Here is a 144,179-nt window from a genome sequence, read left to right on the forward strand (position 1 = left end):
TTACTGATTTTCGCATGGAAAATTGTTTTTTTTTTCAAAAGTATGATACTTTGTAACATATTTTGTTCATAGAACCAATAAATAACAAAACAACTGAAAAACGACAACAAAATAAATATTCTCACAAAAATATATAGGAAAATAAATGCTTAAATGTATAATTTGTGGTACTCATTTTGACTCATATTGAAATGGTTTAGGATTGTTTTTTCAAGTTTTAAACGTTGTCGTATTTTTATATTTAAACATTATGTTCTTATGTTCTACGTATTGTTATATGTAAATAAAATCCATTTCCACCGTATATAATTAGTTTTTAAAAGTGCAAACAATTTATAATAGACTAATACTTAATTAACATATGTTACTTATAGAGTATATTGATATTTTCTAGTAATTATCGAGTTTAATTATTCTGTTTTTCTAATTTGTATTATTTATATTAATGGTAATGTGATAATGGATAATTTGATTAATTAATGCAATTTGTAAGAAGGTATGAGGACGATGTGCATCATTTAAATAATTAAAGAATTTTGTGAAAGTTGCACTAATCTTTTATAGTTTGTATAGCATGCACTTTACAGTTTTGCCCCCACTATTGGTTTAGAAAAAAATTAGTACGAACAGACACAAATATTAGCCTATTATCAATTGCAAACACAAATTTGGGGCAACTACATAAATGCATATCACAATCATTCAGGGGGATTATATAACTAGAAGGTTTAAACTTTACAATAAACGATAAAAAATTCGACAAGTCAACGTACAATATATATATATATATATATATATATATATATATATATATATATATATATATATATATATATATATATATATATATATATATATATATATATATATATATATATATATATATATATATATATATATATATATGTGTGTGTGTTTAGAAAACATTTAGTACCAATAGGCACAAATCCTTGCCTATTATCAATTGCAAACACAAATTTTGGACAATTACATAGATACATATCACTATCATTCAGGGTGAATTATATAACTAGAACATTTAAACTTTACAATAAATAATAAAAAATTCGACAAGTCAACGTACAATATATATATATATATATATATATATATATATATATATATATATATATATATATATATATATATATATATATATATATATATGTATGTATATATATATAAAGTTTAAATGTTCTAGTTATATAATTTACCCTGAATGATTGTGATATGCATTTATGTAATTGCGCCCAAAATTTGTGTTTGCAATTGATAATACGCAAAGATTTGTGCCTATTGGTACTAAATGTTTTCTAAACACACACACACACACACACACACACACACACACACACACATATATATATATATATATATATATATATATATATATATATATATATATATATATATATATATATATAATATAATATGTAAAGATTAATTTTATTTATTTACTTGATTATAATCATGAAGTAAAGTGAATAAAAACTGTCTTGATTAAATGGTTAAAGTTCAAAGATGTGCGCACGATGTGATCGAGGGATATGACTAGTTTGGGTGTAGGTGTCCACAAATATTACTTTTGGGGACATTTAGTAATTAGTCAAATTAGTTGATCCAAAATCTAAATAATAAAATCTTGGGCTCAAACCAAATATTTAATTAAGACCCATGACCAATTAATTTTCGTGTGTTTTGAACCCAGTGAAAAGAACGGACACAAATTTTTGCTTCTTCCAACCATTGCAACCCTCTATGAATGGATCTCTACCGCCTATGAATAAAGGCAGAATCTGGCCAATTATGTACTCAATTTAATTGGCAATTAAGAGATAGTTCTTCATAATCTTCTTTTTCTTCATCAAAGTTTCGTTCATTATTCAAGTTCACCGTGGATCGAATATTCGTGCAAATATTTGACAACCGATCGTTGTATCTTGAGAGACTACCGGGAAGAGATTGTGTATATATTATAATTCTGGAAAGAGGAGTCTGGTTCTAAAATTTCGGATATTGATACATTCAATACCAAGGGTCACTATTTTATACTAATATATTGCTTTTTGATTTTTGATTTGATAAACATAATGCATTCATTTACTGTTTCATTTAAAATAATTTAAACAATCCTTTGTACCTAATTTCGAATAAATTATTTATTCTTTGTTTTCACATTAGAATAAAGTTTGTTTTCGGTACTGAGAAAATAAATATAGAATTTTGAATTTTCATATATTTTAAATTCTTCTATTTTAAACCGTTGCTTGAATAAATTCGTGTAGATGACTTCAATCAATGATGCCACTCTTAAGTTTGTCGGCGCGGCCGAAAAATCAAACAAGTTCACAGGCACGGACTTTGCTACTTGGAAGAACAAAATATTCTTTTACCTTACTACCATGAATTTGGCTAAATTTCCCAATGAGGAGGCACCTAAGGCGAAGGAAGGAGAAACTCTCGAAAATAACAAGGAAGTCTTCCTAGCCATTGATGCGTGGAGTCACTCTGATTTCCTATGCAGTAACTACATCTTGAATTGCTCGGACGAACCGTTGTACAAAGTTTATAGTCCAATAAAGACTGCTAAAATTTTGTGGGATAGTTTGTCCAAGAAATACAAGTCTGAAGATGCGGGTTATGGGAAATTTATAGTGGACAAATTCGAATTTTATCGAATGATCGACAACAAAACTGTGAGAGAGCAAGTGAATGAACTCTAACTCATGATCTACGATATTCTCGCCGAGGGTAATGAGGTGAGTGAATCTTATCAAGTTGCTTCCATAATTGGAAAACTTCCACCGAGTTGGGTCAATCACCTATGTTAGTGTGAGTTGGGTCAGCTCGTTGAGAAATCTTAAAGGTTGGAATTCTCTAAAGCACTCGCAGAACCCGATGATGTTCAGGGCCAAAACGAACACAACCAAGAACTTGAACAAGTTTGTTTAGTATGGTTGTAAGTTTATTGTCTTGGTTTACACAAACAGCCGACGGTTCAAGATGAAATAATTCACCGATTGGCTAAGTGAATCCGATAAGCTTTAACTAGGGAAGGTTCAAGATGAAATATTTCACCTATCCCGATGCTGTACTATTCACTACGAAATTTTGACAAATAAATCTTATGCGATAAGATCGGAAGAACATTTTTATTCATATGGGGGATTGTTGGAACTTTCATGATTTTCAATAATTAATATTGAGTAATATTAATTAAATTATGTAAAGATTAATTTCATTTATTTACTTGATCATAATCATGAAGTAAAGTTAATGAAAGTAGTCTTGATTAAATGGTTAAAGTTCAAAAGATGTGCGCTCGATGTGATCGAGTGATAGGACTAGTATGGGTTTAGGTGTCCACAAATATTACTTTTGGTAACATTTAGTAATTAGTCAAATTAGTTGATCCAATATCTAAATAATAAAATATTGGGCCCAAACCAAATATTTAATTAATTGGCCCATGACCAATTAATTTTGCTTCGTTTTGAACTCGGTGAAAAGAACAGACACAACTTTATGCTTCTTCTTCCAACCATTGCAATCACTATGAATGGATCTCTGCTGCCTATTGTTAAGTGTATATTTTTACACTTTATCGTACCTTTTTATTTGAGCTTTTGGTGTATTTTAACGATAATTGGTGCTTAAAAAGTTGATTTATTGTATTTTAGGTACAAATTGAAGAATTGGAAAAATATGGGGTAAAAACTGCAATTTTGGAGAAAATATGGGCCAAAAGTGAAAAAACCAAAATATGAAGATTTAAAGCTCGGACGGCCGTCCGAGTTTTAGTTCAAATTGTGGGACGGCCGTCCGAGACCTCGTGGCAGCGCAGTAAAGGGATTTTAATTGCACAAGGAAACTGCCTTCTTGCCCCAAGTTTTTCACCCTATATAAGACCAAGCCAAACACTCAATTGGGGATTTTTTATGCAATTTCAAGAGCAACAAAGCAATAACGAAGACGAAGAATTCGAAGACTCCTAACATAGACTTATCGTTTATGATTAATTTTATTTGCGTTTTTCCTTTAATCATGAGTAGCTAATTTTCTTATTTCTAGGATTTTATTTGGAACCCTATGTGGGATTTATGAACCATTTTCTATGATTTTATGCAAGTTTTAATTCCGGATTATTTCTCCTACTTGTTTTATTAAGTGCATGAATTTGATCATTTTATGTGCTTTTATGTTATTGTTAATCGCATGAATCGGAAGATCGGGTTAATAATTAGTACTGTTGTAGAAGAGCCTTTGGGGTATTAACATAGGAATATAGTTAATCTCTTAGGTAGCCATTATTGAGATTTGTGCTTAATGTTGTGTTCTAGAATTAATTGCATAGGAATATAGTAATTGAATCTAGAGTATTAGAATCGTAATACACGCGGAAGCGGGTTATGATTATTTTAGCATCTCAGGTTAATAATCCGGGTTAATTACTTGCATACTTGAAGGAATTGGGGGAATAATAATCACATAGGGGGAAGAATAAAATCCTAGGCTTGTCTACTTTGATTAATCTCCGTGTTTAATTTGCGTTCTTGTTTTTGTCCTTTTAATTTGCTTTAGTTAATTTAATATAATTGTTTATCTTTCGACTGTGTAGGGTGGGCTTGATAACAATTGGTAGAATTTAGCGTCTAGGATTAAATAATTAAATATTCCCTGTGGGTTCGATATCTGGAGTTTAGTCCACTATATTACTTGTACGATACGTGCACTTGCGTGTAGGTATTACCACCAACACCTCTAAATAAAGGTAGAATCTGACCAATTATGTACTCAATTTAATTGGCAATTAAGAGATAGTTCTTCATATTCTGCTTTTTCTTCGTCAAAGTTTCGTTCATTGTTCAAGTTCACCGCGGGTCGAATATTCGTGCAAATATTTGACAACCGATCGTTGTACCTTAGGAGATTACCGAGAAGAGACTGTGCACCGGTGACAGCCCGAAAATATTGTCTCAAGGGAATTGCTTTGACAAGCCTCGATCGTTCTTTGTCTTTTTCACAATGTTGGGGGAGCAATGTCACCCCCTAGCTCAATGTTGTCTCCACCACTTACTAAAAGTAATAGTGCATATTAAAAGTGTAAAAGTGTATGAAAAGCTTTATTTTAACTAATGGTAGATTTATAAAATATTTTGACTAATTAGTTAACATTTAGGGATAGGCCCATGACAAGGGTCTTAAATGCACACATGTTTACACAAAAAACAGTTTCGCAAATAAACGTATCGACATATCTTTTGTTTAAAATACCCCCTAATAATATCATTTTCATCAATTCCATCCATTATGCACTAACTTCATCAATATTGCACATTGACCCCGGATTCTTTTGAACAAATATATCACATTTCATAATTTATTGAAAAAAAAATCTTTTTTCCTTTAGAAAATAATTTATTTTCTGAATTTTTTTTCCGACGAGATTTAGGCGTTGACCGCGGGTCTCCGGCAATGACTTTTTTTTTTTAAACTATTCTTTCTGAATCTTTATTTTCGACCGGTCAACCGCCGCTGGTCTCCGTGGGTGACTTTTTTTTTTTAAACTTTTTTTTCTCTCTAAATTATTGTGTTAACAACAAAATTATTTCTGAAACAGTAATATTACTAATATATATATAAGGGCGAGGTTCAAACGAAGCAAGGCTTACGGTGGATAACTAGGCACTCAGAGACGAGGAAGGGCATCGTAATCGACGAAATGCTTCGGGGAGCTGAAAATAAGCATAGATCCGGAGATTCCCGAATAGGGCAACCTTTTGAACTGCTCCTGAATACATGGGCAGACAAGAGACAACCTGGCGAACTGAAACTTCTTAGTAGCCAGAGGAAAAGAATGAAAAAGCGATTCCCGGATATGCGGTGAAAACTACCAAGTTGGAGTACGGTAGTGGCAAAGGGAATTTCCGATAGAGTGTTGAAATGCGTAGAGATCGGAAAGAACACCTACGGGCACCTTTTAATGCATACGGTTCAAAAAAAATTGCGAAAAAAAATAATAACAATCAATGTATAGATTGCAGTTACGTCTTTTTATTTATTTTAATTTTCGACAAGTACCTGTAAAGGAACACGATCAACTGTCTATCGGAAGAAATTATCGTCTATTTTTTCAGTTTTATCACGAACACATCATCATTTACAACCAACGGCTCTTCAAACCCAATGTCCCAAACAACTCTTATTCCGAAACTGTTCTAAAACTCTTACTAATCCTCTGCAAAGTACTCGAGAGATTATTAAGCAATAATTGTTGTTTTGCACCCCTGCAATATTCACAGGCAGAAAAAATTCCAGTATATAGTCATCTTCGCCCGTAAAAGTAATCCTAAGGGTAATTGCAACTACAACATTTAATTTGTATTTTCGAGCATGATGAACATGCGGATATTTGCTTATATGATACTCCTTCACTTCATGTTAGAAAAATGGTATATTCAATTGAAGTGCTTTTCCGACCACACATTGCCCTTGCTCAAGAAAATACCATTTGCACGCACGTATAAATCCCTGTATGTGTGTATCGCTCGAATAACACAGGGATTCTTCTACACACAATACGGGTTTTCGTTCGAATTAAAATATTAGATTTTATGTCGTTCGTATTTTTTGGTTTCCGGAATATTCTTCGGTGTAGCTACAAGAGATCCATGTTAGAGCGAGGGGAAGTGGATGCGCGTGTCAAATTGTGCGCGAAACATCGATTTTTTCTGCTACAACTGCATTTTGATTCTTCGAGAAACTCTGCGTAAAGCAAATTCAATAAAAATGTTAGCAAAATGATTAGATTTGATGATTGAGGAATTGAGGAATTGAGGAATTGAGGAATTGAGATAATTGAGTGTAAACCTTGATTGAGACCTGGGGACAAATTTCAGGAGGCGCAAAGCTACTTAAATCAGCAGCCTTGAAAAATTATCAATAACCAAGAGTTACAAGAAAAAAAAAAGTTAGTTTTCTATCTTAAATAGAGTTCGATTGACAACTTAGAAAATAATGATAAATTACGATCAAGTTCGTGTGACTGCAACCAATGTTTAAAATTTACTCATCTTGATTAAATGTTAGATACACCTATAATATCTTATACTAGTTCATCTGAAATTTTCAATTCATATAATGATTATTAAGAAAAACTAGCTAGCTTTTTATTTGTGAAGCCTCCAAACAATAGGAATTTAATTTCTTCAAACAAGGAAGAAAATGTGATCCACGATGCCAAAAAATGAAATAAAATAAAGTGAGAAACAAAATTGTTGTGCACGGTAAATATTATCGATCTCCAAATCGAAATCGAGTTTCTCCTTAGTGGTGACAATCTCCAAAATAGCACAGCACGACCTGTCACCGTCAATCGAATCATCATCCTCAACATCGGCAAAGCAATCGAGCCCCGCACTTCATGATCAATAGCATGTTGTACCCTAAGGTACTCCTCTTTACTATAGTATACCACATTCGAAGTCCATTGCGGAACCTTGGAGATGAAAACCCTCTCACGAAGGCCCGGAAAACAACCGGGCCCCACTTCGACTGCGAACGTGAATATTCTAGAAACTTCTATGTACCCAAAAAGCGCCTGATCTAATAGAAACGGTTCCTCGCAAGTGCTCAAAATGTACTGATCATCGTTCTTCATCGGGACCCACAATTGGGCCATTATACCCCCACCAGAAAACTACTTGAAGAGAGATGCAGTGCCCTCAACATTTTCTCGTTGACCGATACCTTCAAAATTACATCGTTTTGACTTTCCATAAAATATTGTTCGAGAGATTGGATCGAATACGTGGAGGAAAGTATTTGATCTTGCGATTCGAAATTCATGAGGTCCAAGACGTTAACTCTGTTGTAGTCTATTGTAAGAGTAAATAACAACCACCAGCCTCAAAAGAGGAATTGTTATTTATAATTATAAGTTATAATTATAAATAACAATCTGCGTAAACGAAAAATACTTACTTGTTTGTAGAAAAGAGTAAATCACCCATAGCGCTATGTTGTCTCTACCACTTCCTGAAACTAATAGTCCGTTAGAATTCTATATGAATAACATATCTAATGCATTATCCAATTAGAGTTTCTAAATATGTTTCAGGAGGATGAATGTAATTACCGATACCACATGGACCTTAAAGTTATTTCATTATACCTGAGGGGTGTGGGTGTAATTTACCCATATATATATATATATTTGATAGTCCAGTAGACTTGAAATTTGGTAATATCAACAATACTAAGAATATCTAGGATTACAAGTCCATTTCTTATGCTTGTTTGATATTGTCATCTAATTTACTTGATTATTTGATGCATCCGACTTTCCTTAATATGATTGTTATAATTCATGTAAGAAGTGCTTGTTTCTTATTTTTGTAGTTTGTCCAACTACACTCAAAAGGATATGCCAACGACACGATATATTTATATAGATGGCCTTCTAGCAAGGTATGAAGTTTAACCGGTCACTGAAGAAAATATAAGTGTGCTCCAATCGGTTGAGGAATGGAAGGAGGATTAAAAATCTATTCAACAACGTGAATGCTCGTCTCTGCGGGCTCCATAATGCAAGAATTTGATCCGTGCACAATATTTTACTTCAACCCTAAAACCGATTATTGGGCGAAAAATCCAGAAGCAACTAGAGAAAATGCAACATCGTTTCCTCAATTTCTTGCATCGACTTCAAGTCTATTAATGTGAAAATGTAAGAAGGATTTTTTTTCGACGTGTGAAAAATTGTGATGAATTGAAGTTGGTTGGATTAGATACACGGGGACCGTCGTGGGCACCTAGTCCGATGACCATTCCTATGACGACTTGCCCTAATTCTCCTAAAGAATTCTTTTCTTTTAAGAGAATATAACCAACGAGAATTATGTGATGCCAATAATATCAAAGCAGATACTTCAGGATCTTATCTCTTCTCTAATTGGTCAAGTTAAAAAAATATCGATCTATGACACATGTAATGTGCACTACAAGAAACAATATCTTAGAAACAACTCCAATTTTCACATGATTAGACAAACAATGTTACCACTATATTTGTCACTAGGGGTGTATCATTAATTCTATATAGTGACCATGAAGTTTAAGAAATTCTCAATTAAAAATAAAATAAAAGAAGAACTTGAACATATGAGACAAAATACTTCATTTTTTGAGCTCAGATGCATCCTCGATCATTTAATCAAGCATATAGTTTTCGAGAAACCAAATCTAGGGGTAAATAGGTTCAAAGCAATGAACCTTTTGAATCTATTTTGAAGGAATTGGATTAATTGAAAAATAAAAGAATATGCCGACGACACGGTATATATAGACAAGGTTAACCGATAATTAAAGAAAATACCAAGTGTGCTCGAATCGGTTGAGGAATTAAGGAGGATTAAAATTCGATTCAACAACAGGAAGGCTCGTCTTTGCAGGCTCCATAGTCTCAAAATGATTGATGAATTAAAAAAAAATGATTTTACATTGCATTCTAAAAAAATACAACTAAAAATATTAAATTACCTTTATTAGTTTTAAAAATTCATTTGGGGTGCAATATGCATAGTTTATTGTGTTTCGATGGTGCAAGTGCTATTAATTTGTTTCGAGTATGCAAAATATCAAAATACCATATTTTAAGGGTGCAAATTGGGATTAAGCCTATTTACTCTGGAATCTTTTCCGCCGCCGGTTTCTGGCGTTGATTTTTTTTAGTGTTTTTTTTTACGCACGCCGCTAAACGTTGGCCGTAATTGTGTCGTCATTAGCAGTAATTATATTGTCACTGACAGTAAATTAATGTAATTATACTGTCACTGACAGTACATTAACGTAATTGTACTGCCGTTGACAGTACATTTATGTAATTGTACTGCCGTTGACAGTACAATTAGAGTCAACGACAATATAATAATTTTTTTGGTTATTTTTTTCCTTTAATTTTGTCTGATTTGTTGACAAGTACGTAAACGTAATTATATTTTTGTGTCATTGACAGTAAAATTTACTGTAAACACAATAATATCAATGTCAACCACATTAATATTAATTGTTTTTTGAATTTTTTGTTTTGTTTGAGTTATTAACGGAGTAACGTAATAATATTACTGTCTACAATTGTAATATTATTGTAAACACATTAATATTACTGTGGTTGTAATATACTTTTTTCCTTTGCTTTGATTAAAAAGGAAAAATAAAAATAAAACTGCAAAAATTATAAATTTTCTAAAGTACCCTTGGTGGGTTATTTTTATGTTGCGTGTAGGGTTATATTTAAAATATTTTCCTTTTATATATAAGATAAAATCTAATTAAAAGAAAAAAATAAAAAGAAATCAAAGTCCCTAAATAAACTCTATAAGTCCTTGCACAATAGATAAATAAAAAAAAAAGAAATGGATGTTGGTTAAGAAAAAAATAAAATTGCATTAATAATTTTTTTACATCGGTGATTAAATATTACAATAAGAAAACACACTTGAAATATATGGTAACATTTTTGTTTCAATCATAAAACAATTTATATAAAAAAGCAAATCTAATTGTGCAAATTCTACAGACCCAACCAAATCGGATTATCAAAATCAACTCTGTATTGCTCCGCCACCATTGCTTGTACACATTATCGGTGTATTATGGTGAGATTACGATGCATGCAGCGCACCTAGTCGGATGAGATTTCCTTACAATATATGCAGCTCACACGCTCCAGACACTGGTCACAATATATGCAGCTCACTGAGATTTCCTTACAATATGATCCCAACTCCGCAAAGAATTTGATTCGGATTCTTCTTTCACAAATATATTGTTGGACTGTACTGTAGTGAAATCAGATCCAACGCTAGGTCTCCTCTGAAGACGTTGGAATACCAATTTGTCAAACAATACGACTAACGTTAAAACAATTGTTGTGCCTCCATCGTTAACAAACAATGACTCCTTAGACATAAAACTAAATGAGTCTACAAAAGAAAAAATGTAAATGGCATAATAGGTTTATGAAAACAAAAAATACAATGGTCAACCCAAAAATCATAGAGATGAAAATTATATACGGCATATGGTTGGCATACGAGGAGTCATTGTGAACGGAAAATATGTCTGGATTGTACAAAAAAATCATAATCGTCGCAACTATTATGTGTTGTGAAATTTAAACATATGGTGTAAAATAAAAAAAAAAAATGTATTGTTTACCTATAGAAAGCAATTGCTTACGTTGAAAAATCTTGGTGATGAAGAAGAGGACGAAGAAAAAAAAGAGCAAATTAAAGACGACGAACAAAAAGAAAATGGGTTTCTCGCTGGAGTAAAATTTGTAATGGGGTTGAGATCATGGGGTTCTAACTTCTACCATGAGGAGTTAGTAGGGGTTAGAGTGGAGAAGGAAAATCCGAAAAAAAAAAATACAAAACTGAAAAGAAAAAAGTCAAGAAAAGGAGAAAAAAAAATGAAAAAATGAAAAATAACAAAAAGATGAGTAGATGGATAGTAAAATTGCATAAAGATAAGGAATTAGTTGGAGTGGAATTATACTACTACCCAAAAGAATAGGAAAGTATTCGTGCATTTTAAATTATGAATCGAACAAATATTATATTCTTAAATTATCAATTTATTAATTGATAAAATTACCCCTAGGTTTAGATTTAGGGTTTAGTTCAAAATATGTTTTTTTTCTATATATAAGGTTACTTATTTTACTGTGGATATACCTCGTAAAGAGTCCAGAAAATATAAAATATAAAAATTATAACTCTATTTGTAAGATTTTTAGTTCAACTTGAATCAGTGCAATCGAAATTTGTACGAGAGAATTATGCTCAAAATACTTAATTTTCTGTGTTGTTGCTTAATTTAATGACATATTTAATCTTGATGCAATTTGAACCTTATAAGATGTAAAATATGATAAGGTTATAGCTTACTTATAAGATGTTTTAACTTTGGAATTTTAAACACTATAGATTTTAGTTTCAAGTAATTGTTAAGAGTGTGTGGATGAAAAATGATCATTGAGTTTTTTAGATGCAGCCGGAAACATAATCAAAAATAAATTTTACTATCATTAATGAAATTTTCAATTTTAATATTATTATTATTATTATTATTATTATTATTAATGAAATTTTTATTATTATTAATGAAATTTTCAATTTTAATGAAATCTTTATTATTATTAATGAAATTTTCAATTTTAATATTTAATTTTTATTAACTCTTTTGTATTATTTGTTTCAGATAAAAAGTTGTCTCACTTTTTTATTGCCGTTCTATCCAAAGTCCATTCAACTATATATAGCTGACAAGTCAAAATGACGTGTACTTTTGGATGACGGCGAATTTAATTGGCTATCTCAAAGAATTCATACTAATTACAATCAAGGACACAAGATTAACCCTACTTCATTTTTGCCTCTACATTTATGTTTTTGAGTCTGAAATCATCAATTGATCATGCTACACCCCATCACACACATGTATTCCACTGCATTTGGAAAATGTTATACACAAGTAATGTTATGCACAAATGCAATAGGTTTGTAAGTGCTCCGATCCTTATACGGAGTTTATTTTGTTCGGTCTAAACGTTAAATTATTTTTAGTATAAAATTTATGGAATTTATAAATATAAAGTGGAACAAAAAAAATAAAAAAATCATCGGCCGGCAACGGCATTAGGTACGTAATGCATCCTAAAACCAACTAACTTTTTTTATTTTCTTCTTTTCTGAAAAAATGCATTACTTATATCGTGTATAGAAACTTTTGAGATAGATGCGCTATATTAATTATGTTCACACTTCGTCATGTATACCGATACGTACATAATCGGGCTCGCAAAGATTCTCATGATCCTAGTGCATTAAACATTAGTATTAACATTCACGTTCGACTTTTTTTTTTCCGAACCCTAGAATTATAGTATACTAAGTATTAGATTATGAGGGCCGCCTCTCAATCAAGAGAATATATCGTGTCTTGCTCAATCATCTAATTACCCAATTGTATTGCATTGCTATCGCAAGTTCTAGGAGTCTGTCGCGAGAACATCTAGAAAGACCACGCGCGTGAACACACACACACACACACACACATATAGTATTTTGATGACGGACTACTAAAACGTCAGAATCGACTTTGTGCATGCATGGGAGTCGTCATATTATACCGTCTATTCAATTATATGTTTTACCATTACATGGTTGTTGACGGTGAATTTAATGAGATGCTTCGATGCTTCGATGCCCTTGATGTAAGAAGTTCTACACCAAAATTGTGACAGCCAAATAAACCACAAACGTTCGACTAGTTTAATAAACCATGTTATGGTCTAGAAAATGTTTCTCAACCCTAAACGTACAAACACCTAGCTAGGGTTTGTATACGTAAATTATCACGAGTTACAATTAGAGCAAAGACATCATTTTATCCTTGATTGCATTATAAGAGGTACTCCCGATTAAGGTATTGATTAATGAGTCTATAAGAATTGCAAACTTGCATTGAATTTTACAATTTATAAAAAAATCGAAAGAGATAATAGGGTGTACCAGATAATTAAGATAACTTATAAATTATTTTTCCGTCTTGCAAGAATAGAAAGATCTATTATAGCGTAAATTAAGCTTTCACGTAAATCGAATGTTTTAAAAATAAAGGAAGAGCTTCAAAGAAACGAATACGACAAAGGAACAAACAATTGAATGAAGTTAGAAGACATGCTTTAATTTTCAAGTGATAAAAAGGATACGATAAATGAACACACAACTTAATAAAAGTTACGTGTAGATCGTAATAATGTGTTAGAAATATTTTTGCATTATCAATCATTAGATAAACAACTAATAATTAAGGATAATTATATTTTAAATTCAAGTTGAAAAATTCCAAACATTTTCAATCAACAACTTATCTCCCTTCTCCATTGCTCTAATTTTCACTAGAAAAATACTTGAAGGGGCTAAGTCGTTACTAAAATATAATTCAGGGACCATGATGCAAATATATCCGAAATAGTGAAATAGACAACCAGGAAAAATAAGTTGACCACCTTATATATAAATAATTGCCTCATCATTACCAACATCCTCTCTGTAGGGTTTTCATTTCTATTTTTTCAGACAAACAAAACACAAATCAGCAGCAGCTTTTCTCTCACGCGCCGTCGTAGCTTTGTCTCCAACTTTCCGACCACCTTAAGAAAAAAGAAAAAAAAAACAGAAGCAGCCATGAAAACTGATCTTGAATTCCAAACCAGCAGAAATGGTGGCGCTGGAGCAGATCCAAATCCAATGGATGAAGAACACCAGCAACCCCAACAACAAGTGGTGGTGGCGGCGGCGGCGGCAGAACCACCAGCCGATCTCGATTCGATTCCAGACGGCATCCTCGAAGAGATCTTCACACGGGTACCGGCGAAAACAGTGTTCTGCTGCATGGCCGTCAACACAAGATGGCTGTCAATCTTGGACAACAGAACATTCTTCAAAAAACACCACTCTCGCTCATCGGCCCGCCCGCTCGTGGTTTTCACCGACCCGTTGGGCCGAAGATCGAACCGGGTCCTCCACCTCTACGAGGGCCGGGCTTCACCCGATTACCAGCCCGTGCCAGCCCGTAAACTCGGCACCCAGATCGACTTTCCCGATAAGGCGAGGGGCCGGTGCACGTTCCTTCACGGCGTGAATTCTTTCGTCACCTCGTGTAAGGGTTTGATCTGCTGGGCGACTCACCGTGGGGCGGGCGACGTCGTCCTTTCGAACCCGATCACGGGCGAGTACGTGTTGGCCAACGCCCACGCGCGTGGGATGAACAGCCTCAGAGAGCTGGCTTCGGTTTTCGTGGGCGTCGGGTATAGCCGGGAGACGAAGACTTTCGAGCTCTTGAAAATGATTCTCGCGTTGGAAGACGACCCCGTCGACTACTCCATGGTTTGGTATCCGGAGCTCCTCGCTCTGGGTGGCAACTCATGGAGGCCCGCCGGTGAGGCTCTACAATTTGATTTTTCTCGGATGATTTACAATTTGGTCAACGTTGACGACGGAACCATATACTGGAGGTACAAAGACGATTCCTCGATTTGCACCTTCGATTTCGACCGGGCACTCTTCCGCATCGTGGGGCTTCCTGAATTCGAGGGTCCGGTTCTCGAAACGGTTAGTTTGGGAGTGTTGGACGACGCTCTCTGCGCGTCGTTCGCTTCTCCGGACGATACCTATCTGGAGTTGTGGTCGGCTAAGACGGTTGATCACCACGGTGGGGCCCGCGGCGGTGTTGAGACGGCTTGGAAGATGCTTTACCGTATATGCATCGATACTTCGGCAGCTGTGCTTGAGAATAACGGTAGGGTTTGGTCGAGAGGTGCGTATCGACCGGTAATGCATGTGGAAAACAATAAGATACTGATGCATGATCGGAGGACCAATTTCCGTTTGTACGATGTCGTGACGGGGAGCGAGACTGTGTTCCCTCTTGTGGAGGACATAAACGATGCTGACGAGGATGATGACGATCATGATGATGGGCATCCGGTCGCCGTGCAAGTGGTTTCTCTTGTACCCAACATTATTTGCCTGAAGGAGACGTTGAACATACAGGAAGGCAACATTAGGGTTTTGCGCAACGAATCGAGGTAATTCATTTCGATTTAATGAATAATTTTCTATTAAAGTAGCATTGCCTGATTGCCTGATTGAGCTACTGAATCACATATATATATATATATATATATATATATATATATATATATATATATATATATATATATATATATATATATATATATATATATATGTGTGTGTGTGTGTGTGTGTGTGTGTGTGTGTGTGTGTGTGTGAAAATATTTCATGTTCTATATATGTGGATTTGATGTGCATTGTTTTCACATGTTGAAAGAATATCAAGTGAAGCTTAGTTCCTATATATATTCACTATTTTATGTAAATTTTCGAACATTTTAAGTTTTTTTTTCGTTAGATGGCGAACAATCTATGCAAATGTTCGAGTTTCCAAATATGATTTTTCCTATGTCTTCTGGTATTTGAATATAAATGAATGAATGTGTTAATTATATAATGAATAGTAATAGAAATTTAATCATGGTCATCCATATTAGGAAATTAGAAGATTAAATGAGTAGTTAAGACGTAAAAGAAAGTAAAACGCCTAACACTTTCGATGCTCGTAAAACGGAATTATATACGTCTCTTTTTAAATCGTTTACCACATTTCTATCACAAAATACTAACTAAAGAGAATTGAATGTATTATGTAGGAGGACAACAAGAAGACAAGGTGCCAGATTTAGAGGTATCTCAGCGTCTACAGGCGAAAGCTCCCGACAACGGAGTTATAAAAGAAGACGAGGGTGAACCGTACCATCGAGAGGTTCAGTTTTTTATTTATAATATTATAACTTATTAACATTGTTTTTTGAATTTTACTTATTAAAAACTTCGACGTATATGTTTGTTCGTGTATGTTTGTTCATGAGTGTAACACCTTCATTTTACGTTTTCATGGTTACACAAAAGGTGAAAGTTGTCGATGTGGGACTAAGTTTTAATATCTTAGTTCAACGTAGGAGTGTGGACGACGTGCATGTTGTGTGCATATTTGTATATAGAAAATAAATTAAATAAAATAGTTACGCCTGGATGAATGGTTGGAGAAAAATTCAGATGCAAGGGGATAATTCAGAAATGGTGACGATTTTCAAGAACACGCGGCTCTTCTTCTCTACAGAATCAAGACTTGATAGTCCGTATTCAAAAACCCTTACAAAAGGATTGGGAAGTGCAACTTCTACACGTATATAGAGAAGTGAATGTGTGATAGCTGACCATCTAGCAAACATGGCTTTTGATCAGAATGACAGAGTACTTTGGTACGACAACCCCTAGGCGTCGGGCTCCTTTTGTTGGGTGATAGTTCTAGAGTTTTTTACTCTAGGATGATTGCTTTGTAATTTATTTATTTTTCTTCTTCGTAAAAATTGTGTTTATACTAGAGGGAGAATTATATTTTTTGTCCATCATGTTTGGCCTGATTCTACTTTTGCTCCTCGTTGTTCCAAAGTGAACAGAGTTCACCTCCAAGGTTCAATTTTAAACACTCTCGATCCACTCTGTTACATGCTCATTTGCATGTAACGAAAAAAAAACTATATTTTGGGGCCAAAATTGAAATTTAAAATTTCTTTGGGGCTGAAAAATAGTTAGAAATTTTAAGAATACTACTTCTAATTATTTTTTTAATAATATTATGTATAAATGAAATTTGTTTGGTTAATTTTTTTATTAATTAAAAAATTAATTATATGCCGTATGATTAAAAATAAATATTAAGTTTACAAATATATATAAATACAACTATTAAACGATTATAATTATTGTAAAATTAATATTTATAAATTATTAATTGTCATATTCACTATTATTAAAATTTAAAATCTCCACTAATAACAAATGCATATATATATATATATATATATATTACGTCAACCGTGTAATTTAAAAGAAAGATTGAATTTTGAATTTTTTTGAATGGAATTTTGAAAAATCTCTCAATTATTATTTTCACTTATAAATACCCCCAATCCAATCTTCACCAATTCATTTCACAACATTCATATTATTTAGTTTATTTCTCAATGTCTTAATCGTTTCAATTTTTCTAAAATTGTTTAGTGTTTTAATTCAACTTTTTTTTTTCTATTTGTGTGTAATTTTAAATTTAAAGTTAAGCTCAAGTTTTTTCAAATTTCAATTTACTATTTTCATTTTTTCTTGTAATTCATTGAGAAAAAAAAATGAAAAATGATTATGACCCGGACCCGGACCCACCTCCCCACTAGTCAGCTCAGGGTCCCCCAAAAGTCGGACCCATACTCGATGCGTGGCCGTGTTTATCTCTGGGGGGTGGTTGTAATTTACCCTAATAGATATTATTTCTTGTAAGTATTTTTTTCTTGTCCAAAGTGTGATTATGCGTCTAGTTTCTGCTCTTTCATTTTTTTGCGCAAGTTGGGACAAAACAAGTTGACTTGTTCTAGGATCGAACCGGTAATCACTTGGTTGTGGAAAATAACGGGTTACACAACTAAGTTTATTGTACTTTCTACCATAGGATAAAGTTAAATACACTTTGTACCCCTAAAGAGCATAATGCAATCGCCTACGGGACATTTTGGGTAAATATGCACGGATCTCAGGCCAAGAAATCAATTATGATAAAACCACAATTATATTTGGCCCATCAACTTGTGAGGAAAAGAAATAAGCTATTCAGGGATAATTACATTTTCCGTCCCTATACTTTACCACTTATTCGATTTTCGTCCCTAAACAAGATGAAGTTACATTATACGTCCCTAAACATGCCATTTTTCTGCTGTTTTAGTCCCTCCGTCCATTTGACTGGTTAGTTTGGACGGAAAACAACACGTGAGTCGCACTTGATATACAAAAGTCACCCCCTTCTCTTTAGTAAACATCTTCATATTCAGAACAAAATCATAAATTTCTCAATTTCTCTTCAAAGCCCTGAACCCCCTTTCGAAATCTCTAATTTCCTCACGAATTTACCTCATAAATCTCCTCAGCAAATCTTGAAAGCAAAATTAAAAACTGTGCGCTTCAAATTTCTAAGGTTCTTCATAGGATTAGCTAACTGAGCACCTAAGGTAGCGGATTGAAAGTAGGCTTCTCTCTTTATCTATCCTGAGTTAACAATCTTGAATCACAAAGTATGGAGTTTTGTTTCTACATTGACGAATCCAGTCAGAAGGATGGGTCAAAAAATTGACTATAGCTACGGATCAACGTCTTTAGTTACAAGTGAAGCATGGTATTGTAAATGTGAAATTGAGTTGCCATTGATGACCTCATGGAATCCTAGCAACCTTGGGATAAGATATCGTTGTGTCAAAACTACATCAATTGGGCCGGGTTATGGATTTTCAGTACTTTATGGGGTAAATTTCAAGGTTGTAAAAATCGGTAATCGGGTCCGAGTCGGTCAGGCACCGACTCACGATTAATCGGTGCGGCGGTGATTAATCGGTGATAAATCGCAAATAAATCGGTTTTTAAAATTTAATATAAATATTTGTAGATATTATTTATAAATACTCAAAACATAAATAAAAAATATTTAAACATAGTTATATCTCGAATCATGTATATATTCTAATAACATAATAAAAGTTTAATAATAATAAGATCATAATACATAAATATCCTTATAAAATATAAATAAAAAGGCAATTTTTTTTGAATTTACATACATTCTTGGCATACATTATTAGTTCTTTAACAATAATAATTAACATAAACAAAATAAAGCATAAACTCATTTTTTTTATTAAAATCCCAACTTTTATTTTGATTTATTAAAAAAAAAAAAAATCGATTTTTGACCGATTTTTGCCACCGAAGTTTGACCCGCCTTAAAGGTTTGACCGCCTCGGACCGCCTCAAACCGCCTCACAGGCAAAAAAACCGATTTTTCAAACCTTTACACTAAAATCATAAAGGTTTTGGACCGCCTCCGCCTCGGCGACCGATTAATCGGCCGCCTCGGCCGATTTTTAGAACACTGGTAAATTTTAATTTTTAACTTTTTGCGTTTTAGTTTATTATTATTTTTTTGATATTATTTCATACCGTTGCATTTCTTTTGTTTTAGCAGAAAGTTACATGTTGTGGTGTATTCAAATGGTATGATCCTGAAATATGTGATAGAAAGAACATTATCCGTGGGTTTCTGAGATATTGCAACAAACTGGAAGCTGAATCTGTTAGTTACTAAGGAATGAAGACTTAATTTTTTTTTTTTGATAAGTGAATGAAGACTTAATTGAAATGGAGAAGAGTGAGGTCCAATGAAAGGAAAAAAAAAAAGGAAATTGAAGACTTGAATTGCATTGTACAACAAGAGAATGAAGCTGCATGCTTGGTTTTGTTTGGTTGTTTGATTTATTGTACATGATTGAAACAACAAGTTGGATGCATGATTTTGGATTTGGAAAAGGGGCATAGGGACTTCATGAAAAAAATAGGGAAAATTATTTTCACGTTCAATATACAGCCGTTTATTAATGAGGAGGGGGGTGACAACTGTATCACGTGCGATTCACGTGTTGTTTTCCGTCCAAACTAACCAGCCAAATGGACGGAGGGACTAAAACAACAAAAAAATGGCATGTTTAGGGACATATAATGTAAGTTCATCTTGTTTAGAGACGAATATCGAATAAGTGGTAAAGTATAGGGACAAAGGTGTAATTATCCCAAGCTATTCACAATATCCTAAATTTGGAGGTGGTGGATCGTCATGAAAAATACTTGGGCATGCCGGCGACTATGGGAACCACTAAAAAGCAAAATTTTAGCCATATTCGAGATAGAGTGTGGGCAAATATTTGGGATGAGAAATATTTGTCAAATGCTGGAAAAAGTGTGTTGATTAAGGCCATTCTACAAGCTATTCCGACCTATGTCATGAGGTGTTTCTTATTGCCTCAATGATCGCTTCAAGACACTGAGAAAGCGATGCGACGTTATTGGTGAGGGAATGATTCCACCTAAAAGATGACTTGGGTCTTATGGAAAAAAAATATGCTTTGCCGAAGAGTTGGGAGGTATGGGGTTTCGAGACATGCGATATTTTAATATTGCTCTCGTAGCTAAACAACGATGGCGCATTATGACACAACCGGGACTTCTTCTATCGCGAATTATGAAAGCAAGATATTTTTCAAATGGATATTTTTTTCTCGGCTGAGTATGGATAATGACTCTTTGCAACTTCGAGAAGTATTTAGGCCGTTCACGATCACATTTACGCAGGGCTCTGCAGAATAATCGGAAATGGCTCAACAACCTCAATATGGATGGATCCATGGTTGACGGACAATGAGAAACGACGGGTTTTCACTAAAAGACCCAGCCACACTTCATTTTCGAACAAAGTTTCTGACCTTATTGATCCACTCTCTCATTCGTGGAAGATACCTCTCATTGAAAAGTATTTTGAAATGTATTTTAGGCCAGTTGATAGGGATCGAATTCTAGTTGTAGCAATTGGCAACATTAACGTCAATGATAGTGGATTTGGCACTTTACTAATCACTGAAAATTTTCGGTGAAGTCATGCAATCACAGCGTACTCTCAACCCAAACTAGAACGAGGAACGACCAGTCAACGAAAGGCACTTCTAGCAGCGGGGTAGTGAATGCTCAATGGATAATAGTGTGGAATATTAATATTCCACCAAAGATTAAGATCTTTCGTTGGCGTTTATGCTCGAACATACTTCCCACGCAGTTGGGATTGGCTCGGCGGAAAATCACAAGTGACCCAACATGTTGGAGATGCGGGGTTAAGGCAGAATCGAGCCCATGAGATTTGGAGTTGCTTTTGTTAAGAAAATTGGTTAAAAATTGAGTTATGAACATTTTTTTATCAATGTTATTGTACGGTCTAAATTGATTATATAAATGAATTTTGGATTAGAACCAAATTTGTGGTGAATGAAAAATTACTAGTCCAAAATATAAGGAAAGTGGGATTTTGAGTTATCCCACATTGGAAAAGTAGAGAAGTAATGAGCTGTATATATATCAAAAACATTAGGTCATGGGCTTTTAACCCATTGGGCCCTTATTACTCGAAGCCCATCTCGATTGGTCTGACTGGTCTGAATTGGTGCGGCCGAACCAATGCAAACCATTCGGCTCAACTCGAAATGGTGCAACCACTCCCAATTGGCTCAACTTGAAATGGTGCAACCATTCAAACAAAAGGTACATTTTTGCTCCAAAAGGACACTACTTTTCGAACCTTATAAATAGACCATAACTTTCCCACAATTCCTCACTTCAATCAAAAAAAAAAAAAAACAAGCCTACTACATATTAAGCCTACCCTTCACAGATTCTCTCGAAAAGTTCTACACAAAGTACAGTTCGTCGTACTTGAGATTTGGAGTGCTCCTATTCCAAGTTTAGCCGTTGTATCTTGGGAGACGATTTCGATTTAATCCGTTAGCACCGTTGCGGGGAAATTTCGTCTTAAGGACAGAGTCAACTCGCCTCGGCTAATCTTTTCGTATTTTCACTAATTAATTTGTTCAACCAATTTACTAAATTCACTACCCGTTTTATGTATCGGGACCAACAATCTTAAGACGAAATTTTTGTGATTTAGTAAATTGTGTTTTCTGCCCACGTTGGTAAACGAGATGGAGAAGAAGATAGTTTGCCAAAAATCAAGAAGTTACAAAATACAATTGGAGAAAGTTCATTTTCGGACAGAACATGAAGCCCACATTCTTTCCTATTTTCGAAGATGTTAAAGTCCGAATATGGCAAATTAACATTTCACAAAAGTTGTAGATAATCAAGTTAGATTTCCAGAACATGTTAAATCGTCACAATCGGAGATCGTACGAGGAAGTTATGATGAAAACACGAAAGGGTGGCAGAACTGCCGATGCACCTTTTCATGAAAAATACAACCGTTCGTGACCAATGCAACTCGTCGCATATTAATGCATCACCAATGTCCAATGCACGAAATTTTGGTGAAAGAAGACTGAATCGAAGATCAATAATGAGGTTTTATATTATTTTTGATTCATGAATATTATTTAATTTTTTTTTTTCTGGTTCCATTGTAGGTGCAAATTTACAGCACACCTATTCCGACTTCGAGGCTTATTTTGATCATGATCCAGTCCGAATCTCAGAAAACGTAAAAGATAAAAGTTGTAGAAAAATTTGTTGGCTGTTTGGATCATATTGAATCAACAAAATCGGACTTGGGACGGAAGAGATATGAATAAATCATTCAGCACTGCCATAATATTGACACGATTTGGTGCTACCCACAAAATCTTGAATTGACGAACATATAATTTACCGGGTACGCTTTTTAATTATAAGATATCTATTTGTGAAATATATTGATAATGCTATATGATATGATGGTGGATTATTGCATGATAGTTTAATTTTCTATGTGAAAGCATGATAAACCATATACAATATATATGCTTAATGAATATTCATTATGTTTGTGTATGTACATTAATAATAGAAATATTTTTATCCTAAATAAAATAAAGTGATAGCGTATGTGCTAATTATTTGAATAAGTTTATCATAAACCGCATGATAAGTGCTATACTAATGACATTTCTCATGAAAATGCAATATTTATTTGCATAAATTGCTTATAGTTTGATATGGGATTAACTTTCTCCCAATTTTCATTTGATGTGGAACTGTCCGGTTGATTGATTTTCGAATATGTGAGTACGTGATCTTATTAACGTTTTTATTATTGTCATGATCGATTAGACTTGTCCCGTATATTAAGTATGAGTTACTTAGTAAGAGGATTATTACTATACATTTGCGTAAGCCATACTAATTCCTTAGGATTGTGTTATTGCATGGACATGCATTTGATTATGTGCTATAGAATTTTTATCAATTCATTATGTTGGACATGAATTTATTTATGCCATGAAATAGTATGTTCAAATTTGATGTTATATGTTGATATAATATGCTTGATATATTGTGTCTTTCTATGATCAACTAGTATGAAAGACGTGCTCACATGTCAAATATTATGTTTATTATAATATTAATGTACATATGTTTTATATATGAATCATACTACGGTTTAATTAAAAGCATGATTTGAAATAAAATAGAAAGAAAGAGAAGCTCAATTCATGATAACACATGAGTAGTTCTTTTCTCAAGAACATAAAAGAAGATCGAATCGTTGGTTTGATTTGATGATTTACAATGTGAATGGATGAGATCGGATTTTGATTTTTCAAAGATCCGAAATAGTTGTAAACAACAATGGATAAACGTTTTGTTGAAATAAAATTCGAGCAGTTTACTTAAGAGCTCGTTTTGTAGAATTAAATCGTTAGATTTAGCTGAATGTTGAACAACATGTTTAAGACATACAATCTTAAATTATGAATGATTAAGATTAGAATTTATATATTCTAACTTTAATGTTGAATAGTGGAGATCAACCACCATTTGAAGAGATTAATATTATCTTGTTTATTGACAAGATTTAAGTATCTTGACGAGTTTTCTCTTTTGAGGAAAAAGAAGAAATCTTATTATCTTAATTGTTGACAAGATTTAAGTATCTTGAGAAGATTTTTCTTGTTGTGTTTTCTTGAGAGAAAGAAAAACAATACTTTGTAATTAAATCATATTGGTGATCCAAAATATTTTTCTAACTAAAGAAGAAATGTATTTTGTTACATTGTATCCTTATTAATAAAATAAAAATAAGGATTTCAAAGCATTTAAATGTTATATGAATGAAAGTTGGAAAGTGCCAACTTTGACAAATGAATTAAAAATGAGAACCAAAACTTCTGGAAAAAGTTTATGGATATTATATTGATAAATTCTAGAATACATACTCTAGAATTTGTGGGGGAAATTAGATATCCCGAGCTACCACGTTAATATTTATAAATGTGGGGGTCTTTAGGCCCTAACCACATAAATTAAATATTCTGACCTAACCACATTAATATTTAAAAATGTGGGGGTGTTTAGGCAAAGGTAAAAAAATACCTAAGTTAATATACAATGTCTAGTATAGTTAAGTGGATAAAATACTTAAGCATATTCATTGAATATGCAAATAATGATTGTGCATAAGATAGTCATTCTTGATGCAAATTACATTATATTTTTCTTGTAAAATAAGAAAATAAATAAGTTCTAAATAAGAGAACTAATAAATGTTTAAGTGGTAAATCATCAAAGTGATGAACAACCAAGTTAAAATATGTGTGATTGGTAAATCATCAAAGTGATGAACAACCAAGATACTACAAGATGACAAATAAAATCAGTATGTTTGATTTTGATTTGATTTTATAATTTATGAGTTATAAAATGAACAAAGGACAGTTATTGAAATATTGTCTACATTGGAAGAATGTACGTGGAAGTTAGTTTGTCTTCTTCCAAGTAGTAAATCATTAAGGTTTTGATGGACTATTCAAAGGAATGATTAAGGGTGGTCCAATAAAGCTAAATTAAATAGCTATGGAAAAATCTTGATTATTTATAACATTGTAATATCAAGCTAAATTAAATAGCTATGGAAATATTCTAAAGTAATATTTGATAAAATTGTGTTAGTAATTCTCGTAATAATGAGTGTGGCCAGTGTGTTTATATTAAAAGCACATGGAAGTATATGTCTATAGACGACATTCTAATCATGAGATAGTGATCATGATACTATTTTGAACGTTGAGAAAATATTGGAAAAGTAAAAATAAAATTTTTGATGTCAAAAGACAAGGGTCTAGACGATGTAATCTTACAAATTAAAATCACTAAGACAAAGATAGTCTTATTGAAAGTCTCATGTTGAGACACTACTAGAAAAATTGATCTAGTTATCTAAAGACCAAGGGTTTACCTTGCCAAAAATAATGATGAACAATGGTTCAATTACAAATATTTTTGGATAGTTTGGCAGCATAATGAATTGCAAACTAGTAAATATGTAATTCCAAAATAAATAATCATTCAATGATATTATAAGGGTTCTTAGGTAATCTAAGTATCGCCTTTTTAAATGGATTACATTAAAGAAAATATCCAACTTTATTAGGAAAGTACATTGGATGTACGAGTCCACTAAGATTATGTATCTTGGAAATCCTCAAACAAAATTGAATAGCTCGATTCATGGACGAATTCGAATGTATAACTTCAGATAAGGTTAGAAAGAAGTTGAATAAACTTCATAAAATTATTGGAGGATGTTCCGTGTTGGACTAAGTCGGTGTCTACAATTATGAATAAATTGTGATAACCAATCGGTTACGTTAAGGGCACAAACGACATGTATAATGGCAAGCATCGATACACTCGTACACATAAGACCATTAGGCAATTGATCTCAAAAGAAATAATATAACATTGATTATGAAAATCAATGGTTAATAGCGGATCCGCGACTAAAAGTCAACTAAAGAGATCAAACATATTGCCTATCTAGGGGAATGGGATTAAAACCCATAAATTAAGGACAATCTTGGTGGTAACCCAACCATGCTGACTGGAGATCCCAAGAACTGGTTCAAAAGGGACAACTAAGCTAAGAAAGTTCAGTTGAGCACTAAGGAACTCATTCCTAACTCATTCCCGCGAAAGATAATAGTGCTACCTGCAGAAAGGGTAAAGGATAAGCTAACGCTTTTAATGATTCCAAAACCTTGTAACAAAAGGTGAGGTATTGGCAGGATACCTTTAATAGGAGATCACCTATGTAAGTGTATGAAGTGAGGGCCGCTTCAAAAACTTGACAAACACTTATGAATCCAAGATGTGTGTACATGGCCAAAACGGACATAATCATGAGAACTAAGGAAATGTGAGAATAGTATTGTGTGGGTTGCATTGTCTTGGTTTACACGAACGGCTGACAGTTCAAGACATCGCGTTCACTACTCAGCCTAGTAAATCCGATGTAACTCCACTACGGATATGCTACCTATCCCGATGCAATACTATTCGTGGGAACTCTAGAGAGAATCGACGCCCTCGTTTTCATTCATGTGGGGGATTGTTGGGAAAATTGGTTAAAAATTGAGTCATGAACAATTTTTTATCAATGTTATTGTACGGTCTAAATTGAGTATATAAATGAATTTTGGATTAGAATCAATTTTGTGGTGAATGAAAAATTACTAGTCCAAAATATAAGGAAAGTGGGATTTTGAGTTATCCCACATTGGAAAAGTAGAGAAGTACTGAGCTGTATATATATCAAAAACATTAGGTCATGGGCTTTTAACCCATTGGGCCCTTATTACTCGAAGCCCATCTCGATTGGTCTGACTGGTCAGAATTGGTGCGGCCGAACCAATGCAAACCATTCGGCTCAACTCGAAATGGTGCAACCACTCCCAATTGGCTCAACTTGAAATGGTGCAACCATTCAAACAAAAGGTACTTTTTTGCTCCAAAAGGACACTACTTTTCGAACCTTATAAATAGACCATAACTTTTACACAATTCCTCACTTCAATCAAAAAAAAAAAAAAAAAAAACAAGCCTACTACATATTAAGCCTACCCTTCACAGATTCTCTCGAAAAGTTCTACACAAAGTACAGTTCGTCGTACTTGAGATTTGGAGTGCTTCTATTCCAAGTTTAGCCGTTGTATCTTGGGAGACGATTTCCATTTAATCCGTTAGCACCGTTGCGGGGAAATTTCGTCTTAAGGACAGAGTCAACTCGCCTCGGCTAATCTTTTTGTATTTTCACTAATTAATTTGTTCAACCAATTTACTAAATTCACTACCCGTTTTATGTATCGGTGTAGACGCATAAAATTAATTAATTGGTTAATTAAATTAACCAATTAAATTGTGTCTAAATTAAATTATACCTTGTCTTGCAAGACAAGTCATGGGAATAATTATTAATTAATTATTGGCCAATATGATTATTTCTTCTCTTCCAAGTTATAAGAGATAAATATCAATTTAAAGAGAGCCAATCAAATCGCGCCACGTCATCAAGTAGACTTCAAGTAGGACTCTTATTCTACCACTATAAATAGGGACCCTCCCTACACAATTCACAAACACAACTCAAGAAGAAGAAAAACCGTAGGAGAAAATTCTCTCTACAATATTCAAGTCGTTCTTCATCAAATTCAAGTCGTTCTTCATCAAATTCAAGGCGTTCTTCATCAAATCGAGGGCGTTCTTCAACAAATCAAGAACGAAGGGAGATTGAAGGGCCAAATCCATCAAGAACTCCAAGATCTTCAAGTCAAAACCCGTCAAAGTTCAGCGTTCGATCCGAGATTCAAGTCGCAAGACCCTCAGAAGACGTTATTCAAATCCAAATCAAATCCGGAGAAGATCAAGTCAAAGACCCGACGCCGAAATTCAAAGTCAAACACATATTGTTCTTGACAGAAGAATCAGAGGATTAAATTAGAGTTTGTAACCCGCAATATTTTATTTTAATTCAATAAATTATCTTTGTGCAAGTTTTTCTTGTTTGTCTAAATCGCAGATAAGAATTTGTTGCTACAAATTTTGGCACGCCCGGTGGGACATCTCTACCTCTCATCTCTTCTCTCTCTCGAAGATCTTCGAAGTGTTGCAGCTGCAAGCATCCTCCGAGACTAACTCGACGCCTAAAACCATTCAGAAAGGATTACCACCTCTTGTCAACACAAGCGCAGACATGGAAGGTTCAAAACGAAAGATTTCACAGCCCACGCCTCGTTCAACATCAAGCTACTCAGAGGTGGCATCCGTCATGACAACAAACGCTACAACCATGGAGGAGCAAATTGCAAGTTTGACAAAGGCAATTGAGGGACTCACAAAGCATGTTCAACAACGAGATTCTCAAATTGCCGAGTTGATCAACAAGATGGACAAAGCCGATGCTAGTCAAGCTGTGGAGAATCAGATAGAAGTTCAAGACGAAGTCGAGACATCCACAAAGCAACAACCAGTTGAAAACGAGAAGGCTCCAGCTCAAGAACTTCAAGTTTCTCCAGAAGGGATGATTCATGTAGATCAAGTGATAACGCTGATCAGTGGAACCATCAAAGACAAGTTGGAAGTGTCGAGAATCATGCTAGTGATTCCCCAGGCTAAAGTCATGGCGTAATTTACTCTCCATATTCTCAGCCTCAACTCAAGACTTTTCCAATTGTATTTGATTTGATCCTCAATTACAGCTTCTAGTTTTAATTAATTGATTCTTTCCATACTTGTAACTAGCATATGTCAAATTGTAATTCTGTATAAATATATGAAATCAACTGACCACAAAGTGTAGTGGTTTCTCAAACTCTCTCATGGTATCAAGAGACTAGGTTGAATAATATTATAACTTCGTTTTACCTTTTTTTCCAATGGCTGCCCAACCATCTACCACTCTTCTCCCCTTCAATACCCTGGTGCACATGATTACAATCAAACTATCATCTTCCAACTATCTCCTATGGAAAAGTCAATTACTTCCCCTCTTAGAGAGTCAAGAATTAATCGGTTATGTTGATGGCACCAAGTCAGCCCCACCTCGTTTCACCGCTGAAAATCCGACGACTCTCACCACGACATATGTCACATGGAAACAAACTGATCAACGCCTCCTCAGTCTTTTGTTGTCCTCTCTTACTGAGGAAGCCATGGCTGCAGTTGTAGGCCTCTCATCTTCGCGTGAAGTGTGGCTTGCCTTAGAAACCACCTTTAGTCATCGCTCGAAAGCTCGTGAACTCCGTCTTAAAGATGATTTACAACTAATGAAACGTGGCACCAGATCTGTTTCGGAGTATGCTCGTGCCTTCAAGTCCCTTTGTGATCAACTCCATGCAATCGGCCGACCTGTTGATGGCACTGATAAAGTGCACTGGTTCCTCCGAGGACTTGGCTCGGAGTTCTCGACCTTCTCCACGGCTCAAATGGCTCTCACCCCTATGCCCGATTTTGTTGATCTTGTACCAAAAGCAGAAAATTTTGAGATCTTTCAAAAATCATTGGAGCCCGCTACACCATCCCCTGCTGCATTTATAGCCACCAATCGTCACCTTGCAAAGCCGATTCACCGAAGCTCTTTTTCACGCAACCAACCAACTAGAAATGGCGGCAATGGACGAGGACATGGACGCTCTTTTGGCAAACGACCACCACGCTGCCAAATCTGCCGCGTGGAGGGTCACTATGCAGACCGATGCCGACAACGGTATGAACGCCAAGGTCATAACCCTGAAGCTCAACTTGCTGAAGCCTTCAATGCATCATGCTCTATTTCTGGTAATGAAGCTTCAGATTGGTTTCTCGACTCAGGAGCCTCGGCCCACATGACTCCAACTCAATCCCTCTTGGACCAGTCCTCTTCTTATACGGGTAAGGATTGTGTAATTGTCGGAAATGGTGCGTCCCTACCCATTACTCATACCGGTAAACTTTCCCATTCCCCTGACGTTCAACTTTTAGACGTTTTGGTTGTTCCTCACATCACTAAAAATCTTCTCTCAATTAGTAAATTAACAAATGACTTTCCGTTATCTGTTACACTTACTAATAATCTCTTTACTATTCAGAATCGCCAAACGGGAAGAGTGGTGGCAACCGGTAAACGAGATGGAGGCCTATATGTGCTAGAACGTGGAAATTCAGCTTTTGTTTCTGTCCTAAAAAATAAATCTCTTCTTGCTTCATATGACCTATGGCATGCTCGTCTAGGACATGTGAATCATTCTGTTATTTCTTTTCTAAATAAAAAAGGACAGCTTTCTCTTACCTCATTGTTACCATCTCCTGGGTTATGTAATACATGTCAACTTGCAAAAAGTCATCGTTTGCCCTATAATCGTACTGAACATCGATCCTCAAAGATGTTAGATCTTATTCATTGCGATTTATGGGGCCCGTCTCCCGTTAAATCAAACTTGGGCTTCACATATTATGCTTTATTTATTGACGATTATTCTCGTTTCACTTGGCTTTATCCATTGAAATTGAAATCTGACTTCTTTAATATATTTATTCAATTTCAAAAATTCGTTGAAAATCAGCATTCGGCTCGTATAAAGATTTTTCAAAGTGATGGTGGTGCAGAGTTCACTAACAACCGCTTTAAAGCACACCTTAGTAGCTTTGGCATTCATCATCAACTCTCTTGTCCATACACACCAGCACAAAATGGTCGGGCTGAAAGAAAACATCGCCATGTTACCGAAACGGGACTTGCCCTTCTTTTTCATTCTCATATTCCCTCTCATTTTTGGGTTGATGCGTTTAGCACTGCGGCTTATGTCATCAATCGGTTGCCAACACCACTTCTCGGAGGTAAGTCGCCTTTTGAAATTCTATATGGTTCATCTCCAAATTATGAAAATTTTCATCCATTTGGTTGTCGTGTTTATCCTTGTTTACGTGATTACATGACTAATAAGTTCTCTCCTCGTAGTATTCCTTGTATTTTTATGGGTTATCATTCGTCTTATAAAGGTTTTCGTTGCCTTGACCCCACCACCTCCAAAATATATATTACCCGCCATGCCCAATTTGACGAAAACCACTTTCCCTTTAAAAATACATCCCAACCCCAACCCATACCCTCTCTCCAAATCTCAAGTTTTCTAGAACCTCCCACAAACAACCCCTTACCTATCCCTGCAACACAATCTCGACATATTTCACAATCCGGATCCACCCCGTGTATTATTTGTACTGATCCAATGATTGAGTCTTTGCAGGCACCTCATTCTCATCCAGGTCATGAGTCTTTGGAGACACCTAATTCTCATACAGGTCAATCTGATACTAACTCGAACATGGGATCGGCTTCTCAAGAGCCTGTGGTTGATCGTGCCACTCATACTATTGCCCCAACGGCTTCTCATCCTATGATCACTCGTGCCAAAACAGGCATTTTCAAAAAACGCCACCCTGCTTATCTCGGATTTGTGGGCTCTTCCGGACTTCTTTGTGCACTACTTACATCCACTGAGCCTAAGGGTTTCAAATCTGCTGCTAAAAGTCCTGCTTGGCTTGCTGCAATGGATGAAGAAATTCAAGCTCTGCAAAGCAATCATACTTGGACGTTGGTTCCTCGACCAGCCAACACTAATATTGTGGGTTCAAAATGGGTTTTCCGGACCAAGTATTTGCCCGACGGATCAATCGAGCGTCTCAAAGCCCGTCTCGTTGCGAAGGGTTACACACAGGTTCATGGTTTTGATTATACAGATACTTTCAGCCCCGTCATTAAGGCAACAACTGTTCGTGTTGTCCTCTCTCTAGCTGTAACCAACAAATGGCCCCTTCGTCAACTTGATGTTAAAAATGCCTTTTTGAATGGCTTTCTCACCGAACATGTTTACATGGAGCAGCCCCCTGGCTATATTGACCCTCGATTTCCTGATCATGTATGTGAATTGAAGAAAGCTCTTTATGGTCTAAAGCAAGCTCCACGGGCATGGTTCGACCGCCTTAGCACTTTTCTTGTTCGTCTTGGTTTTACCTGTAGCCGAGCTGACACATCACTGTTCGTTTATCATAAACACTCTAATATCATATATTTGCTTCTTTATGTTGATGATATTATTATTACAGGAAACAACTCAACTATTCTTGGTCGTTTTACTTCTAAACTCAATTCTGAATTTGCCACTAAGGATTTGGGTTCCCTTAGCTATTTTCTTGGTCTTGAAGCAACAAGGACTTCTGATGGACTCTTTCTCAGCCAGTTAAAATATGCGCGAGATATTCTGACACGAGCTCAACTACTTGATAGCAAACCTGTGCATACTCCTATGGTTGTCGCCCAACATTTGTCTGTTGATGGTCCATTGTTCTCAGATCCGACACTTTATAGATCTCTTGTTGGCGCTCTACAGTATCTAACAATCACACGGCCGGATATTGCTCATGCTGTTAACTCTGTCAGTCAATTTCTCCATTCCCCCACTGAAGACCATTTTCTTGCTGTTAAACGGATTCTTCGCTATGTCAAAGGGACGCTACATTTTGGGCTTAGTTTCCATCCATCTACTACTCCTGGTGCCTTAGTTGCTTATTCAGATGCTGATTGAGCAGGGTGCCCTGATACTCGACGTTCTACCTCTGGTTATTCAATTTATCTAGGTGGAAACTTGGTTTCTTGGAGTGCTAAGAAGCAACCGACCGTTTCTCGCTCAAGTTGTGAATCTGAATATCGTGCTTTGGCGCTTACTGCCGCTGAAGTTCTTTGGCTAATGCATCTTCTCAGTGACCTGAAAGTTTCAATTCTGCAGCAGCCCTTACTCTTATGTGACAACAAAAGCGCTATCTTCTTGAGCTCTAATCCAGTTTCGCATAAACGCGCTAAGCATGTTGAGCTCGACTACCATTTTCTTCGTGAACTTGTCCTTGCTGGCAAACTTAGCACTCGCTACGTTCCTTCTCATTTGCAAGTTGCCGACATCTTCACCAAAAGTGTGTCTAAACCACTCTTTCAACTCTTTCGATCCAAGCTTCACGTACGTTCAAATCCGACGCTCAGCTTGCGGGGGGGTGTCGAGAATCATGCTAGTGATTCCCCAGGCTAAAGTCATGGCGTAATTTACTCTCCATATTCTCAGCCTCAACTCAAGACTTTTCCAATTGTATTTGATTTGATCCTCAATTACAGCTTCTAGTTTTAATTAATTGATTCTTTCCATACTTGTAACTAGCATATGTCAAATTGTAATTCTGTATAAATATATGAAATCAACTGACCACAAAGTGTAGTGGTTTCTCAAACTCTCTCAGGAAGGAAGCTCGAAGTCTCCATCAACCTATGTCAAGCCATACACGCAAAGGATTGATGATCTAAGGATGCCAATGGGCTATATACCTCCAAAGTTTCAACAATTTGACGGCAAAGGCAACCCCAAGCAACATGTGGCACACTTCGTCGAGACTTGCAATGATGCCGGGACGTACGGAGATCACCTCGTCAAGCAATTCGTCCGATCGCTCAAAGACAATGCGTTTGATTGGTACATTGATTTGGGGGCAAACTCCATCGATAGTTGGAAGCACTTAGAGGAAGAATTTCTCAACCGCTTTTACAGCACTCGAAGAACAGTCAGCATGATTGAGCTCACCAATTCCCGCCAGTGGATGAAAGAACCTGTCATCGACTACATCAACCGTTGGAGAAATTTGAGTCTTAATTGCAAGGATCGACTGTCTGAGACATCAGCTATTGAACTGTGCATCCAAGGAATGCAATGGGGACTCCGATATATCCTTCAAGTAATTCAACCTAAAAGTTTTGGAGAGTTGGCCACTCGAGCACATGATATGGAGTTGAGCATACTTGCAAATCAAATTGAAGAACCACCATTCCAAAAGCCGTACCAGCTCAATGAAGAACATATTGAAGAAGAACAAGAAGATCATGAGGATGGGGACAAGTATTTTGAGGAACCAACACCCTATGCAATATGACAAGTCAAATCAAGTGAAACACTCCTTGACACGAGTTTAAAAGGTCTACATGTCCAAATCAAATGAAGCACTCCTTGACACGAGTTTAAAAGGTCTACATGTCCAAATCAAATGAAACACTCATTGACACGAGTTTAAAAGGTCTACATGTCCAAACCAAATGAAGTACTCCTTGACACGAGTTTAAAAGGTCTACATGTCCAAATCAAATGAAGCACTCCTTGACACGAGTTTAAAAGGTCTATATGTCCAAATCAAATGAAGCACTCCTTGACACGAGTTTAAAATGTCTACAAGTTCAAATCAAATCAAACACTCCTTGACACGAGTTTAAAAGGTCTACATGCCCAAATCAAACGAAGTACTCCTTGACACGAGTCTAAAAGGTCTACAAATTCAAGTCAAATACTCATTGATACGAGTTTAAAAGGTCTGCATGTCCAAGTCAAATCAAGGCTCCTTGATACGAGCATAAACTATCTATATATCCAAATCAAGTCAAGGCTCCTTGATACGAGCATAAACTATCTATTAATCCAAATCAAGTCAAGGCTCCTCGATACGAGCATAAACTATCTATATATCCAAATCAAGTCAAGGCTCCTCGATACGAGCATAAACTATCTATATATCGAAATCAAGTCAAGGCTCCTTGATACGAGCGTAAACTATCTACAAATTCAAGTCAAATGCTCCTTCAGCACGAGCTTAAACTGCATATATTTCTCCTTGTCCACATGAGTATAAACTGCGCATGACATCCCTCAAAATGATATATTTTGAACTACGTTATGACTTGATCCCTTTATAGGGTACATAGGCAACTTAGAATCTCTCTAAGTTCAGTCATGATTTCAAAATGATTTCAAAAGATATATGTGCTTTGCTAGATCAAGCTGCAATTGAAGTTGTGTAATTATCGAGACTCATCCACTCCAAAGATGCATTGTCCGTGAACAAGTCTCGAGGGGGCATTTGTAGACGCATAAAATTAATTAATTGGTTAATTAAATTAACCAATTAAATTGTGTCTAAATTAAATTATACCTTGTCTTGCAAGACAAGTCATGGGAATAATTATTAATTAATTATTGGCCAATATGATTATTTCTTCTCTTCCAAGTTATAAGAGATAAATATCAATTTAAAGAGAGCCAATCAAATCGCGCCACGTCATCAAGTAGACTTCAAGTAGGACTCTTATTCTACCACTATAAATAGGGACCCTCCCTACACAATTCACAAACACAACTCAAGAAGAAGAAAAACCGTAGGAGAAAATTCTCTCTACAATATTCAAGTCGTTCTTCATCAAATTCAAGTCGTTCTTCATCAAATTCAAGGCGTTCTTCATCAAATCGAGGGCGTTCTTCAACAAATCAAGAACGAAGGGAGATTGAAGGGCCAAATCCATCAAGAACTCCAAGATCTTCAAGTCAAAACCCGTCAAAGTTCAGCGTTCGATCCGAGATTCAAGTCGCAAGACCCTCAGAAGACGTTATTCAAATCCAAATCAAATCCGGAGAAGATCAAGTCAAAGACCCGACGCCGAAATTCAAAGTCAAACACATATTGTTCTTGAGAGAAGAATCAGAGGATTAAATTAGAGTTTGTAACCCGCAATATTTTATTTTAATTCAATAAATTATCTTTGTGCAAGTTTTTCTTGTTTGTCTAAATCGCAGATAAGAATTTGTTGCTACAATCGGGACCAACAGCTTTCCTCTCAATCAAGTTCCGGATAAATGACCTCTATCCATATGGCAATGGATATGTACATTCCACCAACACATGGATGAAGATTCTTACAATTGAGCAATCATTATTATGTGGAAAGTTTGGGAGATTAGGAATAATAAAATTCGAGGTGAGGAGATTATGAGAATGGGTGATGTTTTATCATGGTGCAAGAGTTATTTAGAGTGCTTCATGCGGAGTCAAATTTTGTCTTAAATTATGAACCAAATAATTATTATAGTTTTAAATTAGAGAATTATTAATCGACAAAATTGTCCCTACGTTTAAATTTAAGGTTTAGTTCAAAATATCTTTCTTTTATATATAAGATTACTTATTTTACTGTGATATACCTCTTAAAGAATCTCGGAAAATACAAAACATAAAAATTATACATCTGTTTGTAAGATTTTTAGTGCATTTCGAATCAGTGCAACCGGAATTCGTACAAGAGAATTATGCTCAAAACACTTAATTTACTGTGTTGTTGCTTAATTTAATGATATATTTAATCTTGATGTAATTTGAACCTTATAAAATGTAAAATATGATAAGGTTCTAGCTTACTTATAAGATGTTTTCACTTTGGAATTTTAAACACTATGTATTTTAGTTTCAAGTACATCTTTTTGAATATGGGGGCGTTTCCGGTTCTCTTTGCCCAGAGAGAGGTCTTCGGCAGGGTGACCCGTTGTCACCTTATTTATTCTTATTTTGTGCCGAAGCGTTGAGTGCTTTGTTTCGGAGAGAGGAAAATATGGGCCGTTTAGATGGCCTCACTATCTGCAGAGGTAAAGCAGACAATATCTCATCTTCTGTTTGCAGACGATACAATGACTCTTTGTAAAGCAATGAGGAGTCCTCGGAAAGCATTAAAAATATACTCAATATCTATGGGAGAGCATCGGGCCAGAAAGTCGATTTCCAAAAGTCTAGTATCGTTTTTTTTAAACGGACAAAACATGAAAAGATTGATAGGATTAAATATCTCTTGCCCATGGCAATAGTGGAGAAGCATGACAAATACCTTAGACTTCCAGCAATTGTAGGAAAACCCAAAAGAGAGGTGTTTGGCCACATTAAGGAAAAAGTATGCAGTAGACTTATGGGGTGGAAAGAGAAATGGCTCTCTCGGGGCGGTAAGGAAATTCTTCTTAAATCAGTTGTTCAAGGTATTCCAACCTTTGCGATGAGCTGCTTTCGTTTACCAGAATACTTCACGAGAGATATTGAAATCCTTATGGCTAAGTTTTGGTGGGAAGGGTCTAACGGCAAAGGAGTTCACTGGATAAAGTGGCAAGAAATGTGCAAAAGTAAGCGAGCAGGTGGTCTCGGATTCAGAGATTTAGAGGCATTTAATACAGCTCTACTTGCAAAACAATTATGGCGATTGTTGGTGATCTCGGAGAGCTTGCTTAGCGGAATATTGAAAGCACGATATTATCCAAATGTACGTTTGTTCGAAGCCACTTTAGGATCAAACCCATCATCCAAAAAGCCTTCTTGAAGCAGGTATTTGTGTGCAGATCGGGAATATAATGGACGTTCAACCAATATTTGGGGGGATCGATGGCTGCCACGAGGAACTACATTCCAGATTTTTTCCCCCAGAGGAGACCAACTAATGGATATGAAAGTTAGTGAGCTGATATTGGAAAACGGGATGTGGAACAACGACATTATCCGTGGATTATTTTTTGAGGAAGATTGTGAGTCTATCCTTTCCATTCCATTAGGGAGCGGGAGAAATGAGGATCGGTATATATGGCATTATAATCGGAATGGGAGATTTTCAGTTCGGAGTGCGTATCACCTGGCTCTACATAAGGCTGTTGATGGAGAAAATAGTCATGGTAGTGGCTCGAGTGTGAATATTGCGGCGGACTGGAAGTGGTTGTGGTCCTTAAATATGCCTAGTAAGGTTAAAATCTTTCTTTGGAGAGCATGCAAAGATCTTTTACCAACCGGAGACAATCTGCGGAAAAGAATTGTAATAGATGAATCAAGATGTATTTTTTTGCAATTGCATAGGCGAACAAGTCATGCATTGCCTATTCTTTTGTTCATTCTCACGTCAAATTTGGGCTTTAAGTGATGTACATATATAATACATCAACTAACATTATGCTGGAATGGATATTGGAAATTAAGGAGAAAGCGGTCAAGGAGCTAGGTTCTTGAAAAATGAGTAGTTATGTGTTGGGCGATCTGGCATACAAGAAATAAAAGATTTTTCGAAGGCATTTACATGGCAGCTAAGGAAACAATGAGTTTTGCTATTAAATATTGGCATGATTTGTTGAATGCTACAGCAGAAGTGCTGAACTCAAACATTCGAACGAACAGAAGTGCAGCAAGATGGGTTCGACAGGAAATGAATGTTGTGAAAATAAATTTTGATGCGGCCATAAACAAGGTAGATGAGATATGTGGTATAGGAGTTATCGCAAGGATGAACTTAGGTGAGTGTGTGGGATGGACCTCTCGCTGTATTAAACATTCTCTGGATCCCACAGCGGCAGAAGCTCAAGCGGTATTCATGGTTGTCGAAATGGCTCGAACAAATAATTGGAGAAGGATTGTACTTGAAGGTGACTCTGCTGTTGAATAAAATTGCAAGCTGTTTCTTCTCAAAAAAAAGAAAAGAAGAAGGATCATTGAGTTTTTAAGATGCAGGCATAAACATAATCAAAATAAATTTTACTATCAATTATCAATTGTAAATTAATCATTAAATTGTATAAATAATTAGGGAAACAATTTTAAAATTTGATATTGAAACATGTTTCTAACTTTTTAGAAATTACAAAATGGCCCATAAGGTATTCGACCGGTGTTCTTGACTATCTGACACAAAATGTGTCGAAAACACGGATACGTTAACAAGTTGAAGGTTTTCGTGCTCCATAAGTTAGAAATGATGATCGAGATTAGGAATTTAATTTTGAAAACATTATTTAAATAAAACAGAATGTTCTTAATACATAAAAAATTATAAAATATAATATATAAAAACCAACAAAAATGGCAATTAGCAGTTAATTCGAATTTGTCAGAAAATTAAAGACGAGGCCACCAATTATCGTCTGGCTTTTTCTTGAGAAAAATTTGCATTTTAAAAATTAATTGAAAGCTAAAAAAGCTATATTCTTATATTTTTATTTTGTATTATTAATGAATTTTTCAATTTTAATATTTATTTTTTATTACTGTTTTGTAGTATTTGTTTCAGATAAAAAGTTGTCTTAATTTTTTCATTGCCGTTCTATCCAGAGTCCATTTAACTATATATAGCTGACAGGTCAAAATGACGTATACTTTTGGATGACGGCGAATTTAATTGGCTATCTCAAAGAATTCATACTAATTACAATCAAGGACACAAGATTAACCCTACTTCATATTTACCCCTATATTTATGTTTTTGTCTCTGAAATCATCAATTGATCATGCTACACCCCCTCATACATAAGTATTCCACTGCATTTGGAAAATGCTTATGACACAATTGCACAAATGCTATTGGTTTATTAAGTGCTCCGATCCTTATACGGAGTTTATGGAATTTATAAATACAAAGCGTGGCAAACGCGTTAGGTACGTAATGCATCGTAAAAGCAATTAACCCTTTTCTTTTCTTCTTTTCTGAAAAATGCATTGCGTATAGAAACTTTTGAGATGGATACACTATAATAATTATGTTCGTACTTCGTCATGTATACCGATATGAACATAATCGGGCTCACAAAGATTCTCATGATCCTACAAACATCTAGCTAGGGTTTGTGCGTAAATTGCCACGAGTTATAAGAGGTAATTTCGATTAAGGTAATGATTAATGAGTCTATATGAATTCCGTACTTGCATTCAATTTTACAATTAAGAAATTCGAAAGAGATAATAGGGTGTACCAGATAATAAAGATAAACTTATAAATTGTTTTTTTCCGTATTGCATGAATAGAAAGATCTATTGTAGGGTAAATTAAGCTTTCACGTAAACCGAATGGTTAAAAAGAAAGGAAGCGCCTCAAATAAACGAATACAATAAAGGAACAAACAATTGAATGAAGTCAGTATAGATCGGCGTAATGCTAAGTTAGAAGACATGCTTTAATTTTGACATAATATTGTTTTTAATATAAAGAAAACGCTCACAGAAATAACGGACACGATAAACAACTTAATAAAGTTACGTGTGATCGTAATAAACCGACACGATAAGTAAACAACTAATAATTAAGGATTATTATATCTTAAATTCAAGTTGAAAATTTTCCAAATATTTTCAAAAAGCAACTTATCTCCCTTGTCTCTTGCTCTATTTTTCACTAGAAAATACTTGAAGGGGCTAAATCGTTACGAAAATATAATTCAGGGACCATGGTGCAAATATCCCAAAATGGACAACCAGGAAAAATAATTGACCACCTTATATATAAATAATTGCCTCATCATTACCAACATCCTCTCTGTAGGGTTTTCATTTCTATTTTTTCAGACAAACAAAAACACAAATCAGCAGCAGCTTTTCTCTCACGCGCCGTCGTAGCTTTGTCTCCAAATTTCCGACCACCTTAAGAAAAAAGAAAAAAAAACAGAAGCAGCCATGAAAACTGATCTTGAATTCCAAACCAGCAGAAACGGCGGCGCCGACCAAGATCCAAATCCAATGGAGGAAGAAGACCAGCAAACCCAACAACAAGTGGTGGCGGCGGCGGCAGAACCACCAGCCGATCTCGATTCGATTCCAGACGGCATCCTCGAAGAGATCTTCACACGGGTACCGGCGAAAACAGTGTTCTGCTGCATGGCCGTCAACACAAGATGGCTGTCAATCTTGGACAACAGAACATTCTTCAAGAGACACCACTCTCTCTCATCGGCCGGACCGCTGGTGGTTTTCAGCGACCCGTCAGGCCGAAGATCGAACCGGGTTCTCCACCTCTACGAGGGCCGGGCTCTACCCGATTACCGACCCATGCCGGCCCGTAGCCTCGGCACCCGAATCGACTTTCCAGATACGGCGAGAGGCCGGTGCACGTTCCTTCACGGCGTGAATTCTTTCGTCACCTCGTGTAAGGGTTTGGTCTGCTGGGCGACTCACCGTGGGGCGGGCGACGTCGTCCTTTCGAACCCGATCACGGGCGAGTACGTGTTGGCCAACGCCCACGCGCGTGGGATGAACAGCCTCAGAGAGCTGGCTTCGGTTTTCGTGGGCGTCGGGTATAGCCGCGAGACGAAGAATTTCGAGCTCTTGAAAATGATTCTCGCGTTGGAAGACGACCCCGTCGACTACTCCATGGTTTGGTATCCGGAGCTCCTCGCTCTGGGTGGCAACTCATGGAGGCCCGCCGGTGAGGCTCTACAATTCGATTTTTCTCGGATGATTTACAATTTGGTCAACGTTGACGACGGAACCATATACTGGAGGTACAAAGACGATTCCTCGATTTGCACCTTCGATTTCGACCGGGCACTCTTCCGCATCGTGGGGCTTCCCGAATTCGAGGGTCCGGTTCTCGAAACGGTTAGTTTGGGAGTGTTGGACGACGCTCTCTGCGCGTCGTTCGCTTCTCCGGACGATACCTATCTGGAGTTGTGGTCGGCTAAGACGGTTGATCACCACGGTGGGGCCCGCGGTGGTGTTGAGACGGCTTGGAAGATGCTTTACCGTATACGCATCGATACTTCGGCGGCTGTGCTTGAGAATAACGGTAGGGTTTGGTCGAGAGGTGCGTGTCGACCGGTTATGTACGTGGAGAACAATAAGATATTGTTGCATGATCGGAGGACCGATTTCCGCTTGTACGATGTCGTGACGGGGAGCGAGGCTGTGTTCCCTGTTGTGGACGACATAAACGATGATGATGACGAGGACGATGATGGGCATCGGTTCGCCGTGCAAGTGGTTTCTCTTGTACCCAGCATTATTTGCTTGAAAGAGACGTTGAACATACAAGACGGGAAAATTAGGGTTTTACGCACCGAATCGAGGTAATTCATTTCGATCTAATGAATAACTTTCTATCTTGTAGCCTGATTGAGCTATTGAATCATATATATATATATATATATATATATATATATATATATATATATATATATGCAAATATTTCATGTTCTATATATGTGGATTTTATGTGCATTGTTTGAACATGTTGAAAAAATTTCAAGTGAAGCTTAGTTCCTATATATGTTCACTATTTTATGCAAATTTTCGAACTGTTTCCATTTTTTTTCGTTAGATGGCGAACAATCTATGCAGATGTTCGAGTTTCCAAATATGATTTTTCCGATGTCTTCTGTTATTTTTTAATATAAATGAATGTGTGTCTTAATTTTAGAATGAATAGTAATACTGAGTAAACGGAAGAATGGGGAAATTTAATCATGGTCTTCTATATTAGGGAATTAGAAGATTAAATGAGTAGTTAAGTCGATAGAGAACGTAAAATGCCTAACACTTTCGATGCTCGTAAAGCGCGGAATTATATACGTCTCTTTTTAAATCATTACCACATTTCTAAAGAGAATTGAATGCATTATGTAGGAGGACAACAAGAAGACAAGGTGCCAGATTTAGAGGTATCTCAGCGTCAGCGTCAACAGGCGAAAGCTCCCGACGACGGAGTTATAAAAGAAAAAGAGGATGAACATTGTTTTATTAACATCTTTTTGAATTTTTCTTATTGCAAAAACTATTATATCATTTTAATTTATTCTTAGAATTAAAAACTTCTCTATGTTTGTTAGTGTATGCTTTTATAGATATATTGGAAAACTATATATGTTAATGTGAGTTTCGTGTCCTTGTTGTTGATGTTCATGAGTAGGGGTATAAATCGGACGAATCGGATAGGAATAAGCACTTTCGGAAAAATTCTGATTTTTCAAGAACAAGTTCCAATTCCGTTCTAAAAAAAATCGGAATTAGAATTCCGGAAATTGGAATGAAAAAACTTGTTCTAAGATTGGAAAATTTCAGATCAGAACCGGCTGAAATTGGAAATTTCGTTCTCAAAGGAAAGATTGTATACGCCAGCAAGATAAATGGAGAATTTAGTTTTTTTTACTTTTTTATTTATTTTGTGTTGCAGCTTGAAGAAAGTAGAAGCCACAAAAAATGATCAAATTTTTTTTTTATTGATTAATATTTAGAGAAAAAAATAAAAAGAAGGGAGAAATCTTGATTTTCGCGGAAAATTTCAAGACAATGGGCTGTTTAGGTAATTTGCAATAACTTCCTCTTAGCTAAGAATTTTCTTACGTGCAGTATGCAGCTCAAATTGGGTAAAATAAGTACAAACTGAAGAATATTCCACATAATCTAGAAGATTCCATTTAATCTGGCACCGCAAAAGTGAACGTGCATGAAGTTTCACAGTTGAGGAGTAGTTGTAATTATCCAAACATGATTGAATTTTTTTTGTAATCGGACCGTACTTTACCCTTTATTTTATTATTATTTAATTTAAAAATTAGAAACTTCTATCCACTGTTTTCTAGCACAATCAAATTTTATTTTCGGAATATTTACTGGTGTGTATTTTTTTCATTTTCAATCACACAATGTTTTACAATATCCACTGCATATACATACACCTGCTTCAGCATAATTTTTGTTTTGTTAATTAATTTATTTTTTTGCATAAGGGTTTGGCACAAATATCCAGAAGTGCAGTTGAAAAATATTCAAACATTTTGTAAAAGATATTCCCAACTATATTTATGATTTTCCTATACATTACATACGATTGATTCAACACGGTCGAATTGAAATCTATACATTACATACGATTGATTCAACACGGTCGAATTGAAATAAACTATAGCCCAATTGAACTAGAAATCTTGAAACGGAAAACGAACTTCACGAGGTCGAATTGAAATAAACTATAGCCCAATTGAACTAGGAATCTTGAAACGGAAAACGAACTTCACGAGGTCGAGCTTGGATCGCTTATCACGCCCAAAAAGTCATCCTTTATCGTGCCAATACAGAACTGCGATAATAAGGAAAAAATATTAGAGCCACAAAACACAGAATTCTGATACAACTATAGTCGGGAGCCGGGAGCAAAGTATTTTTATTTTTTTTTGAAATATCAATATATGAAGACTTACGATTTCAGTGGCATCGACTCGAGTTCCAATAATCTTCAGACGGACTTCACTCTCTTTCTGGATTCTTACAGATCCGTCCGATGTCGTGTAGTTGGGCATATCTCCGGTCTGGAACTCCATGTCGTCCGGAATCAACTACAAACAAGAAATCAAAATTTCGAATTAGAACGAAACTATTAAGCCAGAATTAGGAACAAAATTGCAAAGGGAAACTTGCTTCGAAAACAATCCAAAAGGCAAAATATCAAAGTATTGTTAACTATTAGAAGCATAGACATACGATGGTTGATAGTTTTCCATCACAAACAATTCCACAAAACAGAAGTATACGTAAAGGAGCATTTCAAAGAAAGATGCAAAGGTCTTCTAGAATTACGTACACAACAAACTTTAAAATAATTACAACAAACCTTAATTGAGTTTTCGATAATGAAGAGAGAAGTTTTTAAATAACAAATGACAGTCAAACTGTAAAGGCAACTCTAATAACGTGATGTATATTCAAACCACGATCAAAATTAGAAAAAAAAAATCGTTAGGAATCACTCGAGTCTGCACAGCGGATCGATCACACAGATATTTTCAGAATATGCTATACTTTCGGGGCTTGATAACATATACATAGTTAAAGTGACATAATGAATAGAAAACGGATCTGAGGCAAGTTATTGCTACAGATGCTCATAATCCCAAAAGTTTAACTGGACCACATTAACAGTCACTTATACATCATTCAAAAAAAAATTCGACAAAAAAACGAAAGACAAGTACCAAGTAAACATGGTTCCATCCTACGTCTAAGAGAAGTATATAAGCAACAAGAAGTAACAGAGGAAATTAAGCCACTAACATGATTGGATACGAAGATTTGGACAGGTCCAGCTTCAGCAAAAAACCCCATCTGCAACAATTTTAAGTACAGTGTATAAATCATAAAAGATAAATAAACACAAGCAAATGATCAAAAATTGGAGGGTGGGGTGGGTTGGTGGGGGGTGTCTAACCTTGTTAACCATGGTTACGACAGCTTCCAAAATCTCGCCTTTGAAGGGTCGGAATACAACACATTGATACTTAACTGGAAAGGTAACGAATCCAGTCCCATCACGGATTAACCCTTTCCCGATACTCTCAACACCAGTTATTGCCACGATAAACCCATGGCGACCACTGGTAACACAATAAATAACAATTAAAATGGTCAAGCATCGGACAAACCATGTAATCATAAATAAATGAAAAAAAAAAAAACAAGAGAAAATGCAAACTGCAGGATTTAATAAACCTGCAAGTGCCTTCAACATCCTTCATGAGCTTGGAGACAAGCTTATCTTTCATATCACGGCCAAAGTGACGAGGGTGCAGCTGCATGTTTCGCTCCAATACTATGTGAAAAAACATCTTTCCTTCTTTGCTTTTTCGTTGATTTCAGGTTGCGGTGAGAAATTATTTATCAAGTATCTTCCTGAAATTACAAAACGGAAAAAAGTTACAGACTTGGGCACTACGACCTCATCAAAATCTTACTCCTCAAATCACTCAACACAACACAATTAGGCATTTATTGATTAATCCATCAATTGCTAGACCTTTAAAGCAGAAAACTAGGGGAGGAAATACATATAAGATTATGAATGTAGACGATACAATGAAAAGCAACAAGACTTAAAAGCAGAACGATTTCACGTTTTCGAGCTAAGCATTACATTGGGTTAAATCACACTGCCATATCCTTTTGCTAAACTATTCTAACCAAAACGAAGGCTTGTTAAAACTCATGGATTAGGTCTAATCAAAATTAGAATAAATAAATAAATAGAAAGGCAAGTAAAAGCAATACAAACTTGATAAACATAGAAAAGCTATGGTCTTTGAATAACGCGTTGCTCCAAAAAACAAAAAGTCGAGATTTTTGTATTTACCATCATCCTATTGACAAATAAATTAGCAGAGTAACGAGAATAAAATACAAAATAAAAGTAATAAATTGTTCTTTCAAATTTTCAAATAATAAAAAAAAAATTTCGAAGTCTCACAGGAAAATCCAAACGAGCAACTTCAAAAACTTTTTAAATCCACGTCGTCCGGCGAGCAACAACTTATTTCGATTGAAAAAATTCTTTCAAGCACCAACTTCTTTCAACCAACAACTTCTTTCAATTGACTTCTTTCAAGCACCAACTTCTTTCAATTGACTTCTTTCAATCGACGTTGCCGGTTTCGGGCTGATACACGGCGTCGGGTTAAACCTGCAGCAAGGATGAGATGGCGGCGGAAGTAGACGGAATTGTGAGAGATGTGTAGGAATGGGGGAATTGTTAGAGAGAGATTGAGAGAGATTTATAGAGATTATTGGAGAATTACATGAAAATTTTAGAACCGGAAATAGGGCTGTGAGCTGTGAGAGATTGAGAGAGATTTATATAGCTTTTAGAACGGGAAATAGGGCTGCGAAGAGATTGAGAGAGATTAGCGAAGAGCGGGAAATAGGATAGGGCTGTGAGCTGTGAGAGATTGAGAGAGATTTATATAGATTCTTAGATTATTACAGGATAGTTTTAGAAGAACGGGAAATAGGAGAGATTGAGAGAGATTTATATAGATTCTTGAAGAATTACAGGAAACTTTTTAGAACGGGACGAGAGATTGAGAGCAATGTTTTCATAACCAGACCGGACCGTCCGGTTCAACCGGTTCAATCTCGAACCGGTTATTGGCCCGGTCCGGTTCGACCGTAAAACTCGCGAAAGCCAAAAAACCGGGCAGAATGATTATGGACCGGACAAATCACGGTTCAACCGGAAAAAACCGGTGAAAACCGGCTATGAAAGAAGATGTTTGAGTTGAAGGATTTAAGGAAGAAAGCAGAGTAAAAGGAGAAAAAAAATCAAAATAAAAAATGTTTTTTTTTCTTCTTTTTGTGTTCTTCTGAACATTGTCGGCGGAAGGAGAAAGAGTGTAGATGGTGAGACTTGAGAGTGTTAGGGTTTGCAATTATTTCGGAAAATGACTTAAATAGAAAAAATAGAGTTAGAGGTGCTTTTTAAAAAATAGCTTAAGCAGATTATTTTAAGAGAAGCAAAAACAAAAGTTGCTTTTACAAACACCTAAAAACCGATTATGAGCAAAAACAAGCTCATTATCACTTTCAAAAAACTTTTGCAAACACCACCTTAATCTATAGAGTTTATGTGACATTTCATTGTAAGAAACTGCATTGGATACATTAATAATTGTTTGGTAAATTACACCTACATCCTCAGGTATTCTAAAATAATTTTAAGGTCCCTGTAGTATTGGTAGTTACAGCCACGTCACTGAAACAATCACCGGAATCATGATTTCACGTCATAGGGGCCGATATGCATGCACTATATTTGTTTGCCCCGGGGCCGTTTATGCTACTATAACGAAAATTTATGAATCTTATATAAAATAATAAGGATTTGAGAAATGTTAGAAGAGTCATGTCACCCCTAGCTTTATTCTGTTTCCATCACCGCCTGAAACTAATAGTCCTTTAGAATAGGGATGGCAATGGGTACGGGTTTGGCGGGTCTTGGACCCGGAACCGACCCGTTTGGGGCGGGTCTGGGTCAGCTAAATGGTTCTGGGGCGAGTAATGGGTTTAAGATTCTAGAACCGGATGGTTCTGGGTCGGGTTACGGGTCTTATTGGAACCGACCCGTATATATATATATATATATATATATATATATATATATATATATATATATATATATATATATATATATATATATATATATATATATATAATTTCGAGTTTCATTTATCAAACTATTAATTTTCATCTTGTCTATTCTCATTTACCTATTTTCACTGTTTTATTTTTCGATTCTCATTTCTCGTGAGTAATATTTATGACTTGTCGACCACCGCTAATTGTCTTCCATTTTGAATTTTACGTATTATCGAAGTTAAATATAATTAATTGTAATTTTATTGTTCATGTTATGACACTTGAAGAGATTTTTTAAAATATTGTATTTTAGTATTGAGATTATTTCGTAAAAATATACAAGCAAAATGTTATGAAAGTTAAAATATATTAAACTTTTTGTATGTTAATGGGTCTAACGGGTCTGGCGGGTCGGAACCGTTTAGTTAGGGTTTGGGTTGGGGCGGGTCTGGGTCTAAGCTTAAGCGGGTTGAGGCGGGTCTTGGGTTTATATATTTTTCGTGGGTCGGGTCTTGAGTTTAGGCAAACCCGGCCCAGAACCGACACGTTGTCATCCCTACTTTAGAACCCTAACGGAATAAGTCATCCAATACATTATTCCATTAGAATTTCTAACAATATTTTAGAAGTGATTGTAATCATCATTATCTTAGGGGTGTAGGTGTAATTTACCTTAATTATTATTTCTTGAAGTATTTTTTTCTTGTCCAAAGTGTGATTATGCGCCTAGTTTTGCTCTTTCATTTTTTTGTTTATAAAGCCAAAAAAATGTGTATATGTTTGTGTTGTAAGGCCATTGTATAAAGCCGATTTTCATAGAAAAAATGAATATCTAAGTCCTAAATAACTGCAAACATAATGCGTACGAGCATGTGAACAATCTTCCCGCAAAAAAATTAAAAATTTAAAAAAAATAACGAATATGCAATGATCATGACAACGGCATCTTTTTTTTTTCCGAAACAACAAATACTATACACATGAACGAAGCTCAACAACATATACATGTAACCAACCAGCCAAAAGGGAATCCTAAAGCCCTACAACATAAATGGGCTCAAACCTGCTCTTCTAAATGTGTCCTCAAAACAATAAAATATTAAATACAAAAATTGAAAGAATCGGTACAAAAAAGTCGACCCCACCTCCCCGGCAGCCTGAATTGGACAACGACACAATCATCAATTTTTCTCAAACAAAATCGGAACAACGCTATGTGTCATAATTCATTTACGATTGTCCAAACTATATATTACTAAAAAAAAGCGTTGGAAAATAGCAACTATGCATAGGAAAAACGAAACGACTAAAAAAAAAAATTTGTCTTGTTTCAATTTTCAAGACTTATTACTTCCACTGTTCCATAATAACTCTCTCTTTTTAAAAATATTTTGTTCCATATTATATGTCACTTTAGATTTCCAATATTGCAATTTTTTCCTGTTTTAACCTTATTAATTCAACTCTAAGTATTAACTCTCTCTTATCACATAATTAAATCAGCAAGGTCATTTTAGTCTTTCTAATGTGTTTTTTTTCTAAAATCAAGAAACATTTATTAAAATTATTAATACTTGTGCAAAGCTAAAAACGACAGTTAATTCGGAACGGAGGGAGTAGTAAAGAAAACTGAATTAAATGGGGAAAAACTATTACACCGAGTGCATAACGGAAGTACGTACCAGGATTACCCGAATTCTGTGACGTAGGTAGTGCAGGCAAAGACATCTCTGAAAAAATTCAGGCAGAACTCGTTAGAAACTATTCGTTTCATTAAAATTAAGAAATAATATAAAATATTAATAAATAAATAAATTACCAGGAGCACAAAGAGACATAGATGTCATGGAAGATGACGACGGCCACGGAGCTGCAATATTGTCGCTCAAATCACAAGTGAAACTAAACCCCGTTGAATTATCGTACACCATATCGGCTGGTAGGCTCGGAAGTAAACACCCTGCATTCAAATTAAATTCATCATTAATTAATTAATTAATGTTTATTTTCATGTTTATATATAATTTGATGTTGCATTAAAAGGTTCCCCCCCTGAAACAAATGGCAGTTGTGTATCGAGACTCGTTTTCATAACACAATTTTTTTTTGCAAAATAAATTATTTTCTAGAACATTAACATCAAAAGATTGCAAAAAAATTATAACAAAACAATTAAGTAGAATAAGGGCTTGTAATAATTCTTACAACACCAAACGTCGAACGATAAAACTCATCATAAATTGCACACGACGGGAAATTAGAGACCCCAAGGCAATACCTATATATCCAATGGCCTAATTTGAAAATTGGGGCAAAATTAAATATTATCCGAATAATTTACGATCTGACAAAAAAAATTAAAAAAAAAATCCCCTGATTGAACACCAATTTAATTCGTCTCACAAGAATAGAGATTTAGGTATGGAACTAAACAAAATGATTGTCAGTCGAATAATACATAAATTGGATTGAAATAGTTACCTTCTTGTCCATACGCTGCCAACCACAGACGAGAAAAGAAGAAAAAAAAAAGAAAAAAAAAAGTGTAAGTTTATCAGAAACCATCGATGTCGAGTAAGAAATTAAATTGTAAGAAAAAATCAAATATTGTTGTTACCTTGTAGACTAAAATCTTTTATGTCCACGTCACAAAGCTCGTAAACATTTGTGATGACACCACCCTTTTGGAGCATGGAGCCGAACATGGTGGCACACATAATCGCTTGCCGATTAGTAATCAACATTTGTCGTTGAATACTTGCTATGTAATTATTGAGTGAGCTACAACACGACGGACTAGGTGCGGCAACATTGTGGCATGCATCGATTACTTCTAACGGCGGTTTCAAATCCAAAGGACAAGCTGCATCCCGTAAGGTAATTGTCACAACACAATACATTACAATATGAAGTCCAACTAAATGGAATAAAAAAGGGTAAATTACAACCACCCCCTGAGGTATGGTCAATTACAAAAAAAACCCTCTTGTTGGAATAATTACATCTACCCCTCAACTATGATTTTTCTTTACACTTCCACCCTTATGGTGTCAAATTCAACATAATCATCTAGATTGTACTCGTTTTGTGTAAAAATACAGTTTCTGATGAACCTTAATATGATAGTTACAAGCCAAAAAACACATATTATGATCATCTTGCTTCAAAATGTAGAGTTCGAATGGGATAAAACGGTTACAAAAGTGATAATATTCCATATAATCTCGAAGATTCCACTAAATTTGAAACCGCAAGGGTGGACGTGTAAGAAGATTTATAGACGAGGGGGTGGTTGTAATTACCTAAACAGGTGGGGGGTTTTCATAATTAGATCATACCTCAGGGGTGGTTGTAATTTACTCAATAAAAAAACGAAACGAGAAGAACACGGACACAAGCAAATAGTTTGCAATTTATGGAGTCTTTTTTTAGTACACATTTAAATGGACAGATAGATACTCACCTTTATTAACTTTGCAAGCAGACAATATTCGGAACGCCTTGTTCGCGGAATCAATAGGAAGTTTCTTCGAAATCCACGAAAAGACAACCCCTTTACAATCACTAATCACATCAACATGAGTAGAAATTCCACCAGTACCCTTATCATCGCTCAGATACGATTGCACCCCCGATATCTTAAGTGCAGCCTCCATAATCACGGGCTGACAGCTAGGTCTACAACATTCTTTAAGAGGGTCTATTGAACCACAAGCCTCCAGTAATTTACTCGTATTCACCGTTTTCTCGAAAGTGTCCATGTCTTTAACAGGACAAGAGCCACCCGTCAGGTTCGTAGATTTCGCGGAGCATATAAACGGGATCGAACTATTCGCTCCCCGGCTCGCTAATATACTGACAATATCCTTAAAACAATCGTCGGCATGCGCGGTTTGCAGTACTAGATTGTCCGAACCCGTACTGTACAGCCCTTGGAATATACGGAGTAAGCTGCTGAACTGTGGGCAGCATATAACGTTTCCTACAACTGCTGCTAACGGCTGGTTACAGTCGGAGGCTGTTCTTTCCATTATACTCGAAACAGCGGAGAAGTTTACGGGGCATCGTCCGGTTAGGACAGGATCGTAGGTACTAGGATGTGTGGGGTACATTGGTGGTAACGAGTTAACTGGGAATGAATAATGTGGGATAACGGTGGGCGATATTTCAATGGGTTCGAAAATTCCGCTTTTCGGTGGGGTAGCTAAATTTGGTGCCGAATAAATGCGAATGGGCTCCGATAGTGACCCGAGGGACAGCACATTCTTGAAACTATACAGCCAGATTGTTAAATGCAGCAAACAATGGAACCAATAGCCTGCAAATCCCGTAGAACAAGATTATACGTAAGCATTCGTCTCAGTCGGTTAAATTTTTAAATAAGAAAATAGAGATTCTTCTTACCCTTGAGCCGAGTAGCGGTTGTTACGCAATCCATAACACCCACTAACCGTCAGGCAACATGGGGACTTTGTGATATAATCTCGAAGGTTAAATTGAAATTTACGAAAGGGAAATGGTTGAATCAGTAAGCTGAAACCTGCAAAACAAGTTTAAACACGGTAATACGAAAAATCCCACAATTTTATTTCATCTTGAATTTTTTTTTTTATTTCTCTTGTATAAAAGAATCATCTAAAAAAACAAGAAATCGAAGATAACGATTCGTATTCCAGTTTATCGAAAAGGAATCAAATCTTCAAATGTCTCTTTCCATTAATTTAAATTCCGTTTCACAAGTAGCTCCGGAATCAGAATTAGCATAAAATTAAGCTAAAGAATAAAACATCTAATTACTTCAAATCGAAACAAAAAAAAAAAAAAAGTAATTTTCGATTGTTTGCCCTTAACTCCAAAAATCATCACTGTTTCAGCAAAATTTCAGCAAAACCCAGGAAAAATCTAGAACCCTAAATCACTACCCACACTAAACAAAATCAAAACATAAAATCAGAACTAAAAATGCAGCTCAAATACACCACAAGATCTATCCCCCACCATCATTCAATTCAACAAATCAAATCAACACATACCCACGCAAAAAAGAAACCCTAAAAATGCGTGCTTTTCTGCGAAAATGGAGAGCTGCTTAAGCAACAATACCTGGAAAATCGGAATCCGCTAGTGATTTCAGGATCACTTGTCATAAAAATGCAATAAATCGGCACAGAAATTCGACCTCGAGATTAGCTAAAAATGTCTGCAAGTAATTCGAGAAAAGTAGAGAAAAAAAAAAAGAAAAAAAAAAAACCCTAAGAAAAAGTTGGGGAAAGTTGAGCTGAATGATTACTATGGAGATAAAGCGTGGAAAGAAACTGCGGAAGCTTTTTTCCTCTTTGTCTATGGCTTTTCTTCTCCTCCTTTTTTTTTTGTTTTTTATTATTATTGATTATTATTATTATTTTTATATGCAAAAGAGTAAATTACGAAAACCTCCTGAACTTAGACTAAATTAAGAAAATGCCCCTATCTATCTTTAATTATCAAAATCCTCCCAATGTTTGTTTATGTATTACACCAACTCTATTACGGTGTGATTTTTTTCACGAAATTATTTTTATTCCAGGGAATATTTCTCTGAAAATGTCGATTCTACCTATACAGATATGACATTTTTTAAGCTATTTCTCAGTGTTTTGAAACTCGGAGAGGAACGGCCGATTGAACCGCAAACCAATGCCTTGTCCGGTCATGTTTGACCGATTGAACCGTAATATTGGCATTCGAGTGAAATTTTGGTTTTCTGCTCAAAATTGTGTTTTTTCAAAAAAAAAAAAAAAACCAAATAAAATGGCCAAAAAAACGTCTTTTTACTGCCGAGTTGAAAAAAAAATCAAAATAAATAAAATTTAAATTAGACATGTTATTTTTTTTATAATTTATATAATATTTGAAATGATTTAGTGTGATATGTGCGTTGATTTGTTATGTTTGTAAGAGAAAATTAAGTTTCATTTATGTTTTAATTGAAAATAAGTAAGGAGTAAATATGTGTGAAAGAAAATATGTTTTATGTACTATAAAAATTATATATAAATAATTATAAAATAAAAAAAATGAAAAAATCGATTGGACCCAGTAGATTATCCGGATTTATGACCGATCCAATTTTCAAAACATTACTATTTTCTAAAGATAAAAACTATCATCTGGGGGCCTTTACTCAGAATTTTTATTCTTCTTAAATGACACATTCAAAACTTTTTAAGTATTATCATTACTCATTTGAAAGTATTTTTTCTTTTCTTTAAAAAATAGCATAAAAAATGTTACGCATGCACCGTGAAAAATCACATTGAAAGGGGGTCGGTGTAAGTCAAAAACGAATAGAAAGGGGATTTTAGTAATTACGAATAGATGGAAGCGTTTTTTTGTAATTTAGCCTAAGTTTAGGACAGTTTTTGTAATTTACCCTTAATAAAATGACAACTGCTGGGGAAAGTGGTGAGGGTCCATCTAACAAAATAACAAATAGCTTTTTGCTACAAGTGGGCTTTTTGTGGGCCCTCTAGCTTTAAGAAATGGATGTAATGGGCTCAACCCGATTACCATATATTGGGCTTTTTAGCCCGAGTATGGAAAATCAAATTTGGCTTTGTTTCCCATTCAACTTCTACCCTTTCATTTTTAATTAGATTTATCTCTCTAGAACATAAAGCAAAAGCTACTCTGCAAGTAGAAGTTAGTGATTTCGAGTAAAAATTAAAATGAATAATTAGTTCTAGAAGCAGGGGTAGGGATGTAAATGAGACGAGCCGGCTCGCGAGTTTCCGGAGCTTGCTCGAAAAAAGCTCGTATTCGAGCTCGAAAATCGAGCTTGAGCCCGAGCTTCTCGACGAGTCGAACTCGAGCTTATTTCAGTTGTTCGACAGCTCGCGAGCCGGCTCGCGAGCTTTACCTTCTTTCTATATATTTTAATACATATTAATAATATATAATAATGGATATTATTAATAATAAATAAAAAAGAATAATATTACTTTTCTAATTGATTTTTTTTATGGATAGGTTAATTGAATGAAAATTTGTTTGTGCCGAGCTCGAGTTCGGGCTTGTTTCGTATACGAGCTCGAGCTCGAGCCTTGTTAGCGAGCTCGAGCTCGGCTCGTTTACACCCCTAGTAGGGGGTGTTTGGAAATCCTTTAAAAAGTCAACATTAAGCTGTTAATTTAGAAGTTGTGATACAATTAAACCTCTATAAATTAATAGAGTTGGGATCAGGGAAATTCTATTAATTTAGCAAATTATTAAATTATCGAGTTAATAATTTAATACGTTTTCACCGAATTGAGACCACGAGAAACTATTAATTAATCGAGGTTATTAATGTATCACGGTTCTACTGTATTTAGGCTTATTTAGCTTAGTTATGTTACACTCATTAAGTGTGAGTGTAACGTAAAATTAATTTCCAAGCCCCAACTCCATTAACTAATGCTCGAATTTTGAATGAGAGATGAAATTTTCATTAAACATGTAATAAATGATTATAACACCAAAAACTGTTATACACAAGATATCAATATAAAAAACACTTTTTTTAACACAATAAAAAGCGCTTTTCATATATAATATTACCTATACATCCATATATAGGAAGCAACAATGGAACTTAAACTTATTCTTCTAGTTGTTCTCTTCATCTTCTCTTCACCTGGTTAGCTCTCTCTGGATATATATATATATATATATATATATATATATATATATGCCGACAGTTTAAACTTTTGGTTAAGATGGTAATTCAACATGGTATTAGAGTCAGGTCTAACGAAATATCCTGAATTTCAACAATTATTACAAGAATATGATGATGATTAGAATAAATAAATAAGTGTAGAAAAATTGATGTTGTTATATATAAGATATTTACTCATAATATTGTTGATATGTTTATGTATATATGTACTGTACCTCGTTTTTTTGGGAGAAAAAATTGAATCAAATCGTTTGAGTGAAAGTGTTGTAGCTGAATCCCCGTATAATAACGACGAAAACTACGATTATAACGGGCCAAACCCGTATTGGTATACCCTGTGCCATAGCATCGAATGCGATACTTCAGACGATCATTGTTCAAACTACGATTGCAGAGTCTGTGGTACCGATAAAAGATGCCTTCCATTTTAAGTATATATATACGTATATACGTATGTATGTATATATCAATCCGTTATAAGTTACCGATTTATTTAAATAGCAAAAAGAAACATTTTGTTGTAATAATCTACCAAGTTTTCATGAAGGGAATAACACCGTGATTTTCTTGCTTTCAATTAAAAAAAATGAAGCTTGTTACATATTAACAAGTAGAGGATGAAATAAATTAATAGCACTTTGCACCCTTGAAACACGATAAATCATTCATATATAATGCACTCTGAATTGAATATTTAAAACTTAATGAGGGTAATTTCATTTTATTTTTTTTTGGTTTTTTTTGGTTTAATTTCCTAGGTGCAAATAACAAATTTATTATTGTTTTCTTCCACCCCAACATAATTTCGAGTATACAAAATGCGAAAAAGACAAAAAATGACAAAGAATTACTGAAAAAAAAAACTATATTTTCTTATAAAAAAAATTCACTAAATTATTCGTTTATGAATTTTTATATTGTAATTAGTGAAAATATTTGATAGAACTTTTTGGAAGAAAACATAATTTTATTTAAATAACTAAAAGAATAGTTAAATTATACAAATAAAAACATCTATTGAAAAAGGCAACATTTAAAAATTTAAAAATATTATCTTGTGTCGGGTACATATTTAATAGATAACATCTAATTGTTATTGGAACAAGTAATCAAATACATTCATATCGATAAATTTTAAGAAATCAATACATAACTAATAGTAATATTGGGTATTCAAATATATTTTAGTTCATTAATTTCATAAATTATATTTCCATTCATTATTATATATACAATATATATTACTTTTTTATTTTTTTCAAATAATTTAATTTTTTAGTTACTTCTCATTTTTTTATGATCCATTAATTATTAGATTGTTATGTTTATTAGTATTTAAATTTTAAAATATAAAATAATTGATGTTAAGAGAGGTAAGTATTAGAAATGATAATTTAGAGAATAAATGTACGTAGGTTATACTTCAGGGGTGCAAACTGTATTTAACCCAATAAATAAAATAGGTTAACTAAATGTGAAACAAACCAACATAAATACAAATTAACTGTAGGTGTAACAAAGTAAATTAATTGAGAGTAAATAGCACTTACCCCTGTGTCACAAGTTTTGCATATGACCCATTTATATTCGTACTATCAACACATAACCCTCTTGTGGTTTAGGGGTACTAGCTTTCGTTAGTTTTTCCGTCAAACTAAACCGTCTGTGTTAAACTCCAAAATTTTATTTGCACATGACCCTTTTGTGCTTACATTTTTGCAGATGACCCCCTTGAAGTTTGACACAGGTAGTTAAGTTTGACGGAAAAACTAACCGAAATTAGCTCTCTTAAACCACAAGGGAGTTATATGCTGATTTTACGAGCACATATGAGTCATCTGCAAAAACTTGTAACCATATGGAGTTAAGAGATATTTACCCATTAATTAATGCTCGAACTTTGCATGAATGATGAAATCTTATTAAACTTGTAATAAATGATATATAAAGTTATAGCGTACGTTAAACAACACAAACTGTTATATACTTGCACCATAAGTACTGTAGAGAGACAACCAAATCACATTATAAAAGGCACTTACACAATAACTTGGCATATACAATATATATATATATATATATATATATAATATATATTACCTATACATTCATATATTGGAAGCAACAATGGAACTTAAACTTATTCTTATAGTTGTTCTCTTCATCTTCTCTTCACCTGGTTATCTCTCTCTCTCTCTCTCTCTCTCTCTCTCTCTCTGTAATATATATAAGCTAAAATATCTACTAATGAATATACTAAATATCATATGTTTATTATTATAAGAAAAACACAATTATAAAATTATCAATATTATTATTGTTGTTGATATATATATATATATATATATATATATATATATATATATATATATATATATATATATATATATATATATATATATATATATATATATATAGATATTAAATTTACATACCTCGTATTTTGCAGGAAAGATTGAATCAAGTGGTCTGAGTGGAGGCGTTGAAGCTGAACCCCCGTATATTAATGTCGAAACCAACGATTATTACGAGCGGGGCTATTTGTATTACCTATGCCGTAGCATCAAATGTGTTGACTCAGATTATCCAGATACTTGTGCACAATATGAATGCTCAATATGTGCGCCCGATAAGAGATGCCTTCCCTAATCGATTACATTTTTTATGTAATACTTTTAGCCAAGTATCGTTACGAGATCGAATAAAATCGCGATTTGTTTGCTTTCAGTAACAAATAAAATATAAAAAAGTAAAGGATGAATTTAATTTCATAATTGTAAACGTTTGATCTTCGATGCAAACTAATTTAACCGCGCACATTCTTCAATATAAATACAAAAAATTATATATTAAATATAATAGATTAATTTGTGAAAATTAAATATTATTCAATTTCTTTTTATTTATACATAACTAGTAATTTGACCCGTGCGATGCAAGTGATTCACGCTATGATTTTCTCGCCTTTCTGACTCGAGCTTAACCCGTTGGGTGCACCTCGTCGCCTAAGTCTCTCGAATTGTCAAGCTTGAGGGTTTCTTGGACTAAAGTTCGATACATGGGTCAGGGAGATAACACAGTGGTGTCGAGCCTTGCACGAGTCACGATCATGCCCGTTTCAGAAAAAAAAATGAAAAAAGAAAAAATTGTGATGAAAATCACCAAAAATATTGTCGTTGTCATTTTTTATTGAATAAATAGACCTACTTATGCCCAACTCGAGTTTTTGAATTTCAGAATCAAAACTTATTTTTCACCCACATTTCTACTCAAAACCCTCGATAATTGTGTTTATTGTTTAATTACGGATTCTTGAGTCTATCTTTCATTTTGGTGTAGAAACAACTAATTGCGTCGGTAGGAAAGTCGAATACCTTAAGCCGTATGTCATTCTAAGATTTTAGGTTATCTAGCTCGTTTCATCTTTGGAATTAATTGTAATGCTTTGACCACTCCGGCAACTTTGTGGGTGTGTTGTCTGAAAACCTCACGAGACACAACTCGTCCTTTGGGGGTACCCAGGGGTTCAGCGGCTTGTTGCATACGCTAAATGCAATCGTGTTTCCCTACGTTACGTAGTGGCCTAGGTTTAGTTTGTTGTTTTTATTTTCTTTTTGTTGTTGTTTTGTTTTGATTTACTCGAGACGAGTAAATATCTAAGTTTGAGGGTGTGATAAGTGTTCATTTTGCATGATTTTCACTTATCAATTCTTCGAGTTTCGGTCTTCGTTCGTCGAGTTTCCGGCTTTATTTGTATATATTATGTTGTTTTTGTTTTATTTATATTTTAGGTAAAGTGAAGCTATTTTTGTCGATTCGAAACGATTTTGGAAGCGAAGCCGAAAATCAAACCAAACACGTGCAAAAGTGCATTATCGCGGGTTGTGGCACTGTTTCGTATTTCAAGCATAACTTTTGCATACGACCTCCGATTGAGCTGATTCAAGTAGCCTTAGAAAGCTAACTTCAAGATCTACAACTTTTGTGAAATGCAAAATTGTCAAATTCGGGCTAGACAAGGGTCAAAACTGTGTTTGAAGTTGGCGCAGAAGCCCAGATCGCGATCCAGCCTTTCTGTATCGCGATCTGGGGGGTCTTACAGAACGCTTTCTTGATCAGGACCCAAATCGCGATCCAGCCTTCCTGGATCGCGATCGGGGGGTCTCACAGTGCATTTTTTGATCAAGAACCAGATCGCGATCCACCACTCCCCTATCGCGATCTGGCAAGGTGGTGCACAGTTTTCGAGGCAAGATATTTGTGTTTTTGCAAGCCCCTATAAATAGAACAAGCTTCCTCTCCATTTAGACTTCTAACACTTCCGGCTTCGACTTTTGCTTCGGTTTTCTCTTCGGTTTTCGCCAGTTCTTCGCGGGAAGCTTCGACGAGGGTTTCGACTCGGGTTTTTCATAAGCTTTTCTTTACGTTTAGTTAATAATTTCTCGTGTTCTTCATTTTGATGTTATGTTTGTAATGAACTAAGCATTTTCTTTTAGGGAAATGGAACCTTGTATATATATTGATTTTGATTTCCAGATCTCTGATCTATTTGTCGTTCTTTGATCCTGTTTATGTTTTCCTGTATTAAATGCTTTCGATTGTTTGGCCAACAGTTGAATTGATTCTAAATGGGGATGAACTCGAGAGAGGATTTCTCGTTTGATTTTAGGAAAACATAGCTCGGGTTGTGGAACGGAGACGTGATGCACCTCGGGTAGCCCTTAAGGACTTGACCTAAATGCTCTCTTAATATCAGGTTCTGAACGGAGACGTCGGACCTGTGGGTAGACTCTAACTACACTGGAGACGGGGGTTAGGGTATTTTAGTGTATGGGTTAGCGAAAATAGAATTGACAATAGATTCGGATCTGTAGATCTTTATCGATAGTACACTGGTGGATTTTACCCTAGAAGCCATCACACGTCAGAATTCCTCGCTTTTACTGGCGGACCGTTGTTGTTATTTATTGTTTCTTTTTGTTTTCATTTTTCCCATCCCTTTCGATCGTCTAGATAAAGTTTAGGATAGTATAATTACGGTACTTGGTAAATTTAGGAACTTAATTCCCTGTGGATCGATATCTAGAATTCACTATTCTACAAAACGCGATATTGTACACTTGCGGTTATTCATACATAGGTTTTACGCGTATCATTTTTCCGTCAAACTAAACCGTCTGTGTTAAACTTCAAAATTTTATTTGCACATGACCCTTTTATGCCTATATTTTTGCAGATAACCCCCTTGAAGTTTGACACAGGTGGTTAAGTTTGACGGAAAAATTAACCGAAATTAGCTCTCTTAAACCACAAGAGAGTTACGTGCTGATTTTACGAGCACAGAGAAATCATCTGCAAAAACTTTAACCATATGGAGTTAAGTGATATTTACCCATTAATTAATGCTCGAACTTTGCATGAATGATGAAATGTTATTAAACATGTATTAAATGACATATAAAGTTATAGCGTACGTTAAACAACATAAACTGTTACATACTTGTAATATAAACACAGTAGAAAGACAACCAAATCACATTATAAAAGGCACTTAGCTTGGCATATATAATATATATTATATATATATATATATATATATATAACATATACATTCATATATATATAGGAAGCAACAATGGAACTTAAACTTATTCTTCTAGTTGTTCTCTTTATCTTCTCTTCACCTGGTTATCTCTCTCTCTCTCCTCTCTTTCTCTCTGTAATATATAAGATATTTACTCATGAATATACTATATTTCATATGTTTATTGTAAAAAACACAATTATAAAATTATCATATTATTATTGTCAATGTATATAAGTGGGCAATTACTGCCACTCCTTAGGTATGACAAAATTACGAAAAACCCCTCTTGTTTGGGTAATTATAACCACCCTCTCCTTTTAAATTTTTTACATAAAATTTATGTAATTCGGTTATTTACCGAACCAAATCGTGTATTCAGTTCGGTAAACGGTATGAAATGTTGGCGTACCGAAATTTCAGTTCGTTTTTACCAATTTAACATCCCTAAATTTACATCTAGAGGGGATTTTTCGTAAGATAATACAAAATTGAGAGATGGCTACTGTAATAACCCAAACAGAGGGGGGATTTTCATAATTTGACCATAACTAAGGGGGTGGCCGTAATTTTCCCCATATAATTTTATATAAAATTTACGCGCCTCGTATTTTGCAGGAAAAATTGAATCAAGTGGTCTGAGTGGAGGCGTTGAAGCTGAACCCCCGTATATTAATGTCGAAACCAACGATTATTACGAGCGGGGCTATTTGTATTACCTATGCCGTAGCATCAAATGTGTTGACTCAGATTATCCAGATACTTGTGCACAATATGAATGCTCAATATGTGCGCCCGATAAGAGATGCCTTCCCTAATCGATTACATTTTTTATGTAATACTTTTAGCCAAGTATCGTTACGAGATCGAATAAAATCGCGATTTGTTTGCTTTCAGTAACAAATAAAATATAAAAAAGTAAAGGACGAATTTAATTTCATAATTGTAAACGTTTGATCTTCGATGCAAACTAATTTAACCGCGCACATTCTTCAATATAAATACAAAAAATTATATATTAAATATAATAGATTAGTTTGTGAAAATTACATATTGTTCAATTTCTTTTTATTTATACGTAATTAGTAACTTGACCCGTGCGATGCAAAATAAGGTTTTAAAATTAGAATAGTATAGTTTTAAACCATAACAAAAGTAAAATCTGTAAAAAATGAAATACGTACTGAGATGCTTAGGTTCATATTCAATCACCATATGAACGGTGAATTTTGTCAAAAGATCAATGTATTCTTGGAATGAGAATTTTGAGATCTTGGTCTTCTACTAAACAAATAGAGTCCGGAATCTGTAAATTTCCATAGGACGCTAAAAAATTACATGTAAAATGGAAATGGGTAAATTACAAACAACCCCTGAGGTATGGTCAAATTACAAAAATACCCCTATTGTTTGGATAATTACAACCACCTCCTCAACTCCTCAAATTTAGTGGAATCTTCCAGATTATATGGAATATTATCACTTTTGTACCCGTTTTATCCTATTCAAACTCTACATTATGAAGCAAGATGATCATAATATGTGATTTTTAGCAAGATGATTATGTTGAATTTGGCACCATAAGGGTGGAGGTGTAAGAAAAAATCATAGTTGAGGGGGTATATGTAATTATCCAAACAAGAAGGGTTTTTTTGTAATTTGACCATACCTCAGGGGGTGTTTGTAATTTACCCAATGAAAATTGGTAGATGGCCGGATCTTATTGGCAATTGTATTAGTTCCGTGAAGATGTTTTCAAAATTTAAATTCATATCTTGTTTCTCATAATTCTGTATTTGCCGTACTCAACAGCTATTTTCAAAAGAATATAAACATTACCTTCTTTTACCAATTTCTTATATTTTAATATAATACATTTTTCTTTAGCGGAAGCATGAATACTCACTTTGCACCTTTAAGATGTAGGATTTAATGTTAATGTGTTAAACATTAATATAGTAATATTACTGTCGTAAACAGTAATATAGTTAATTTTACCATACAACAATAATGTTACCATGTTTACGGAGGAAAAAATGTTCCGAAGAAAAAAAATTCCGGAACAAACATTAAAAAAAATTAATAATATAAAAGTCAATGTCGTTGACCGGTGGGGAAAAAATCTCAAAAAAATTCAACATTGTTGATCGATGTTGGCGGAGAAAAAAAATTAATAGCACTTCTACACGTTTCTTGTTTCCCTTGTTGTGCGAGTGAAAATGGAGGAAATTCTATCATCCGAATACTGTCTGAAATGAGCCCATGCTCGAGATTTTTTACATGATCATATGCCAGTTGATGAACAATAAAAATATATTGAATTGGAGAAAATTTTCACAACAACTTATTTCTTAACCAAACAAACCAAAATTCGAATAATTTTAATTTTTCTAGCCCAAACAAACACACACAAAATTTGGGGGAAAGAGATATTTGTTAATGTAAAAAACAGTATTGAGAAACAACCAATTTGCAACAAAATTTTGTTTCGGAAACAACAATATTCCATAAGCGCAATAGATAAAAGAATTCCTTAATTAGCAAAAATCCAATCAATTTCGTAGTCAGGGGATATTTATATATGTTAACAAACGGTCGAAAAATCTGAATATATTACAAACAAATCAGTAATTAAGGATAAAGAAAAACATCCTGAATTAAATTTATTTAGTCTAATAATTATTGTTAATAAATTATTTATTCAATAATTTAATAAATTAATTTGTTAAATTAATAAGCTAAATGTACCCTAAAAAATAATAAGTAAGATGACTAATATAACCATCAAATAGGCGGGAAATAAAAACCTTAAAGTTTAACTGGAGCAACTTTACTTTTATTAATGAGATACTATTAAAAAATTTATTATAAATAGTACTCCACATTTCTAATTATTTTCTAGCTGCAAAAAAAAATAATAATAATCAAGTTTGACCCCAAAATAGTGATTTCCGTTAGAAGTGAACGGTCAGGTGACGGCGGGGGCCAAATGTGTTTAAAATTGATGATCTTTTGAAGGTGTAATTTGTTCAATTTGGAACAATAGGGACCAAAAGTGGAATCGGGTGAAACATGAAGGACGAAAAGTACTTTAATCCCCTAATTAATATGCATATTTATATCATTACAAGTCTGCAACCAATTATTTAATTTGAATTAAAGACCCTTACAAGAATACACCGTCTCGTTGCCCGCGAACCTCTATAAACTTTTAGTACATCATCTAAAATTTCGGCCCCCAGTCGTATATTAGAGGCTCCACAATTGCACAAGATGGCGAATGCAATTAACTGGTTCTTTGGACCCTACACTCGGTGATAAACACTGGGTGGGTTTTCTACTGATACGTGCTATATTTAATTATTTATAATATATTCTCCCACTTAGATTAACCTGTACGAGTTTTAGAAAAATACAAAAAAATACACGTGTCAGCAGAAGACTCACCTGGTGTTTATTACCAGGTGTAGGGTCGAAAAGGAGCAAAATTAACTCTTAACTAAATACACAACAACCCAATAGGAGATAAAATGCATTAATTGTATGTGTTTAAATTTTTATTAAACATGTAATAAATGAGAACGTTACTAAAAGGATTATTGCAAACCACATTATAATTTTTTTATTAATTGCAGGTTTATAAATTTTTATATCAATAGAGAGGCAACCAAATTAAACCAAAGGGTAAATTCCACTTTACCCCCTTGTACTCTGCCCAAGAACCACTTTACCCCCTCGTACTCTTAATTTTGTCGATTTACCCCCTGTACTTGTACAATTTCCCAATACAACCCTCTTCGTCAATTTTTTTCGATTTTGACTCTGACGCCATTTGGTCAAGAGTCAAAATATTGACGTAAATATTGAATTTTTTCGATTTTGACTCTCGAGATTAGAAAAGAGAAAGTTTCACACATTCATATATTTTTTTTCCTTTGCACTGGGTGGAATCGATCAATTTTTGGGTCTTGATTTTTACTAAGTTAGGGGTTCAATTTGGGGATATCTTGGAAGGGGAAGTGGTGGGAGAAGAAGAAATGACAAAATTTTGACGGAGGAGAAACGACGCGTTATAGGCAGTGGCAATTTTGTAATTTACAGAGTTGACCAAATGGCGTTAGAGTCAAAATTGATAAAAAATTGAAGGAAAGGGCTGTATTGGGAAATTGTACAAGTACAAGGGGGTAAATCGATAAAATTGAGAGTACGAGGGGGTAAAGTGACTCTCAGGCAGAGTACGAGGGGGTAAAGTGGAATTTACCCTAAACCAAATTATAAATAGCACTTAAACAATAGCTTTGCAAATATGTTACTTACATTTCATATAAAGGAAGCAACAATGGAGCTTAAACCTATTCTTCTAATTGTTCTTTTCATCTTCTCTTCAACTGGTTAGCTCTCTCTCTCTCTCTCTCTCTCTCTCTCTCTCTCTCTCTCTCTCTCTCTCTCTCTCTCTCTCTCTCTCTCTCTCTCTCTCTCTCTATATATATATATATATATATATATATATATATATATATATATATATATATATATATATATATATATATATATATATATATATCAATTAAATTATTGTACTCGAGTTGTTGCAGCACATCATTATCTATTTCAGGTTTTCGGGTTTACGGGTTTACGGGTTTTCGGATTTTCGGGTTTCGATAAGACATAGTCTCGACCTTAGAAACATTGAGAATTATTTATAGGTTGAATTGAGGGATATTTTAGATCATGAAATTTTGAGTCAAAGTAATTAAAACATGTATTTACGAAAGATAATAGTATATTTTTTTTGTAGAAAATAATCATCTTTGTTAAATAATAGTAAAATTAGAAAATACTAGAAATTATCGGCTCCTTCGTATTTTTAGGTCCTAATCGAAGCACTTATTTTATTTGATTCATCGAAGACCGAAGAGACGGTATGTTACCGTATTAGTCCATGAAGTTTATTGCTCTTTTCCTTTTATTTACGACGGTTTACGATATTAATAAAAATAACTAAAAATAGTTGACGATACTTAGAATAAATAATTAAGTGTAGAAAAATTGATGTTTTTAATTTAATTTTTTTATAAAGTTATAATTAGTATTGTTATATATATAATGTATCTCCTTTTCCGCAGAAAATATTCAATCGAGTCGTCCGAGTGATGTTCTTGTAGCTGAAACCCCGTGTAATCACGGAACCAACGATTCTGATTACGGGCAAGACCCAATGGTTGTCTTCTGCCATGGCCTCGAATGTGCTACATCGGATGATTGTTCACAATATGAATTTTGCTCACAATGTGGTGACGATAAGAGATGTCTACCCTAATTCATTACAAAATTAAAAATCGCTTTCGCATTTGTTTTGTAATGATTAGCCAATCGTCACGAAGGGAATAAAATCGTGATTAATTTGCTTTTTTTACCATGAATTTTCTTTTCCTTTTGATATAAACTATATTTTGTGTATATAATATATACAAATTGTTTATGTATTTTAAAAATAGTAATAAAAACAATGAAGCTCTTTTAATTACAAATAAAAAAGTTGACGACGATACATTCACAATTAAACGTTTGACCTGAGATCGAATAGGTAATAACAAGTTATATATATGTATTAATCCCAATATATCGTAAGTTATCGGTTTATTTGTTACACTAAAAGTGCGGTCACACAGTGTGCCAGAATTTTGTCACTCGTGAGCCAGTAGTAATACATTGAAAAAAAAAAGGCTTAATTTTACTTTGCACCCTCAAAATAAATTAACATCATATTTTTCAAATGTAATAAATCGTTCACATTGACATAACCCCCTTTATATAATTTCCTGAGACGAGACCAATTTTAATTCACCAATTAGTGAGAACCGGCCTCCAAACTCCAAAAAATTCTCTCAAAAATATTAATCCGAAAATTAACTCAAATTTTTTTATCCACCCATAAAACTCGTGCCAACTTACAAAAAAAAATCTCTTAAAAATCAAATGCCATTTCAAATTTTTGTCTTTCATTTTTCAATTTGATTTTTTTAAATGGTTTTTAAAATTTCAATATAATTCTTTTTTTCGTTTATTTTAATTTCGATGTTTTTGTAAATGATTGACTGTGTTAATTTTGATCTAAAAAAAATAAGTATTTGATGATATTAGCAATAAATACCCAAAAAAAGAACTCCCCTCGAGCCTCTATAAATTTTTAGTACATCATCTAAACTTCTAGCCCCCAATCGTATTTTAGTGGTTTCAGCAATGGCTGTGTACAATTTACAACTGGTGAAATACACCATGTGTATGTGTATTTAGTAGATAATTATTTATACAGTCTACGGTTTAAAATCACATGGTATATTTTACCTGATATAGAATATCAAAATCCGGTCCGCAATTGTACAGGGATTGGGAATGCAATGAACTCTTAACTAAATACACAACAAACCAATACTAGGAATTAAAAATGCATTAACTCTAGGTGTTTATCGTAAATTAATGTTTATACCCTAACTACATTAATTAATGCTCGAACTTTGCATGAAAGATGAAATTTTTATTAAACATGTAATAAATGTGAACGTTACAGAATTGAGAATACTATATCAATAGAGAGGCAACCAAATTAAACCACATTATAAAAGGCACTTATTAAACACTTGCTTTTCATATATATACCTATATTTCTATATATATAGGAAGCTAAGCAACAATGGAGCTCAAACCTATTCTTCTAATTGTTCTCTTCATCTTCTCTTCAACTCGTTAGCTCTCTCTCTCTCTCTCTCTCTCTCTCTCTCTCTCTCTCTCTCTCTCTCTCTCTATATATATATATATATATATATATATATATATATATATATATATATATATATATATATATATATATATATGCAAATTACAACCACCCCTGAGTTATGGTCAAATTACGAAAAACCCACTCCTGTTTGGGTAATTACAGCAACCTCCTCAATTATGTATTATCTTACGAAAAACCTCTCTAGAGATAAATTTAGGGATGTTAAATCGGTGAAAACAGAACCGTTTTTTTTTTGTACGCCAATATTTCATACCGTTTACCGAACTGAATATACGATTTGGTTCGGTAATTAATCGAATTACATAAATTTTATGTAAAAATATTTAGAAGGAGGGGGTGGCTGTAATTATCCAAACAAGAGGGTTTTTTTCGTAACTTTGCCATACCTCAGAGGGTGGCCGTAATTTGCCATATATATATTTATACATAAGATTTTTATACTAAAATTTATATGTTTATATATTAATGTAGCTCTTTGTTTTGCAGCAAAAAATGAATCGAGTCGTCTGAGTGAAAGTGTTGGAGCTGAATCCCCATATAATAATGTAGAAACCAACGATTACTATGGGGAAGACCCCGTATTTGGCTGGTGCCGTAGCGTTAAATGCGATACAATAGCTGAATGTGGGCCGTATGAATGCACGCGCTGCGGTGACAATAAGAGATGTCTACCTTAATTCATCGGGAAAAAAACATCACTTTCACACTTTGTTGTAGTAATGAAGGGAATGAAAAACGGTATTTTTGTATATATTACCGGTGCTTCACCCGTGTGATGCATGGAAATATTTTCATGACAATAAATATTTGATTAGAACAAAGTCGTCGAAATAAAAATAGGGGACGATTAAAACCACCAACATAAAAAATAGAAAATTAATAGATAATGACAGTAATACCATTAATAAAATCAATACCATACAAATTTTGTGTGTGGTATTGATTTTCATTAAGGGTAATAATGACATTACCAATTTATTTTTTATTTTTTACTTTTTTATGTTGGTGGTATTGAAGTGAGAAAAAAACGATATTTATTTTAGCCGCTTCCATAAAAATATCAAAAATTGATATGCAATTTATACAAAGTAACGTAGTTGAGAAATATACAAAACAAATGATTTTGTTTGTTGTAAGCAAGGAATTAAGCAAAAATAAGTGATAAACATCGAATAAGGAAAGTTACATGCACAAAATATCGTATCAAAAATCAAAATTTCCGGTAATTTTCAAAAGAATTGAAAATCAGAACTTCCCGATTCAAATATTTATCCACATCAAAATTGACAAAATTCAAAAATTTCATTCCGATTTTCACTCCTAATTATTACTGGTGCCTAAGGGTGTAGAATCTAGAAAAAATGAAGAACCCCACTATTAATTGGGCCAGCACCGAAGTTTGAAATAAATAAATAATATATATATATATATATATATATATATATATATATATATATATATATATATATATATATATATATATATATATATATATATATATATATAGCAGGTGTCACAATATACCTTTTTTTTTAGTCAAACCTAAATTATAATTGCATAATTAATTAATTAATATCCGAGCCCAACAACCAACGACTACCCAATTAATAAATATACTAAATCTTCCCTATATAAACATCGTACCTCGTAAGTTTTTTCTCCACACAAACACAAAACACACACACACTCAACACACAAAAAATACCAATTCATAATCACTTACATTTTTATTGCAAAATGGCTACAATGATGAAGGCCACAACGTGCATGCTCCTCGTCGCCGCCGTGTTGGTGACGATGATGGCGGTTGTGCCACGTGGCGAGGCGGCGATAGGATGCGGCACGGTGGTTTCGTACATGAAGCCGTGTCTGCCATACGTGACTGGAAGCGGCCCGTTGGGCGGCTGTTGCGGCGGCATTAAGGGGCTCAACTCTGCCGCCAAGACGACACCCGACCGACAAAGTGTTTGCAGCTGCCTGAAATCTCTCGCCGGCGGTGTCAACCTCGGCAAGGCCGCCGCGCTTCCCGGACAGTGTGGTGTTAATATTCCTTACAAGATCAGCCCTTCCACTGATTGCTCTAAGTATGTATATATATAGTAATTAATATCATAATTTTATAATTAATTAGTACTAATTATATTGTGTGAATTATTGATTAATTAGTACTAATTGTGTGACTATTATGTTGTGTGTTTTTCAGGGTGAAATGAGTTGACTCGAAGGAAAGTCAAGTGATGCAGCATGCTATATATAATATATGTTTAACTAAATAAAAAGTTTTATTAGTTCACTTTTGAGTTAGTGAACTTGATGCATGTATACATGTTATATATCTACATTATTTATTTGATGAATATATAGTAGCTATTGTCCTTGTGATATTATTATTGTTGGTGACAAGTAACATATTACATATATAATTGATTAAGAATTACACTTCCATGGAAGCAGAAATTAATTGAAAATACGAAAAATTACAACTATCGCGGCTTGCCAAAACAATGTCCTTAAGATGGAATTTACGTAATGTCTAGGTGCAACAGTCTCTCCCAATAATCTCTCAAGATACAAGAGTCGGATATTTCGATATTTGCACAAATTCTAAGCCTAAACGTAGGAGTGAAATATCAATATAAAATTATTAAAAAGAACTTCTCAAACGTGTGTTTAAATCATATGCGACAAACTGACCATATTTTGTCATATTTATAGATACTTACGAGTCTTTTCCTAGAACATTGTGTTGTTTGAACCATAGTTGATTTAATGGAGATATTTGTTGTTTAGGAAGAAACAAATTCATTCCAAACACACATATTCAAAATGTCCTAACAATTTATATTTACATAAAAATTCCAACAAATAGAACTATATTCATTCATGCAAGAAATACAGATTAAATAAAAGATGTAACTATAATACTTGAAAAATAAAATTGTAATGATATTTTTATTTTTTTATAGAATAAAATTATATCAATTGCATGCAAAAGTATAATTGTCACTATCAAAGTATATATGAATGATTGGTTTAATCAACACGTGTTCTACAAAAGCACCACAGAAAAGTAAGAATTTTCAAAAGATTATTTGAAGACAGTGACAATAATAACAGTGACAGAGTGAGTATAGAGCAACGGTGTATATATATATACACCGTGACCCTATACTTATTATGTTTTACTTTGCCTCTATAAATTAACATAAATATTCTATCCGACGACTTCATATTGTATGAACATATGCCGATTAGAATGTATCTCCCACATTTTGAGTTCCATTTACTTCAACAGAAAGATTACAAATTGACAATATTTGTTTTACGCAAATGGATGGTGAAGACCACGTAGTCGAAACTTATCAATATAGTTTTGGATCGATCAAAATTGTACTTACTCTTCCAATATCTATTGTAATAACGACTGGTGGACTCCATCCTACTATTTATCCATACTTTTACATTAGATACTATCAATTTTTTTTAAGCCGCGACGATAACTGACAATACTAGTTTCATTAATTTCATTAAATGCATGCAAGACCAAAAAAAAAAAAAGAATTAATGTATAAATACTATAATACTCTTATTTATCTTGCACATGAATTATAAGTCTGGCCCACCCAATCATGGAATAATTTCACAAAATGAAAATTTAAAAGCAAGTAAAATTAGTTATGTGATTAATACTTCCAAAGCCACTCTACAGTTTACACACAGGTGTGCATATTTTTCTTTTGTATTGTAACAATTGATTAGTTGATTAATAGTGATTATAGTTGGCAGTTGAGAAGTACAAATCAGAGGTACAATCATATTATTTTAGAGTTTGACAAATAATATAAGTAGAATTTAAGTCCAACTTTACTGCTAAAATCGAGAAATTCATTCCAAAACTTAATTCCAAGATACATGCCGACCACAAATTTGTCACAAAGTTATTAGGTTGCCCCTATCAAATCGGTCACGTTAAGAAGTATGTGGCCGAGCCAGAATTTCATCATCGATCATAGAGTCAGATATAAATTAAAATTTTAAAAAAAATCGTAATATAAATTTATGATATATATGTAGCAATTGTTACAAGTGACGATTTAACTTTCTTCTTTTGATTAAAAAAAAAAACAACTAAATTCTTAAGCATATACTTTTAAAAAAAGCACACGGCGTTGTTTCAAGTTAGGTAATGTAACTCTGATTAATTGAATCCGTACTCAAGATTTCATTTATTTCTTTCTCGATGTACAATTTTTCGATATACAATGTCAATAAAACAAATATTGTCAATACTTTATCGTAATCTCTATGTTGAAGTAAATCGAACTCAAAATGTTATGGGGATACGTTCTACGGTTCTAATCGGCATTTGTTCATACAACATGAAGTCATCGGATAAAATATTTCCGTTGCTTTACGCCTTTACCTATTTCATTAAATTTGAAGGACTTCCATTCATAACTTTTAATTTGTTGTGTATAACTAAATTGCTACTAAGAAAATATAGGGGCAGAGTAAAACATAATAAATTATATATACATATATATATATATATATATATATATATATATATGTTTGTGTGTGTGTGTGTGAGGCAAAAAAGAATTCCATAGCCGCTGGTCCTATTCTGGCTCCGTCGATGTCACTGCCATTAAATATTTTTTTGAAAAATCTTACTTACTTGTGGTGCTTTTATAGAACACGTGTTGATTAAGACAATCATTCGTATATACTTTGATAATGACAATGATTCTTTTGGCGTTGAAAAAGAAAAAAAACATCCATACAATTTTATTTCTTGAGTATTATCAGTTACCTCTCGATTAAAACTTAATTTTTTATTATTTTTGTAGATTTGAAATCCACTCCGATCAATATGAACGGCATGTTTTTCTGAAAAAAATAATACTTGTTTGAGAAGTTCTTCGGAGTAATTTCATGTCGAGATTTCGCTCCTACGTTTCGAGTTGGCCGTAAACTTTGAATTTGTGTGCAAATATCGAAATATCCGACAGTTGCACCTAGACAAAATGTAAACATTGTCTTAAGAACATTGTTTTGGCAAGCCTCTAATATTTGTCATTTTTTGTATTTCGGATTAATTTGTACTTCCAATTGTAAGTGTAATTCTTAATCAATTATATAGGCAGATTGTTATTTGTCACCAACAATAATATCAAAAGGACAATTAATAAGGAAAAATAGCTACTATATATTCATCATATAAATAATGTAGATATATAACATGTATACATGCATCAAGTTCACTAACTCAAAAGTGAACTAATAAAACTTTTTTATTAGTTAAACATATAGTATATATAGCATGCTGCATCACTTGACTTTCCTTCGAGTCAACTCATTTCACCCTGAAAAACACAACATAAAAGTCACACAATTAGCACTATAATCAATATTAATTCACACAATAATTAGCACTAATTAATTATAAAATTATGATATTAATTTCTATACATATACATACTTAGAGCAATCAGTGGAAGGGCTGATCTTGTAGGGAATATTAACACCACACTGTCCGGGAAGCGCGGCGGCCTTGCCGAGGTTGACACCGCCGGCAAGAGATTTCAGGCAGGCACAGACACTTTGTCGGTCGGGTGTTGTTGAGTGTAGATATTACACTCAATACGTTAACTTTACGTGGATTTTTTGTTTAGATTTAATTATATTTGTGCTTTAATTGATTGATTTTGTGTTTTATAGGTGAAAAACGAGAATTAGGTGTCCATGAAGGAAAAAAGATCAAAAAGAAAGGAAAAAGTTGCAAATAAGGAAACAAATCAAATTGGAAGAAGGAATCTCGCCACAGCTTTGACAGTGTCCACGATTTCGAGGATATCTCTCTCATACGAACTCCGAATTAGGTGATTTTGGCGGCATTGGAAAGCTAATTTCAAGGGCTACAATTCTTATTTACACAATATTCCAAAATTCGGACTCCAACATGGCGAAAATCGAAGAACAAGTCCTGATGGGGGAAAGTGGCGGAAATTGATTCCTATTAGGTTTCTACTACTTCCTTATCAAGAAAAGCCTATAAAAGCAACATGTCTCTACACCATAAGCACGAAAATTTTACACCACAAAACGCGAAGAACGAAGATCAACGAAGACTCAAGCATAGTTTTTCTTATTTATTTTATTTATTTTATTTTGTTTATCATAAGAATTACGAGTAGCTAAGTTTTTAATCTAGGATTTTATTTGAACCCTAGGTGGGGATGGTGAACCCGTTTTCTTGAGATTATGCAATTATGATTTTATGATTATTTCTTCTACTTGTTATGATTGTTAGTGCATGAACTTGATCAATTTATGTGCTTTATCTGTGATTATTGGGATTGACTCGACAGAGCTATTTTGATAATTAGACGGTAGGTAGAAGAGCCTTCGAGTAGTTTTCACCGGATGAGTGTGTCAATTGCATGTGGTGTCGTAGACATACAGATATCACCTTAGGTAGCCATTTACGAGACTTGTTAGTTAATGCTTTATTTATAATTGGTTTGCATAGACATATAGTGAATCGTTTATGAATAATAGACTCATAATACACGCGACAGCGGGTTATGAGTAAATAAGTGTCTCGGGTTAATAATCATGAATCATGTATTTCATAATTGAGGGGTTTTGGGTGAGCAATTCTTGCATAGGGGGAAGATAAAATCCTAGGTCCGTTTTAATTGATATTTTCCCGTGTTATTTGCTTTCTTAATTAGTTTAGTTGTTTAATTAATTTAATTTGACAAACTTGCGTAGGCTGGATAAAAATCATAATTGTTAGAATTTGGTACTTAGGATTAGGTAATTTGCGTATTCCCTGTGGGATCGACATCCGACTCTCACGAGTCCACTTTATTACTTGTTTGCGATACGTGCACTTGCGTGTTGGTATTTAGCACCCAACAGGTGTCGTCTTGGCGGCAGAGTTGAGCCCCTTAATGCTGCCGCAGCAGCCGCCCAACGGGCCGCTTCCGGTCACATACGGCAGACACGGTTTTATGTACGAAACCACCGTGCCGCATCCTATCGCCGCCTCGCCACGTGGCACAACCGCCATCATCGTCACCAACACGGTGGCGATGAAGAGCATGCACGTTGTGGTCTTCATCATTGTAGCCATTTTGCAATATAAATGTAAGTGGTTATGAATTGGTATTTTTCGTGTGTGTTGAGTGTGTGTGTGTGTGTGTTTTGTGTTTGTGTGGAGAAAAAACCTAAGAGGTACGATGTTTATATATAGAGAAGATTTAGTAAATTTATTATTGGGTAGTCGTTGGTAGTTGGGTTCGGATATTAATTAATTAATTATGCAATTATAATTTAGGTTTGACAAAAAAAAATATTGGTATATTGTGACACCTGCTATATATATATATATATATATATATATATATATATATATATATATATATATATATATATATATATATATATATATATATATATATATATTTATTTCAAACTTCGGTGCTGGCCCAATTAATAGTGGGGTTCTTCATTTTCTCTAGATTCTACACCATCAGACATCCGTAATGATGTTAACACTTAAAAAAGAAAAATACAGTTTTCCTTCCTTAAATTTGAATCGATTTTACATTTGGTCATTTATGTTAGAAAAAATATATATAGTGTCTCATATTTCAAAAATTCAATACTGTTAGTCATTTTCGTCAATCGTATGTTATAACTAACGGAATCAATTATGTGTCCTTCACTACTGTAACTGACGGATTAAAGACAAATTGGCGGAAATGACAAAAAATGTCAAATTCTTGAAACACGAGTGATCAAATGTGAAATCGTCATTTTAAACTTGAGGGATGAAAGACAGTGAATTTCCCAACACTCAATATTAAGGGTCTCTCATAAGTCATGTTTATTAATGGGGATAATTTGGTGTACCCCTTATTTCAATCTTACATGGGTAAGAGTACAACCTGTTAGATTAATATAGTTATATGCGGCGATTTGAACAAAAAAATCGTTAAAATGAAATAAAATTATATGTACATGGACATAAACACTCTCGAACAATAAATTATTTATTTATGGAAGTCTTTAATTACGTAAATTGTGAGAATAAAATCTCATATATCACATCGTAAGATTTGGAAGGGAGTTATGAGATGTGGTGGGAAAAAAAAGTCATCCTTGAAAAGAGTTATTGAGACGTGATTGAGAAAAAAAAAAACTCATTCGTCCTTATGCGTTATGAGACTTGAGTTTATTCTTGTTCGATAGCAAAATCAATATTCACGAAGAGGAGTTCTTAAAATCAATTTCCATCGGGGCTATTTTGTAATTCGGACATTTTGGAGATTGTGGGCGCTACTTGTACTCACATGACGTTCTTCATAGTCTTTGTATACTTGGATCACGTGCGGAGAGACATAAAATATCGAGTGGGCATTATGTAGTTTGGTGGAGGTCATGGGAAAGTGTCATCAGTCTGATTGCATTGTAACAAATCGAGATTTTGCTTTGATGAAAACAATAGCCAATGTGTATACATTCAGTCATCACTTGTTGTATCGATGACATGCAAGAATATATTGGCTAATTGAACGAAAATGTTCACAAACAACAATAACAAGTGAAAGTCGTTTCAGCCGGCTTGGCTGGCTCTTAGTAAACGAGATACTATTGATGAATTCAATGAGGAATGGGGGGCAATAAAGCAATCATTTGTTGGTCACCTTACCAAACGTGTTGCGCAACCACTCCAACTTCACAGCCTTTGCACTGCCTAATTTGGGTCATTATCCACGAGAATCATACTTAACATTCGGTGCAACAAATGCCCATCCGACTTAAATTTCTTCGTCAAATGAGCACAAGAGATTGTACGTCTGAAAACTAGCAGATCTACCAACATGCTCACATCATCTAGTGTGATGATCATTTCTCCAACATACAAATAAAATGTGTTGGTGGTGAGCTGCCACCTCTCTATGAACGCTTCAAGTAGGTGACTGTTCACACAAGCTTGTACGAGGCGCGTATAACTGCCATAATAAACGGCACCTGAACCCATCTCTCCAATTTTATTGTGTGATTCCGGATTCTGAATTCTTTGCAGTGGTCTGAACCTCGTTTCAAATTTTGATAAGAAATGTGCTGGTTGAAATTCAGAATCAACTCCGGTACTTGTGGACCTTCAACTACAAGTGGGTCCGGTTAAGCGGTTGATGGGACCAGTGGAGCGGTTAGAAACGGACTGGAGTCGGTATGGCAGCCAATGAAGAAGAAGGACCTTCCTCGGGCAACTACCCCGTGCTTTAAATGATACATTTCACTAAATCTTATGTTTTTGGTTGAGGTGGTCATTCAACATGGTACCAGAGTCAGACCAAATGAAAGGTCCTGAGTTCGAATTCCACCGCCACCCATTTCAAATATTTCAAGTGCAAGGCTTCAAATGTAATCCGCCTGCACTTGAGGGAGCGTATTGAAAATATTAATATTAAATGATACATTTCACTAACAACTTACCCTTTTGTTTGAGGTAGTCATTCAACAATATTGTTGAACAACAAATCACAAAATACGTTAATCAATGCTTAAACGACCATATCCGAAGCACCCATCAACAAATAACAAAAATTCAATGCTCAAAACAACCAAATTCTACAGGAAACAAAATGAGCTTACTTGAGCGACGGTAATGGCATCCGACGATGGCGATAATGGCGGCGCTGGAACGAGCGGAGCAAAACGGTTTTTAATTTGGTCTCAAAATGAAAAAAAATAAAATTCGTATAAGTTGTATTTGTTGAGTAAGAGATATTTTGATTCTGTAATATTGATATTAAACTAGGAAAATATCACATTTCCTTTTACTCTTTCAATTTTGATTAAAACTTTTCTAAAAAAAAAAAAAAAAGAAAAGTTTGATTAAAACTTTTTATTTTTTGAGGGTTTTTCATATTTTATTATCTTTAACAACGACTAGGGGCAAAAAAAAATGAAAAACAAATAATGAGGAACACCAGCGGTGGAGAAGACGATCGAGACAAAGACACTTCGTCGTCTTCGACTCTCGATTCAAGATTCAGCCAAACTCTGAGAAATGTTCAAGGGTATGATTGTAATTTAAACTATGAATGTTTTGTTTTCTCTCTCTTAGATCCACCACTTCACTCTTAGAACATCATCTATTTTTCTTGCAACACCCAATAAGTTTCTCTAGTTTACTTTTAGATTTCCTTCTACTTTTGTCCGATTTTGCGTTCCCATTTGGTAATTTGGCTTCAATTTTCAAATGGGTTCTTCAATCTAAGATTATGCACATGTTCTTTATGACGATGATTTTTTTTTTTTTTTGTAATTTTAGGTCACCCCTGAGGTATTGTCAAATTACGAAAAACCCCCCTCATGTTTGATTAATTACAACCGCACCTCAACTAGGAGTTTTCTTACATGTTAACGCTTATGGTGTCAAACTCAATATAATCTTCTAGACTTATGGTGTCAAATTCAACATAATCTTCTAGATTGCGAGGAATGTTCTCTAGTTTGTACTCGTTTTTGTGCAAAAATATATAATTTCTGATTCTGATGCACCATAATCTGATATTTACAAGCCGATAAACATATCTTATGATCATCTTATTTTTCAATATACAGTAAAACCTCGATAAATTAATACTCAATAAATTAATAACCTCGCTTAAATAATAGTTTCTTCTGTTTCCGACTCGATAAAAACCTACTAAATTGTTAGTTCGATAATTTAATATTTCGCTAAATTAATAGAATTTTGTTAATCCCGACTGTATTAATTTATAGAGATTTAATTGTATGGAGCTCGAATGGGGTAAAATGAGTACAAATTGGAGAATATTCCACGTAATCTAGAAGATTCCACTAAATTTGACACCACAATGGTTTGATGGGGTGATTGTAATTACCCAAACATAAGGGGTTTTTTTTGTAATTTGATCATACATCAGGGGTGGCCGTAGTTTACCCCCCCTTTTTTTAATAATTTGGTGAATTATGAGATCCTAGGATTATAAACCTTTAGGATGGTTTGTAGTGCTGCAAGTAAAATTGGTGCTTCAATGTTGGTGTTTTTGATGTCTTTATTACTTTATAAATTGATTTCTCAAAAAAAAAAAAAAAATAATAATAATAATAAACAAATAAAAGTAGCTGATTTTTTTTTGTAAGACGAACAGGTTGCTCAAAGGTCGTAGTTTCCCCGGTAAAGTATTGATAACCCGTCGTTCAGCACCGTTGGATCAATCGTTTTTGTCTTCTCCAAGCACCGATAGGACTTACTCAGACAGGTATGCTGAAATCGAGGCACGAGTGGATAAATCGATTCAGGTATTATTGTAAATTTACGTCTTCATTCCGTCCGACAGGTATACGAGACATTCATTCTTATTGTGTGTGTGTAGGATGAAGTACTCCAAGACAGAAGAGACGATGGCAAATCTGTAAATCTTACCAAGTCTTCGAGTATCGAGAGTATATCAGAAGAGACGCGTAGAACAACAATAGGTGCAAGAGCTACTGATTCCGCAAGGCTGATGAAGTTCAGTAAGGAGTTATCGGGGACTAGTGTCGTTTTAGGTGTTCTACATTTTACTCTCTCGAATTGTTTTTTTTTTTTTTTTTTTTTTTTTTTTTTTTTTTTTAATTATTTATTATAATTTTATAATGTTTGAATTTGATGTGTGACGGGCGTTTTGCAGAAAAACTACATGAATTAGCATGGAGTGGTGTTCCCCTACACTTGCGCCCTACCGTATTTTCTCTAGTGTATCTCTCTCTTTTGTTCTACAACTTTTCTATGTTCTCTGTTGTTTCTCCCGTGTTTTCTCTCTCTCTCTCTCCCTCAAATCTCGATCTCGATATTTCCGCTTTGCATCCCTCGTAATTCATCTATCTCAAATCTTCTTTTAGAAGCAAAGGAATCTCCTACTTGGGCCCAAAGAAGGACACCTTTGAAAATAAATTTTTCTTTTATGACTCTTGCCATGACTCTAGATAAATTAGGATACCAATTGTTACTCATTAATTGTTAACTTGGAAGACACTTCAATAACAAAACAATATGTTAGCAAAAATGATCAAATTAAAATCAGGGAAACAAATGATAACTTTAGCAAAAGTACGCAATAAGAATTGAGTTAAAATACTCAAGTATTAGATTATAATATCCCAGTTAAATCGATAAAAGCTGATCAAATGGGTTAAAAAACAATAAAACAATGAAACAAAGTTGGCTAAATCTCAGTGATGCATGGTCTCTCATCTTTATATTTAGTCCAATTTTTGTCCTTCATGTCTCAATTGTCTCACGATACGTCCAATTGCATATTTCACGTTTAATTGTCTCATCTTGGTTTTAGAGGGTCCAATTGTATTAATAAATTCAAAAATATAAATCTTTTTTAAGTAAGTTTATGATCCGGACTGTTCTGCCTTAGACCATCTCCAATGGAGATGGCTATGGGTAGGGGTGGGGTGGTAAAACCACCTCCAATGGAGGTGGGTCAAAGGGGTGTGGGTCTGGGGTGGGTAGGGGTGGGGAGAGGGGGAGGGAGAAAACCCTTGAGCTGCCCCCTTCCAACTCACGTGCTGGAAGGGGGCGTGTATCACACGCCTCTTTTTTTTTTTTTCTTTTTCTTTTTTTTTTCTTTTTTTTTTTCTTTTTTATTTGTTATATAAGTTAATTTTTTTTCTTTTTTTCTTTTTTTACTTGTTAATTTTATATTTTTTTTTATTTTCCTTTTCTTTTGTATTTATTTTTTATATTATATCATTATTTTATTTTATTTCAATTATTTAGTTACATAATTTAATATCACATAATTTCAATAAAATCAAACACTTAATTTGTAAATAAAGACTTTTAATATTTTTGTTTTCATTTCTTTTTCTTTTATTTTATTATTTTCTTTTGAATTATATCTTTATTCATAATTTTATTATTATTATTTTATTTTTTTCTTTATTTAGTTTTATTTTATTTAATTTTTAATATATTTTTTTTATAATTGTAAAAATTAGAAAAAACAACTAATACGATTATTGTACTTTTTATTATAAATTTGAAATAACAACATAATTGTATTATTATAATTAAATTATTATTATTATTATTTATTATCATTATTTTTATTATTAATTATTATTAGTAATAATAATTATTAATTATTAGTTATTAATACTAATATTAATAATAATAATAATAATAATATTATTATTATTATTATTATTATTATTATTATTATTATTATTATTATTATTATTATTATTATTATTATTATTATTATTATTATTATTATTATTATTATTATTATTATTATATTATTATTATTATTATTATTATTATTATTATTATTATTATTATTATTATTATTATTATTATTATTATTATTGTGGTTGTTATTATTATTATAGTGAGAGTGAGAATTGGAAAAAAAAGTAATAAAAGACCGAACGATTGGAAACGACGTAGGTAGAGGGAGGGAGAAGGGGAGGGGTAAGGAAGGGGGAGGGGAGGGGCAAACCCCCCATCTCCATTGGAGATGCTCTTAGGAAATAAAGGAATGGTGAGCCCAATTCCTAAAAAGGAGGACCTGAAAGCCCAAGACTAGGGAGGGGGGGCCAATGGTATATAATGGGTCAATGGAAAGCGAGGTATATGAAGCTGTGTACGAGAGATCGGGTCATTGTGGCGAGTAACTTTGTATCTCGGTAAAATAGTGTACTTTCCTCGGCCTTCAGAGACAAAAGGTACGGGGACAGTTCTGGAGAGAAAGGGACATGTGGCAGACTTATACTGGGAAACGAGCAAAGAGAAGAACCAGTGGTGATCTGTCCCGTGGCAGAATAGGTAGTAGTAGGGCGACAGTTTGGGCCTAGAAAATGTAATCCATGACCCAAAATGAGGCCCATATTTACTTGTAGTATACATATGGGGTCATTTTTCGGTTACGGGGCTGCCACCTGCCACCTGCCACCTGCCACCTTTTGAATATAATACACAATACAAATTTTACTTCCTTGTCTTTCAAGAAATAGAACCATTGTTCATCAAATAGTGCTTCATCATATAATATACATTGGTCTATCATATATTCGTTTAGAGAAATCCATTTAATAGTCCGTTAAGGTCCGCAAGATGACCTTTATATTTCATATACCCGTATAAAGCCCAATATAATCTTATGGCCATTATGATCCCATCAGTTTATTCCTAAATAATTTCACGGTTAATATATAGTTTATTACTAAATAATTTCACGACCAATATTATTTAAGGACATACTTTATTATTTTGCCCGGGGTTTGATTACATCGTTATCGACCTTGATGAAATGACAAGAATCACTCCCTTCGTTTCAAATAAATATCATTTTTAATTTGTAGCGAGTATTAAAAAAATTAATAAATATGTGTTGATTTTAGGAAAAAAAAAAAACATAAAATGGGACTAAAATACCTTGTCCTTTAATTTTTTTTCTACTAATTCTCTTTTAAATCATTAATATTGAAAAATAGTAAAATTGAAAAATCGGTAATAAATGCATTATTGAAATTCTGAAGTGAAAGATAATTGGCACACGAAAAGTTCCGAAAACAATAGTTAATTTGTAATGGGAGAGTAGGGACCAAAAAGTTTTATAATAGAAGGGGGACCAAATATTGGTAATAATTTTTATTTGTATATCTCTCCCATGTTGTTTTTAGCCAGATAATGTACGCTGGGTGTTGTCCTTTTTATTTGAAATGAATATAGTATATATGTTCAATAGACAGCGATTCCTCACCTAAAATTTATTATTATTAAAATTTATTAATTTATTTAGCACGTTGCCCTCACGGTCTTTTAATATTTTTTTTTGTAATAAAATAATAAATTGAGACAAAATTGAGGTAGGAACTTTTTTTTTTTTTTTCTTTTTATCAATCAAAGAGGAGAATAGTTATTGGTTCTCTAATTCTTCTGCTCATGTCTCGGACTTATAACCAAACAGATCATAACTTAGGTGCAAAGTGTTTTCAAACATGCTATCTTGTCTTGACAATTGTGGTAGGAGCTTGTAATAGTCCCAAAGCATAATATAAAAGACTAAAAAAATATATATATATGTATAAAAAAAGTAAAAATAGAAACTCAACGAAAAATTTAAATCTGAACATCTCAAGCAATCAACTGTGTTAATATCAAACTAATTTTTTTTTATTGACATTGCGTATGAGGTTTTATGTTTATTAATCTCTCCTTTTCTTGTCCTTTTTTTATTTTTTTGCCTTTTTATTAGTGTTAATGGTACATTTACAACCATCACAATATTAAAGGTTAACTACGGTCACCCTCTGAGATAAAAAAATCTCTTATGTTTGGGTAATTGCAACTATCCCTTTTAACTATAAATTTTCTTACACTACCGTCCTTCTGCTGTTAAATTCAACAGAACCTTCTACATTCCGTGAAATATTTTCTAGTTGGTACTCGTTTTGTGCAAAAATACAGTTTCTGATCGATGCATCAAAATCTAATATTTACAAGCTAAAAAACACATCTTATGATCATCCTGTTTCAAAATGTAGAGCTCAAATGGTGTAAAATGGGTACAAACTGAAGAATATTCCACATAATCTAGACGATTTCGCTAAATTTCACACTGTAATGGTAGACGTGTAAGAAGATTCATAATCGAGGGAGGTGGTTGTAACTACCCACACATGAAGGACTTTTTCGTAATTGAACTTTACCTCAGGACGGCGTAATTTACTCCAATATTAATGGTTCGATTCGGTTTTCAAAGTTAGTGAAAATCTTACTCGTGGCATAATAGCTATGGAATCGAAAAATTCATCTTAAAAATCTAGCTCAAGAAAAGAAGGCGCTCATTTTGTATATAAATATTGCAAAAGAGTTCTACTAATATGTTGAACATATTTTCCAAAAAAAAAAAAAAAAAAAAATATGTTGAACATATATAGAAACTTGCTCCGGTACAAATGGGTCGTAGCGTGACATGCAAATGGGTTTGGATCGGGTAGAACTTATAGAAGTTATCAAATGGGTTGTAGGCTCTTTAATTTCTTTGCACACATACATCTACTAATTATCGTGATTGTTTGTAATAAATAAAACTCATGGCTCGTTTGATTAAACTTATTTTAAGCAGTTGATAAGCTTTTACGTCTGATAAACTGTTTTAAGAGCTGATAAGATGTTACGTTTTATTTTTAGAAGGATAAAATGCACTTTGCCCCCTATAAATTTTCAGTTTTTGCACTTTCCGCCCTACAAATTAATAGAGACTTCCCCCTTCAAAATTTTGTTGCAGTTGCAGTTTGTCCAAATTACAGTTTCCAACGTTTTTTTATCGGGATCCCATTTATTCGTCCACTTCAAGGGCATTTGGGTCATTTCATTATTCCCATCTCAATTCTAATATCCTCATCTTTTCTAATAGACGAAAAACACAACCCATTTACTAATTTCAAGAAAAAGAAATTAGATTTCTTTTTTTTTCTCCCAAAACGAATCGTGCCTATTGAGGTTTCAAAATTGCGAGAATCTTCAATTTTTTTTTCTCATTTAACAGTTATTAAGGTGATTCGTCCTTCAAATAACACAAATGCCCTTCAATTGGATAGGTTCATGGCAATTCCGATGAAAAAAACTCCAAAAATTGTCATTTCAGGCAAGGTGCACCTGCAACAAAATTTTGAAGGCGAAAAATCTCTTCTCTAAATTTGTAGGGGGGAAAGTGCAAATTTTGAAATTTTCTAGGGGGCGAAGTGCATTTTGTCCCTTTTAGAGTTAATTTTTCAAGTGTTTAAATAATGAGCTTATAAGTTTTTTTCACTCAAAAACATTAAATATGATCTTAAACAAAAAGATGGAGTGAATATATTTAAAAAAACTCTCTCTAGCAACTTTTTTTTTTTTAATTGTAAGATCTTTTTAAAAATAAATTACCAAACACGATAGAAGATTTTATAAACTCTTAAATATCTTATAAGTTATAAGTTATTTTTAACAGTTTATAAGTTTAGCCAAACAGCCCCTAGCTATAACACCGGCCCATGTGTATATTATCATTTGTTAACCAATTTTGTCGTGCTTTTATAATCCTCCTCATCGCCTACAATATAATTCTACTGTGCAAAAGATACGCATCTACCATATAATAGTAAAATAATACGTATAGAGCTGGAATTAATAATAATTCCCCTACCCCATATCCCTTACCTCTTTGGATTGTATAGCAATTGAACAATTCATATATTCTATAAATAACTCAACAAAATTTGATGAAAATTCTATTCAAACAAAAGAGCATTTCTTCTACTGCACACTTACTTACCAAAGAGAGAGAGAGAGAGAGAGAGAGAGAGAATATTCGGAAAAAACGAAAGATGGTTTCTGAAAGCATGCAGCTCCCAATCATAGATTTTTCCGACCTCAAACGAGAAACACCAAACTGGGAAACCGTGAAAACCCAAGTGAGAGAAGCCCTCGAAGAGTACGGTTGCTTTGAGGCCAAATACGACCAAATTCCTCTTCATCTTCGAAAATCAATATTCGATGTTTTGCAACAACTATTTGATCTCCCTCTGCAAAACAAACTACGTAATAGGTCCAACAAACCCTACCATGGTTACGTTGGACAATATGCAATGGTTCCATTGTACGAAAGCTTGGGAATCGACGATGTGCTCACCCCAGGAAATATCGAAACATTCACCAATCTCATGTGGTCCGAAGGAAATCCCGCTTTTAGGTATTTACGTACTTCAATTCGTCCCACTATTTGTCTTTCCTTCTAATTAATCAGTTCAATAATAAGTCTAACGATATACTAGAATCTCAATAAACTAATACTCGATAAACTAATAACATCGCTTAAATACATATATTAAGTGACAATATTTTTATGTTGTCACTTAATCTTGATCTTTTTAACTGTCACTAGCTAATAGAAGTAACGATCCCTTTTTATTATCACTTTATAGCATTAGTGATAACCTATTAGTTACACCGACAGTGATATTTTTTTTTTTTTTGCCTAATTATGTATAAATTAGTGTTCTCACTCAATAGTTTATTTTTTGTAGTGTTACCCTCGGTCTCGACTCGGCGAAAAAAATTATAAATTATTAATTCGAAGATATAATATTTCACTATCTAATAAAATTTTGCTCTGTATTAATTTATAGAAGTTTAATTGTACTTTGCTCAAGAACATTTTTTTTTTGAAACATAATATTATTTGAGAGAAAATTATTGTGGGCGAAAGCAAGGCTAAAATGATAATATTCTAGGTTCTATGGAGGGGGGGGGGGGGGGGGGGGGGGGGGGGGGGGGTGCAGAGTCTGATTGATTAGGTATATTTTATAGGTTTCTAATTTGGCCCATAAAAATAATTTGTTGTCCTGTTTTTGAAATAGTTTTGGAGCTTTGTAACATGTTTAATCCATAAACTTGACTTATCTTAGGATTTCAATAATTTTTTTTTTCTTTTTTTTTTTTTTTTTTTTTGTGAATTTTCAATCTAAACAATCTCAATTAGTGGATAAGATTATACTATTCACTTTCATTTTTTTCTTTTTTTTTTTTTTGCCAGCCAAACTGTACAATCATTCTCGGATCAATTGTCCGAATTGGACAAGATTATGAGGACAATGGTGGTGGAGAGCCTCGGACTGGAAAAGTACGTCGACGAACACATAGATTCCACGAAATACCTTGTTCGAGTTCAAAAATACGATGGACCTCAAACCGACGAAACTAAGCTTGGACTGTCTTCCCACACGGACAAGAACACGATGACAATATTGTATCAAAATACGGTTAGTGGATTAGAAGTTCTCACAAAAGATGGACAATGGATCACTGCTCAGCCCTCACCCGATTCTTTCATTGTCATGATCGGTGAATCTTTCCATGTAAGTTTTCGACAATAACTTTTTTGAATGTTTTATGATTGTACTAACTGCTAATTCGATCAACGCAGAAAGATCTTATACATACTACATTCGTTTCTTTTTAAGTGTCACTTTAGCTTTAGATTCTTTTTCTCATATTAAGGGCCCGTTTGGCTAAGCTTATTTTAAACAGTTGATAAGCTCTTATGTCTGATAAGATATTTTAAGAGCTGATAAGTTGTTACATCTTATTTTTAGAATTAATTTTTAAAGTGTTGGATAATGATCTTATAAGCTATTTTTACTCATTATAAGATCTTTAATAAAAAAAAGTGGGGTAGAGGTACTTATTAAAAAATATTTTATTTACTCTGCAACAACTTATCTTTAAAAAAAAAAAGTTAAGATTTAAAAAATAAAGTATCAAACACTTTGGAAGAACTTATAAGCTCTTAAATATCTTATAAGCTCCTTTTAACATTTTATAAGCTTAGCCAAACACCATCTAAGTGTCACTTTAGAGTTTCAAATCATAATTTTTTTTTTCCATCTTTACCCCCATCAATAATATAATGATAAACTAATGAAATGAGAAAGAGACGATGAATATCCACAAGGGTAATCTGGTCAAATAAGCAATTTTTCCCCTACAAATCAAAGACTATTTAATAATTTTCTTAATCAGTGTGCATTTACCTTAAACGACACTTAAAAATAGAAACGGAGGGAGCAACATATCGATATATGTAGTTTTGATGAATACTTAACCAAGTTAATTATGCAGGCATGGACGAATGGTCGACTTTACCCTCCATACCACAGGGTAATGATGACCGGAGAAGAAGCAAGGTACTCGATCGGATTATTTTCAGTCCCGAAATCGGGCTACATAATTAAAGCACCCGAAGAATTGGTGGACGAAGAGCACCCCTTACTCTTCAAGCCCTACGATCATGTTCAGTTTCTCGATTTTTACTACACTCAAGCCGGTCAGACTTCTACAAGCGCGCTAAAGGCTTATTGTGGAGTCTAATAAATAAATAAACTCTAAAATTCGAATAATTGAGCATCTCCAGTTGTATTATTGTGTGTATCTGTTTGTGTGTTTTTGTTTGTTTATGTGTGCATGATGAGATGCTGTTTTAATTTATATGTAAGAGCATCTCCCACCCATCACCAAATCCTATAATTATCACCTAATTTAGGTATTTTTAGTCTCTCAACCTAAATCTCTAAATCACCATTACACCTAAAATTATAGTGATTTAGTTTAGTCTCCCACCCTGGTCAAACTCTATATCACTATATCCCTAAATCCTATATTTTCAGCAAATTTTTTGGTGAAGAAATTTTCATCTCCCACCCGTCCACCATATTACCATTTTTTTCCACCAAATCCTATTTTTTCTATCAAATATAGAAGTGAAAATAGGATTTGGTGTAATTAACACCATTTTATAATTAGCATATACAATTATTATATTAACTAATTTCATGTGATTATCAACTTATAAATATATTTATAGTAAATATATTAGTGTTAATTAGTGAATTAATTTTCAAAATTTAAAATATATTTATTATTATTATTATTATTATTATTATTATTATTATTATTATTATTATTATTATTATTATTATTATTATTATTATTATTATTATTATTATTATTATTATTATTATTATTATTATTATTATTATTATTATTATTATTATTATTATTATTATTATTATTATTATTATTATTATTTTTATTATTATTATTATCTATTGTCCCACCTTCTAAGGTTTCAAGAGATTTAGATAATACAAAATATGTTAATTTTCTTAGTCGACATCGAAATCTGATAAATCGAGGAGAACAAAATGAACTAAGGAGAAGATTGGTAGCACATTTGTGGGATAAACGTGATCAAATAGATGATGTTGAAGATGATGACGATAATAACTGTGAATGATATTCATATGCTAATAAGGGGTAGTCTTTCCTTGTTAGGCCAAACAAGGTTTTAACGAGCCCCTGTTATCAATGAAATATTTTTTTTTGGCCAAAACAAATGTTGTAATGTTTTTATAATGAACTTATGTTGTAATGTTTTTATGATTAATTTAAGTTGTAAGGTTTTAGGAAATAATTAATGAAATTATTGTTTATTCGTGGTTTTATTGTATGTATAATAATCTAAGTCGATTTTCATTCATGTTTCAATATTTTTTTATATTTATCATAATTTTAAATTATATACATAATAAAATCATTGTTTAAGATCAAATTCATAATCAATATTTTGGTAATAAAATAGACTAAATTTACAATTAACATTAAAATTATAATTTTGTAATATATTTGGTGAAATGCCATGGGAGACCAAACCAAATCGTATTATCTATAAATGGTAAAATGGTGAAATATTAATATTTTATTATTTGGTGTAAAATTTGATGGAATTGGTGGGAGACCAAATACACTATTTTGTCACTAAAAATAGAGAAATTATAGAATGGTGTGCTACGGGTGGGAGATAACACCATTTTTTCACCACCAAAAATAGGATTTGGTGAAAAAATGGTGTTAAGGGTGGGAGATGGTCTAACCAGATTGATGAAGATCTTGTTTTACTAGAAATTTCTATGTATTAACGCGAGTGTATTCAAAACGGAATAATTTGTACGAACTAGTTCAAAGATTATTGTCGTATTAGATAACAATATTAAGTATATATATTACTGTTTAATATAATAATATTTTTTAGTATTATTGTGCGACACAATAATATTATTTTGTTGACCGGTGAACACAACCAAAACAAAAATATTAAAAAATTAATATTACTGTATTAGACAATAATATTATTATATTGTGTTAGACAATGATGTCACTTTGTTGACCGGTCAACGGTGACAAAAAAAATTGTGAAAAAGATCCAAAAAGAAGAATAAATAAAATAAGAAAAGAAAAGTCAAAGTCGAAGACCGGCGTTGACCGCGGTCAGCTGCGGGAATTGCTTTTAAAAACAAAAGAATTCCAAAAGGAAAAGAAAAACCAAGAACAAATCAAAATCTGATGCTATATATGACAAAGGTTCTACCAGTTGCCAAGTTTGCACATTGTTTGAAGTTAGTTCAAATTGAGGGTCATGTTCAGCATAACAGTCATGGAGGTTGTTGATTAGTGATCCAATTAAGGAAATTTAATGTATTAGGGTTATATAGCTTAGCGAGCATGGACGAAATATAGGGTTGGGTATGGGTCGGTTTTATCAGCCAATTGATCCACTTTCGATTCGCTTCATTCGGTCGATAATTTTTTCGGTCAATAATTTTGTTGTCGGGCCAGTAATTTTAACCGACCCATATATAAATAGGTCAGCTGATGGTTTTCAGTTTATTCAAAAGTCGGTTGATCATGTAATATCGTCCAACCGACTTTAAAAAAAATTATTATAAATATTTAATTGTGATTCTTATTTTTCTAATGTTGAAATAATATATAAAAGAAGTAAAAACACAAATTTATAAACCTATCCGTACTATTTATATTTTATTATGCTTATTTCATATTTTTCATTTTATATTTACTTAGTGTAGAAGCTTAATAAATAAATAAAAAAAACTCTTAATTTTAGACTTCAGATTTTTACAACATAAGTTTTCCCAAAATTTTGAATTTCTTTTGAAAAAACTTCTAAAAACATCTGATTATTATTAAAAAAAATAAAAAAACATTAAATAGATGACGGATAATACCAACCAACTACCCATTATTTACCCGACAAAGTCGGTTGTCAACTATTACCCCAACCCATAATGGTCGGGCCGATAATGGTTTTCAATTTTCAGCAAAATTGGGTGATCGGATAGGATAGGTAATTGGCCAATAATTGTCCGACCCAACCGACGCCCATCCCTAACGAAATTAGTTATTATAAATAGATGTCTTATGTGTCTTAGGACTAAAAAGGTTATGAGAGAATACTTGCAAAACCACATAAACACGAGTGTGAGAGAAATAGGGTTTGATGTTAGTTAATGTACTTAGCATCTAGAAAATATCTTGAGTGTTTTAAGAGGTGTCGTGATTTTTACATTAAGTAGGTATAATCTGTAACTTCTTTCTTTCTTTCGGTTTTTTTTCTTTTTTTTAATGAAAGAACCTTCAGTCCACCATATAGGTATACTGGGTAAACTTATATTCTCGTATAATAGTTTGCAAAACATATAGAGAGGTAAACTACAATAGGCTAACTATGTGTGACAAACTTTACCTAGCGACCGTTGACAAAGAGATTTTAATCTGGATCAATTGACAAAGGCTCACTTGCTCCAACCACTGAACCATCCCTTGCGGGACTGTAATCTGTAACTTGAATCTCTTTCAGACTGTGCTAGTGAATTGGAGTCGGCTACTATGAGTGAATGTAGATCGAGCCACTACAAATTCTTGTTTTAATCTTCAAATTATGTTTTAGATTAATCCCTAGAAGTTAGAATTGCTTGAATGCTTTATTATATCATAGAAGTATAACTTAAATTAAATGCGAATAGTGACAACATTAATTAGTCTGATCACACATTTGTTTTCACCTATTTCTGAACATTGAGACGCTATGTAGCATGGACATGGAAACGGTGATACGGGAAAATCGAAAATGAACATGGAAAAACGGCATATTCCAGAAACGGGGATGTGGGAGTTTGGGGGAAACTTGTAAATATTAAAATTGTAAGGGTATATTTATAAAGTATTTATTTATAGAAAAAAAATTATATATTCGAAATAAATATTACCATCAACTATCAATTTAAAATTGATCATTAAATCGTGTAAATAATTAGGGAAGAACAAATATATTTGAAAATTTGTTGTTCAAACATGTTTTTAACTTTTTAGAAATTGCAAAATGACACATAAGGTGTTCAACAGGTGTCCTCGAGTGTATGACGTGAGATGTGCCTGAAACGCAAAAACGTTAAAAAGTTGAAGTTTTCGTACTACATAACTGAGACGTTATTTGAATAACCGGGTTGTTTTCAAACACCAATAATTTGTATAATTTATCATTAGAATATTTGAAAGATTGCGATATCCCTCACCACAAAATTTGTTATGTAGTAAAATTCCAATGTTGGCATAATCATCAAACAAATTAAATTTGATATATAATAAACTATTTGCCAATTTGGATACAGGCGGTTGAAAAATATAAACTTGATTAATGACAGATTGGATATTTAATATTTTTTTTGTTTTTTGAACGAATAAGAGAATGCACTAATATAATATATATGAGTCTATGACAAGTCTCATTTGTATACTATATTCCCTAAAGGGAAAAATACAGTTTTTGTCCCTCAACTTTGCATCGATTTCATATTTAGTTCCCCATGTTTATACGAAAATACATTTGGTACCTCATGTTTCAAAAATTTATTACTTTTAGCCATTTCCGTCAATTTTCCGTTAGTACTAACGGAATCAAGCGTGTGTACATCACTGTCTTAACTGACGGACTAGTGGTAAATTGATGGAAATGACCAAAAGTATTAAATTATTGAAGCACGAGGGACCAAATGTGTTTTTTGTAAATATGTGGGACTAAATGTGAAATCAGTGCAAACTTGAGGGACGAAAACTGTAATTTTCCCCCATAGTAATGCATAATAGTTTCGTTTCCAAATCTTTTACAACATCGTACATCTCATAGTAAAATATTTGAGGGGAAGATATGATCAGCTAGTTTGGATATAGAGACTAACAAATTAACAAGAAGAGTTGGCCATGGATTTTGTTTTTTGAATTTTCAAGATTTCATTGAGAAAAATAGCAAACACTTTGGAATAGCCAAAAATATAGTGTGGGCTAGTTAATAAATATAGTGTGGGCTAAATAAAAAAATGTAGTATCATACAACTGGGCTAAAAATATTAATGAGTTAAAAGTAAAACTAATAGTTAAAGATACTGCCTAATTACAAACGAATGCCCAGTATATGAGATTTAATTATTTATGATATTGTCATTGATTTATTTGGAGCTCCAATCATAATTAGATTAACTAAGCATGTAAATAACTTGGTTGTAGTAAAGATAATTAATTTATTTTTAATCACTTTCAAGTACTTTAGGATTTCCACCGTTTTTCTCCTCGAATCGATGACTGACTTAGGCTCCGAATCTTATGTGCGTTTGTGATGCAGGTAACACTCTCATTTTCCGAGCTGATAGAATTCATTAGATGCTCCCTTCAACAAAGAAAATGGAAGCGGCAACGTGCTGCCCATTGGGATATATGACTCTTGATCAACAGCTTGGGCTACCTTCGCCTGGGGAGAGAGGCTCTGCTACTAACCTCTCACCGAGAATTTGCCAGGTCTCTAGAGAGTGTCTCATATGTTCATCTCGTGCCTCATTGAATGAGCCCGTTTGGTTGAAGAATCGCGAGACGTGGCTTGGAGATTCATGCTCTTGCTCCGTCTGAGCCGCTATGAATTGTGCCACGGCTTCTACCATCATTACCCAAAGTGCTTTTGGGTCATTGCTAGGGGTGGAGATCAGATCGGATTTGGGTGTCTCGAAAAAATTCGGATTTTTTCATAAATCCAAAAGGCCTTCCGATTCCAATTCCGATTTTATCGGAATTCAAAAATTGATTCTGATTCCGAGTTTTCGGAAAATCGGAATTTTTCGGAAATTTTCATTTTTTGGAATTTTTCGGAAATTTTCATTTTTTGGAATTTTCCAAAAAAAATGAAAAATATGCACATATATATAGGAAAAAAAATATTAGTAATATATATATATATATATATATATATATATATATATATATATATATATAGTAATAATTATTAATAACAATTGGAAATAATCGGAATACTTTCGGAATTCGGAATTGAAAAAACATTCCAAAATCGAAATTTTTCGGATCCGATTCGACGGAAATCGGAATTTTCGTTCCAATTCCCACCCCTAGTCATTGCAAATGCCATAGGACTAGCAGGCTGATTTGGAGATGGTGGTCTCTGATTTTATGTATCCCGAAGTGGATCATGATCGGAGTGCTCCTCATCCCCACTAGCCTAGACACGGCCATGGGCCGGTTCGGGCCCGGTTCCGGGCCGGTTCACTCGGTTTGCAGTTCACTTTTTCCGGAACCGGTACCGGCCAGTACTACACACGGTTGGCGGGCCGGGCCGGCCCACCGGTTCCGGGCCTATCCGGGCGGTACGGAAATATATATATATATATATATATATATATATATATATATATATATATATATATATATATATATATATATATATATATATATATATATATATATATATATATATATATATATATATATATATATTTTGAAAATACTTGATGGATAAATAAATTAAAAGAATTACTTTTAAATAGGAAAAAAACAAAAGAAAATAAATAAAAGAACTTTAACTTAATTTTATTGGAAAAAATGGGGTGTGACGGTATTTATAGGAAAAAATGGGGATTCAAACAAGAGCAAATAACGGCCGGTTCATTGGGCCGATTCAGCTTTTTTCACATTTTTTTATTATTTTTTTTTCTAAATCCGGGTGAACCGTCAGGCCGGCCCGACGGTTCACGGTTCACCTATTTTTAAAACCGGGTCCGTCCCGGGGTACACTGGTCGGTTCACGGTCCCGGGACCGGTTCACCGGTTAACGGGCCGCTTCGGGCCGGTTCCGGGCCAAAAACCGGCCCATGGCCGTGTCTGCACTAGCCTCACGGTAGTTCTTTTGACAAATTTTCATTTCACTTCCACGAGAACCCCGAGTTTTCCATATACTGTGCTAAAATTAATGCAGTGAATAATAATTTAACGCAAATTGCCTCAATATATTCTTCAAATCTCAATGACCATTGGACAATCTTCCACAGTTGGGATAATAAGAGCGTTGTCTGCGTCACAAACACACGTTAGAGCGTCGTAACTTGGTTCAATAGAATACCCTTAGATACCTTTCAGCCATATATTCGAGAGGAAACTATGAAAATCATAACGTACGTGACAAATTAATATAATTTATAGGGTTAGTTAATATGACAATCGTCAAGGGACCCACAAATAAATTAATAATAACACATAAATAATTTATTGGGTATTTAATTTATGTCAACTATGTCATTATATTGGGTATTTAATTTATTTGTAATTGGGCCAGTGTAATGGCCAAATTCCGGCCGGCCAGAATATGATTTATTATTATTATTATTATACCATTTCCACCCTTAAAGGTGTATTTAATGCTTAGTTTACCCACCTAGTCATTTTAATTAATTTATGAAAAATGAAAAATTAAATTTATTTAATTGAAAGTAGTAATCTGATATCTAATGTATTGAAACTTGGAATCCTATAATTATAGGGGTTATTTGAGAAACCCCTCTTTACTTTTTTAAATGGGGGGAGGTCCAAAATATTTCAGTCCATTTGAGAAAAGTTCAAACCGATTTTCAGCCATTATGTTTCCCAGCTTTACCCCCGCCCGCCACCTCATCACTAGGTCACGCGCTCAGCGATTTTTTTTTCCGTTTTTTTAATCGACTATGGAGCAATTGTATATTATTCAACTATGATTCATCACTAGGTCACGCGCTCAGCGATTTTTTTTTCCGTTTTTTTAATCGACTATGGAGCAATTGTATATTATTCAACTATGATGAAGTATACTCGATTAAAAGTCTGCTACTAAAAATAACAAATCAAAACTACAAAACAATGCAAAATAAACTATATTTTACAAAAAAAAAACAAAAATATAAGAACATTATAATTGATTTATACAATTGGAATCAATAAAAAAAAAAAAGATTGGAGTCGATCAACCTTAATCGATACCAGAGCATAGTCGATTAAAAATCTGCTACTAAAAATAACAAATCACAACTGCGAAAAAATGCAAAATCACCTATATATTACAAAAACAAAAAATATACAAACATTATAATTGATTTATACAATTGGAATCAATAAACGAAAAATCGAAAAAAACTAAAAAAAATTGGAGTCGATCAACCTTAATCGACTACCAGAACATAGTCGATTAGCTTAATCGACTATGAATATGTACATAGTCGATTAAGGTTTCAGCCTGCGCAAAATTCTCTACACGCTCCGTTATCCACTGAATCCACAAAAAAACCCTAAATCTGCCTCCCCATCGTCACCATGTCGCTGCCACAATATACTATTCAACCAATCCCTAACAAGAATAAAATAAATAAATTAAATAATTCATACAAAAAAAAACACAAATGAACATTTCAATGTCCAAAAAAAACAGAAACGATTCAAGTTATTTGTCAAAACCAACATCAAAAAATAATATAAGAAAAAAAAACAAAAAAAAAACAAATACCTTCACCAACATCAATTGCAACAATGATTTTCTCATGCCTCATCCTCATGGCCGTCAACCCACAGCGTGGCCAGTCATCATCTTCAACGTCGTCGGTGGAAACCACCGCCGCGAACTACAGATCCATCACCACCCTTCACGCCGCAGCGGGAGGCGGTGACAAAAACTCTCCACCGCCACCACCTCCATCGGTCGATGTCTTGTTTTTCTTCCGAATTTTAGTCGAGAAGAGAAGAGAGAAGAGAGAAGACGAGAAGAGAGAAGACGAGAAGAGAGAAGACGAGAAAAGAAGAAGAGAGAACGGCAGAAGAGAGAAGACGAGAAAGAAAAAAAAAAAGTATGGCAATGGGATAGGGTATTGAATAGATTTAATATTAAAAGGGTGGTTTGGGAATTATTAAATAATATTTGCATAGGATATTAGGTAGGGGAGTTTCTCTAATTATTTTGTAGAGAGGTTGTTTTCTTAACTCATTTTACTAGATGAGGGAATTCTTGCTAATTATTCCATAATTATATTGGAGAGAGAAAAAAAATCAAATTGGAATTAAAATTGAAGGATGAAATAATAATTGGACACCATTAATTTGCAAAACGGACATTTCTGGCCGACCTCAATAAGATTCTGACCACACAGCTTTTACCCTTTAATTATGAGGGTCGTCCATAATTATATTTTTAAAGTCACATGGCTTATATGCCCATAACAAGGGACTTAAATGCATATACGTTCAGATAAAAATATAGTTTCGCAACTAAATTCACCCATAGGTCTTCTATCTAAAATACGACTTATAATATAATTTTCATCAATTCATTCTACTATATTCTAACTTCATCAATATTGTACATTGACCTCAGATTTTAACAAATATATCACATTAATCATCATTTACACAATTGTTCGACAAAGAAAATTAGAAATAATTTTTTTTCCTGAACTTTTTTCCTAGCCAGATTCCGGCGTTTACCGCAGATCTCCGATTTTGAGTTTTTTTCTTTTTTTTTTTTGAAAACTTTTTTTTTCGGAAATATTTTTCCCGGCCGGTCAGCCGCCATAGACCGTCGGTCTTCAGTGTTGACTTTTTTTTGTAACTTTTTTCCATTTTAAATTACTATGTTAACAAAAAAATTACTGTCTCGGACAGTAATATTGAATGTCAAAATAGTAATATTACAAATATTACTCCTTACAAAGTAGAAGAAGCTTGCGGAAAGTAAAACAAAGAACGTCTTCTTCTGACATAAGAAATTCTTTCAACAATTCTCATCCTAATCTTTTCAAAAAAGTACGTACAATAATTTTGTGTTTCCCACCCAAATTTCTAGCACAAGAAAGTTGAAGTATATAATTTATTCGATACAAACTATTTTTTTTTTTTTAAGATCCGCTATAATATAATAATGAGAAAGATTTCTGTATATACGCCAAATCGATAAATAATATTAAAATCTGATAAATCAACTCGAACCGGCTTACTAATGGGATGCCCTAGTACGTTATAAAATTTAGCTTTAGCCAATGCCGCGATCAGAGGAATAACACGACTAACGGTATCGACTTTTTTAATAGCATATTGATTAGAAATGAATTTTCTAGAATTTGACTCCGTAACGTTAATGTATTAATTGTTTTTTTTTGCTTGGCCTGCAATATTACTGTTTCCGGCCTTAATTTTATTGTCTCCGACAGTACTGTCTTTGACTGCAATATTATTGTCTCGAACAGTAATATTGCAGGTTAAGACGATAATATTAATGAAAAATAGTTTTTTTTTTCCAAAAAAAGTCATATAAAAAAAAGTTCTCAAACAGAAAAAGTTCTAAAAAAAAGAAAAGAAAAAAGGTCAACGCAGGACACCAACGGTAGCGGTCAAAATTGGTTAATTGCTGAAATTTAGATAAATTGTGGTGTGAATCGTGAAATGGGAGTTGAATTAGAGTTTCAAGGGTTGTGGGTAATTTTGGTACATATGAAAGAGTTTTTCTTATTAGCAAACAAGTCTGAATGAGATGGATATATTTGTAAGACAAAAAAATAGAATATCCAATTTTTAATTAAATTCATTGTCATTGGTCTATTTGTTATTTGTTCTATATTTATATCCTAGATACATCAACTAGTACTTTATGATTAATCTAATGCCCATAAACTAGACATGGCCACGGGGCGGGTCGGGTCCGGGTCCGGGTCGGACCCGCCGGGTCCGGGTCCGACTTTTTGGGGACCCGAAACCGACCCGTGGGGAGGCGGGTCCGGGTCCGGGGCGGGTCCACCCGGGTCCATCCGGGTCCGGTCCGGGTCCGGGTCGGGTCCGGGTCCACCCGGTTTTTCAAATTTTTTTTTTTTTTTTTAATTTTTTTAATTTCTTATTTATAAGAAAGGAAAAAAAAAACTTATAAATGAATGGACTTTAGCTTAATCCATTTAAATTTTACGATTCGATTCTAATATTTGAATAAAATATAAATGTAAAAAGAAAAAATTAAAAATATAAATGTAAAAAGAAAAGATTAAATCATAAGATCTACGATTTAATTCTTACGATTTTTATAAACTAAACCAATTATTAAAAGAGAAATCACATCATAATATTTTGATTATAATCGTCATATATAGTTTTATTTTTATAGTAAGAAATTAATTGGAATGAGATATAATCTATTTTTATTAAAATAAACATCATCTATATTTTAAATAATTATCTTATGATAAAATAATCAATAATTTCAATAAGTTTTTGTCAACAATTGAGGTTAATAGATTTAAATTAATTGAAATGAGTTATAATCATTTTTTTAAAATAAACATCTTATTTTATTTTTCATTCGAATTATTCACACTATCGATTTTAATAACATAAGTGAATTTGTATTAATCAACGCGTTTGTTTATATATTGAATTGATTCAATATTTTATATATTTCAATAGTGGAGATTGTATTGATATAATAATTAATAATAGATATTTTGAAGTATTGAATCGTAATTTTATATAATTTTTTAAAATTTTCTTATATTGCAGTTGTTAATAAGTTAATTACAATTAATATGAAAATTAATAATTTTTTAACATATTTATCATTTTACACCAGTGTTTAATTATATATATTTCTTGTCTACATTTTAACAAAAATGTTGGTCGGCCCAGTGGTTAGAATTACTCAATTCTTCCCCATCCTCCCGAGTTCGAACCCCCCAAGGTGCATTTTTTGTACAAAAAAAACGGTTAAATACCCGGGTCCCGGGTCGGGTCCTCGGGCCGGGTCCCACGGGTAGACCCGCCGGGTGGACCCGACGGGTCTCGGGTCCTGATATATGGGACCCGAAACCGACCCGTGCTTGGCCGGGTCCGGGTCCATGGTCAACGGGTCGGGTCCGGGCCGGGTCCGGGTCAGACCCGACCCGTGGCCGTGTCTACCATAAACTAAACACTTAACGTTTGATTCTTAAAATGAAACAATAACGAGGTCTTGATTTTAATGAAACGAATATTATAAGGACTGTACGTGTAATATTTTAAGTCCTAGACACAGGCCGTGAGACATTAAAATATCTCCTATAGATGCCAAACATGTCAACTGTTTATCACTGTCATATAATTAATTAATTAATAACAATAATATATAAATAATTGCATGTTATGATCACGAATATATATAAGGGTAAATTACAACCATCCTTAAGTATCAAATTACAAAAAATCCCTTCTTGTTTGGATAATTAGAATCACTCCCTCAACTCTTCAAATTTAGTGGATTTTTTGAGATTATATGGAATATTTTACTTCTTTACCTGTTTTATCCCATTCAAACTCTACATTTTGAAGCAAGATGATCATAATATGTGTTTTTTGGCTTGTATATATCAGATTGTGGTGCATCATAAACTGTATTTTTACACAAAACAAGTACAAAGTAGAGCACATTCCACGAAATCTAGATAATTATGTTGAATTTGTCGACATAAGGGTGGAGGCGTAAGAAAAAATTATAGTTAGGGTAGTTGTAATTATCCAAAAAATAGAATTTTTTTGTAAATTAACCATACCTCAGAGGTGGTTGTAATTTATCCTATATATATAAATATATAATTGTTAGATGAATTTAATAGTGCACTAATATATATATATATAGATATATATATATATATATATATATATATATATATATATATATATATATATATATATATATATATATATATATATATATATATATATATATATATATATATATATATAATGGCAGCTGAAAAAATCTGCATCTACCAACAAATTCAAAGTTGTTGGAATAATTGAATAGTTTACTTTTATTTAGTATATAATATTTCATGGCGATTATTCAAAGCGTTTACCAAGCCATTTTCGCACGTCCTCCAAGAATATGTCAATAACAATTTTATTGAAAATAATTTGGTGCCATTCTATAAAGTTATACTTACGGGTGCAAGTTGGAACCGAAATTCCAATTTCCGCCGGTTCTGATCCGAAAAATTTCGATTTTGGAACTACTTTTTTTCATTCCGACTTCCGAAATTCCGATTTTTTTGGATTGGAAATGCAATTATATAAAATAAATTTTGGAATTTTCGATTTCCGATCCGATTTGATTTCCAAAATTAATTCCGAAAAATTCAATTTTTTTTCCGAAAATACACCTATAAATAATAAATATTATATAATATTTACGTTTCTGAATAATACACCTATAAATTTTGTTTTAGGATTTTGACATAATGAATTGTTGTTAGAAGTTTTATTAGATATGATGTTGTGTTTATTTTTATTTATTTTTTGAACTGAAATTTAATAGTTATTAGTTTCACTTTTATCGACATAGATGTTTTTACTTTTGGAGAATTATGAACATTTTAGAAAATATTCGCTAAGTTTTGAAATTTTTAAGCTTATTGGATTTCCGATTTTTTTTCCGAAATTTCGAAATTTCCCGGCCTTTTGAAATTGGAATGAATTTTTAGATTCCGAAAATTTTGGAATTGGAATTGGAATTAATTTTGTACTTCCGAAACATTTTGGAAATTTTCTGAAAAGGCTAATTCCGATCCGATCCATCCGACTTTCACCCCTAGTTATACTATAGTTAAATTTTATTAAATAATAATAAATATTTTCCGAAACTATAAATTGTACTTTTATTATTTTGAATTTCTACAAGTTTTTATTTACTTTATTATTATTTAATCATATTCTGACCATCTTATTTAATTTGTAATTTTGCTAACTATGAAATCAAAAAACCGGAAATGCAAGGTTATTATTTAATTTATTATTTAATATTTTGAGGGAAAATAGTTTTTTCTTGTGGCAGTCAAATTATGTTGAAGATGTTAGGAAAAAATATTTTAAAATAAGAATTTAAAAGATAAAATAATATTTTTTATGTATTTCATTGAAGACAAAAGTTGTATATATCAACGAAAGGGTTTTGTAGAACGTACATTTAGTAAAATACATCATGTAGTTTTAAACCACTGATCTACACATAAGAATATATATACTCATGTATATGTGTAATTAATGAGTAGTTATTTATGTAGATCTACGGTTTAAAACGGGAAATTAAATGCTACACCTGGTAAATTTTTTCGAACTCAAATTTATAAGAAGCTTAACAAACGTGTATTATTTATCTACGGTAAATTCTCCTTTTCTCCCTTTTATTTTGGCTATATATCACTTTACCTTATTCTACTCTTGATTGTATCGATTTACTCTCTGCACTTGAAGTGTTGGCTCAATGTGGCCATTGCCGTTAGTTTTGAAACATTTGACATTCACACCGTTTGATCTAAGGTCTGAAAATAATAAAAAAAAAAAAAAAAAAAAAAAAAAAAACCACTCCTCCCATTTTAAATAATTATAAAAGAAAAAAAAATAAATTGTGGTTGTCGCCTGAACTATGTTTTCTCGTTGTCTTGAATTTTTAATTTTTTGTTTTTTAATAATTATTTAAATTGGAAGGAGTGGCGTTGTTGTAATTTCAGAGCTTAGACCAAAACGGTGTTAATGTCAAATATCTGACAACTAACATCGAGGGCCACATTGAGACACTTTTTCAAGTGCAAGGGCCAGATTGTTGTAATTGAGAGTAGAAGAGGGTAAAATGATACCGAGTCAAAGTACAAAGGGAGAAAGTGAAATATACGCTATTATATATTATGGTAATAAAATAGGTGTCAACGTCGCTTGGTCGAGTTTGCCACACATGATTAACCTAATGTGATTTACATCTAACGTGTAGTTTGTAAGCAGTTAAACGAGAGTGTAGATTTACTCAATGCACTTAAATGCTTGTCCCCGATTCTTCCATTACCAAAACAAAAAACAAAAAACAAAATAAGGGAAGAAATTCAAACAATAGACCAACGACTAATTATTCAGTCGCATAATAAAAAAAATATTCCTTTCCCTAGTGTCGGCTGTCACATCTGACTTTTCTTATTTCCATCAAAGTTTTTTGTTAGTTTTGTGATAATTTGCTTATGCATCAATTTAATTTAGAGTAAATTACATCCAAACTTATAAGGTATGCTTAAATAATTTTAAGATCCGTATAGTATTGACTATTGACAACTACATTCACCACAGAAACATAATTAGAAACTCCAACGAGACAATGAATTGAACATATTATTGCGATGGAGTTCTAACGAACTATTATTTTTAACTAGTGGTGGAGACAACATAGAGCTATGAGATGACATGACTCCCCCAACATTTCTTAAATGAGCCATAACTCTATATTATCTCCACCGCTTCCTGAAACTAATACTCCGTTAGAAATCTATCGAAATAACGTATCCAATGCATTACCCCATTAGAGCTTCTAACGATGTTTCAAGGGGGTGAGTGCAATTATCAATACCACAAGGACCTTAAAGTTATTTTAAGGTACATCAGGGGTGTGGCTGTAATTTACCCTTTAACTTATATGTTCACCACCTAACTCTAAAAATAACGTAATTACACACTCTACCCACCTAACTCAATTTTCCCATCCACTCGTCTTTCCCCTTACTCCCATTATATACTTATACCATCTCCATTAACACACACAATTCACCCTCCACTGTGTGCTTTCATTACATACATATATCTCAAAAATATTATTAATTATTAATTAAAATTAAATTAAATTAAAATCATGCCTTCAGAAACGAAGAAGCTGCACATAGCTATGTTCCCATGGATAGCAATGGGCCACGTCACACCCTTCCTCCACGTAGGCAACGAGCTCGCCAAGCGAGGCCACACCGTCTCTCTCCTCCTCCCCAAGAAGGCCCTCTTAAAGCTCGGCCACGCCGCCGCCCCCGGCGGCAGCCCCGTCAATTTCCACACAGTCAAGGTGCCCCACGTCGCCGGCCTCCCCGCCGGCGCCGAGACCTGCTCCGACATCGACATCACCGAGAACAACTTCCTCGCCATGGCCTTCGACGCCATGTCGCCGGAGGTGGAAGCCCTCCTCCGGGACACGATCAAGCCGGACGTCGTCTTCTACGACTTCGCCCACTGGATCCCGGATCTCGCCGCCCGGGTCGGGTTCAAGACCGTCTGCTACCAGATCGTCTCCGCCTCCTGCATGGCGTACGGCGTCGTTCCGGCGAGGACGATCCCCAAAGACAGGCAGCTCACGGCTGAGGAACTGGCGGCGCCGCCGGAGGGCTACCCTTCCTCCACGGTGGTCCTCCGCCGCCACGAGGGTATGATCATGTCCTTCATCGGTCGGGACTACGGCGCCATACGCTTCGACGAGCGGATGGCCGCCGCCTTGAGCGGCTGCGACGCCATCGGGATACGCACGTGCGCCGAGATGGAGGGACCCATGTGCGACTACTTATCCGAACAGTACAAAAAGCCGGTTTTCCTTAGCGGGCCGGTTCTACCGGAAGTTCCGGAGGGCCCGCTTGAGGAGAAGTGGGACACGTGGCTCAATAAATTCCCGCCAAAATCCGTGGTGTACTGCGCCTTCGGCAGTCAGGTGATTCTGAAGAAGGAGCAATTTACTGAGATGGTGTTGGGTTTCGAGATGACGGGGCTGCCGTTCTTTATCGCGGCGGCGAAGCCGCACGGGGTGGAGAAGGTGGAGGAGGCGCTGCCGGAGGGGTTCCTGGAGAGGGTGGCGGGGAGGGGGGTGGTGCACTGTGGGTGGGTGCAGCAGACTCAGATACTGAGTCACGACTCAGTGGGTTGCTTCGTGAGTCACTGCGGGTTCGGGTCGATGTGCGAGTCGTTGATGAGTGAGTGCCAGATCGTGCTGGTGCCGAGATTCGGGGACCAGGTGCTGAACGCGCGGCTGCTGACGGCGGAGATGAAGGTGGCGGTGGAGGTGGAGAGAGGGGAGATGGGGTGGTTCTCCAAGGAGGATCTGTGTAACGCCGTTAAGACGGTGATGGATGTCGGTAGTGAGGTGGGGGATTTGGTCAGACGGAATCATGCCACGTGGAAGGAGACTTTGGTCAAGCCCGGGTTCATGGATAATTATATTGACAATTTTGTCCAGCAATTGTATCAGCTTTAATTCGGTTTTTTTTTTTTTTAATTATTATTTTAGATGGTTTAAAGAAGTATGTTTTGAGGGTGTTTTTGGTGTAATGAGAATTTCGTTATGTAGTTTTACTGTACACGTGTATTGTGGAATGTTTCGTGTGATAGACTGATTAATAATATGGAACGAAGATAGTAATTAGTTTGCACGCTATGTGTATGAGTATCAATATCAAAAAACATATGAAATTAACTTCAAATCCTAAGAAAAATATTGTCAATTGGGACCACATGAAATTAGTGGTTTATATGAATCTAGTAACTCTTAAAATGTGGATGTACTACCGTAGCTTGTTGATATTTGTCATCGTTTTATAAGGCAATTAATTGGTTGAAAAGGGGTTGTATCAATAGATTTTGTTGCTACGGAGAACAAAGATAGTAATTAGTTTGCCAAAATGAGTTTTGGTTCTATAATGTTGAATTTGGTATAGCCAAAAGTAGTTATCTACCTTGGTTTTGGAACTATAGTTTATTTATGATTTACACTTGGGATAATTTGACCATTTTGCATATAAAGAGAAGCATGATTTTTCTACGATTTTTCGTGGTAGGAAAAGGGGACGACTAGAAGAAAGGGTAGGGTGCAAACATTTTTTATTTTCTCGGAAATTAAAGAAAGACAATTTTGCCCTTTTTCAAATCTCACAAACCCGGTTGCCACTCACTTTGCGAGCCAAGAGGTGATGGAGGGTGCAAAGTGTAACGAAATTTGTAATTGGAAGGTGCTAATTGTTTTTTTTTTTCTTTTTTTGGTGCTGAGTATCAAACTCATGCAATCAGAGGGTCAAAAGTGTCAATTTATAATAACATTGTTTTTATATAATAAATCATTTATATAACGATAAAAGTTTTAGATTAAAAAAAATGAAATTATTTTTATTTTTTACTATATTTATATTTATGTATTTAAAAATAATAATAAATATATAAAAAATATTGCGAGTTTACTGGTGAGTTTGTGAACAATTAGAGATGGGATTGAGTTCGTCAGAAAGCTCGACTCATGAACTCCAATCCGATCACATAAAACACGTTGGAGATTTAGCTCAAGCTTTTGTCAAGCCGGCTCGGCTGGTTTATACCCCTAAACTGAATATTGATTTGGTCCGTAGGTCTTCGTCTTCCTCAAACCAGCTCCGTCCGTACTCCGGTGAATAAACCTGCAACGCCGGGAGGGGTTCCCGGCGGGAAAGCTCCGACGATCAAGTCAGTGATCGGAATAGAGGAAACAATGTGTATGCAATATAACGGTGATTAGTGTCAAAAATCCTATATCGTGTGTGTGTGTTGATTCTCTTATTTATAGATGAGGAAAGCTTGGCCTTCAAGGCTTTCCTTTTTTAGGGCTTCTCTTTTCCCCCAAGTCATGTATCTTGGGCCTGTATTGTCCTGGGCTCGCCTTACCTCGTTTTGGTATTGGGCTAGCGAGTTAAGGTATTCCCACGTAGTTCCGAGGTTCACGCCATACGACGACCTCGCTCATAGGACCGAGCTAAGGCATCATGGGTTCTTCATTATGGGCCTATCATATTGGGCTTACCTTAATGGGCTTATGTTTATTTGTTAATTGTCAAACAAGCCCGTATCAACTACTCCCCCCTACTCCTTACTTATAAAACAAGTCGGCTTTTCTTTACCTCGTTTTATAAGTATGGAGTATGAGGCATCAGTTCGCACTTCGTACTTGATTTATGTCGGCATACGCAGCCCCTCTTCCTTTCCCTTTCATTAATTGCTCTGACACCCCGCGTGGTCGGTTCAAGTTCCCTAGGTCATCATGAGAAGATTTCCATCAGCGCTTTTCGTGCTAGGTTCGAGGTAATTTGCATTAAATCCTGTCCGTTCGGGTGGGCGGTTATGATTGGTTTTTTCTCTTTCCTAGGTCATTGCTAGGGGAGTCCAATCGACGCCTCTTGCATCGGATTCGGGGAGACCTACTTTGAATCTTGTCCATCCGAATAGACGGTCACGATCGAGCTTTCCCCTTTTCCTTCTTCTATAAATACCTGGCCCTTGCCATTTTTTAAGTTTTTTCCTTTTTTTCACCCTTGTGCTTTCTCTTCTCTTATTATTTCTTCTCCGGCGAACCTGCTTTTCCGAGACAGAGATCTTATCCTTCGTGCCCATTTTCTACCCCGACAAAGGTACTACTTCTTTCCCCCATCTCTTATTACCCCCGCCTTTACTCTTCGAATTTGATAATGTCTGCCCGTTCTCCTGATCCTTTCGGCCAAAAAATGCCCTCCGGGGAGGAGGGTGAAAACCCCGCTTTTTCTATCTCTTCCTCGTCGGAGGAGGGACCCTACTTCTCCCCCTCGGGCAAACTCTTAGAACGGCCCAAGAAGAGGGGCAGAAAAGAGATTTCGTCTTCTGCGAGGAGTGGTTCTCCTTCCTTATCTGAAGGACGAGATCTGGATGACCAATGGGGACCTAGTACTTTAAGCGAGGCAGATCTAACTAACTTAGTTCGCGACATAGGCCTCCCTACCGATGTCGAATTGATTCTACCTTCGCGAGATGATCGCCCTCTAAACCCTCCTTTAGGTTTTAGTACTTGGTTTTCAGAGCAATTCTATTTCGGTCTGTCCTTTCCCATCTCGCCCTGGTTTTCCGAGATTGCCCAATTATGTAACGTGTCCCTTAACCAATTCCACCCCCACGCCATAATAATCATGACTGGATTTCGCATGCTGTGCGCCTGGTCGGGGGTGATTCCCACACCAGCTCGCTTTCGGAGTGTAATGGTGTTAAAGAATTCGAGTCCTTTCCATGTCTCCATCTCGGCTCGTCCGGGTTTTAAGATTCTGATGCCTCCTAATAAAACCGATGGGTGGCAAGGTCACTATTTCTTTGCCCGAAATCCTGTTGACACGCCCTATTTGTGTCCCTGGCTCGCCACCCTGCCTGAAAAGAAAAGGGGGAAACCTTTGGCGGTTGACGAATGTTTGTTAAAAATGATATCCCACTTTCAACCGAGCCACGGCGTCCCGGATAGCCTCACCAGCTTTCCGCCGATGCTTCGCCACTTCCGTTTTCACGACAACGGCACGTATTCTCTAACTCGGGAAGATTTAGGTGGGTTTGGTTATAACACTAATTCTTACTTCGACTCATCGTCTTACTTCGGTCGGTTTGTTTTTTGTTGCTTCGCTGGTTATGTACTTGTATGTCTTGTTTCTCACCCACGTATCTCCCCTTGCCCGTTTGTTTTGGTGCGTAGATCTAAGGATGAAGAGGATGTTCCGAGGTGACAAGCCGGCTACTCGTCCCTCTGAGCCGGAAACTGGGTTCGAGGCGTCCGAGTTTCAGCGTCCTCTAATCGCTGAATCCGAGAAAAGGTCTTCGGAGGAAGGGGCTCTAAGGCTCAGGCCGTCGAAGAAAAATGCCGCTCCTCCTCGCGCCCGTGGTGGACCTCCCTCGCGAACTGAGGATTCTGAACCTCCTAAACAATCCTCCGCAATAGTTCTCGCCTCGTCACCGCCTCCTTCTTCAACCGAAGAGGTGGTAGAGAGAGAACCCGCTCCGAAGAAACGGAGGTCTGAGTTGGCCCTTGGGGCGGCTGGGTCATCATTACCGGCCGACTTTGGACTATACCTCTGCCGGAATGCTGAAAACGCTATTGCTGCGTGCCGGTCCTTGGCATTCCCCACCGATGTCGCCCACTTCGGGCAAATGAGTAAGGGCGACCGACTTGAGTTGCTTCTTCATAACATTACACAGGTTTGTTTCACTCTGTTCCTATGAATCGGTCTTTGCCATTGCATCTTGTATTGAAGATTAACTCTATTTAACTTCTTTGTGAGTGCAGCAATTCGCCATCGCCTTTTCGGGTCCCCTGGGGTGGGATGATGTTTCGCGCGAGGCGTATGATAACCAGAGGAAAGAGGTGATGCAGCTCCGGAAGGAAGTCCGGGGCTTGAAGGAGAGCCTGGGGATGTCGGAGTCCTCGAAGGAGGGGCTGTTTGCCGAAGTGAAGAGGCTGAAAGAGAGAGAGAAAATCCTTGAGGCTGAAAAAGACTCCCTTGTATCTCACAATGCCAGCTTGGAGGAGAAAGCTAAGGGGCTGTCCAACGAGCTGTTTGCAGCTGGAGTGCAGGCTTCCACTAATTTCACCGAAGGGGTGAAAGAGGGGCAAAGGCTGTTCCCAGGGTCGCCTGAGGGTCTTCGCTTCATCGAGGAGTTTGTTCGCCGCTTCTTTCACCGATTATGGCGTTCCACCACTTTTACTCGAGAAGCTTCAGGTTTAGCTCGTTTCTTCTTTTCATCGGCGGTTGCGGCTGTTCGGAAGAGGTTGGGCGGTGCCGGCATCGAGTTCCCGTTGGTGGAAAATGAACTGGCGGAGGACCTCCCCGACGACGTGATTCCGGGTTTTGAGGGGGATGTAAATGAGGATCCCAACTTAGAGTGGTGGAGGCCGGTTTATCAAGGCCTCGTTGAAGAGTTCTCCCGTCAAGGGGCTATTACCGACTTCGCCGGAGACATCGGGGCCCTTGGAACGGTGGTTAGTTCCGATGAGGCACAGCCAAGCCTCGTTTCGCCGCCCCCTCCGGATGCTGAGAATCGAAGTGAAGCAGGTGCAGCAGTTCCGAAGTGAAGACCGTAAAAGACTTAACCATTTTTTTTTTTTTTTTTTTTATGTTTTGTATTCTGAATATGTATTCCTTAAACATTACTCTCTTGATTTTCTTTTGCCATGTATCCTTAACAATTTTTCCGTTCTTCCATATGCTTGAAATGTCTTTATTTGCTTTCATATCTGTGTTGTTTCGGACTTCAGACTTAGTCTGTAAATATCCCCACTGATCTTCAGTGGTGTTTATTCCTTAAGCTTATCCATCAGTTCAATCTTGTACCACTCCTATATTTTGACTTAGTACCCAATCTTAATATTTTGCTTACGAAAACGCGAGTTAACGCCACAATGAAACACGCGAGTTAACGCCACAGTAAAACACGCGAGTTAACGCCACAGTAAAACACGCGAGTTAACGCCACAGTAAAACATGCGAGTTAACGCCACAGTAAAACACGCGAGTTAACGCCACAATGAAACACGCGAGTTAACGCCACAATAAAACACGCGAGTTAACGCCACAATGAAACACGCGAGTTAACGCCACAGTGAAACACGCGAGTTAACGCCACAGTAAAACACGCGAGTTAACGCCACAATAAAACACGCGAGTTAACGCCACAATAAAGCACGCGAGTTAACGCCACAATGAAACACGCGAGTTAACGCCACAGTGAAACACGCGAGTTAACGCCACAGTAAAACACGCGAGTTAACGCCACAATAAAACACGCGAGTTAACGCCACAATGAAACACGCGAGTTAACGCCACAATGAAACACGTGAGTTAACGCCACAATGAAACACGCGAGTTAACGCCACAATGAAACACGCGAGTTAACGCCACAATGAAACACGCGAGTTAACGCCACGGTAAAACACGCGAGTTAACGCCACAGTTATAACTTAAGTAAATAACACAAGTACTTTCTTAACGTGGAAACCCTCCAAATAAGGAGAGAAAAAACCACGGGGCCTAGCCCAGATCGGAAAATGGATGTTTATTAACGGTTGTTTTGCCTGTACAAGGTGTGTCTCGATTTCGCTGGCGTAATTGCCTCGATTTCCTTTCTCTCTCTCTCTCTCTCTCTCTTTTTTTTTTTTTTTTTTTTTTTTTTTTTTTTTTTTTTTAACGCGAAGAAGCGTTTCAGATGTATTATGTTCCAAGCCCGAGGTAACGGCTTCCCGTCGATGTCTGCCAACTCATACCCTCCGCCGGCCAAACACCTGGTGACTGTGTATGGTCCTTCCCAATTAGCCTCCAACTTTCCCGTGTGTTTTAGCGCGTCCGCTCGTCGCAAGACGAGGTCTCCGATCTGGAATGAGCGGGACCGCACCCCCTGATCATACCGAGCTTTAATCAAGTTTTTACTTCTTTCCATGTGCAAATACGCCGTTTCCCGGAGATCAAAGACTTCGTCCAGCTGTGATCTTAATGCATCATTGTTTGTTGCTTCGTCAAATGCGGCGATGCGGAGCGTGTCCATTGCCACTTCGACCGGTATAACTGCTTCGGTTCCATAGGTTAGCCGGAACGGTGTTTCGCCAGTAGCTGCTTTGGTTGTGGTCCGGTAAGACCAGAGGACGGAGGGCAACTCGTCTGCCCAACTTCCACCTAGCTCGTCTAACCTCTTCTTCAACCCATTGACAATGGTCCGGTTTACGGACTCCACTTGTCCATTGGCCTGGGGGTGCGCTACTGCTACAAATTTTTGTGCAATTTTCATCTCTTCGCACCACGCTCGAATTTTCTTACCGTTGAACTGAGTGCCGTTGTCCGATACAAGGCTTCGAGGTAGGCCAAACCGACAGCAGATATTTTTCCAAATGAAGTGCATGACCTCGTCTTCTGAGATTTTCGATAAGGCTTCAGCTTCAACCCACTTAGTAAAGTAGTCTACCGCGACAATGATGAACTTTTTCCGACCCGTGGTTTGAGGGAATGGCCCTACCAGGTCGATTCCCCATTGGGCGAAAGGGCATGGAGCACTCATGATGGTCATTTCCTCCCCCGGTTTGTGGATGAGCGAGGCATATTTTTGGCATTGTACGCAGTATTGAACATATCGGTGCGTGTCTTTCTTCATGTCAGGCCAGTAATATCCGGCCCGATGTAATTTCTGCATTAGGGCCCGAGCTCCTCCGTGCTCACCACAACCACCTCGATGTACTTCATCCAGAACATGCTTTATCTCCTGCTTTCCCAGACACCTTGCATCTACTGTGGTGAAGTTTCTCTTGTATAGTATCCCATGCCGTACGTAAAAGTGTCTTGCCTTATATGCCAAGCGGTGCTGCTCTCTCTTGGTGCCAGTTCGCTCTCCTCTGTAGTATTTGAACAAAGGCGTTCTCCAGTCGGGCTCTTCGTCTATTACCATTATACCCGGTGTTGGGGTAGGGGCGATAAGGATAGTGATCTTTCTTTCAATACAATCGACGACTGACGACCCGACTTTAGCGAGGAAGTCAGCTCGCTGGTTGTCGCTTCTCGGAATTTGATGCATGGTACAGACTTCAAAGGTTTCTTTCACAGCTCGGGCTTTATTTACATAATTCTTCATTCTATCGTTTTTTATTTCGTAGTCCCCTTCGAGTTGGTGTATCACCAATTGAGAGTCGGAGTATATTCGCACCACTCGCGCTCCGAGCTCTTGAGCGATCTCCATACCTCGGATAAAGGCTTCATACTCTGCTTCATTATTGGAAACCCGAGGTAACCTAACGGCAAACTCGACCTCCGTTCCAGTGGGATCAATAACTATTATCCCTGCCCCCGCTCCCGAGGTTGTGGATGAACCATCCACGTAAATTTTCCACTCTTTTTCGATGGGTATCCTGGTGGTTTCTCGGATGAAATCCGCTAGCGCTTGTCCTTTGACCGAGGTACGGGGTTGATATTGGATCTCGTATTGTCCCAGCTCGATGGCCCATTTAACAATTCGCCCTGACGCGGTAGGTTGACCTAGGGTCTGCCGAAGGGGTAAGCTTGTGCGAATCACCACGGTATGCGACAGGAAATAAGGCCGGAGTCGTCGCGTAGTGAGGACCAGTGCGTACGCTATTTTCTCGACTTCGGAATATCGGCTTTCCGACGTAGTGAGGATCTTACTAGTATAGTAGATCGGCCTTTGTTGATTATTAACTTCCTTAAACAAAACCGAACTGATGGACTCATCGCCCACTGACAAGTATACAAACAGGGTTTCGCCCTTTTCGGGGGTGCTAAGAATCGGCAAGCAAGTGAGAGATCGTTTTAATGCTTCGAATGCGAGTTGGCATTCGGTGGTCCATTCGAACTGAGCTGTTTTCCTTAGTACTTTGAAGAAAGGCAGGCTCTTATCAGCCATTCGCGATATAAACCGAGCTAGGGCTACAACTTTTCCTGCCAAGGATTGGACTTCCTTGATGGAGCGAGGAGGTGTCATCTGAAGTACGGCCTCCACTTTATCTTGGTTTACCTTGATGCCTTCCCGATTAACAATGTATCCCAGGAACTTTCCAGCTTGTACTGCGAATGCACACTTAGCAGGGTTCAACTTCATTCCATATAAACGAAGAGTTGCAAAGGTCTCAGCTAGGTCTGCGAGATGCGTAGAGCGCCTCTTGCTTTTAACTAACATGTCATCAACATAAACTTCAATGTTGCGTCCGAGTTGGGCCCGAAACATCCTATCCATTAGTCGCTGATACGTGGCTCCCGCATTTTTCAGGCCGAAAGGCATCACCACGTAACAGTAAGTCCCCGTGGCGGTGACAAAACTTACTGCTGGCTGGTCCTTTTCGTCTAGCGGAATTTGGTGGTATCCTTGCGAGGCATCCATCATACTAAGTAGCTCGCATCCAGCCGTGGCATCTACAAGCTGGTCTATGCGAGGTAAAGGATAATCGTCTTTCGGGCAAGCCTTATTTAAGTCCCTGAAATCGATACACATTCGCCATTGGCCATTAGCTTTCTGTACTAACACCGCATTGGACAGCCATGTAGGGAACTGAATTTCCCGGATGTGTCCGATTTCCAGAAGTCGTTGAACTTCCTTCTGTATGATTTCGTCTTTTTCGGTACCGAAGTGTCGCCGTTTTTGCTTGACGGGCCTGCACTCGGGTCGTAAATTAAGCCTGTGTACAGCAGTTCGCGGTGATATACCGGTCAAATCACTTGGTTGCCAAGCAAAAATATCTTCATTAGACCGCAATAACGCTATCAACTCATCCCGAAGAGGTGGTTCTAAATCCTTACTTATCCGGGTTTGTTTCATCATCCCGGGGACGAGGTCGATTGTCATCAATTCGTCCATGGGTTGTACATGATTAACTTTATCCTCTGGATCAACTCGGGGGCGCTTCTCGTCTCCCAAGTCTTCTTTGGTGAGGGTATCGCGTCGGCCTTTCTCTGCTATCTTAACCATTTCGACATAACACGATCTCGATTGGGCTTGGTCGCCTCTGACCTCTCCTACCATCCCATCAACTGGGAACTTAAGCTTTTGATGAATGGTCGAAGGGACCGCCCGAAAGGTATGTAACATTGGTCGTCCTATCACGATGTTATACGAGGTCGGCGACCCTTCAACGATGACAAAATTGACAGTTTGAGTACGTGTTCGAGGTGGAGTTCCTATAGTGACAGGGATTTTAACTTGTCCAATCGGCGTCAGGGACCCTCCTGTGAACCCAAATATCGCTGTGGTGACGGGAAAAACCGGGAGGTCAAGCTCCATTTGTAGGAAACACTCGTAAGATATGACGTCCACCGAACTTCCGGGATCAACGAAGGCGCGAGCGACATCGTATCCTCCCACGTTAATCGTGATGAGGAGAGGGTCACAGTGAAAATCATCTAGGTCTGTTTCATCTTCAGGACTGAACGAGATAGTGGGATATTGACGATACTTCGGTGTAGAAATTTGGCAAACTTCATGATTATTTTTTAGGCTACCGAGATGACGTCTCCTAGCCCGGTGAGTATCTCCTCCCGTAGGACCCCCTGAAATCATCTGAATGTACCCTCTTTTCGGCGCTGGCGGTGGGGGCGGTGCTCGTGGCGGGTTCCCGAACTGGGCTTCACGTTTTTGTCCCCGAGGTGAATCTATCTTCACAAAATCCCCAATCTTGTTATCCCTGATGAGACGTTCCACTTCGTCTTTCAGATGTGCGCAGTCGTCGGTCGTATGTCCGTATTCGTTATGAAAACGGCAGAAAGTACCCAATGTCGGATCTCGACGGGGGGCTCCGCGAGCAGTTCGAGGCCACCGCAGATCAGCTCTCTTCTCGATCGCGTATAGCACCTGGGATAGAGGAGCTGTAAGGGGCTGGTATGATTGGAACCGAGATCCCTTAGCATCCGGAACAATACTCCGACTAGGAATATTGGCATCCCTGCGAGGTAACATGGGCTCCTTGCCTCTCTTTACTTCGCTGACCCGTACGTTTGTGGCTTGGTGAGATTCCTCCACTTTCTGTTGGCGGGCTTCTTCTAAGTTAATGAACCTAGATGCCCTTTCTAATAAGTTATCGAAATCAGGTGATGGCTCCAGCGCTAGAGCTCGGAAAAATTCATCATCTCTCAACCCTTGTGAAAGGGCCGCCATGAGCACCTCGTCACTGGTAGTCGGGACTTCCAGGGTGGCCGAGGTAAACCGTTTGATGTAACTCCTGAGGCTTTCCTTCTCCTTCTGGCGGATGCTGAACAACGATAGGGAGGTTTTCTTGCACTTTTTCGAGCTAGCGAACTGGTTCATGAAGGCCTTAGCAAATTGTTCGAAAGATTGCATGCTCCCGGAAGGCAACAAACCGAACCAGGCCTGCGCAGGTCCGGCTAGGGTGGTGGCGAAGGCACGACATCTCACCCCTTCCGTGAGCTGATGAAGTGATGCCGTATTGTTAAAACGGCTTAGGTGTTCGGCGGGATCCGATGTGCCATTGTACTCGAACGAAATGGGTCGGTAGCTAGCGGGTATGGGGTCATCATCGAGGTGTTTTGCGAAAGGGCTAGATCCCACGAGATCTCGCATTGACCTGTTCCGTAAGGCCTTTAATTCGTTCATATCACGTCTCAGGCTGTCTACTTCGGTCCTGACTCCATGACTGTCGCCTCCTCGATTTTCCGAATAACTATCGCCTTCATCATCAGTTCGCCCCTCGTTCGGAGAGCGTCTCAGGTCCCTTTTGGGTCGGTTATCATGAGGTAAGGATTGGGCGTAAGTGCGGATGGCCGTGGTGATCATGACTTCTACTTCATCTCGGGTGTACGTGCGCTCATCAGGGGGTGGAGCCGGTGCTGTAGCCGGTCTTTTCGAAGCGGCTCCAGCGCTCTGAAATTCAAAAGAAGGGCTTCCTGAAAAGAGAGGGACCCGTCTCTCTTTCTCGGGCGTGAGCAGGCTGCACCCGGACTTCTCCCTTGAGGCAGGCGGCGGATCAACGCCAGGTGTATCGTGAGCTGCTGCCTCCAGCTCCTTCTGTAGGTTTCGGGTAACCGTGTCTTCTCCTTCCATTTTTTCTCCACGTTCTTAGCTCAGATCTGGACTTCCGGGGGTAGATCTGATTTTTCCCGGAAGCTGTTTTTCCAAAACTTCAAGTTTTCCCACAGACGGCGCCACTTGATTTGGTCCGTAGGTCTTCGTCTTCCTCAAACCAGCTCCGTCCGTACTCCGGTGAATAAACCTGCAACGCCGGGAGGGGTTCCCGGCGGGAAAGCTCCGACGATCAAGTCAGTGATCGGAATAGAGGAAACAATGTGTATGCAATATAACGGTGATTAGTGTCAAAAATCCTATATCGTGTGTGTGTGTTGATTCTCTTATTTATAGATGAGGAAAGCTTGGCCTTCAAGGCTTTCCTTTTTTAGGGCTTCTCTTTTCCCCCAAGTCATGTATCTTGGGCCTGTATTGTCCTGGGCTCGCCTTACCTCGTTTTGGTATTGGGCTAGCGAGTTAAGGTATTCCCACGTAGTTCCGAGGTTCACGCCATACGACGACCTCGCTCATAGGACCGAGCTAAGGCATCATGGGTTCTTCATTATGGGCCTATCATATTGGGCTTACCTTAATGGGCTTATGTTTATTTGTTAATTGTCAAACAAGCCCGTATCAAATATATTTAAACCGGGAGAGTAATTTTGTCATAAATATATTAGTATTTATGCTAATATAGTTATCAAAAATCAACCAATGAGTTTATGTATAAATGCCTCGTTTGCTTAGTGCTATTAACCTCTATTAACTAAATAGTAGGGGTTAATAAGATATTTGGTTGATGAGATTCGTATTTAGTCAAGCCATCTACTATACTCAAAGCCCGCAATTAAGTGCTATTATTTGGTTAAATTAGTAGCACCCCTCCCCTGTGATTAATTTTGTAGGAGTTATTAAAAGAGGAAAATACAATTTTATCCTTAATACAATATCTTAATTTTTTTTAATTAAAATACTTTTTAGACAATTCACGTCAAATACCATAATTTAACAAATTTAATACAAGATTTAATCTAACGAATCAAACATCTTACTGACTAAATAATTTAATTAGTCAGTGAGATATCAATCCAATATCACCTGATCCAATGTAATCCGATATATGTAACCAAACGAGGCCAAAAGTAAAAAACAGATGGACGGAAGGGAGATGGGATGGTTCTCGAAGTTTGGATTTGTGTAACGCCGTTAAGTCAATGATGGATGTGGGGAAATTGGTGAGGGAGAATCATGCTAAGTGGGAAGGAGACTTACTTTGGTCGCACTTGGGGTTTATGAATTTCATTGACAATTTCGTCCATTAATTGTATAAGTATTACCTAACTTTTTATTTATTTATTTATTTATTTATTTATAATTTATTTATTTTTTCTTAACCACCTATGAGGTATGGTCAATTAACGAAAAAATCCTTCTTGTTTGAATAATTACATCTATCCCTCAACTATCATTGTTTCTTACACCTCCACACTTATGGTGTCAAATTCAACATAATCATCTAGATTTTGTGGAATGTGCTCTAGTCCGTACTCATTTTGTGTAAAAATACAGTTTCCGATGGACCACAATCTGATATATACAAGCCAAAAAACACATATTATGACCAAGTGGGATAAGTCCAATTAATAGGTGGAATAAGTCCAATTAATAATCCTATTTTTGGGATAACCCCCTCCCGAGCAAAATACTTATATTACCCTTGTGGTGTATTTTCAAATTTTAATATTTAATTTAATTTCCCAGAATAACTCCCCCAAAAAATCCGCCTAATCCCCAAAATCTCTCAAAAAATCTCAAACCGTTTCAATTAAAATAAACTACGATTGTTTGATTCTGTTTTTAATTTTGACCTTTTTTTGCAGAAATTGTTTTTTAAAATTTTGATTAAATTGTGTTTTTTGTTTTTATTTAGTTTTATTATGAAGTTTTTTTTATAAACAAATTATAAAACTTTGATTTTCGTTAAATGTTGATTTTTAATTTTGATTTTTTTTAAATTATCTTTTTACATTTCGATTTAAAAGACAAAGTTTTTAACAAATTGAAATCCACTATAAATTTATCGAAAACCACTATGTAATCAACGAAAACCACTATGTAATTAATGTATTCAATTACAAAAATTCATTATAAACTTATCGAAAACCACTACGTATTAACGTAGTTCATTACGAAAATTCATTATGAGCTTGTCGAAAACCACTAAATAATTAACATTATCTATTACGAAAATTCACTATAAACTTCTTGAAAATTTCAGTTTTTTCAAAAATCATTTTATTTCCAACTGGTTTACCAAAAAATGAAATCCACTACACATTTGTCAAAATTTATCGATATTCATTATAAAAAAAATATAAAAAATAACGTAAAATTCACTGTTAAATTGTCGTATACCACTGTAATATTAACGTAATTCACTATTCACTGTCTAAGTTTAAAATCCATTATTCCCTATCTGAATTTGAAAAACCACTATTTACTGTAAGTATAATCCACTATTTGCTGACTCGTGAGAATTATAAATCCACTCTTCCGCGATCTAAAATATACATGGAGATGAGTATAACATCGAATAGAGCCCCGTCTGATTCGTTTTTCTCAAATTTTCGACACATCAATAGCTCATACATAACCACTCCAAACTAAAGTTGTACGTGCTGTTTTGTTCAATCTCCTTCTTTTATGTCCATATTCTGTCACATAGAAAGAAAAACAAAAACCACTAATACATAAGGATTGAGTAAACGTACACCATTAATTACATGTATATTATCAACTCATACATCATTTTTAACACCAAAACACATGAATTACTAAAACGTAAGATATATTGAGTAACACCAACGTAATCCAGTACTTACTGTCCCGTGAGAAATCGAAAACCACTATTACCGTAAGCGCATTGACATCCCCTTCTCTGTTGCTCGCGCGTGCATCAGGTATATTTGTCCGCACAACGACGACTCCAATTCAGATCTGGAACACCGTTTTCCCCACAAATTCGATCAATTTTAGGCGAAATTTGATCCCAAAAATTATAAACTCAAATTTTGGTAGAAAAATATAACCATTCTCGTCACCATATAAAAAGGCAGTCTTGCCTTGCAAGAATCTCTATCTCTATGTCCGCATCTCCGAAAAAACCCTTATCTCGCTGGATCCAAATTTGGTAGTCGAAAAAAAAAATCGTCATCCTTAGAGAGAATTGACAGATCAGAGGTCTTCTTCGAGACGGTGAAACGAATTCGTCAAAGGGGATGATGGGGGATCTTCTAATTGGTGAGGCATAGAAAAGGAGAAGATGAATGGTGGTCCTTCTTTCCGTCGCCGAGAGAAGAAAATGAGAAGAAGAGATGATGGTTGGGAAGAAACAAATATCGATCGAGAGAGAGAGAGAGAGAGAGAGAGAGAGAGAGAGAACCGAAACGGTGTGATTAGGGTTAAATAATGTGGTTATTAGTTTGATTAAGGGTATAATTGTATTATAAAATTTAATATTAAATTATGAATTTATCTTAAAATTAGAGAAAAAAAAAGGATCCCTCTAATAGTAAATGTCATATGAGGGGTTTTGTCAAATAATCTCTAAAAATTTTAATCCTTATTTAAACTTAAAAAACCACGATTAAAAGAGAGAAAATAAATGATTTAACTTTTGAGGGTGATTTTGGTGTAACAAGAATTTCAAAAGGAAAATAAAAAGTATCAACTACCCCGATGTTAGAAATACAATATCAGCCACTCCTATTTTAATATATAAAGTATAATTACAAAAAAACCCTTTTGTTTGAGAAATTCCATTCAACCCCCATGCAGTTTGTATTTGCTACATTCACACACCCCCCCCCCCCCCCCCCCCCGGTGTTAAGGTATGACATTTGTTACATTCACCCCCCCTACAAAAGGTGTTAAGGTAAGACATTTACAAATTTCAAGGGGATGGATGTAATTATTGGAAAATGAGGGTTTTTTTTGTAAATAAGCCTTACTTCAGGGACGATTGATGTAATTTAGTGTATATATGTATTGAAGTTGAAATGTTTTTTTGGGAGTGGGAATATGCAGAGAACACAAGGCTATGTTTGGAAGCATTTTTATTTTGTTTTCATTGTTTCCCCAAAACAAAATGGGATTTATTACACTTTTCAAATCATTTTCTCAAAACAATTTCAAAAGTTTCTCTCTCCTTCAGACATGATGTGACTGCTACAGTAAAATGATTTGACTGCTACAATAAAAAATGTCTTCACTAAAAAACAAATAAACATCACTTCATCTTTCAATTTTTTTCCTCAAAAATACCTTTTTCTAACACCTTTAAACATGATTTGACTGCAACAGTGTATTTTGTCTCCTTCCAAAATACAAACAAACATTACTTTCATTCTCAAATTATTCCATTTCCTCAAAATGAAATCAAAATAAGATCCAAAACGCTCCCAAACATTGCCCAAATAGCCGGGTTGTGCTCAAAAAAAGATTGAAAAGTTGTAGTTGACTTTGGGGCTATTAGATTTGATTCCCACTTGGTGGCTAATTTTAAAATATCTATTTTATTTATTTATTATTTATTTATTATGAGGACCACAAATGGGCAGTCTGTATCAATTTTGCAACGAATCTACTACAACAGTACACCACGTGACTATTGAATGCAAGTAATATTTTGCAAGGAAAAAGGCTGAAACTAAATAAAACCTACGATGAGATACAATCAAATTAACAAAAAAAAAAAAAAAGAAAAAAACTCTTTTTTTAGATAATTACAGCCATCTCCTCATTTTAAATATTTTTACATAAAATTTATACAATTCGGTTATTTATCGAACCAAATCGTATATTCAGTTTGGTAAACAGTATGAAATGTTGGCGTACAGAAATTTTGATTCGTTTTTACCGATTTAACATCCATAAATTTACCTCTTGAAGGGTATTTTCATAAGATAATACATAGTTGAGGGGTGACTGTAATTACCCAAACATGAGGGTTTTTTTGTAATCAAGACACATACAAAAGCACACATATCCATGCGGTTGAGATAAACCTTGTATCAACTTACTATCCCGAACAAGTTGAGCTATCCATCCGGGCATGCTGAAGAGATTTTTTTTGTTTTTTTGGTAATGAAAGATCCCGCAGCCAAACCACTAACACTGAATAAATCTACACTCTCGTATAATAATTTGTAAGGCATATATGTTGAAGAGATTTCTAGTACGAGGGAATGCGGTTAGCGTTGATAATAAGAGAGGTGGACATAAAAACCATTCTGAAAAGATTATTGGGCTAAAAACTATACATATATATTATATAGAAATTATGGGCCCTGGCATGGGCGGCCCGACATTTCAACCATGCAGCAAAAAAATCATTATCAACTGGGAAAGACGAAAGCCTAAGCCAAATATACATGATTTAAGGGAAAAATAATATTAAGAAGATTATTGAGAAAACTAATTAAGAATATATTGGAGATTGATATGCATAATTGGGCCAACCCAATGGGCCTACAAATTACTTACCTATTGGGCCACGAGCCCAATATCGAAGACCACTATCACCGAGACCCAATCACCTTCAAGTAAGGTTTGGGCCCGACAATCTCAACTAAGTTATAAATAAAGGTTTGAATTCATTCCTTAAGGTACGTCCTATGAACTGAGCAATACTATTAACTGTATTCTCTGGACTATTTCCACTATCAGCACGTCTGACTTGAGCGTCGGAGGGGTTTCCGCCGGATCAACCCCCGGCCTAGTTCACGTGTTCTATGATCGCAGGTACCTCAAGATCATCAAGTTGTCAAGCTACTGATCCGCTTTGCTCTCCCAGTTCATTTTCTACACCACCCTAGGTGAGCTATATTTTAGCATCATCATTTTGGCGCCGTCTGTGGGAACGATGCAAACCAGATCACGTAGCCAACAAGATCCTCCCGAGGCGTCTGCTCGGAGAGAAAATGACACAGCTAATGACCTCCCACCTCGTGGAGGCTCTGGCTTGCCACCTCCTCCCCATCCCACGGATCCGTCTCGCGAGGTTCAGGTGATCCCCCCTCGGGACCCACCACTCGCCGATCCATCACTCCCTGCTCCTCGAATGGTTCAAATAACCGAGGATGCGCTTCAACGCATGAGAGCAGAAGCTTCAACTCGCGCTGCCACAGAGGCCGTGATCCAATATATCGCCACGATGGGAGCAAAGGCTCCCAACGCGATACCAGCACCTGCTTCATATGTGGAGCCACCTATGGCACCACCGCCATCGACTCCCTGAGGGTTTACATCGCCCCCAAAATATTTTGCTCGCCAAGGGTTATCGACTCCCTGGGGGTTTACATCGCCCCCAAAATATTTCGTTCGCCAAGGGTTATTGACTCCCTGGGGGCTTACCTCTGCCCCCAAAATATCTCGCTCGCCAAGGGTTATCGACTCCCTGGGGGTTTACATCGCCCCCAAAATATTTTGCTCGCCAAGGGTTGTCTACTCCCTGGGGGTTTACATCGCCCCCAAAATATTTCGTTCGCCAAGGGTTATCGACTCCCTGGGAGCTTACAACTACCCCAAAATATTTCGCTCGCCAAGGGTTATCGACTCCCTGGGGGTTCACAGTGCCCCCAAAACATTTCATTCGCCATGGGTCATCGACTCTCTGGGGGTCTACTTCCGCCCCCTCGAACGGTTCAGATAACCGAAGAGGACCTTCAGCATATGATCGCCGAACCTTCAACAAGATCAACTTCTACTAGCTCCTTTAACGGTTCAGATAACCGATAAGGACCTTCAGCATATAATCGCGGAAGCTTCAACTTGTGCTACCACTGAAGCAGTGGCACCATACATCGTCATAACAGGAGCCAACGCTCCTCCTCGTGAGGCCCCACTGGGTCCTCAACATGATCAATTTCTATTTACTTCTCGAACGGTTCCGATAACCGAAGAAGACCTTCAGCGTATGATCACAGAAGATTCAACTCGTGCTGCCACTGAATCAGTGGCACCATATATCGCCAAGTTTGGGCATCTCACCCCAGTGGTTCGTGATCGCCTCATCCTAAATGGGGGGCTATCCCACCCTAAAGTTGGGCATCTCATCTCAAGGGTGGTACATCCACTTACCTTTCAACCCCAAGAGGTTTCACATCCCATCAAGTGTTTCACGTCCCTACTTCAAAAACAGAAAAAAAAGGGTATGACGAGCACGCGCGAACCAATGACACAACCGTGCGCATCTACCTCAGACCATAGGTCTCGAGCGCCTCATCCTAAGGTTGGGCATCACCCTTACCTTTTAACCCCAAGTGGGTTCACATCACATCTCAAGAGACGAGTATAATCTCCCTACTAAAAAAATAGAACATCCCCAAGGGGGTGCACATCCCATCTCAAGGAACAAGGATAATCTCCCTACTAAAAAAATAGAACATCCCCAAGGGGGTGCACATCCCATCTCAAGGAACGAGGATAATCTCCCAACTCAAAAAACAGAACATCCCTAAGGGGGTGAATATTAACCAAATAAAAAAAGGGGGAGGGGGGGGGGGGGGGGTAAAATCGCGCACGCGATACTCCAGAAGAAGATGAAGGAAAAAAAAAAGAAGAAGAAGAGAAGAAGCAAGAAAAAAAAAAGAAGAAGATGAAAAAATACAAGAACAAGAAGAAGAAAGAAAAAGAAAAAATAAGAAGATGAAAAAACAGAAGAAAGAAGAAGAAGAAACAAGAAGATGAAAAAATACAAGAACAAGAAGAAGAAAAAAGAGAGTAAAAGAAGAAAAAAGAAAAAGAAGAAGAAAAAAGAGAATAAAAAATAAAAAGAAAGGACATGCAGCCGAGCCGCGCGCGCGCGCGGCTCCATTAAAAAAAAACGGGAGACACGAGGCGCACGTGCACAGCACGCGCGTGTAGCGTACACGCGCCAGCAAAAAAAAAAAAAAAAAAAGATATGGAGGCGCGTGTGCACAGCACGCGCGCGTGGCATACACGCGCGCCAGCAATAAAAAAAAAAAAAAAAAAAAAAAAAAAAAATCACGCGCGCGCGCCTCCCAAGGCCACCTTGGAGCGCGCTCCCACCTAATTGGGCACAACTTTTGCTACTCTCCACCAAATTGCGCGTAGATTTCACCTCGCTTCACCAAATCGCGGGAGAATTTCAACGCGCTCCACCAAATCGCGCGAACTCTTCAACGCGCCTACCAAATGGCGCTCGCTATCAAACGGATAAATAAAAAAAATTATTTCTCCACGCCATGCCAACGATTAACGCAAGACTACAACACAAATCTACTCTCAATACGATCCGGTACCGCTTTCTACTTGGCTCCCACATCGTCTCGAGAGTGGGGGGCTTGAGACAACTCCCACGAGGAGCCAACTCGCTCAGTACTACCACCCGCAGCGAGACAACTCCCATGAGGAGCAAACTCACTCGGTTCTACAACCAGCAGCGAGACAACTCCCACGAGGAGCAAACTCGCTCTGTCCTACAACCAGCAACGAGACAACTCCCACGAGGAGCAAACTCGCTATGTCCTACATCCCGTAGTGAGACAACTCCCACGAGGAGCAAACTCGCTCTGTCCTACATCCCGCAGTGAGACAACTCCTACGAGGAGACAACTCGCTCGGACCTATAACCCCTTGCGAGGAAAATCCCACGAGGAGGCCACTCGCTCGGTACTACGAACCCGCAGCGAGAAAACTCCCACGAGGAGCCAACTCGCTCGGTACTATGAACCCTCAGCGAGATAACTCCCACGAGGAGAGAAATCGCTCATAGCGACATCAATCCGCACACTCGTCAGTCGCGCGTCATCCAATGATTCTACAACTTCGCTGCGAGAAAACTCCCATGAGGAGACAACTCGCCCGAACTTCACTATATAATCGCAAGCTCAAGTTAGCACGATTACAACCCTAGAAACACTTAGAAATATTATGGGAATCTATATAGCCTGGCCAGCTTGATTACTCAAATTTATCTACTTGTTTTCGATGGGTCATTCATTAAAATGTGGCCACGGTCCAAACATACTTACGACCCACGAGGTCTAACAAAGGGCACGATCCCCATATAAAAATCTTGAGAGCCTAATCTCCTCCTCAAGTACATCACGCACAAGGCTATATGTAAACACATACAAGCAACGCGTCACAACATTGGCAATGTCGATAAATAACAACTCCCACGAGGAGAACACTTGCTATGTGCTACTACATTATCGCGAGACAACTTCCACAAGGAGATAACTCGATCAACTCTATTACCCCGCGGCGAGACAACTCCCACGAGGAGATAACTTGATCCGAGCTATTACATCGTCGCGGGACAACACCGACGACTCAAGTAACTTACATCGCGACAACTTGGTTGCGCTACGCGCCAACGCGCCTTCACGCCCCTCCGACACACGCTCCGATGCGTTTTCGCACACCATTAGGCTATACGCCAACAATCGACTTCTACAAATTTTACTCTCGACACGATCTGACACCCATTTCAACATGGCCCCCACATCGAATCGAGAGTGGGGGGCTTAATGATATGCATAATTGGGCCAACCCAATGGGCCTACAAATTACTTACCTACTAGGCCACGAGCCCAATATCGAAGACCACTATCACCGAGACCCAATCACCTTCAAGTAAGGTTTGGGCCCGACAATCTCAACTAAGCTATAAATAAAGGTTTGAATTCATTCCTTAAGGTACGTCCTATGAACTGAGCAATACTATTAACTGTATTCTCTGGACTATTTCCACTATCAGCACGTCTGACTTGAGCGTCGGAGGGGTTTCCGCCGGATCAACCCCCGGCCTAGTTCACGTGTTCTATGATCGCAGGTACCTCAGGATCATCAAGTTGTCAAGCTACTGATCCGCTTTGCTCTCCCAGTTCATTTTCTACACCACCCTAGGTGAGCTATATTTTAGCATCATTAGAGATATTAATATTAAATGATACATTTCAATAATAGCTTAAACTTTTAGTTGAGTTGATCATTCAACATGGTATCAGAGTCAGGTCAAATCAAAGGACGCGCTATATAAACATAATTTATTTTTTGCCCATTTCATTTTTATTTTGGAAGACAAAACTATGGTAGATAGATGTGTTCCTTTTAAGATTACTAGCACCTTTTTCGCTATTTTAAGTTCTTCGTTGTGGTGTTACGAGGCAATGGAGAAATCAAACATCAAAACGTAGATATAATCGTTATTAACACCAAAATAATGAACGAAAATTAACGAAACAACAAATGATTTATGGGTTCTTAAACAAAACATTTATGGGATAAATCTGTAGCTAGGGTTTGCGATTTGCAGCGATTTCTAGGAGACATTTAGCGTGAGTTGTTTGCGGTGGTTTCTTTGTGAGAGAATTGAAAATTTTGGTGGTTTTGGAATTCTGAGGATTTTGCGGAGGGGTTGATTACAGATCTTATGGGGATAAAATCAAGAATTAAAAAATTCTATAAAGTGGGGTTTTTATTACCATATATTATTAGGGGTATTTCAGACACGATAAGAACAATAAATTTAATAAAATAGAAATTAATTAGTTGAATTTAGGGGAAATGAGGGATAACCGCCTCATTAGGTAAAATAATATTGTACGGGCCCAATTTATAGTTGACCTTTTGTACACAAACATATTTAATATTTTCTGAATTGTGTGACCCTCTAAGCTTATGTTAAAGCTCATTATGCCCTTTTTTGTCCATATATTTCTCCAACTTTCTCCCTCTTCTCCTTATTTCTCTCATATCCGTCATTTTATATTCTCCATTAATTTATCTATCTTCCTTATGTTCCTCAATATTTGACGTGTTATTTTATTCTTCTTATTTTTCTCTCTTCTCTCCCTTCTCTCTCCTCCCCAATTTCCTCTTCTCGTATCTTTTTCTTTTCTTCTTTTCTCTCTCTCTCTCTCTCTCTCTCTCTCTCTCTCTCTCTCTCTCTCTCTCTCTCTCTCTCTCTCTCTCTCTCTCTCTCTCTCTCTCTCTCTCTCTCTCTCTCTCTCTCTCTCTCCCCTCACCCCTCTCTTCTCTGTTTCTGTTTCATTTTTTTTTCCTCTATTTCTTCTCACTATTGTACATTTTCTTCTATATCTCATTTTTTTGTCGTTGAAATCAATTTATTTTCTACTCTATGAAATTCATGTTTTCATGAAGATGAGATTTTTACAATGAGTATTCAATTTTATAACACCATAGTATCTTAAATTAAAAAATAATATGGTGAATTAACGGAAAAATTATAGTTGATCACCAATTTTTTTATAGTTGACATTTGAACAATTATAGTTCACTATCTAATTTTTGTAGTTGACTCTGGCAACAATATAGTTAACTACCATTCTTTTATAGTTGACATCGTAAAAATTATAGTTGACTATATAATTTTTATAGTTAACTTTGGGAAAAATATAGTGAACTACCCAATTTTATAGTTGACTCTGAATGTAGATGACTACAATATTTTATGTTTTCGACACCACTGATCTTTTCTTTGTTTTGGACTCTGATAAAACAAATTTCATAGGAAACAAATATTTATGAGTCAACAAATAGTGCGACCATAGATCTGTATATCTAAAAAACAATCGTGTTTACAAACGCCATTTTTGAGTAATCAACCATGGAAGAATTCCAAACCGTCGCATATGGTCGTCGCGTACTGTTGCATACCGTTTCTGTAGGAGACCTCGATTTTGTCCTTCGGAGTCGCTGAAGAGGGTGTCAAAAACAGAAATTATATGGTAAATGTACATAAATTAGGTTAATAGACGCCGAGGGGAGCGATGAGTCTATAGGAAACTAATTGTCTTCTTCTTGCTACCTTTCACCATTGTTCTTGACCTGTATTTCTCAACGATTCTCACACAAATGTTATTTGTTTTTTTTGTTTTTTTTTTTTGAAGAAATGTAGCAAATTAGGGCATAATTGCGACTGGGAAATGATCCGATATATTTGCAGATTTATTTTTTGCGATTTTCTTGGCACAAATATAGCACCGTAGCGGAAATTGAGGAGAAATTATTTTGATAAACGGATATGAAGATATGCAACTTTGGGAAAAATAGTGGGGGGTCATTGCTATTAGAAATTATGGGGTAGTTCAGTAATTACTAATTGTGAGGGGATTTGACCCATTAAAAATAGGGATTATTTGTCAAAAGCCCCCCATTACACAAGTCTAATTACAATAGGTCCAATTTTTTTAGAACTTTTTGAGATAAATCCATTTCAGCTTTAAATAATAAAAAATAATAAATTATATTATTAATAACCTATTTTACCCTTTCTCAATTTATTTAACCTAACCACAACTCTCTATCCCGTAAGCCGTCTCATTCGTTTATCTTCTCTCCCTTCTCTCAATAACTTGAATTCACGCCCACTCCATTGTCGCCCCATCGAACGACCAGAAAATTTTCGCCGTCCTCCTCATTCTACTTCTGTTGCTGCCGCCGATTCATCACCTCCGAATCAACCTCGCTCATTTCCGGCGAAGGTATCTCGTTCATCTCCCAAAAGGGTGGCGGCGATCTTCCGGGTCGGGTCGGGTCGATTTCCCACTATGGGATAGCAAATCTCGATTCATTTCTTCAACTTCAGCAAACCCCCCATTCATTTCTTTCAACAATCACGAATTTATGCTCTCCTTCAGGCCCGAAGTTTTGGAAATTTCTCGAGGAATCAGCCAATTGAAGTTCTAAAACTCTAGGTCCGAAATCGATTCCTTCTTAATTGTGTTTTAATCGATTTATGATTTTGTGTTTTTTTTAATCGCAATTGATTAGCATGATTTTTTTATTCTGTACGTGATGATTCGAAACTGTGAGTTCCGAAATGTTCGTGGTTTCATATTTGGGGATTTGTAACTTGTCAAGACGCTCTCGGTGGCGATGGAATTATAGCATCTTTAGACGGCTGTTGATTTGTGTAATCACCCATCAGGTGAGTTTCGAATTGTTTTGTTAGTGAAGATTTTGGGAAACTGGACGATTTTTAATTAATTTTTAATTTGAGTGATGAATGTTAAACATAGAAGATTGTTTATTGAGTTTTCATAATGTTTTAACTGTTTTACTTAAGCACCGATCTAATTTTTAATCTTGATGATTAAGAGTATTTAATTAGTTCAGTGTTAATTAGTTGTGTAGGATCACTCTGTTTTTTTTCCTGCTTATGAACAAATGTTCGATGGATTATAATTCGAATCGATAAGCGTTGCTCGTGTCAATTGGAATCAATTAGCTTCGTAAAATTTAGATATCTTTAATTTGTGTGAATTTTGGGGGAATTATGTGTGAATTTTGGTGGCTGAATGTGTGTGAATTGAAGGGTTTGGCCTTTGGCGGCGGCGCAAAGAGGGTGCGGCAACCATTTTCTTTGGCTTGTGTATTTTTTTGTCTTCTTATATTCTTGAGTTTCTTGAGAATTCATAGGGTTGGCCCAGGAAGGTTATTTGAAATAGTGGATTACGTTTTTTATATGTTATGGTTTGAGAGTGTGCCATTAGTGGATTACACTAATTAGACTGACAATTTGTTACTTTTTTTTTTCTTTTTGGTTCAGGTTCTTGAGCAACCGAAGTGATGCCGAATTTGTTTGTATACATTTGTTAATAGTGGTTTTGGATGAACATTTATTAATAGTGGTTTTGGATGAACATATACTGGATTACACTTATGTAACAATGGATTACACTAATTTAATAGTGGATTACATTTTTAATGTGGATTATGTTTATTTTATAATAAATTTTACTTCAATTCCATAGTGGTTTTCGATAAATTTATGCCTATTTTATATTAATTTGTACTTTAATTTCATAGTGGTTTTCGATAAATTTAGTGGTTTTCATGTTATATAGTTATTATACAGAGTGATTTTTATGTTTATATAGTTGTGTTATACAAAGTGGTTTTCATGTTTATATAGAGTGGTTTTTATTTAAAAAAACAGGAAAGAAAATAAAAAAAAACCATTTAAAAAAAATTGAAATTAAGAAAAAAAACCATGAAAAAATGAAAATAAAAACAAAACCATTTTTTTAAATTAAAATAAAAAACATGAAAAATATAAATAAGAAAAAAAAAATTACAAAATTTTCATTTAAATCGAAATAAAGAAAATCATTAAACAAAATAAAAAAGAAAAGGAAAAAAAAACTGAATAGGCGTGATAAGGGAATTAATTTTTGGAGAAGATTTGGGTGTAGATTATAATTTTTTAAAATTAAATAATTATACTAATTAATAGTTAGTAAGGGCATATATGGTTTTTCAGGTCCATTGGATTTATCTCAAATATCATTTATAAATAAAGGATTTATCAAGAATTAAAATCCCAATAAAGGGTGTTTGGCATATTGCCCCTTAAAAATAATATAAAGTGGTTAGTCCTAATATTTTTATATCTCATTGACCCTTGAATATATATACATAAAATTTACTATATATAATTGCCTCGATCGAAAATATGGTGGTGAATGGAAAGTCTGTTAATTAGGATGGAAATAGAAAGGAAATAAAAAAAGTCCATATATATATATATATATATATATATATATATATATATATATATATATATATATATATATATATATATATATATATATATATATATATATATATATATATAGGCAAATGGCAAAAAGGCCCATCACATGGGACTTAAATGCATTTTAGTCCACAAAAAAAACAGTCTCTCAATTAAGCCCATCCCCATGTCTTTAGTCTAAAATACCCTCAATAATATAATTCTTAACAATTCCACCCATTATGCTCTAACTTCCTTAATATTACACATTGACCCCGGATTTAAACAAATATATCACATTTACCCCCAAAACTTTTTTTTTTTCAGAAAATAATTTTTTTTCTGAAATGTTTTTTTCCGGCCAGATTCCGGAGTTGACCGCCGGAGACCGCCGGTCTCCGGCGTTGACTTTTTTTTTTTTTTTTTTTTTTTTTTTTGAAAATTTTTTTTTCCTGAATTTTTTTTCCGGCCAGATTCCGGCGTTGACTTTTTTTTTTTTTTTTTTTTTTTGAATTGTTTTTTCTTAGAAAAAAAATATTTTAATTAATATTACTGTCTTTACTGTCTTGACTACTAAATTACTGTCTCAGACAGTAATATTACTGTTTGGGACAGTAATATTATGAATATTATTTTTCCGAACAGTAATATTATTAATATTATTGTCTAAGACAGTTAAATTACTGTTGGAGACAGTAATTTAACATCCAAGACAGTAATATTAATTAAAACAAATTTTTTTGTAAGGAAAAAAATTAAAAAAAAAATTAAAAAAAAAAAAAAAAGTCAATTAACAGTTAAATTACTGTCTCCGACAGTTAAATAACTGCTGGAGACAGTAATTTAGCAACGAATACAGTAATATTAATTAAAAATATTTTTTTTAAGAATAAAAAAGTCAATTAACAGTTAAATTACTGTCTCCGACAGTTAAATAACTGCTGGAGACAGTAATTTAGCAACGAATACAGTAATATTAATTAAAAATATTTTTTTTAAGAATAAAAATGTCAATTAACAGTTAAATTACTGTCTCCGACAGTTAAATAACTGCTGGAGACAGTAATTTAGCAACGAATACAGTAATATTAATTAAAAATATTTTTTTTAAGAATAAAAAAGTTAATTAACAGTTAAATTACTGTCTCCGACAGTTAAATAACTGCTGGAGACAGTAATTTAGCAACGAATACAGTAATATTAATTAAAAATATTTTTTTTAAGAATAAAAAAGTCAATTAACAGTTAAATTACTGTCTCCGACAGTTAAATAGCTGCCGGAGACAGTAATTTAGCAGCCAAGACAGTAAAATTAATTAAAATATTTTTTTTAAGAAAAAAAAAGTCAACGCCGGAGACCCGGCGGTCAACGGCCGTTGACCGGCCGGAAAAAAATTTCAGGAAAACGAAAATTCAAAAAAAAAAAAAAAAACAAAAGTCAACGCCGGAGACCGGCGGTCTCCGGCGGTCAAAGCCGGAATCTGGCCGGAAAAAAAATATTTCAGAAAAAAAATTTATTTTCTGAAAAAAAAAAAGTTTTGGGGTTAATGTGATATATTTGTTTAAATCCGGGGTCAATGTGTAATATTTAAGAAGTTAGAGCATAATGGGTGGAATTGATAAGAATTAGGGTTAAAATTGGGGTCAAAATTGAAATTAGGTTTAAAATTGGTTAATTGATGAAATTGGGCTAAATTGGGGTGTAAATCATGAAATTGGAGTTGAATTGGGTTTCAATGAATTGGGGGTAATTTTGGTATATATAAAGGGATTTTCCTTATTTGCAAATAAGTTTGAATGGGATGGTTTAATTGAAAAACAAAAAAGTTGGATGTCCCTTTTTTAATTAAGTGCCCTTGTCATGGGCCTATTTGCCATTACCCCTATATATATATATATATATATATATATATATATATATATATATATATATATATATATATATATATATATATATAAAGGTAGAGTTTTCGTACACAGCATAATATAATAAGCATCATGGGTAACAAGGCTGTGAAGGCAATCGGAACCCTAACTTCGTTCACCTGTGAAATTTGCGATGAACCGTCACCGTCAACTCAGAAGTTTCGCCATGGCAATTCGTATGCATATGTGCACAATATTTGCACTAAGGTATATATAATATATATTCATTAGAATCTCGATAAATTAATTATAGCATCGTTTAAATAGTAGTTTTTTCTGATCCCGGTGTTGTAAAAACCTACTAAATGATTAGTTCGATAATTTAATATTTCGCTAAATTAAAAATTTTGCTAGCTCCGACTGTATTAATTTATAGATGTTTAATTATATATATATATATATATATAATTCAATTTCTGGCTTCTAAAATTTCCAATAACTTTTTTGCATGTGAATATTGTGAAGTGCATCGGCCGTCACATCAAAGCAAAAGTCGAAGGATATAATACGGAGATAATATGCCCTAAATTGAGCTGCCGGAGAAAACTAGACCCGCTCAAATGCCGGGAGATAATCTCGCCGGAGATCTTTGTAAAACTGTGCGATATCCTCTGCAGTTCGGCGCTCTCCGGCAAGAAAAAGTGCTATTGCCCTCACCGCGATTGCGCCGAGATGATTCTCATCGAGTGCGGCGATGATGGCTCGACGAACAAGTTTACTTGTCCGAGATGCACTAGGGTTTTCTGCCACCAATGCGGGGTTCCGTGGCGGGCCCCACATTGGTGCGGGGGAATATTCCTTTTGAAGAGGGTATTTTTTAACGACGCAAAATTCGAGCGTTTGTTGGAGAAGATGAAGTGGAGAAGATGCCCTCATTGTAGCCAGCCAGTTGATCGTATTAGTGGTTGTAACACTGTTAAGTGCAGGTATATATATACATATATATATAGAAATATTTGAAATACGTGGATTATTTCCACATTGTTTTTAACTTTCTTATTTTTCTAACTAAATTTTAGTTATGGAACAAGTAGTGCTTAGTGGATTAAGTATAGGGCTTAGTGGGTTTAGTATATGGCTTAGTGGGTTAAGTAGTGCTTAAGTGGGTTTAATTGTGAATATTATTCTAACTCCTTAAACTAACCCACTAACCCACTAACCCATGTTCTTGAGTGCTCTTGTAGTTGGTTTTCTTGCAGATCATGGGCTGAGGAGTGGATGCTTGGAATGCCTATAAATACCGACTTCAATACTCAAGGAAGATTATCGATTCTACGAAATAAAAACCAAGGGCTGAAGAGAATACACGAGTGTTTTAGTTAGGTTTTAGAATCGGTTGTTTGTACTCCTTATGAGTACATTCTTTACGTACTTCTCATAAGTACATTCTTTGTAGTCTAGATTGTTTAGTATATATGTTTCTAGACTTGGTTGTAAGAATGATCAAGATAGTGATTCATTCATAAGTTCTTTACGTACTCCTCACGAGTACATCTTTGAAATCTAGAATTTTTAATATTTTTCTTTTTGTATCTAGATTTGATTGTAAGAATGATCTTGAAAAAGATTCATTCATAAGGAAGAAGTTTTCGCACCTCTTCTGTTTGTATTCTTGGAATACTGATTTTAATATATTTTTCGTCCTGTAAAGGGCAAGTTCACAAGTCTTTACTTGTGAACATTTTTTTAATTCTGAGTATTGTTCTTTTATCTTTATATTTCCGCTGCATGTTTGTTCAAGTGTCATAACACTTCAGATAACACCTCTGTATTAAACGAATTCGGGACCATAAATTCTTTCAATTGGTATCAGAGCCAACACTTGACGTATACTAAGTGTTTGTTCCTATTTTTTCAGAAACGAGTTCGTGATGGATACTCAGATGACTGCTTCATTGCGACCTCCTGTACTTGATGGCACAAACTACACCTACTGGAAAGTCGAGATGAGGGCGAACATCAAAGCCACTGATGAGAAAGCCTGGAGATCTATTCATACTGGATGGAAGCCACCAACTATCACATATGCGGATGTGGATGTATTTCCAACACCAGAATTACGGTGGACAGCAGACGATCTATCAAATGCACTCCAAGCAGAACTAGAAAAGGAAGAAGTTGCTACAGAATATGATGATGATGCAGATGAATGTCTCAACAATGTGGCATTTCAGATTCAGAAATTCAATAGGGCGTACAGACGAAGTGGAATCAAGCCCAGACAGTTATTTCCAGAAGGCTCTACACAAAATCGACAAACTCAGCCCCGGAACAGATCTATTCCACAGAGAACATTTCCTCAAACACCATCTCAAAACAATTTAAAAAATTCTTCATTTATTCGTTCAAATTCTGAACCACCTAACTTGGATCATATTAAATGCAGGGTCTGTTCAGGATTTGGACATTATGCTAATGAATGTGCAAATACCTTGAGAAGAAGAGGAATGAGTTTGATTTGTGCTGTCAGTGATGAGGAGGAAGAACAACCTGAACATACAGAGGAACAACAATCCTCTAAACAAGCTCTTTCTGTCAGATATATCACTGAAAATTGTCCTGAAACAGAACCACAAGGAGTTTCTCAAGATGCTGCAACACTTTCTGAAACACTTTCAGTAACTGAAATTTCTGAGTTAGATAATAGTCATTATACATGTTTGAACTCTATTTCTTTGAATGCTGCAGAATACAGTAAAGAAGCAATAGAAGATGAGGAAGAAATGTACAAGAAATTGTTCAGTGACTTGGAGAAGAAGACTCATGCTCTAGATGCAGCCAACAAGGAAAATCCCTCTCTCAAAGAAACAATCACTCATTTGGAGGTTGGTATCACCAAGAAGGATCTTGAACTGGCAAAGGTGAAAGATGAACTCAAAGAAGCGACTCTAGCAATCAAGAGGATGAATACAGACACAACTAAACTCAAAGAGATTGTGTCACTGGAGAAGTATAACAAAAATGAAGGTCTAGGGTTCAAAAACCTAGTGAAGAAACACAAGCCAGTAAAGAAGAAGGAGATTGTCTTTGTAAAAGAGAAGGGTTCAAATGGAAAAGAATGCAGAAATTCCACAGTCACCACTTCAGAGTCCAGAATAAGGGGATACATTTGTCATGACTGTTTCTCACTAGGACATACCCGTCCATTGTGTGAGAAACTAAGTAGTGACAAAATGTTGTACAGGATGAGTCACAGCACTCCAGGGAACACCTCCAAGAAAAAGGTAGAATTTACCAAAAAGGAGTGTAGAATATGGACTCCCAAAGGTAAACTTATGTGCAAAGCAGTATACACTTCTTTAAATGCTAACATTTCAGGTTCATGGTACCTTGATAGTGGATGCTCTAGGCACATGACTGGAACTAAAGAGTTTCTATCAAACTACTATACACTCAATGGAGGACGTGTAACCTATGGAGGAGGAGCTAAAGGCAAAGTGGTTGGACGTGGAACACTCAGTCTTGAGGGACTTCCAAAACTTTCAAATGTCTTACATGTTGAAGGATTGGGGTCAAATCTCATCAGTATTAGTAAATTGTGTGATGATGATCTGCGTGTTCAATTTGATAAATACTATTGTTATGTGTTTGATAATCAAAATCATTGTGTACTTACAGGTTCCAGATCAATGGATAATTGCTATCAAACAGGTGACACCATCTCATGCAAGAGCTCAAGAGTAAGTGAAGTAGAGCTGTGGCACCACAAACTTGGGCACACAAACTTCAAAAATCTGAAGCTGCTCAACAAGTGCAATGTCATAAGAGGAATTCTTGATCTCAAGATCAAGGACATTCCTATATGTGGAATGTGCCAGAAGGGAAAGCAAACTAGGGTACCACACAAAGTGTTACAACCCGTTGGTATCACCATTTGTTTTGAACTTGTACATATGGATCTTATGGGTCCTATAGAGGTAGAAAGCCTAGGTGGTAAAAAATATGTATTTGTGTGTGTTGATGATTTTTCGAGATATACTTTGGTGTATTTGTTAAGAGAAAAATCTGATCTAGAATACATGCATGTGTTTGGATGTGTTTGCTATGTCCTCAATGATCGAGATCGTCTAGCTAAATTTGATTCCAAAAGTGATTTGAGTTTATTTGTGGGACACTCTAATAACAGTAATGTATATAGAGTATATAACTTAAGAACTCGAACCATTATTGAATCTGTAAATGTGGTATTTGATGATTTTGCTAATCTCCGCAGTAAAACAGCTGAAGATGAAGTTGATGACCTGATTGCTGGAGGAGAAACAACCGAAGGAGACTCTACTGCCACAGATGCTCCAGATATAAACAGTCCAGTATCAAGAGAAGAGGGTGTTGAGCCAAGTGTTACCACATCTGACTCAATACTTCCTATAGAGAGCACAGAAGCTGAATTGCAGCCAACCTTTGATGTCTGCAGAAAGGAACCATCAAGCAGAATCCAGAAAAATCACCCATCTACTCAAGTAGTGGGAGATATCTTTGATGGAATAAGGACCAGAAGAAAAGAGAGAGTAAACTACAGAGATATGGTAAGATTTGCAAATTTATCTTCTGAATGTGCACTAACTGGAACCACTTGTTTTGTGTCTTCAGTGGAACCAAGGAATATTGCAGAAGCTCTGAAGGATGAATTCTGGGTCAATGCAATGCATGAAGAGTTGAATCAATTCATCAGGAATGATGTTTGGTACTTAGTTCCCAGACCAAGCCATGTAAATGTGATAGGAACTAAGTGGATCTTCAAAAACAAAACTGATGAAAAAGATTCTATGTCTCACACTTTTGAAATGAGTATGGTAGGGGAGTTGAATTACTTCTTAGGACTCCAAATCAAACAGACAGGTGAAGGAATGTTTGTGAATCAAAAGAAGTATGCTCTCAATCTGGTCAAAAGTTTTGAGTTGGAATCAGCCAAGCACATGAAAACTCCAATGGGTTCCAGCCAAAAACTGTCTAAGGATGATGTTGCAGAAGATGTCGACAGCACTCTCTACAGAAGCATGATTGGAAGCCTTCTGTATCTAACAGCAAGCAGGCCTGACATTATGTTTAGTGTGTGTGTGTGTGCCAGGTATCAAGCTAATCCCAAAGTCACTCATCTTAAAGCTGTGAAGAGGATTATTAGGTATGTTGCAGGTACAGTAGACTTAGGGATTCAGTTTTTCAAAGACACTAATACAAATTTGATAGGTTTTAGTGATTCTGATTGGGCTGGGGATATTAGTGACAGAAAAAGCACCTCAGGTGCATGTTTCTTTTTGGGGAATAATTTGGTTTCTTGGTTTAGTAGAAAACAAAATTGTGTATCACTTTCAACAGCTGAATCAGAATATGTAGCTGTTGGAGGATGTTGTGGTCAACTAATTTGGATGAAACAAATGTTGGGGGATTATGGGTTAACCAGTGGCACCCTGACCATATATTGTGATAATTCAAGTGCTATTGATATTTCAAAAAATCATGTTCAACACTCACGTACTAAACACATAGATATTAAACATCATTTTATTCGTGATATAGTTGAGAAAAATATAGTGTGCTTAAAGTACATTCCTACACAAGATCAGTTGGCTGACATCTTTACAAAGGCATTAGATTATGAGAGGTTCTCTAAACTTAGAAAATCTCTCGGGATGTGTACTCAATAAACATGTCCTAAAATATGTTGCAGCACCTCATCAAACATCTTAAGCTGCAACATAATTTCCTGAAGCTTAGCTTCTTTAAATAATGACTTCACTGTGATGAACTATTCTTCTAAATAAGTAACTGGAAGTCTTTCACCTTGAAACGTGATCATGCTTCATGTAAACATTTAGGGAATAAGTACACTCACATAAGTCAAACTCCTCTATTTTGATAGTCATATCTTAGTAACTGAGGAACCTTCAAACTGAACACTTGATCATGTTCCAGGTGAATTGTTTGACTTGAAAATAAGAGTTTAAAAAAAAAAAAAAAAAAAAAAAAAAAAAAAAAAAAAAAAAATTATGCCTGTCAGCCAATCTATTTTTTCTCACACTATTAATCATTAATAAATTTGTTTCTTATTTTTGTGAAAATTTCGTGAGTGCTACTATTTTTATTATTATTTTATTTATTATTGAATTATCACTATTTATATGGGTCATGGGGTACATGGGTTAGTCTTTTATTTTCCACTAAGTCCACTCCTTATTATGCCATGTGTCACGTTTTGTTTTAAACTGCCACATAGACCTTTATTCTCCTTAATCACACTTTCTCCAAGAAAAACGCACACCACTTCTTCACCTTCTCCACTTCAATGTTTTTTTTTAAGAAAAATCAGGGCTTATAAGTTTCGTGCTTCTTTTTCGAAAATTCACACTCAAAAATCAAAAGCACAAGAAGCAATTTTTTATCTACTGTATCATGGCATCTCCTCCTAGAAATCCTCTTCCAGCCGTTGATGATGTCCACAAGGATGCTGCAGCACCTGAACCAGCAGACCCTAATCTAGCCATCATCGTTCATCCTGTCAACCTTGAAGCCATGCCGACCAGCTTCATTGGGCCCGGCGACGAGCTGAATCCGATTGACCCAGTCGTTTTTCAGAACCTGGGTCCCTCTTCCACTCTAGGAAGGTTTCCTACTCGCCGGTCTAAGCGCATGAATCCCTTCCCAGATCGGAATGCTACTGGATCACAACACCGGAGGGGAGGACATTCTCCCAGCAGAGGTGGCAGAGGTGGAAGAAGAAGCGGCAGAGTCGGTCGCACTCCAGTTAGGCCAAACCCACCAAGAGGCCTTCATTTGGTTAATGAAGAAACTGATGATGAAGAAGGAGATCCTACCTTTGCAGAATCAGAAGCCCAAGTACTCTCCTCAAGATCCATTGAGTCATCCTCCAAAGACTCGACTTAACGAGTATCAACTCAGGGGGAGACACTTCAGCATAACTCTTCTCAACATCCGGTTTCCGAAGATGTTGCTGCACATGTTCCTGAAGATGCTGCTGCACCCACTGACTCAGCCAATGTTTCACAGAGTGCTGCTGAGGATGCTGCTCCCTACCAGGAAGAAGAAATGCCTGATTTTTCAGGGATGTCATCTGCCGAGCATGTTGACATTCCCTCTGTTGATGCTCAGGATTTCACTACCACTGAAGAAACACTCTCAGCACCACATGCAGACCCTCTGGAAACTCTTGCAGAAGCAGCTGTTCAAGTCGATACATCACCTCCTCAGGCTGATGAACCAGAGAAAAGTGATGACAGCTGGGAAGTTCTCCTTGCCTCATTTCGCAAAAAATTGCCACCTTCAGAGTCAAACAGTGACTCGTCTGAGGAATTCTCTTAGATGCAGGAAGATGTTGCCCCACGTGTTGCATCACCTGAGCCAGCATGCATCCCAGATGAACTTGAAGACTCAGAAGAAGAGGAATCTTCTGAGGAAGAAGAGCTGAACTTGGATGGGAAGGATCTGTCAACTCTTTTTGAGGTAAACAATGCTTTCAGTACAACCTTTTATTTTGAATCTGATTCAAATTTGAGTCCTCAAATCATGAATTGCCAATTCATTGAGGAGAAGAAAATTTCCAAGGATGAGTTTGATAGACATAGGATTACTGATTTTCTTGATCAAAGAAAAATCCTTAGTCTAGTTGAGATTGCCTGTCCTTATGATCCTTCTGTTGTGAAGGAATTTTATGCCAATTTACAAACCTCTTTGTTTTAAAGAAAAAAAAAATACTCCAAACTTTGGCAAAGTTTTTGTGCGAAATTCCATTTTTTTCGCCCAAAATTATCAGCTCTCATTTACAAACTCCTACTGTGATTGATGAGGATAATTATGGTGATTTTACTGAGGTTTGTAAGACTCTTTCTGGCAATCGTTTAAAATGAAAATTCAAAGTTTCTCAACTCACTGCATTTTATTCTGTCTTGTTCAGACTCACAGTGATGAACTGGATTCCATCCAAAAATGTCTCTGTGATTACTAAACCTCATGCAGTACTCATGTACAAATTGGGGATGGGATTACAAGTTGATTTAGGCAAACTTTTCTTTAATAATATATAGGTCATCTTGCCCAGAAAATTTCATCCTCCACTCATTTTCCTTATCCTTCTCTCATCTACTCCATTCTGCTTTCTCAAAATTTGGGCCAAGATGAATCAGAATATCTTCACACTCCACTTGGCATGATAACTGTTTCTCAAAATTTTCTCAAAGCTCCTCATGTCCAAGATCTTCCCTGGAGTGGAGATAATTTTCTCTCAACTGAATCATGTCAAAATAATCTTGGTACTGAAGGTGTTGCTCCTCATGTTGACAACATCCCTGACAATCTTGTTTATGTTCCTAGAGATCTCTTGTTACAACAGCTTACTCACTCTCTAGCTCAGATTACCTATCACCAGTCCATGGTGGAAATGCTCCGAAAAACTCTTTTCTGATCAAAAAGGGGGAGAAAAAGCTAGTCATGAAGTTGAAGCAGGGACTTCTCATCATTTGGATGCCAGAGGCAGAGAACATGGAGTTAATGAAGAAGAAGAAAAGAATGAGGGTGAAGCTGAAGGAGCAGAGGAAAGCAGCAGCAGCTGATACTGAGGACACTTTGGATATTCTGCTCTAAAGTTATTTTTATGAACAATATTTGGTTTTGTTCTGTTTTTATTTTTTCCTCTGAACTTTTATGTTAATGTTGGTTGTCATATTCAGGGGGAGTTCAAGCAATGACTCAGGGGGAGTTAAGCTAAAATTTAGTTTTGATCAGAAAGTTAAAAAGGGGGAGTTTGAAATACGTGGATTATTTCCACATTGTTTTTAACTTTCTTATTTTTCTAACTAAATTTTAGTTATGGAACAAGTAGTGCTTAGTGGATTAAGTATATGGCTTAGTGGGTTTAGTATATGGCTTAGTGGGTTAAGTAGTGCTTAAGTGGGTTTAATTGTGAATATTATTCTAACTCCTTAAACTAACCCACTAACCCATGTTCTTGAGTGCTCTTGTAGTTGGTTTTCTTGCAGATCATGGGCTGAGGAGTGGATGCTTGGAATGCCTATAAATACCGACTTCAATACTCAAGGAAGATTATCGATTCTACGAAATAAAAACCAAGGGCTGAAGAGAATACACGAGTGTTTTAGTTAGGTTTTAGAATCGGTTGTTTGTACTCCTTATGAGTACATTCTTTACGTACTTCTCATAAGTACATTCTTTGTAGTCTAGATTGTTTAGTATATATGTTTCTAGACTTGGTTGTAAGAATGATCAAGATAGTGATTCATTCATAAGTTCTTTACGTACTCCTCACGAGTACATCTTTGAAATCTAGAATTTTTAATATTTTTCTTTTTGTATCTAGATTTGATTGTAAGAATGATCTTGAAAAAGATTCATTCATAAGGAAGAAGTTTTCGCACCTCTTCTGTTTGTATTCTTGGAATACTGATTTTAATATATTTTTCGTCCTGTAAAGGGCAAGTTCACAAGTCTTTACTTGTGAACATTTTTTTAATTCTGAGTATTGTTCTTTTATCTTTATATTTCCGCTGCATGTTTGTTCAAGTGTCATAACACTTCAGATAACACCTCTGTATTAAACGAATTCGGGACCATAAATTCTTTCAATATTTATTTATATATATGTATACAATTCACCCGTTACTGCAATTAATACTCATGTGTTATATCGAATTGCTAAAAACTTATTCGTGTTATTATTTTCAAAATTACCTCTACCACTTAGTTTTTTTTAACAATCACACCCTGTTTGGGGGGTTTTGCGCTAAAAAAAATTGAACCGTAGAGGATTTTGCTGATGAAATAATTAACGGGGTAGTTTTATAGCAATTCAACATAACAGATCTTATATATAAAAACTATTAAAGCTACTCAACCTATAAAACCCTAATGGCATATCCATAATTTTTTTAAATCTTTCGTAAACTAATGCAATTTTGCTAGTCCGACTGTATAAATTATAGAGGTCTAACTGTAATTGCAATAATACCCTATATTTTTACCATAATTCAGATTTAATATTTATTATTTTTCCAATATTTGTAATAAATATCGAACAATTTATTAATGGTGCAGATGTGGGAGAGAATTTTGCTATGATTGTGGGGGTCCAAGCCATCAACTACGAGCATGTAAATCTGGAGAAAGAGAAAGAGGCCAACTTGGGAGAATAATAAATTTTATTGTCGCAATAGGTCAATTGGTAGTACTGTTTGTTCTTTGTATGGGTTACTTACTTTTAATTTTGCTTTCATTATTTTTCGTTATATGTTCATTGAATGAATAATTTCATATTTAATTTGATGGAATAATGAACTGATTTTTTTTTTTTAATTAGAAACAACGAAAGACTTTATAACAAAAGGGTTTTCGGATTATATATTACATGTTTTCAAAAATATTTAATTATCTATAATACATTACATAGATACACACATACACACACACACACACACACACACACATATATATATATATATATATATATATATATATATATATATATATATATATCCATTAATTATGAATCTTATTACATATTCACTCTTTCCGTGTTAAATTTAGTAGAATCTTCTAGGTTATGTTGATTATTCTCTAGTTTGTACCTGTTTTATCTCATTCAAGTTCCACATTTTGAAACCACATGATCATAAGATTTGTCTTGGCTTGTAAATGTGTGATTTTGGTGCATCAGAAACTGCGTTTTTGCACAAAACGAGTACAAATTAGAGAACATTTCACGTGATCTAGAAGATTATGTTGAATTTGACACCAAAAGGGTGGACGTGTTAAATGATTCATAGTTGAGAGGATGCTTGTAATTACCCAAACTTGAGAGAGTTTTCGTAGCTTGACCTTACCTCAGAAGTGATCGTTATTTACCACGCGTGTATATATATATATATATATATATATATATATATATATATATATATATATATATATATATATATATATATATATATATATATATATATATATATATATATAGGTTGTAGAAAGCGGTAATCGGGTCGGAGGCGGTCAGGGACCGACTCACGATTAATCGGTGCGGCGGTGATTGTTGAGTGTAGATTTTACACTCAATACGTTTACTTTACGTGGATCTTTTGTTTAGATTTAATTATATTTGTGCTTTAATTGATTGATTTTGTGTTTTATAGGTGAAAAACGAGAATTAGGTGTCAATGAAGGAAAAAAGATCAAAAAGAAAGGAAAAAGTTGCAAATAAGGAAACAAATCAAATTGGAAGAAGGAATCTCGCCACAGCTTTGACAGTGTCCACGATTTCGAGCATATCTCTCTCATACGAACTCCGAATTAGGTGATTTTGGCGGCATTGGAAAGCTAATTTCAAGGGCTACAATTCTTATTTACAAAATATTCCAAAATTCGGACTCCAACATGGCGAAAATCGAAGAACAAGTCCTGATGGGTGAAAGTGGCGGAAATTGATTCCTATTAGGTTTCTACTACTTCCTTATCAAGAAAAGCCTATAAAAGCAACATGTCTCTACACCATAAGCACGAAATTTTACACCACAAAACACGAAGAACGAAGATCAACGAAGACTCAAGCATAGTTTTTCTTATTTATTTTATTTATTCTATTTTGCTTATCATAAGAATTACGAGTAGCTAAGTTTTTAATCTAGGATTTTGTTGGAACCCTATGTGGGGATGGTGAACCCGTTTTCTTGAGATTATGCAATTATGATTTTATGATTATTTCTTATACTTGTTATGATTGTTAGTGCATGAACTTGATCAATTTATGTGCTTTATCTGTGATTATTGGGATTGACTCGACAGAGCTATTTTGATAATTAGACGGTAAGTATAGGAACCTTCGAGTAGTTTTCACCGGATGAGTGTGTCAATTGCATGTGGTGTCGTAGACATACAGATATCACCTTAGGTAGCCATTTACGAGACTTGTTAGTTAATGCTTTATTCATAATTTGTTTGCATAGACATATAGTGAACCGTTTATGAATAATAGACTCATAATACACGCGACAGCGGGTTATGAGTAAATTAGTGTCTCGGGTTAATAATCATGAATCATATATTTCATAAT

The 144,179-nt window shown here is 35.4% G+C and overlaps 9 protein-coding genes, 3 long non-coding RNA genes and 1 pseudogene across 12 annotated transcripts; 9 read left to right on the forward strand and 4 right to left on the reverse strand.

Annotated features, from left to right (window-relative positions):
* The window catches only part of LOC105953909 (protein NLP9-like), an 11,453-nt pseudogene extending 3,441 nt beyond the window's left edge, over window positions 1-8,012 (reverse strand).
* Window positions 8,013-14,255: 6,243 nt separating this feature from the next.
* LOC148769730 (putative F-box protein At3g21120) lies at window positions 14,256-15,662 on the forward strand. The gene has a single exon (XM_088820314.1). It carries the CDS (start codon window positions 14,256-14,258, stop codon window positions 15,660-15,662), a length of 1,407 nt encoding a protein of 468 aa, XP_088676440.1.
* Window positions 15,663-40,406: 24,744 nt separating this feature from the next.
* Window positions 40,407-41,798, forward strand: LOC105953907 (putative F-box protein At4g17780). The gene has a single exon (XM_012977589.2). The coding sequence runs from the start codon at window positions 40,407-40,409 to the stop codon at window positions 41,796-41,798; it is 1,392 nt and encodes a 463-aa protein (XP_012833043.2).
* Window positions 41,799-43,573: 1,775 nt separating this feature from the next.
* On the reverse strand, window positions 43,574-46,566 carry LOC148769731 (DNA-directed RNA polymerase II subunit RPB7). The gene is made up of 6 exons (XM_088820976.1): window positions 45,961-46,566; window positions 45,210-45,389; window positions 44,929-45,094; window positions 44,775-44,825; window positions 43,925-44,059; window positions 43,574-43,803 (listed from the first exon to the last, which is right to left on the reverse strand). The coding sequence occupies exons 2-6, from the start codon at window positions 45,323-45,325 to the stop codon at window positions 43,738-43,740; spliced, it is 534 nt and encodes a 177-aa protein (XP_088677102.1). The 5' UTR covers window positions 45,326-45,389; window positions 45,961-46,566; the 3' UTR covers window positions 43,574-43,737.
* A 2,041-nt stretch (window positions 46,567-48,607) lies between these two features.
* LOC105954011 (GPI-anchored protein) lies at window positions 48,608-52,988 on the reverse strand. The gene is made up of 8 exons (XM_012977683.2): window positions 52,728-52,988; window positions 52,029-52,164; window positions 51,088-51,942; window positions 50,242-50,487; window positions 50,106-50,120; window positions 49,444-49,584; window positions 49,307-49,354; window positions 48,608-48,781 (listed from the first exon to the last, which is right to left on the reverse strand). The coding sequence occupies exons 2-8, from the start codon at window positions 52,060-52,062 to the stop codon at window positions 48,708-48,710; spliced, it is 1,413 nt and encodes a 470-aa protein (XP_012833137.2). The 5' UTR covers window positions 52,063-52,164; window positions 52,728-52,988; the 3' UTR covers window positions 48,608-48,707.
* Window positions 52,989-57,416: 4,428 nt separating this feature from the next.
* Window positions 57,417-58,104, forward strand: LOC148769732 (uncharacterized). The gene is made up of 2 exons (XR_016032052.1): window positions 57,417-57,502; window positions 57,773-58,104. It is a non-coding gene; the product is annotated as an uncharacterized LOC148769732 (long non-coding RNA).
* Window positions 58,105-60,948: 2,844 nt separating this feature from the next.
* LOC148769733 (uncharacterized) lies at window positions 60,949-61,893 on the forward strand. Its single transcript, XR_016032053.1, has 2 exons — window positions 60,949-61,010; window positions 61,526-61,893. It is a non-coding gene; the product is annotated as an uncharacterized LOC148769733 (long non-coding RNA).
* A 7,461-nt stretch (window positions 61,894-69,354) lies between these two features.
* LOC105953955 (non-specific lipid-transfer protein 2) lies at window positions 69,355-70,091 on the forward strand. The gene is made up of 2 exons (XM_012977631.2): window positions 69,355-69,793; window positions 69,913-70,091. The coding sequence occupies exons 1-2, from the start codon at window positions 69,447-69,449 to the stop codon at window positions 69,920-69,922; spliced, it is 357 nt and encodes a 118-aa protein (XP_012833085.2). The 5' UTR covers window positions 69,355-69,446; the 3' UTR covers window positions 69,923-70,091.
* Window positions 70,092-72,894: 2,803 nt separating this feature from the next.
* Window positions 72,895-74,850, reverse strand: LOC105954010 (non-specific lipid-transfer protein 2). The gene is made up of 3 exons (XM_088820977.1): window positions 74,637-74,850; window positions 73,192-73,324; window positions 72,895-73,075 (listed from the first exon to the last, which is right to left on the reverse strand). Exons 1-3 carry the CDS (start codon window positions 74,848-74,850, stop codon window positions 73,066-73,068), a joined length of 357 nt encoding a protein of 118 aa, XP_088677103.1. The 3' UTR covers window positions 72,895-73,065.
* A 2,824-nt stretch (window positions 74,851-77,674) lies between these two features.
* On the forward strand, window positions 77,675-81,611 carry LOC105953905 (uncharacterized). Its single transcript, XM_088820315.1, has 5 exons — window positions 77,675-77,809; window positions 78,911-79,061; window positions 79,136-79,310; window positions 79,433-79,485; window positions 81,474-81,611. The coding sequence occupies exons 1-5, from the start codon at window positions 77,709-77,711 to the stop codon at window positions 81,609-81,611; spliced, it is 618 nt and encodes a 205-aa protein (XP_088676441.1). The 5' UTR covers window positions 77,675-77,708.
* Window positions 81,612-85,037: 3,426 nt separating this feature from the next.
* LOC105953954 (putative 2-oxoglutarate-dependent dioxygenase AOP1) lies at window positions 85,038-87,793 on the forward strand. Its single transcript, XM_012977630.2, has 3 exons — window positions 85,038-85,492; window positions 86,336-86,657; window positions 87,421-87,793. Exons 1-3 carry the CDS (start codon window positions 85,128-85,130, stop codon window positions 87,667-87,669), a joined length of 936 nt encoding a protein of 311 aa, XP_012833084.2. The 5' UTR covers window positions 85,038-85,127; the 3' UTR covers window positions 87,670-87,793.
* A 15,240-nt stretch (window positions 87,794-103,033) lies between these two features.
* LOC105954009 (anthocyanidin 3-O-glucoside 2'''-O-xylosyltransferase) lies at window positions 103,034-104,663 on the forward strand. The gene has a single exon (XM_012977681.2). The coding sequence runs from the start codon at window positions 103,190-103,192 to the stop codon at window positions 104,561-104,563; it is 1,374 nt and encodes a 457-aa protein (XP_012833135.2). The 5' UTR covers window positions 103,034-103,189; the 3' UTR covers window positions 104,564-104,663.
* Window positions 104,664-128,939: 24,276 nt separating this feature from the next.
* Window positions 128,940-129,420, forward strand: LOC148769734 (uncharacterized). Its single transcript, XR_016032276.1, has 2 exons — window positions 128,940-129,016; window positions 129,221-129,420. It is a non-coding gene; the product is annotated as an uncharacterized LOC148769734 (long non-coding RNA).
* The last annotated feature ends 14,759 nt before the right edge of the window (window positions 129,421-144,179 follow it).

This window comes from Erythranthe guttata, chromosome 7 (assembly GCF_056151865.1).
Source record: "Erythranthe guttata isolate IM_541 chromosome 7, IM_541, whole genome shotgun sequence".
In the NCBI taxonomy this organism is placed as follows: Eukaryota; Viridiplantae; Streptophyta; class Magnoliopsida; order Lamiales; family Phrymaceae; genus Erythranthe; species Erythranthe guttata.

What these genes read in the sequence shown, in the direction of transcription:
- LOC148769730 (XM_088820314.1), top strand. Translation starts at nt 14,256, where the DNA reads ATGAAAACTGATCTTGAATTCCAAACCAGCAGAAATGGTGGCGCTGGA.
- LOC105953907 (XM_012977589.2), top strand. Translation starts at nt 40,407, where the DNA reads ATGAAAACTGATCTTGAATTCCAAACCAGCAGAAACGGCGGCGCCGAC.
- LOC148769731 (XM_088820976.1), bottom strand. Translation starts at nt 45,325, where the DNA reads ATGTTTTTTCACATAGTATTGGAGCGAAACATGCAGCTGCACCCTCGT. An exon ending in GATGTTGAAGGCACTTGCAG is followed by an intron (nt 45,095 to 45,209) that starts GTTTATTAAATC and finishes TTGTGTTACCAG; the next exon opens with TGGTCGCCATGGGTTTATCG. An exon ending in AAATCTTCGTATCCAATCAT is followed by an intron (nt 44,060 to 44,774) that starts GTTAGTGGCTTA and finishes TCTTGTTTGTAG; the next exon opens with TTGATTCCGGACGACATGGA.
- LOC105954011 (XM_012977683.2), bottom strand. Translation starts at nt 52,062, where the DNA reads ATGGATTGCGTAACAACCGCTACTCGGCTCAAGG. An exon ending in TGCTTGCAAAGTTAATAAAG is followed by an intron (nt 50,488 to 51,087) that starts GTGAGTATCTAT and finishes TACGGGATGCAG; the next exon opens with CTTGTCCTTTGGATTTGAAA. An exon ending in ACAGAATTCGGGTAATCCTG is followed by an intron (nt 48,782 to 49,306) that starts GTACGTACTTCC and finishes TGTCCAATTCAG; the next exon opens with GCTGCCGGGGAGGTGGGGTC.
- LOC105953955 (XM_012977631.2), top strand. Translation starts at nt 69,447, where the DNA reads ATGGCTACAATGATGAAGGCCACAACGTGCATGCTCCTCGTCGCCGCC.
- LOC105954010 (XM_088820977.1), bottom strand. Translation starts at nt 74,850, where the DNA reads ATGGCTACAATGATGAAGACCACAACGTGCATGCTCTTCATCGCCACC. An exon ending in CTCTGCCGCCAAGACGACAC is followed by an intron (nt 73,325 to 74,636) that starts CTGTTGGGTGCT and finishes ACTCAACAACAC; the next exon opens with CCGACCGACAAAGTGTCTGT.
- LOC105953905 (XM_088820315.1), top strand. Translation starts at nt 77,709, where the DNA reads ATGAGGAACACCAGCGGTGGAGAAGACGATCGAGACAAAGACACTTCG. An exon ending in GAGTGGATAAATCGATTCAG is followed by an intron (nt 79,062 to 79,135) that starts GTATTATTGTAA and finishes GTGTGTGTGTAG; the next exon opens with GATGAAGTACTCCAAGACAG. An exon ending in GGGGACTAGTGTCGTTTTAG is followed by an intron (nt 79,311 to 79,432) that starts GTGTTCTACATT and finishes GGCGTTTTGCAG; the next exon opens with AAAAACTACATGAATTAGCA.
- LOC105953954 (XM_012977630.2), top strand. Translation starts at nt 85,128, where the DNA reads ATGGTTTCTGAAAGCATGCAGCTCCCAATCATAGATTTTTCCGACCTC. An exon ending in GAAGGAAATCCCGCTTTTAG is followed by an intron (nt 85,493 to 86,335) that starts GTATTTACGTAC and finishes TTTTTTTGCCAG; the next exon opens with CCAAACTGTACAATCATTCT. An exon ending in TGATCGGTGAATCTTTCCAT is followed by an intron (nt 86,658 to 87,420) that starts GTAAGTTTTCGA and finishes TTAATTATGCAG; the next exon opens with GCATGGACGAATGGTCGACT.
- LOC105954009 (XM_012977681.2), top strand. Translation starts at nt 103,190, where the DNA reads ATGCCTTCAGAAACGAAGAAGCTGCACATAGCTATGTTCCCATGGATA.